Here is a 133,465-nt window from a genome sequence, read left to right as displayed (position 1 = left end):
AGGAAATGAGGTTGGAGAGTTATACAGGGGCCAGATCAAGTAGGAAGTCTTAGGCCATAGTAAAGACTTTGGCTTTTTTTCTAAGTTTGAAGACTATTCACTGGAAGGTTTCTAGTAGTGGAGTACACAGCCTGGCAAATGTTTACAATAATTAGTCCATAGTGGGTACTGTAGTGTGCTGCCCAGATCCCCCCTTTGGAAATTATGCATTCATTCTTCCAGCTTCTGGAAGTTGGGAGGCTGACAGCGTATAGCTGCATTCCTTTCTTCAAGCTGAGAAAGCCCTCTGGACCAAAGACATGCCTTCTTTTAGGGGTAGTCCACACCCAGTGATGGTGCAGTGAGGTGGTGCAAAGGACTATCTCAGATCCAGAGCTCCCCATGGGATCAGCAGAAGCTATTACTGCAATTGCTTCAGAGTTCAACTTCACCCTCTGCCCGATTTTGCTTCCTTTACTCCTTCACAGGTCCTGATTCTAAGAGCACCCTCCAATAAACTTCCTGTGTGCAAGTCTCCATCTCAGAGCCTGCTTCCTGGAGAATTCATTCTGTGACACATGTTGCAATGTGGAGAGCGGTAAGACTGGAAGCAGGAGACAAGTTAGGAGGCCAGGGAAGCTAGCTGTCCAGGCCAGAGACTCTGGCGGCTTGGTCTAGAGTATTAGACTACAGATATCTATTAGATATTCATGGACATCCAAGTAGAGATGTCGGGTAGGCTGTTGAGCATATGTGTTAGGGTTCAGGGGAGAGGTTGGGACTGGTGATATAATTTGGGAAGCCATGGGATTGAGTATAAATAGAGAAAGGTCTGAGGATGAGCCCTGAGACACCCAAACACTAAATATGAAACGTTCAATATATATTTGCTCAATTACTAACAGCCGTGATCCCCCAAAGGAACATTTATCTAAGAACTATCACAACTTGTGTACTCAGACTACGGTGGTTTTACTGTAATCATTCATTACAATCTCCACTACTACAGCTTTTCAGTGATTGTAATAACCTGATGTTAAAGTGAATAATTACTTTAAAAACTTTAAAAAAGAAAAAATTTCTGTTATATATTTCAGATGTTTAGACACCTGGTTAAACAATCTGCTGCTGTATTTATGTATTTGCTTATTGTCTGTTACTTCCCAAAGGATTTGAGACAACATCCAGCAATGCATGTAAATATAAAGTTAACAAAACAAAGCAAAAGGAGAGGGTGGGCAAGCAGTAAGTGGATGAGGAGAAGGTGGGCGAGCAGCTGCTGCTAGGTAGAGAATTTGAGGGACTCCACCAAGGATGCATTGACCAAGGTCTGAAATTTTCATTTTGTCACACTCTCTGAAACATTACATCAGAAAGCCTCTTGGATTGGGGTCTCCCAAAACACACATTCAGCCCACCAAGTGGATTCCTGGCACATCTCACCCTACTGTGAATGAGCTTCATCAAATTTGGTCAATCCAGGGACAAGGTCTGCTCTGAAGATGGACTTTTGGGCAACACGAGCACAAGGTGACTGCGGGGTGTTGGGAGACTCAGAGATTCCTCCTTCCCCATCACCTTCTGGGCTTCTCTTTCTGCCAACCTCCTTAGTGTCAGCTTTTCCTCATGTCTGTCTTTGGCCTCCTGCTGGAGCCCTGTCTTTCAGTGCGTGATGTCCTCCTTTCTCGAGATCCTGCTGATGGAGGGAAAAGGGTCCTAAATATGTCCATTGCTTCCCAGGGGTCAGCAGGAGCATGCTAAAAAGATACTTTTCATGGCTTGACCTCGGAAGGATGGGTTCCCTACTTGCAAGGGCTCTATGAAAAAGTGAATAGGTGAGAAAACTAGACCAAAGATAGGAGAGGAGAAAAGCTGGATAAATACTATTGGCCTTTTGTCCACCCAGCACACTGTGGCCTGACATCCTTCCCTTGGGACTTGTACTTGAGGGCAGCGTTAATCCCTCTGCCTTGGGTGTCCTCCCCTGTTGTCAGCCTGGAGCATCTCTACATTTTGTCTTTAGCAACTCACCTCCAGAATTTCCTTCTTCAGGAAGCCAAGGAAAGGAGAGTCAGCTGGATCCCGTGATGCTCTTTCCCCACCACCCATTGAGGCTGGCAGTGCCAACCGCACTATACGCTCAGCTTGGTAGAGTGACCCAGAGGGGCGGGCAGGGCAGAGCAGCAGGGTCCGTGAGGAGCTGGCAGATGATTAGTTGAGGTTCTGCGAAAGCTAACCTGGGTGGATGCAGGGCCCCAGCCCTCAGCAGCGGTATGAAGAGCCACTCATATTCAGCCAGAGGGTAGGAGATTGGCAGCACCTGGGCCAGCCATATCCCTGCCCCAGAGGGAGCCGTGATGAGAACAGTTAAGGTGGCCAGTGCAGACTGCAGGTCTAGGACTGGGTCTCACACCCCACCCTCTCACAAAGATGGGTCTGCCTCAGGGGACAAGATCGAGGCTCCGGTAACCATCAGCCCCCCAACCTCTGCTCCTTGTGTGTGGGGCTCTCCTGCCTGAGCTTGAAAGTGTGTCCTGCCCAGGATTTCCTGTTGTGATCCTCTGCCAACCCCCACCCGAGACACCCTTGAGCCATTTGCCTGAAACCCAGACTGAGGATGGCTGGGCCTTTGTGCGGCAAGCCCGCCTTCTCTCCTGAACATTTCCTGACCATAGAGGCTGTCGTTTCCTTTTGCTCACCTTGGCCCCACACCAGGTTGCCTCTGCCCCAGAGGAAGGCATTGTGCCAGGCTTGGGCCCCTCTCCCTGTCTCAGAGGGACTGGCCAGAGTCACCACCATTTCCCTGGATGCTGATCCACGGAGGATGTTATCTGCCCAACAACTCTTGTATTGTCCCAATACTATCTTCTCTCTTTACCTAACCAGAAATTTCATGATGGGGGTGGTGGGGGGAGTGCAGGGGGTGGAGGAGAACGTTGGCCCAACACTGAGAAGCCAGGGGCACCCTTTCTGGGTGTGCCCAGTATCAGTCCTAGCCCTTGGAGTGAGCTGGGACGAGAGTGGATTTTTTCCTTTCTGTGCTTGTTAATTTTAATTTGTAATTTTGTATTTCAGCCAGATACTCAGCTTCCCCTAGAGACTGGTCATGTCATAAATGATCGAATGAAATAAATAATGAATAAATGCTTCTCCCTTGGATTCCAATTTAAATCCAAGGAGCCCTAGTGAGATCTGAGGGCTGATCCTGTCAATTATTTCTTCCAGACTGACCTTCGGTTACTAATTGGCTCATTTAAATTCCTTCTTTTGAGGGCATGTTACAATGGAAGTAAAATAATTAAAAAGCAGCAAACTTGAATTTGTGATTAGATACATTTAAAGCTGTGTCATTACCATCATCATTTTGGGTGCCATATGAAATTGTGGTCCTGGAAAATAATAGTGAGTTTTAATTTTTCTCATACAAGTGACATTTCATAGTTAAATCTGAATATTAATGGTGATCCTTGATCCTTGCTTGCTTACATCTCTATCTGTACCATAAAAATACTGGCTTAAGGGAGTGCTTGCCAACATTTTTCACATCATATTACACAGAAAAAAAAAAAGATTGCCTTTGTACGGCGCACAGGGTCAGTGTATAATGTTACTGCATGCCTGGAAGTGAGCAGCCTGGGGCTGCAGACACCCACGCTTGGAGGGCTGATGGCCTCCAGATCTCTGCACACATATAACCCATTTGCGGTGGGGCCTATTATTTGGAGAGACATTAAGCAATCATTTCAACAAATGAGTAATTTTAACTCTTTAGCTCAGTTAGTTGGAGCGTGGTGCTGATAACACCAAGGTCCAGGGTTGATCCCTGTACTGCCAACTGCCAAAAACAAACAAACAAAATATGGAAGGAAAATAAAAGCAATGATAAAAGATTATAATGGAGAATTAATTGTGGGGGAGGGGTTGTCAGGAAATGTATCTCCGAGGAAGTGACATTTCATCAGCAACCTGAAGGATTTAGCCAAGTGACCGATGGATAAAAGAACCTTCCAGGGAGAGGGAACCGAAATAGAGGAATGGATACATCTGAGGATTTATGAGAGGAACTAGTGGCTGGAAGGCTCTGAGGGAGAGGGTAGGAGAGCAAGTGGGGGACGAAGCTTGCAAGGCCTTGGGAGCCATGGTGCATCATATCCAAAGTGCAGTGAGCAGCTGTTGAAGGGACTTGAGCCTGGAATGGCAGGATCAGATTTGTATTTTTCAGCAATCACTCAGGCTGCTTGGGTGGTGTGGTAAAAGAGAAACCAGGGCATTTTGGCAAGAGATGACTGTCCAGAGAGGCTCAGTAGAGAAGAGAAATAATTCAAGATGTACTTTAGAAGTAAGAGTCATAGTAGACCACAAACTGATCTTAAGTCCATTTTTTGAAGGGTAACACTTATTGTGAGGAACAGCTTTGCCTGCACTATCCTAATGCTCAGAACAACTGGAAAGCTCCATTTACAGATGAGAAAATGTACGCTCAATACCAAGATTCAAACCCAGGTCCAGCTGGTTACAGAAACACGAGTTCTTAACATTTATGTTCTTCTACGAAGGAGGGCGACTTAACCAAGAATCTGTTTCTAAATATCTTTGGGGCTAATAAATCAGAATGTGTATTTAGAAATAACAAGTATTCCCAGTTATGTTTTGAAAGTAAGGAACTGAAAGCAACATGCTTTCCTGTCCCTGAGCTAAACAATACGGGAACCAGTCAAAGTAACTTGGCTACTTGTCCCAGGAAATGCTTGTTCCTGGAATACAAAGCTCTGAACCAACAAAAGTATATTATTTACCAAGACTAACAGCTTGCTCATCAAGACTTGCTTCAATACCCCCTACTCCTAAGCCACAAGTACCATGTCATAAACTGCCAATTCTGACCAGTTTTCTGCCTTGTAAGACCTGCCTTAAAAACAACCCAGCCCAAGTTGGAAACCATATATTCCTCCCCTAATTTTTCTTCTTTGAGACACTACTAAGACTCTGTCAATGTGATGTTCTCCCTTACTGCAGTGTGTCTGATAAACTTAGCTTTACTTGACTGACATGTTTTCTGGTGATCTTTTGGGAAGTCAATGGTCGGCAAGTGCCTGGTAGTATACACTCTTGCTTTGGGGTTCTGCCACCTAAGTGGAGGCCTCAGTAGGTTCTTATGAAAGCACAGTATTTGGTTGTCTGCAGAGTCTGAAAGAAATTCAATTATTGGGATTAGAGAATAGAAATTTCTCTTCTCTAGTTAATTAAAGGTGCAAAATTGGAGTCTAGTTTTGTGCTTATGTAAAATACATTTGCTTCTCAGGATCACAGATTCCAGCCTTTTTGTATGTAGAAGACAAAACTGGGAAACAGCTATATTCAAGTGTCTGTGGGGGTGGGGTGGGGGCGGGCAGACATTGGTGGGAGCAGGGCAGAGCCCATATGGCTTTAAGTCATCTAAAGTTCTACTTGCTCCTTCAAATTCAGGTGTCTGGGATAGCAGGAATTTGAGGACAGGCCAATGTTGGCATTTAACTTTTGGTTTTCAAGAACATTGAGGTCCATGTGGTAGGCTAAATAAGCGCCCTCCCAAAAGATGTCCTCATCATACTCCCCAGAATCAATGAATATGTTGCCTTGCATGGCACAAGGGACTTTGCAGATGTGATTAAGTTAAAAATTAAGTCATAAAATAGGGAGATTATCCTCTTGGGCCCAATCTAATCACAAGGGCCCTCATAAGAGGGAGATAGGATGATCCGAGTAAGAAGAAGGTGGTGCATCCATAGAATTAAGAGATTGGAGTGATGCAGCCATGAGCCAAGGGATGTCAGCAGCTTCTAGAAGCTGGAAGAGACAAGGAATGGATTCTCCCTGGAGCCTTCAGAAGGAACCATCTCTGCTGACACCTCGATTTCAGCCCTGTAAGACTCATTTCAAACTTTTGACCTCCAGAACTGTAAGATAATAAGTTCAGGTTGTTTGGAACCACTAAGTTTGTGCTAATTTGTTACAGGGGAAATAGGACACTGATACAGCCCATAAAATTAAAATGGCTGACAACAAAGGTGGTCTGACTGCTTGTGAGAGAAGCTGATTTGCCCTCACTCCCTTTGCCCTGTCTGAATTGGCTTCAAGTCCCAGTGAACTTATGTTTCAAATGCAGACTCTGGCCTACTTTTCACAGTTTAAATATAAGGCCCATCTCATACCAGCTGCCTTGTTGGACCAATGTAGGGGCCTCATATCTGCGTCTTCCATGTTTGCTGGTTGATGTAATATGATGGTCTACCATCGCCAGATGCATACACACACGGAGCAAACACACCTCTACTGCTCATTTTCTTAATGTAGATCCAATTCACTGCCAGAAATATTTAGTGTATATCTGACTAGGGTACACCGTTTACAAGCTTAGATGTTGATCTTGCTGAGCGCAGAGTGTCTGAGGTTCTTTCTGTTTAGTTCCATTGAAATCCCATAAACTAAACCCATAAGACTCAGGCACCATTCAAGGTGCCAGGCCCTATTGTGTGTTTTCTGAATTTGTACAGCCCCAAATAATCTAGGGTGCTTTGGGGACCTCTAAGGTGGTCCCAGTACAACAGAGTGTCTAAAAAACCCACAATTTTGACTCCCAAAGCTTGAAGAGTAATGAAGATCTTTATTATACCACAATACTCCTAGCCAAATGTCCTAAAAAACCCTCTTTACTTTCTCTCTCCTTACATTGTCAAGGCAACTTTTGAAAACCCCTTCTTTTCTCTAGCTGCGCTCCTGCACAGCCCCAAGCCACCTCTCTGAAACTCTCCTTCTCCCTAGCCCCCTTCTCCTACTTTTCTCAGATTACTTCCCTGACCTTTCTAAGGTGAAAGCAATTCCACCTTTCTCAGCTCCCATCACTCTTTCCCTCCACCCATTACCCAGATGGACACAACAGAGGCTGAGGAACCACGTGGTTTCAACAAAAAATCTCCCTGGGAGATGAGGGCAGAGGAAAGACTGCGAATATTAGATATTAATATTTTTGATCCATGTCACAACTGAAAAGTAAGAGAGCACAGGCAAATGTGTTTGGAGGAAATCCTGGGTGGAGGTGATACCTCTTAGTTTCCCTAAGGATGAAACTGTCTTGAATACTTCAGGATTTCCATTGGCAGGAAACAACAGTATTTGGCCAGAAGATGGCACTCTTTTAAAACAAATTGGGGAGGCCCCCTAGCCCAGGGGGCTGGGAGTTAGTGAATCAGCGTTGATAAAGATCTCCGAGTGCAGAGAAGGGCTGGGTAGACAGGGGAACAGTGAAAGACTAATGGGGTGCATTGTAGTTAATGGGACAAATGAGGCTTAACATTTAGCACTTACTGACGATGCTCCTTGTGGTTTTCTTTACCATTTAGGCATGCTGTCTCTGAAGTTTTACTTCCTTTCTCTGTACTATGCAGTGTCCTTACTGACGTGCCACACAGTGATGCTTATGGAGGCTTGAGGACAACCCTAGCAACCTCCCCTTCAGTCTCACTTCCCCTGCGTTCATGGTATCCTGTGCTTTTCTGTAACATCGCTGACCAGAGCCACAATCAATGTGTCACTTGCTGTCAACAATAGACTGTGCGCTCCATGAGGTGGGCTCTCTCTGCCTCATTTACCGTGGAATCACAGTGTGGTGCCTACCTAGCCCATAGTAGGTGCTCAACAAGTATGTATTGAATGATTGTAAGAAATTCGAGGTAGTAACTGCTCACAAAATTTAACAAGTGCTGTCCGTCTGCTTCTGTTCTAACAGGTTGATGGATAACCCTTGATACTTACTGAATGCTCGTGATGCTAAGCCCTTGCCTGCATCATCTCACTTTTCCCATCACTCTGTAAGGCAGCTACTCCAAGTCAGAGTGGCCATTTAGGGGCATGTAAAAGTAAAGGACACAAGGTCCGGGGGTGCCCTATTCACTTTGGTGGTATCGACCCGTTGACATTCTCATTATTGTGCTGCTCTGTGGACCTTAAAGCACTACCCCCCTTCTCCTCCTCTTTGTCTTGTGCCCACCCTACCCCCCAGCATACATACACACCACTCCACTCAACCCCATTTGACTCATGGATCCCAGTGGTTCATGAAAAATATCTGAGGCCTATTAATAGGAAAACCTGGTTTGCATTGAGGTGTGACTGTAAACAAGGGTAAATAAATAATAGTTTTTTATGGGTCACACATGCATTAAGGGAAGATCTTGCTTGAAGGGCCCACGGTTCACCTTGAAAGAGCAGCAAGTTCCCTCAAGCCACCTTTTTCACATGAGGCTCCGAAGCTACCCTCGGAAACCTGTCTCCAGGCTGAGAGCACCAGCTTACACCAGCTGTCACTTTGACACCTGCCTTTGCCTTCAAACCATGCACTGAAGAATGGTTTTGGTTGGGGAAGGGAACCAAGCCCTGAGCTCTGGCAGAGAAAAGAGAACTGTTATCCTTACCTAGTGCCGTCTTTGTTTTCGCTCTATTGCTCCAGTGTCTCCACCCAGCTTCTTTAGGCCACGGGATATGCCTTGCATTTGTACCCCCACCTCAGTGTGAAGCCAATAGTACAGTTTTAAAAAATTAACCCATTCAATGTTGATGTCCTGTTTACTAGGTACATCACAGTCAGCAGAGATTAAATGTTGACAGAGAAGTGGCGATTTCTATCACACTGCGAGGATGACGTTTTTCCAATAAAGTCTGGCGCTGCTCTGTCAGTCATGACATGGACACAGCAGGAGATAAACATCGCCATGTGCTAGGAGAAGGGTTATTTTTTGAGGGAGATTTTTGGTCTAAGAGGGTTTTTTTGTTTTTGTTTTCCCTGTCTTTTTGTTCTTCCAAACCCAGGCCTCTCTTACCCACTCTAAGCAACTTTATAAAAAATTGGTTGTCAGTCTTTGTGCTCATGTCTCAGAAAATTGAAGCCATCCAAATAGAATTTGTCATTTAAGTGATGCAAAACCAAGCCTTGCATTTATTTATAGGTACTTGAGGACAATTTGGACATTTGAGCCAAGGCTTCATGTGTTTGGTTTGGTCAGTAATCATTTAAAGGAATTTGACTATAAATGCTCTTCAGAGGGGCACATACTTCCTAGTTCCCACTACTCTTTAATGTCTCATGCCGGCTGCTGTTCATTTTTAGCTGCCTGACTCCTGAAGACACAGACTCCTGTTTGTAAATGCATATTTTTTTCCCTTTGATCTTTCTGTTAGTAATCTGTAGATGGGGCTCCTTCATTGAGACAGAAGTTGACTCATTTCCAGGGTTCCTTCCAATTCTGATTTGTTTCTTCCATGTAAAGAATAGTGCAGAAATACAACCTTCTAGAAGTTCCCTTACTGAACAGGGATAGGTTTACAGAGATAGCTTCACTCTATCTATAAAACCAAAGCTCAAGGGCATGATGTCTTTTACATGTCAAGGTGCTATGCTTTGAATGTGTTCCCCAAAGTTTATGTGTTGGAAATTTAATCCCTGGTGCAAGTGTTAGGAGGTGGGGCCTAATGAGAGGTGGGGCAGAGCCCTCATGAATGGATTAATGTTGTTTATCTCAGGAGTGGGTTAGGTATCACAAAAGTGGGCTTGTTTTAAAAGTGGGTTCGGCTTTCTCTAGCATGCTGTCTCGTGCCTTCCACCTCCCATCACGGGATATTGCAGCAAGAAGGCCCTCACCAGATGTGTGCCCCTGGATCTAGGACCTCCTAGCCTCCAGAACTGTAAGAAATAAATCTCTTCTTCATAAGTTACCCTGTCTGTGGTATTATGTTATACCAACACAAAATGGACTAAGACACAACTCTCTTTTCTGGGAGTATAGGTATCATAGTGTCCTGCCCTGAATTCCCCAGATGCTGGGCATACAGACTGGCCTCAGTTCACAGCTACAGCTCCTCACTAGAAATTGTCCTTGGGCCTGCCTTACCTAAGGTAACGCCCCCTCCCAGTGGTAGGCTGATGAAGGGATACAGAGGCCAGACCTCCTTGCCTCCTGAAGGATCTTCCCAGCTCCCTGTTAGGATCTGCTGAAGCCTCAGTTGCAACTGCATTGAAGGACAACTCTCCCTCTGCTCAATCCTGCCTTCCTCACCCTCTTAGGTGTATTTTCTGGGAGCTGTCTCCAATAAAGTTTCTGCCCGGACTCTGCATCTCACAGTTTGTTTCCATGGAACCCAGTTTAAGACAAGGAGTGAACCAAGATACAGAAAGACTGTGTCTTGCCCCTGCCATAACAATAGGCAAAAATATAGTGCTGGCAACAAAATGCATAAATCCCATAATGCTACCATGCAAAGAATCTGCAGAAGCCATATAATGCAATCTACCCTTTTGCAGATGGGAAGACTGAGGCAGAGAACCAAAGCAATTTGCTCAAGGTATCATAATTAGGTGAGAGACTTTGTATTAAAATCCACATTTGTGGCTCAGTTAGGCAAACTACAGTATTTTAGCACTTAATCAGTTCACAGGAAACCTCAATAACTCATGAGAGTCAAACCCAACTTTGAGAATTTGGAGTCAATGCCAAGCGGTTTTTTAAGCCTATCCTCCATGGACAATACTTCATTGTGACCTCCTGCTATAAAAAGGCTTTGAACCTTCTGAATAGAATCATCAGAGGAGCCGGGGCTGAATCAGGGGTGATAGTACACTTTATTAACAAACAAAACAGTACCATACAGGCAAAATCTTACCTCATTGGCAAAACGCACACATATGCATTACCTCACATGTAGCACTGGGGCAAACTTCAGACAAGAAACGTTAGGCACCAAGTTCACAATCAAACTAAACATAGTTCACAATCTTTCAATATTTTTTCTCCAGTGGAGCATGAGACCTTAATTAAGAGCTCATTGTGACAGACCAATGACATATTTAAATGTAATTCTTAGCCAAGCTATGGAGTGAGACCCAAGTCAGCTTTCAGAACTGTGAAGTGGATGCCTTAACAGGGCCAGGCTCTTAAACTGACTTTCAGAAAAGACCTATGGTACCCTCATGTTGGATGACTTCACATGTGTGGGCAAATCTGGACTGACATTCATTTTGATACCCAATCTGTAGCGTAATAGGGTTGACCTAATTAGAATAGTTTTCTAAAAAGTTGCAGAAGTGGGTAAATCGCATGAGTTCTTCAACGTTCAAGCCTTTAGTATGTTAACAACTTGATTACTGTTAAAGCTGTCACCAGTTAAAAAGCTTAAATAAGCATTTCCCAAAAGGTGCGACAAGACTGAGTTAATCAGTAAGTGATAAGAAGCAACTGCAATAGATTAGATTTCTCAAAGCTGTGTGGTACAATATGCGGCAACTCCTTACTTACTGGGGCACATCCAAGAAATTACCCAAACTACTCAAATTACTCAATTTCATGTCTTTTATAAAACTTAATAACTAAAGCAAGTGAGGTTATAATATAGAAATTACCAAAACTACTAAGTTAGCTAAAATGCTTTTGAATTGAAAGGTAAAGAGTGGCAAAAACCATCCAGTTCTTTGCTCTCAGGATAGGTGAAACTTTGGAATACCCAAGTCCTCATACCAGGGTCCAGAATCTTAAGTTTGGATTTATGATAAGGTTAATTTCCTTTCTGTATTTGATAGTCTCAACAAATAACAATCAGATTATCATATTAGCATGCTAATATTTATGCAAATGTAATTATGTTGAAGATATACGTAAATTAAGAGATTTGTCTAATTTTATGATCATGGGAAAAAAGAAAAAAATATATACCCCTAGAGGCCTTCAGACAGCCAGGGGCCACCTGAAAAAAAGAAAATGCTGCCTGAAATTGGCATAGAATGTTATCACTGACAAGGATTGATAGATGTCTAGCCACCTTCCAGGAGGAAGAAAGATGCCCACTGTAGTTGGTCTCACACAGAGATAGTTGGGGAGGCCTCCTGGGGGATGTCTTGCTACTGTTTTATTCTGCTTATCTGGGGAGCTGCACATAAGTCACAGCAAGTCAATTTAAGCATTATAACTTGGTAAAAATTCTCCTCCATAAGCAGCAGAGGAAAACATACAAATAAGCTGGCACTGAGACTAGATGTCTAGAAAACTCACAGGAATTAGAAGTGGAGGCAGCAGCCCACCAGATGTCCCCATCCTGGTCTGATGGCCCGCATGCCCCTACCTCCACACTGCTTTTCCTTGATCCCAAGTGGGAGCTACTCACCCCAGGAAGCTGTGAGCCTCTGGGCTCTGTACCAACACTTTGCCACTGCCTAAGAACAGAAAAAGGACAGTCACAGGCTAGGCTTTTAATGTACTCCACCTCTAAAGACAGAAAGTCAAATGCTTTATTTCTGAAATCATCAGGTATTTTGCATTAAAGGGAGAAAAACAGGACACAGAAATTGTTTCTGATGAGCACTTCAACTTTAACTTTTTGAGATTAAGAAGGCAATCACAAAGTTTTATTCTATCAATCAATACGAATTAGTCTACACAGACAAATAAGATTGAGCTTGATCTTACTGCATTTAATTAGGTGATTTTTTGGGTTACTTTTGCTTTCACACTGATTAAGACTAAACTGAGGAGTGTTAAAACCAATGCACTTAAAAACGGTCTGATGACACAGTCGTTAGTTTATCAACATTTTTTTTGATGGTGCTGGGAAAGAATAAGCAGGAAGTGTGAGCTGAAACTTCAGGACCGTGCCAGCAGCCTGAATTTGTATGCCACAATCCACAGGGCAGTTACTGATGTAGAAAACCCAATGATCTTCAGCAGGCCCGACACAGAAGGCAGGTTCCTCTCCCAGAAGGTCTGGGTGATTTCTACTGCTGGAACATCCTAGATGAATGAACACAGATCATTAGCGGAAAACTTTCACACTGACAAAGAGGAACAAAACATATCTGTAAGATCAGTGCATGGACATCCCCTGGACCGTTGCTTAATAAAATCAGAGGCTGGAAGAAGGGAGATGTGAATTCTATGTGCCATGACTGGTCTAGGGAGATGGAGCCACAAACTCACCTTAGATTCAGGTTCTTGTACCCATATGTCTTTTTTTGCCACCTTCCCCAAAGCATTCAAGACCTGAAAGAAAGTGACCATGGTATTATGAAATGAGGTTGTGTAGTTTCAACAGACTCAAGGCCCTGCTGTCCATAGACGAGCCCCATGAGTCAAGGGCAGAGAAGTGTACATACAGATTCTATCCATGTCAAGAACTAGAAAGACCAGATGCCAAAAATGCTGCCGTGACTCAGGAGGGAGAGTGCCTCAGTTTCCCTCTCTTACCTCTCTAGCTGCCCGTTCTCCAGCCTGTACTGCCCCATCCATGTAGCCGCTCCATTGTGTGGCAGTCTCTGTGCCAGCAAAGTAAATCTTGCCCACCGGCTGGCGAATCACCCTTCAAGGGAACCAAGAGGTCACACAGAGTTACCTGGGAAGGTACTGAGGGTAAATGAGACAATCACTGCCCTCATTTACTCTACAGAGGACAGGAAAACTCAAACAGTTTAAAAAACACACATGTGACTCATTCCAGGGTGAAAGGCTACTCCTTATTTCCTGGGTCTGCACACAAAGATCTGAAATTTCAAGCCAGGGAGAATCAGGCTGGGTGTTTCCTTTTTGCTTATAGAATTATTTGCTGTGCATTTCCTGTTTGTGGTCCATTCTGCTCCCTACACTGTCCTTCCAAGGGTGCGTTCTCCTTGAGATCACATTTGGCTGCAGAACCCAGCCATGCAGGCACTCCCCGTGTGGCAGGAAGAACTGTAGTGGTGAGTGGATGACAGGCGTTAACTGTCATTTCTGGCAAAAGAGAGACCTGTAGGACTATATGTGTGTGTCCCCTTAAAAAACAATCTCTGTACAGTTAGCTTATATGAACTTATCTGGGGACTGGCTGAGGACAAGGAAATGGGCCTCCTCTTACAAACTGGTCCTGCCAAAGAGAACCAAGGATGGGCTGGACTGAATGGGTGTGTCCCCTCCAACCTTCTCAGCTTTGACTCCTGCCACGTCTGCAGCCACTTTCATAAATGCTACCAAGCTGCACAGCCCACCTCCCAAGGGCCTTCACCTCAACCCACTGGCACCTCTTTTTCCAATTCAGGAACCCTGGGATTCATTTATTTCCTGATCTTAGTCCTATCTTCTAGACTTCTACTTATTTTTTTTTTTTTTTTTTTTTTTTTTTTGAGGAAGAACCCTGGTATACTACCAAAATTTATTTATTTATTTATTTTTTTTTTTTTAAATTTTATTTTGTCGATATACATTGTAGCTGATTATTGCTTCCCATCACCAAAACCTCCCTCCCTTCTCCCTCCCCCCCTCCCCCCCGACAATGTCCTTTCTGTTTGCTTGTTGTATCAACTTCAAATAATTGTGGTTGTTATATCTTCTTCCCCCCCCCGGTTTGTGTGTGTGTGTGTATGTGTGTGTGTGAATTTATATATTAATTTTTAGCTCCCTCCAATAAGTGAGAACATGTGGTATTTCTCTTTCTGTGCCTGACTTGTTTCACTTAATATAATTCTCTCAAGGTCCATCCATGTTGTTGCAAATGGCAGTATTTCATTCGTTTTTATAGCTGAGTAGTATTCCATTGTGTAGATGTACCACATTTTCCGTATCCACTCATCTGATGATGGGCATTTGGGCTGGTTCCAGACTTCTACTTATACTCTAGAACTAATACAGTTCACCAGTCCTGTTATCACTAACAGAGGCTATTTGATTCAATTAAGAAAAAAGAAAGACAAACAAAAAGCTCCTGTAATGACTGGGTTAACAAATACTTCTCCCTTCACAGTGGACAAATGTGACCTTGCATTAACTTCATAGCTCCGATCCTTTGAAACCAGATGAAGATGTAATGCCACCTATGTGATGGGGCAACACCGCTTATACTAAAAATGCCTCCTGCCACCTTCACATTGGTAAACTGCATCCAATTTGCTGGGAGGACTGTAAATGAACTGTAGACACCTTGTAGGAGGCTATCACTTTGTACTTTCCTGAGTGTGGTGTCTCTTGTGGCTGAGCAAGTGACCCTGGACACTATGCATATGAGGCAGAGAGATAATGGCTCCTATGGAGCAAGGGGCTTCAAAGTCAAGGTGGATATACCCGCCCCGTGTGGATTTCATCCCCTCACACCTTAGCAGTATACAGCGAGGACTCCTCCCCATGAAGAAGAATGCCTGACACCACTATGCTGGCAAGACAGATGTGTTGGATAAACACATCCAATGTCCTTCTGTGTAGACTGGTGCCAAGGAGCCTAGGGTAGTCTTGTGAGACTAAATATCGAGCTGAGCTCAAAAAGATCCCTTAGAGGACACTGTAGCTGGCTTCATTCTCCCAAGTACTGCTAAAATCTGAAGTCCTCCCCATTGTTCTGCTATTGTTCCGTGTGCTGACAGCTACTGTTCTACGGACTGCCATTTGTATTTTTCTATGGACTTCCAGAAACATACAAACTATCTGGAACATTAGAAATAAGAATGCTGACTACTATTTGTAAAATTCCCATCGATCTTTGCTTCTCTTTTTAAGTTTGGTGCAGGTCTTGTATGAATTGGCATAGTGCTTTGGTAGTACCTTCCAAACTGAGTCATGATCCCAGGGGGGAAGTAGGCGGTGTAGCAGCCCCCGGAGTACTGCTCCTCACACCAGTTCTTCTCTTCATAATGCACCGGCTGCAGTTTAGTGAGGAGAAAATTCCAAAGGGAAAACAAAACTGAAATACTACCAGTCAACAATAAAGGCTCTGGTGTTTTTTACTCCACAAAAAGTTTACATAAAAAAAAAAAGAAGACCCTGTATATCTAACTCATTTAAGGAGAAACATGATAGCACCAAGTAATGGCCTTTTATGAGGTACCAAGTGGCAAACCATGTATACTTTGATCTTCCCAACCTCTTGACTAGGAAAGACACGAAATATTCCAATATCCATGAGAGAGGTCATCCCCATGCAGATTCTGAAGTCCTTAGAGCTAAGTCTACAGGAAACACCATCAACAATCGGCTTGTGAGAAGGTCTGCTCAAATCTCTGGAGTCTTTAAAACAACAGACTACTTCCCCATCTACCCGGGTGTTACTGCTGAGAGAAGGGTGGAAGGGAGGAGGTAGAAGACAAGCCCGGTGTCTAAGAAAGGCTTTTTCCCAACCCCCTTCTCCAAGCTGGAAAAGTGAATGATGGGAATCCTGCTAAAAAAAGGACAATTGAGATAAAACACATTGCCTAGGGGACGTGACGGAACCTTCTCTGATTTCTCAAACACATTCTGAAAGTTTATAATTTGAACAATTCAGAGATAATCCCCTAAAAGAGCCCCCAGCTACTGGTAGGTTCTTCAGAAATAATTTCATTCTCCTAATTGCTTTCAGTGGTGCATTGAAAGCACTGAAATCCCTAAATGATCTTTGACTTGATTCTACACATGGAAAAATAAATTAGTATGACTTTGACTTGGGCAGAGAGTCTAGATTCAGTCTATCTTGTCAAGTACATAGTACTGTGCCTTCACCAACAGATGATGATGCATCTGGGATTTTATTGTGCAACAGGCGGTTGACACTGACAGGAGGGCAGGACCTCTCTTCTAGGAAATGATCTTACTCATCCTTAACATAATACCTGCAGCTCCAGGCTCTGATTACAATTGTTGCCATGACCAAGTGAACATTTAAACAGCCCAAAGGAACTGTTATATCAGAAATTCCATGCACCTGACACCAGCTTGTACTGGCTTTTTGTGATTGCTGAAGTTTATCTTCCAAGTTAAGCATATCCCTTTATACTCTCTTCATAAGACTGTCAGAAAACTAGAATCTACTTTGCTTTACCACTTAAGAGCAAACAGAGCAGAACCTGCTAGGGATTAAAGCTGGGGGTTTCTTACTTGTAAAGCTTCTTGGGATCCCAGCACTTTGGCAAACAGCTCACAGATTTTTCTCTTCCTATTAAAAAAAAAAAAATTCAAAAAATGTTAAGGAAGTAATAACTGATGGATAGAGAATAAATAAAATACAGTGAGTTCCAGGGCCTTTGCCAATGAGCTAGATTTATTACAGAAAAATTAATATCAATGGCCTTCTCTAACTGTACAAGGTGAACAGTTCAATGAATCTCTGCCCTCAAATTAGCTTTCTATGTCTCAATACAGTCATTTGACTTGAAGATTCAACAGAATTTTCCTTCTTTTTCACATTTTTGCCTTTTCCACTACCTAATATATCTATTTGAGATAAAAATGGGGAAAATAAAATTATATTATATTTAGTCAATCTTAGGATTTGATTTTATATCACTTTTCTGGAATATGTAGAATTTTAGAATGATCCCTCTTATATGTCTACAGTACATATGACAGTGAGTGGCTTTTAACTATCCTATACTTGTGTTTTAAATATCTACAAACATATAAAACTCATTTAATCTTATAAGCACAATATAGGATATGCTATACCTATAGGCTTACAGTCATTTCAGTCTAGTAATCTGTCACCTGACAGAATGATCTCTGGGCCACAGTACTCCAAGGGGTACCTGGGGGGTGGCATAATATGCTACACGATACTACTTCAAACACAGTCTTTGGTTACCCTCACAGTTCATTACATAAATGGCTAGCACCAAACACGACATCTATTATATCTGAAAAATCAGTAGCTGTATTATCTAAACTCTTCTGGAAGCAAGATATATTCAAGTGATAAACACACAACTACTCTTGGAGAAATTTAACAAAAAGGTCTAATTTATTTAAATCACACATTTTAGAAATTAATGGTTCTATTTCAGGATACTTTTCATATTTACCATTTTTAGTCTTTATATGGTTTAAACATTTGAAAATGCTCCAAAATATTTGTTAAAGGCTAACAAGCAACTGGAAAAATATTTGTTAAAGAATGTGGCAACAGGTTTAATTCAAGTCTGTAAGACAAGCTGAAGCTGAAGGGAAAAATGGCCAAAAATATGCAGGGGAGAGGGGTGTGGGGGGTCAAGATTATTGGAAATAAAAGAAACAGAGATTTAAAAATATACAAATTTATGTTGCTAATTTCATTAGAAGATAATTTTTAAAACATGCCCCCGATTTCTCTGAATAATGTAGGACAAAATGTAACCTTATAAATTGATCTGACTCCTCACACTTACACCATTTATGTAACTCCCAGAAATTCCACCTCATGGGTATAGAGTATTAAGTCAGAAGGAGGTGGAATTATAAATGGTGGCTTATTGCCACCATTTTCCCATGAAAAGTTTTAAGGGCGAGACAAATGCCACTCCTCAGATGATGTTACACAACATTAGGCAGATATTTAAATTCCAGGACAGTTAGGAGAAGTTTGGTTTCCTTCAAGGAGCCGTTACTACTACACATCAAAAATCAGAAAGGAAAGGAAGAATGGGAAGAAGATTCAGTTCTACTGTCTACCTGTCTGTCTGTCTCTGTCTAATCTGAGCCCCTCCTCTCAGAGATGAGGAAGCTGAGGCTCAGTGAGCTACAGAGACTTTGCATGGCTCAGCTAACTAATAGCAGGGCGAGGCTCTCCTCTTCTGAGCATCCTCCTGTTGTACCTGCTCACTAAATATTTGTTAAATCAATATCCATCCTCAGCCTAGAAAGGTACCCTCTTTTCTAGTCTATAAAGTGATTACTGATTCTTACCTACTTCACAAGGGTGTTATGAGCAATAATTCTGACATTTTGAGTCAATCGGAAAATAAAAGTATTGACAATCATTCTAAAAAGCTTAGTGAAGTTTATTTTCAGGATACATAATAAAATCTTTATTAAAGCAGAGTGAAACCTAAAATACAATCAGTCTACATTGTAAGCTCATTTTTGTCATTTATGAATGATAAAACCAGTTATAACAAATATAAGTCATTTCTTACTACATTTCCTATTATTAGATAAGCCTAGGATGAGTTCACACAAACACATCAGGAAATTATCTTTCCCTTCCCTTCCTTCAATTAAAATAAAAAATTTTTGGAAAAGATATATAAGGCATGGATGTTGGAGCAATGCACTAATTGATTAGTTTGGCTCAAAAAATAATAGAACTTATTTTAAATGATGGCCAAAAGAGGTCACTGTGTAAATCATCTTGTAGTTGAATTTATCCATTGGTTTCTAAATCTGACTGCTTATCATAATTACCAGAAAAACTTGCTAAAAAAGACAAATACTCAGGCACCACCTTGAATCTACTGAATCATAATCTACAGGCCTCAGAAAAATATATTTTCCAAGCATCCTTTGGGAGATTTTGCTGTAGTCAGTTCTGGGAACCACTGTGCTTGTCAATGACATATTCAATAAGGGTTTGCCTTACAAGAACTTTTGAGAAGTTCAGCTACCATGTGGAATCATAACCAAATGTCTACCTCCAGGCTGGTATTTATTTTACTATTAATAAGAAAGGAAAGCAGGAAATCCAAAGGAAAATGTCAAGCTTAGTGTGGTGTAATGAAAAAAAAGTATGCGTTAATATGCTCCTTCTGACTTTGTCACAAGCTAACTCCTATGGTTTGAATGCATGTGTCCCTCCAAAATTTATATGTTGGATCTTAACCCTCAAGGTGATGATGGTTTTAAGATAGGGCCTTTTGGGAAGTGGTTAAATTATGTGGGCTTGGCCCTCATGAACGGGATAAGTGCCCTTATAAAAGGGCTCAGAGAACTAGCCTTTTTGATCTTTTGCCTTCTGCCACTTGAGGACAAAGCATTCATCTCTTCTTGCCTTTCCCCCTCCCACCTTTTCTGCCATGTGAGGACGCTGCAATAAAATGCCATCTATGGAACAGGCCCTCACCAGACACTGATTCTGCTGGTGCCATGATCTTGGACTTCTCAGGCTCTAGAACTGTGAGCAATAAATTTCTATTCTTTATAACTACCCAGTCTCAGGAATTTTGTTATAGCAGCATGAACGAACTAAGTCACTAACTATGGATCTTTGAACAAATCATTCCCTGTCACTGGACCCTAAATTCCTCTTCTATTGAGTGAGTAGGTGGGCACTAAAATAGTTCCCTTCCTGATATCAAATCTCATGGTTGCTCAAATAAATCTGGTGTGTACATGTGGGGAACTTGTTCTGCAGCCTTTTCCTGCCTTCTAAAGTCATCAAATTAAATCCTAAAGCAAATGCTGCTAATGGGTTGGCTGTTTAATTTTTGAATTAAATTAAATGTGTAATTTTGAATTAAATGTGTGTACTGGACCTCTTCAAAAGCTAGCAAAGAATTTAGAGCTACCCTAAAGGGAAGCCTGGAAATTCCTAGAGGCATTTCCCCAACAGCCTAATGACTCTGATGTTGATAAGGCTTACCCTTTCAGGTAGGGTTTTTTTGAACAAAGGAAGCCATGACAAAACAGAACAGAAAGAGAGAAAGAAAAAGAAAAAAGCCACTTTCCTAAAACAACTGCTTTGTACTAGGAAGCTCTTAGGGAAAGGGAAGATCAGAGCTGTGTCCCAGATAATCGGTGGTGAATACTTCCATGTCCACAAGTTGCTACAGATTAAAACACATACACATAGATTTGCTTTTCAGTTAAAGTCCATGTCAGAGAACGCTGGAAAGGGATAATGGCCTTGCAAGGGGATTTAGACTCGGCCTCTACAGCTTTTTTCACAGCTAACATTTTCTATATAATTTTTCTCCATCCATCTTACAGGGAAATCCTACCTCTCAACCACTGTAAAATAAACACAGATATGTCAAATTAAATCAATATATACCTATGGGCAAGAACTGGGTTGAGGGGGCTGTGGCAAAATATGAAAAGGTTGATTTGTTGCGATTTTGAGAATATTTGTAAAGTATTGTGTTTTCCTGATGCTATTCTACTGTTGTTAGGGCAAAAAACACAATATAAAGCTAACCTTTTATCTCTTTTTCAAATATTAACTCTTACCTTATTTCTTTATGGAGCTTAGCAAGTTGTTCAGCTTTTCTCGCAAGGATGAAGCTAGAAAGAGAGAGATTACATGTGAATGATTAGGTTACAGCCCTTTATCTTAAGAGTTGCCCCTTCTTTTTGAAGTGCTCTTACTTCCACCTACTCAGCATTAATGACCTTTCCTGGACCCTCCCCCTCTATTAGAGTAAATGCCATGTTGTTTTCAGTCTGCCTCTGTGTCCAAAATCCCTGCTAGGCTGTGGGCTCCTAAATGACAGGTCACCTCCCACTCAATATTTTACTCCTGAAGTTTAACACGGCTTTTGGGATTCAGCAGGAAATCAAATGTCAGATGAATTAATGTTGCATAAAAAGATTATCCTGGTAATGACTGCTGCCTTCTGCCAAATACTGGATAAAAGCTGATAACCCAAATATATGTCTGTAGTAGATGCCATAGTGGGCCCCTCCAGATTCCCCTTCAAGACCAGGCACTTGGTCCCCTTAGCTCACAGGTGAAACCTACCCCAGCAATTGCACTTTGCAGCACAGAACTGCCTTGCTCAAGGTCCCGTCCCTTTCCAGAGCAACCAGTACCCAATGACTGGCTCTGGGTCCACTTCCTCGGCTCAGTTCAGGACAACTCTGAAGGGTTATCCCAGCTCCACAGCTTCCCAGGGGATGGTTGAGGCCTTTGCTGGGACAACACTGGAGCCCAACTTCTCCCTCTGCCTGATGCTGATTCCTTGCCTTCTCCCACAGGTAGCAATCCCCAGAGCACTTCCCAGTAAACCTCCAGGACCCAAGTCTCCATCTCCAAGTCGGCTTCCTGGGAAACTGACCTAACGTGGTCCCCAAGTAAAGTAACTCAGGAAAACTCAGTTATAATCTGCCTGCTTCCCTTTAACCAAACAGATTCTATTTACTATACTGATATTACTAACGGCACATATATTTTAAAGAATTGAACTGTGACATAAAGTCCTTAGTTATACTATTATTAGAAAGCTTTCAAAAATCCAAATGCGGTAAATGAGACAATGAAATTATTTTCCCATTAAAAAAAGTTTTAAAATTGTATTTCTTTTCTTCTAGACCAAAAAGACAAGTAGATCAGGGCTGAAAATGCAAGGGCTGAAAACAGATATTTCTTCCTCTCCCTACTCCCAAATTAAACTGTTCCTCATTTGGCAATTCCTTTAAAGCTATTATTTTAAATCATTCTGGGAAGGAAAGATAAATAATGTGTTAATCCAGAGAACAGTATTTCAGAGAAAGCTGTGGATTATTTAAGATACTTGAACTATTGAACTTTATGGGCTACAGTCATAATTTTGTATGATTTAACACCTTAGCATATGGCTTGATATTAATGATTTTAGTTAAATTTTAGGTTTATGCAAGAATCAATAAGATTAGTCTTATGAAGTATTTCTAAAAAGTCAATATCTGATGAAAAATTAAACAATTTATCTGAAAACCTTCTTAGTCAACTCATCTTAAATCCTTTTTATGGTGTCTTTCCCAAAGGGCAGTTAGTGTTGGCTATGTCTGTCAAACCGTGTCATGAATGAAATAACCCCTTTGATCTAATTCTAACTATGGGCAAATATCCTTTAACTTTCCTTGGTGTTTTATTGAGGAAATTAAACATGCTGACTTTGTGCTGGGGACATTTCACAGTTCTAAAGTACAAGGTCCTTACCAGATTCCAAAAGGTGCTGATTATTACAAACATAGTGCTGCACAATTAATTACTAAGACCAAAGTTCAAGGTAGAGGCAATATAACTTCAAGGCTTTCCTCATAAGGAGCTAAGAGCAGGGTGAAGGATAATGTCCAGATAGAATATTATCAAAAAGACAGAGAATAACAAATGCTGGTGAGGATGCAGAGAAAGGGGAACCCTCCTACACTGTTGGTGGGACTGTAAATTGTTGCAGCCTTTATGGAAAACAGTATGGAGGTTCCTCAAACAGCTACAGATAGAACTGCCGTGTGATCCAGCAATTCCACTGCTGGCTGTATACCCAAAGGAATGGAAGTCATCACGTTGAAGGGATACCTGCACCCTCTTGTTTATTGCAGCTCTATTTACAATAGCCAAGAGTTGGAACCAACCTAAATGTCATCAGGTGACAAGATAAGGAAAATGTAGTATATATACACAATGGAATATTACTCTGCCATACAAAAGAATGAAATACTGCCATTTGCAGCAACATGGATGAATTTAGAGAAAATCATGTTAAGTGAAATATGCCAGGCACAGAAAGAGAATTACTGCAGGTCCTCACTTATAAGTGGGAGCTAAAACAATAAAAAAATAAAAAGAAAGAAAGAAAGATACAACAATCACAATAATACATTGAACTTTCAAAAGGAGAGAACAGGAGGCAAGTGGTAAGGGAGGAATTGGTAAAGGGCTATGATAAATGATTACGTTGTATAATGTTGAATATACTAATCATCCTGATTTGAGCATCACGCATTGCACACAGGTACTGATATTCAACTCTACCCCACAGATATGTACAATCGACTATGTTACAAAAAAAGAAAAAAAACCAGACTAGAATATCACCTGCTAGGAACTGCCTAAATAACCCCATTAACACCTGAAAGGGTCCTCCCTTAGATGTGCTAGTTAAGAAAGCCAAAGAAAGCCCGGAAATGTAGATGTCATATATCTAATTCCCAGAGCAGGAAGATTATCAATGTTCTTCCACCCATAGTTGGATTGGTCTTAACTGACATTCTTCTGAAACGTGTACCCCAACCTCCTGCTTTTCTCTGGCATATAGAGGGTGATGTCAAACTGCCAAAATAACTCGTATCCTTTCTTGCCCAGTGAGGTTAGAGACAACGAGGATGCGTTGTTCCGATGGTCATCATGTTGTAAGCACCTGCCCTTCACATGGAGGCTAGTGCTACTTCTTATATTTTAGAGTCAGAGAAATGGTTACACAATGTTTTGTTAGTACCACAATAGCACAACCTGCTTTCTAAGTTCCTTGGGATATGGGTCTGCCCCTTTTGTCTTTGTAATTTTCCTTCAATGACATGATGTGCATGAGCTCACCTCTCCCTTCAAGCAAGAGATATGCATTTCCCAGGAGTGAAGGGGAAACCACCTGTCTCTAAAATTAGTCACTTGACTGCTAATGAAGGCACATTCTTTTGTTAAGGTATGTTGGAATAAATAGCTTTTTATCTGTATAGTTTCCAAGAAGGGCCAAAAGGCAGGCAATGGGAGGCTGCGGCACTTCTTAACAATTACTTTGTGGAGGCCCTGCTTTCTTCTCTGGACCCCTAGTCCCCTGAAGGGCAGCTGTGCGCACAGATAGGAGGAGAGGGGAAGGGCTCTCCTCTTCCATACACAGAACCACAGCCCAGACCACCCCGCCCTTCTGAGGGTAAGTGAAGCACCGCTAGTGAAGGGTAACTGCAGAGCGACGCACTGGGAAAAGTGCCATGCCATTCACTCAAGGCCTGGCTTGACTCCAAACTGTGCCTCCTCATTGGTCAGCCATCTTATATCTCAGGGTAACAATGACATTTGCTATGTAGCAAATGTTTGGAATGGAGAAAAGGATCAACCCCAGAAACCCTGAGTCTGTAAGGTTTTATAGGATAAAATAGTTCATTCTCATTCCAGAATGTTTGTGGCCATTCTGCCTCTAGGCAGGCTTGGCTACCACGTGGCTGATCTAGCTGCTTTTTTCACTCTGTCCTCAACATGTAAGTTTTATGGGAGAAAGAAACATATTGGCACACATTCAAAGTGCTGTCAATTTTAGTAAAGTTGCTCAATCTTCTTGTGCCACACACAAAACATTACTATAATATTTTAATGCATAGAAACATAATATATTTTCCTAGCGTTATTTATCATTGCTTGAGCTCAATTCCAGAACAATAGACTTTGCCAGCATCCATATCACTACACAAACACAATTTGGAAAATGCAGAACGCCCTGCTCTGACTTACCCCATGATGGCGGGCACCGATCCATCTGGCTTGGTGTCATCCAAGGTTATTGAAATTGGAGCTTCTTCATCTTCAATGATCATGCAGCCACAGTAATCTTAACCAGAAGAAAACAAACAGGAGACTAAGACCAACCTCTTCATACAGACAGACAGACATACACACTCTAAATGTAAAACATTTGCTAAGAGGAAGGCAAAATTTAAGCTATTGGTCTTTGCCCCCACTCCAGAAGCTATTTCCTGTTCCATACATACACTGACTATAGAAGGATTTCTATTCACCCACAGACATGGAAAATGACCTATCTCTATCACCTTTACATAAAGGGCTTATGACTGATGCATGGCAAAAATGGTAAGACACCCTGGATCCCAGAATACATGGGGAAAGAGAAGGAATGTGTTGGAGGGAATCACCCCACCAACTCATGGAAGAGGTGGCAGGAAGGAATCCTGCGAGTATAAGGAGAAGGTTTATCCACAGCAGCCACCACACCCAGAGAGCCTACTAAATCCTAGACGCTGCCTCAGTTAAGCCTCAAACCCCCTAAAGGTGGGTATTACTGTCACTACTCTTCACTTAGAAACAAATGCTAGTAAGCCTAGGAATGTCTGACTTCCAAGTGGCACTCTTTCCACAGGGCCCCTTGGCCTCACTCCGCTCATGAAGAATAAGTGGCAGGACAAATGCCAGAAGCCAAGGCAATGGTGACCCTGCAACTGGTGTGATCTCTTTCTTCCCTCTCATTGCCAACAAGTGCTGTTGGAGTCACTTTTTATTCCCAGGAGCTATAATAAATTGAACAGAGTAAGATTCTGATCTTTTCTCTACCAATTTAAAAACACTTATCATTTTTCCGTTTAGTACCTTCTGTTCAAAATTCCTGAAAAAATGTGGTTTCTTCACTTACTACAGTTTAAACAAGAATAAGAGCAGCCTACCCTTCTTCTTCCAGAAGGCCTCCTTGTAATACATCATGCACTTAATGACAGACCCCATAGGAAGACGCTGAATTAACTGGTTTCTCTCCACAGGAAGCTCTGGTCTGAAGTGGATTTTGGCAGTCAAGGTCGGGGGAATGGCACTAATTACGTATCTGCACTAAAATACACATACGCAAAACATCAAATGTGAGCTGCAGTCTTTGCAAAGGGCGTAAAACATCATCTTTAGCATTTCAATTGACATTGAGCAGTAACAACATACAAAATGAGGCAACAAAACAGAACAAGGTAGGTCAACCTAGGCTGGTAATTTGGAAAACTGAGACGGAAACACGTCAGCATTAATTATACCACTGCTTGGATTATATTTGGTTAGAAGCTGCAGAAGACACAAGACTATGCACTATATGCTCCTTTTGACTATGAGTTACCTCATAGAGTTCATGATTCAATGTCTCTACGATGACGTTGTCACCTGACTGGTCAACACAGGTGACAGGTTGCTTCAGCTTCACTCGATCCCCAAGGAGGTCCATTATCCGCTCGCTCACTTGACCAGATCCGCCTATAAACTTCCGTTCCTACAGGAGGAGGTATGCAGGAAAGTAAATGTTATAAAAGCCTGAGGAAAGAAAATTTTATTTGCCACTGGTTAGAAAACCTTCAGAAAGTCACAGACCAGACCTTCACCCTCTGCACACTTAACTGTTGGAAGAACTGATTAGGACAGAGGCAGAGTCTGCCAAGACACCTCAATTATCATTCCTTGCACAGCTTCCAGAAATGAAAAAAACACAGAACCAGAAGAAATGTTCTATGTCAGTGCTTCCCTGTCCAAATGGGAATATCGGCAAGTCTGTGGGCTTCAAATGTCCAAGAGTGCAGTGCCTGGAGGGAGCCCCAGGAAGGGGAGGGCACTGCACTTGCTTGCCCCAGAGGAAGCGGTGTCCCATTTCCCTTGGCTTCTCGCAGTCCCAGCTTGGGGCTGTCCAGGTAGGTAAGGATGCAGATGGTGCCATATTATAGACAACATTACTCTAAGAGAATAGGCTCAGGGTGCTCTTAGGGATAGCCGTGCCCTACCAGTCATCACCAAATAATGTCTTAGGAATCTGAATCTCAGATCTTGAGTAATTTTTTGAAAAATATCCAAAAGTTTGGAGGCAGAGGCAGAGGGGTGAAGGCGAAGCACCTCCTTGTTCCTTTAGACACCAATAAACAGTTCTCCTGAACATCCCTATAAAATCAGTTCTCTGCCCACTGCCATCTGCTGCGTGTACCATGGAAATGGTTCCAGCTTAATCTCAGAAGGTAAGCCCTTAGCACAATGCATTTGGTAAGAACCAGGGGAATCTTTTTAGCCTGTTGTACAAGAGTCTTTGAATGGTTAGAAATAGACAGTAGACTGAGCCACAGCCCAACATTTGACAATTAGGTACCTCAATCACACTCCTCCAGACAACCGTGCATGAGTAGCCCTGCAGTGATTTTTGCGCTTTTATAACTGGCTACTGGTTTACTGACACCACCAAAGTTCTTTATAAAAATATACCCATAGTGTTTCAGATCTAAATTCATGATTTGTCCTTGCTCAAGAAACTGGTACCATTGAATTTATAATCTGACCTATGTTTTCCAAGAGTTAATTTGAATTTTAGTGTAGTGGAAAAACCATGACCTATTTCCATCTTGTTCACTGTCCATTCCTCCATGTCTAGTATTTGTTGAATTAAATTATTACAGAATAAACCTAAGTTTTTTCTAAATATATTATGATAATGGTTTGAGATTCATAATCTGAACTGTACCTTCTAAGAGGCCACACAAGGTTTGGCTAGAAGCATCCTAGCTCCTCTGAATGAAAGACACAAATATCATACATGAGTCAAGATACCTCAGAAAGTAAAATATGGGTTAAAAGGGATAATGTAGAATTTCTGCCAGTAAGTAAAGGCACATAAAAATTGCAACTGTCTTGTGTTTGCCAAAGCTAAGAGTCAAATGGGCAATAACTCTTTGTGTCAGAGGAACAACTTGGGGACTTCTGGTGGTTTCCTAAGGAGAAGAAAAATTCACATAGACTCTACATCTTGCACTATGCACTCAGAATTCTGGGAGTCAGAGAATAGAGCATAAGTTAGAAGTAAACTGCTACTAAGTAAACCTCATCCCATCCAGGCATAACATTCCTAGACAAGAGATACCCATTCTCTTTGGATAAGGCAGAGTCTTGAAACAAAGAATCTCAGAGTCTGGGGAATCAGAGAATTAGGATTCTGGTTTTGCCACCAGTTTGCTGTGTGTCCAGCCACTGAACCAAATGAGTTCATTCATTATTTACGGAAATAGTATAGAAGCCAGGCAAATGCAACTGGGCAGCAAAAGTCTAGAATCTAGAATATAGAATTTACTATGGAAAGAGTGGCCATAAATCACTTGTGTGAATTAGAAGGAAGAACAGTCACTTTCCATTCCGTAACAGTCAACATGAAAGAGTAACTCTGAGAAATCGATAGGACAAAAGCCTTATGTCTTTAACAGAGATGACTTTAAGTATGATAATTTTACAAGTACTAGAATTTGGGGGAAATTAATTTACTTTAGTAATTTAGCTTCTCCTACATAAATAGCCTATTTTTTCCTACCTCCAAAAGGAAGGAGTTTAATTCCCCAAACCAAATTAACTCAAAATGAAATATTCTTTTACTGTGAACTTATTTTCAGGAATAAAAAAAGAAAATGAGAAATTTTTTTCAGAAAAGTTTTTGAGATTATTTCACGCTGGTAATTGTTCATGTTTTGAAATGTTAATTTTTTTAAGACACTACTCTGGGCAAGGGCAAAAATCGCAAACGAAGTTACAGTTTCAGAACGAACACACCATACCTGGCCCCCATTGGTGACTGAGAATATCCGCATGGTGCCCCCACATTGCTTCACATACCACAAGAACCACAGGGCAGACACCTCATGGGGCTCAGAGGTCACATTGATATTAACGAAGAGATAGGCAAATTGCCTAGCAGTCCTGTTTACAGAACAAGAGTGGAAGTCAGGCGACCATATATACATGAGTCAGGGGATCTCATGTTTTTAAAACACAATGTAGTATGTTAGAAAACATTTCTATTACTTTTGAAAAAACCTCATGGGCTCAATTTCTGAAAGAACGCATTTTTTAACTATTGAGAGAAATAAAGTTTTCTCTTGCTTTTAAGAAATTATGGGTTAGCTCCAAATATGCTAATCCTGGTTCCGTCCAAAGGGTCACTATGCTTGTCCAGGATGATTAGGGGTATTTGTTCTCAACTGTTTTAACAACCCTCCTCTCCTCTCTGCTACCACTGTCTCTGCCCTGGTCCAGGCTACCACTGTCCCTCCAGGGGAGGGACATCCCCTCATGTATCCCTCTCTGTGCTACAGCCAATGAGGTCTTTTAAAAGTACAAAACTAAAAAAAAAAAACCAAAACAAATAAAACCCTCTGCTTAAAACCCTTCCATGGAGAAAGGGCAAATCTTGAATGCGGCCAATATATCTTGCACCCTGGTCTCTCTACCAGTCCTCCAACCTCCCCTTCCACCACTTGGTCTTGTCATCTCTGTGGTCCAGGTATGCTGTCTATTCAGTTGCTAAAGCATGACAATCTTCTCATTTCAAAGCTGTTCCCTGTGCTCTTTGACTAGATAATCCCATGCCCACAATACTGACCACCAGTGTTTGTCCCCCTCACCCCCTTTGGGTCATTCCTGGAAGATACAATCCTCCCACACTATCCACTCTTTCTGTCTCTCCCCCACTCCACCATGGCTCATTCCTGGAAGACAACATCCCCCCACGCCATCCACTCCTGTCTCCCCCCCACCCCCAGCACCTGTGGATCATTCCTGGAAGATACCATCTTCCCCACACCATCCACCTTTCCTATCTTCTCCCACCCTCCCTGCAGGTTCATTCCTGGAAAATACCATACTCCTTACATCATCCAATCTTCCCTGTCTTCTCTGAGCCCCTGTGGCTCATTAAAGGAGGACGTTATCCCCCCTGACCATCCACCTTTCTTGTCTCCCCCCAGCCTCTGTGAGTCAGTCCTGGAAGATATTATTCCCCACCCCCCAACATACACACACCATCCATGCTTCCTGTCTCCTCCCACCCCTGTAACTCATTCCTGGAAGATACCATCCTCCCATGCCATCCATCCTTCTTGTCTCCCCCATCCCTGTGGGTTGTTCCTGGGAGATAACAACCTGCCACATTATCCACTCTTCATGTGCACCCCCCACCCCATGACTGTGGCTCATTCCTCAAAGATACCATTCCCCCATGCCATCCATCCTTCCTGTCTCCCTTTAGTGGGTCTTTCTGTCTCCCCCTGCAGTCCCCGTGGCTCATTCCTGGAAGATACCATCTCCCTACACCATCCACCCTTCCTGTTTCTCCCCTGCCCCTGTGGCTCATTCTTAGTTGCTGTACCAGTTCCTTAGTTTCAGTTTAAAGATTGCTTCATCAATGAATGCTTCTTTTTACCTTTGGATCATGTAAGGTTCCCCCTGCTACAAGCATTCTCCTAGTATTATATAATTATATGTTCAATGTCAGTCATGCCAGCTAGAAGAATACAAGCTCCATGAGGGTAGGGGACATTCCTAATAAGTTCTCCACCATTCCTCAGGTCCTGGTACAGTGCCTTCACATAGTAGGCCCCAAATAAATAGATGCTAATAAATACATAAATATTGTATGTATAAATAAATAAATTAACATGCAAATACTAATGTACTGTAAATAATTAAACTAATAACACAGGTTCTAACCGAAAACATAGTTTATATTTTTCACTAATGCAGACTAACCTCCTTCCAGTTTCCTATTATTCTATATCTATATGGAATTACTTTTAAAATATCATTCCAAACTGCTTTGTAGCTGACCTCCATAGAATATAAAAACACAATTACTGTTTTCATTGCAGATCACACAACCCTTTCATTAACAGAAGTTCTACTTCATTCACCTACTTTTCTTAAGTTTTAGATTCATTTTTGTTCAAACCTGCTCTGAAATGTCTAAAGTGTCCTCAGAGTTGCTACTGACTGAAAGATTATTAGGTTTCCTAACTTTTTCTTGTAAGTTAAAAGAAGTACTTCATCTCAAAAGAGGATAGAAAGGATTGGAAGAGAAGATTAAAAAGTAAATTTTAAATAATCAAGTCTACTTTGTCCAGCAGATTTTATCGATAAGATCTTTCATGGTCATCTTGTCCCATTCCTCAGCATGTGGGGCCTGCCAGGGTGCATCAGCTGGAATCTGCAGAGAAAAAAGATCACCACAAACTCAGATGTGATGTTAACTGCTACCACTGCTCCTCACGAGAACCTCTGAAAACTGTTCTCTAGGTCTCTGTGGTCTCTGTGATGGAATATGGGATTAGCATGGAATTCCATACAAAGATTAGGGGATGAGAGAGAGCTCTTTAGATTCTATGCCTTAATGCTGTTGCCAAAACAATAATGGTAATATTTACATATAAATGCATATATAAATTTATATGTAATTATGATTATGATGATGATTATCATTATTACTATTATTTTTATTGAAAGCTAACACCCATTTTATTTTAAGTCCTCAAATTAAGTTTCCAAGAGATATTACAGAGCCTTAAATTAAGTAAAAAATCTTTGGAGCAGCAATTCCTTCTCTCCTTTACTATCTAAAGTGGCATTATAGATGGAGAAGACAACTGTATGTAGAGATAACTGGCAAAAATATGTAATATAAATGCTCAGTGGCATAGAGTTGAAGTTATACAGGCGTTAGTATCAGAAATAGTGGATTTGAATCCTAGTTCCCTTGCTGTGAGGTCCTGGGCAAATTATATAACCTCTCGACACTCATTTTCCCCATTTGTCAAGTGGAAATACTACCAATGTTGCAGAATTGTTGGATGTACTGGAAATGATATGCATCAATGTCCACAGCAATGCTCCCTGCACCATGGAAGGATATTAAACAGTTGCCACTGTTATTACAGTAATGGGTCATGTGAAAGTTGAACACACATTTTACCTCCTTTCCCATGTTATCCAATGTCCGCCACAGATTGTTGTAATCCAGATATGCGATGGGATTCCACACTGGAGGGAAGGCACCCCGAAATGGATAAGTTCTTCCCTAGAACACAAAAGCAAAGGGAAGCAATTGAAGAGGGTAATACCTTAAATTAGGATGGCATTCTAAAAACTGAAACACCACCCAACCTAAGACAGCCATTTTCAAAGTAACAGGATCCTCTACCATGTCAGAATTAGTCCCTTTGATGGAAAGTAAATATATTTTACCTATATAGGTCCCAATTTTAATAAGAATAGCAAAATTTCCCTGGTACTATGCTAACTTTCTAATTTACAAGAAATAATAGCTTGAAGTTTATTTCTTCTTTTTTGGAAACATAAATAAAGGTAGTTCATCCTAGTATCTAATGCCGATGATACAATATGCTCAACTCCTGATCTCCTACCTAACCTCTTTGGAAGGATGTTCCCACTCAGATGAGAGCAGGATGATGACATAGAGGACTGTCTTTAGACCACATATAGGACATGAAGAGCAAAGCAGACTATCTCAGGCTGTGTTTTAAGGTCTACACAGGCTAAATAAAGACTGGCTAGACTACGGACTACGCCCAACATAAGGAATCAGAATATTAGTAATGTGTAATAATGAGCAGTTGCCATTTTTGGTTGCCTAGTATCTCTTCCCCTTTCCTAGTAGTAACCTGGTTTCTTTTAGGGAAACTGCCTCTCTTCTGTGTATAGCTGAGTATGGAGGAAGGTCCAGATATCAGCTCCCATTACAGAAAGTGATGGGTTAGATCCTTTCTCTCCTCCCCCACTCCCCACCCCAACCTCCCTGGATCCTGGTACAGTCCGGCTGTGAGCCTCTGATCTGAGCTTGGCCAGTCACACACTCTAAAAGGACCCTGGAGTGGGTCACCTGAGTATAGAAGAACATGGACTGTGGGTTCTCCTTCCCCACTGCAGTGTGCTGAGCAGATACTTTTCTGCTACAAAGACCATGGCCGTGGTTCTTGCCCCTAACTTGCCAGAGCTCTCCTGCCCTCTACCCATTCTCGAGTGTGGTCCTCCAGCCTCATGTTGATTCTGTGGCCCCTCTCATATTCTTTCACTAAATTCCCTCTTGTTAGCCTAAGTTGATTTCAACTGCTTGGTGCCAAGACCTCTAACATGAAGACAGCTTATTATAAGCAACCATTTACTTCATTTCATCGTGTGACAGGTTCTGTGTTAAACAAAAGCAAGGGTGATGGGAGGGTGAATCCTTAGGAAAGAGACCAGATCTAGGAAGTTTCTAAGGTCTTATTTGCTAATTTAATTCCTTTTACTTTAAAAATAAATGTCTTATAAATATTCATAAGGTCTAAATTTTTCCTACTGGTAAAATTCTGCATGAGAATTTGGTTTTTTAATTGAATAAATATTTGTAGAAAGCCTACTGTGTGCACTGCACAATATTAAGAGCTGTGCTGGCTTTTGATAAAGGTCTAAAGCAAAACCCCTGATTATCAAGGCAAGGGCACAAAACAAAACAAGCAAGTGCACCCCTTCCCGCCACCACACCCAAATGGAGTAAGAATATATGGCAGCCATTAAGTGACAAAGAAGTGATTTTCCCTTTTACACATCAAATTCAAATGTCCTTGGCAGATTGTGTAATCTGATTTCTTATGCGAAAATGCTGTATTGTAATGCTGCAGTACAACTTTTCGAGACTCCAAATCCATTATCATCCCTGCCACCATCGTCACTAACATTTATTGAGTGCCATGCCTGACACTGTGCTAAGCTCTTCATATGTGTTATCTCATATAATGCTCACTCCAACCCTGTGGAGGCAAGCACTATTAATATTTCCATGTTGCGAATGAAACTAAAGCCCAGAGACAGTAGCTAGTAAATAGTAGAATGGAAATATCCTGCTCCCAAAGCCTTTCCTCATAAAACATGCTTTCCTGCCTCCTATATGACTGATGGAATGTGGAGATAAATTTGTTCTAGAGACATCTTAAATTTCCCAACAAAAAGAAAGAAAGCTTTGAAATGTGAAACTTATATATTTCCCAGATGTATCTTTTCTGTTTCTAGGGAGTAAAAACAGAGACTAAGAAACTCCAGGGGTGTAAGGTGACTGCAAGTGACTGCTGAGGAAACATAGCCAACTTTGGAAAATGCTGAAGTGTTCTTCTGAGAGAAAAGAGCAGACACATTTGACACAGAACACAGAAATAGCTACAGATGAAAGAGAGAGGGTGGAGTTAAGCAATAGCTTGGGGCAGTGTTTGGAACAGCTGGTTCTTGTTATAATTCTTCCCCTAATTGAAATCTGGAAAAATCTACATTTTCCTCTGTAAAATGCATTTATACTCAAGGAATAGTTTTATACCAAATTGATCTTTGCTTTGAAAAAAATTTATTAATAAAAATTTAAATATTCTCAATCATTTGGGGACATTAAGAAAAGTATTATAAATATAATTCAACAAAATGTGTTCCACATTCCTCGTGAAGTTCTTCACAGAACAATGCTAACTTGACTATGATTTCACACAAGGCCCTAAAGACCCTTGATAAACAAACAGAGGTGGCAGAGTAAAGAGTTCAAGGAGAGAGGAAAATCTGGCCCGGTAATCTTTTTAGAAATGGGAGCCGTGGAATATCCTAAAAGAAGACCATAAAGGCCTATCACAACATTTAAAAATTTTTAAATTAAATTTTTATCCCATTGACAAAGGCACCAAGTAGATAAAGAATTTCATTAATTAGTTTCACCCTTACCAATTTCTTGACTTCTCCATTCTCATTCTACCTAAACCTGTTAAAGAAATGCATGTATGTGGGGAACTGGCACCTCCATGGCACTTCCTCCTTTCTAACAAGCATCTGGAAGGGCTAATTTCCTCCATGGTCTATCTCCAGACTAGACTTGAGACTACTCTTGTGTGAATCCCTAAAGTAGTGTAATAGGAGGGCCTGGGGATGTTTCCTGGTTGAGTGAGAACCGCCTGAGGGCAGGAACCCTCTCGGTCTCCTAAATGTGATTCTATAGTTTTCTCAACAAAGTGCAGTTTCTCAGTACTAAACCAATTCTCAGCAAGAAATGCCTTCATGACCTAGAGTGTGAGGTAAGAGCTCTGGAAATACTTCCAAATGACTATTGCTCTTTAAAAATAAAAGGAAGTAAATCTAGAGTAATGGTCAAGTTCAATTTGTACCTATACTCTGAAACCTTATAACCTTTCCAACGTGGACCTTAATCTCTAACAAAGTATCTATGACACAGCAGAAATTCATGACATCGAGTAGAACACAAAGTCCCTGGAACTGTGCCCAAAATGCTTCAGCCCCTTTGAGAAACTACATCTTCAATCTACCAATGTTCGTAATAACAGAAGACTACTGCCAGATGACAGTTTATGGCTCCCATATCATTCTTTATTGTTGGTCCTATAAGATAAGCCAAGTTTATAGTAAACAAGTAGTATTTACTCATTGGCACGTTGGAGAGTTTCATCTCTCTGTACTTTATTAGATTTTAGTTAAGCAAAAGGAAGCGAGTGTTATTAGAGTATCACAGGTCACTGGGAAAGCTGCCAAATATCTTTCTTTAATTATCTTAAAAAGAAACATATCTTCTGAATTGGTTTAGGAACATGCCTGTCCAGCCCATATGAATTCCTTGGGATCTGCCTAGTCCCACTGTTTTGTGACAAAGCCTGTGAGAGAAATCTTTTGAAGGTTTCTTTTTTATAGTTCATAATAATGCTTTAAATAAAAAAATAATCTAAAAAGAGACCCATTAAATAGGATTTAATGTATAAGTTATGTATGTTTGAAGAGAGCTTGGCTACCTGCATTTGGAAAGAGGAAGAAAATGATTTTGTGAACTATTAATACAACACAATATCCATTAATAGTTCACACTCATTTTCTTCCACAATGACAAAATCACTTAACAATGTGTTTCTCAGAATGTATCCCTGTTGTTAAGTGACACATGACTGTATTTCCTAAAATCTAACTTGCATCCTCAAAAGTCCACAGATGCCCTTTTATCCAACGTCATCACTGAGTTCCTTTTAGCCATATTTGAAAGGATGTATCCATCCCATTAGCACTCAGCTGCATCTGACACCACCACATTGGACAGTGCTGGTTCTCCCGATTCCGCCTAGTTCCCCAAGACCCTCCTTTCTCCGATTCCCTGAATCCCTCAGGGTCTGATCCTCAGCCTTTCCCATTTCCTTTCCCATTTCCCTGGGAAACTCACCCACCATCTGGGTTTGTTATTATTATGTTTATGTTATGGTTTGCATTTTCCATGCCTCTGCTCCCTCTATGTTTATGAGTACCAAATTGTTACCCATAACCTCTTGCACAATTTCAAGGGCTGGCAGCACATTCCTGCATATTTGCTCATGACCTGATATTTCATCATATTCTCAGCCCCTGTCTCAAGACTTGCACATCTACCAGCTAACACAGTGGGCCCCTGAGTTGTGCAGACCCAACTTCTGGAAAAAGGGAATCACTGAACTTAGGTATAAATAATGCCACAGCATCAAGAATGAAGGTTTTTAAATAAATAATTATGCCATCTTTCCCAAGGGATTCCAGTATGTACAGAAATTATAAATAAAACAATTAAGATAAAAACAATACAAGTTCTTCTAGAGGTTGTTGGGTAATTAAAGATAATTGATAGAGCACTTTAAAAAAATATTTTTCTTCTTTCACAAATGCCATGAACTCAGGAGAAACAGAAAATAGATGAAAATGTTATACTGTGAGGATGAATGACTGTTTAACAGCTTTATTAACATATCATTCATATAACCTATAATTCATGCATCTCAAGGGTACAATTCAATGGTTTTTGGCATATTCATAGAGTGTGCAAACATCACATCTAATTTTAAAACATTTTCATCATCCCAAGAAGAAACGCTTACTCATTAGTAGTCACTCTCTATTCTCCTCCACTCCATTTGGAAGAACTGCCAAACTATCTTCCAAAGAGGGTGCACCATTTTACATTCCCACCAGCATGTATGAGGATTCCAATGTGACCCCATCCTCCGCAATACTTGTTATTGTCTGCCTTTTTGATTATACCATCCTGATGAGTGTGAAGTGGCATCTCGTTATAGTTTTGACTTGCATTTCCCTAATAACTAATGAAATTTACCATCTTTTCATGTGCTTATTGGCTATTTGTACAGCTTCTTTGGAGAGGTGTCTATTCAAGTCCTTTGCCTATTTCTGAACTGGGTTGTTTGTCTTTTTATTATTGAATTGTTAAGAGTTGTTTATATATTCTGGGTACAAGTCCTTTATCAGATATATGATTTGTAAATGTTTTCTCCCATTCTGTGGGTTGTCTTTTCAGTTTCTTGATGATATCTAATGACAAAACTTAAAAAAAATTTTTTGATGAAGTCCAATTTATCTATTTTTTCCACTATTGCTTATGCTTGGTGTCATCAAGTAAATCATTGCCTAACTCAGATCACAAAGATTTACTTCTATTTTTTTCCTAAGAGTTTTAGAGTTGTAGTTCATATTTAAGCCTAAAATCCATTTTGAGTTAATTTTTGTCTATAGTGTGAGGGAGGGGTCCAACTTCATTTGGTTGCATGTGGATATCCAGTTATCCTATTTGTTTAAAAGACTATTCGTTCTGCACTGAAGTGTCTTGCCACCCTTGTCAAAATCAATTGACCATAAACGTAAGAGTTTATTTCTGAACTCACAATTCTATTCTATTGATCTATATGTTTATCCTTATGCCGGTACACGTTGTTTTGATTACTGTAGCTTCATAGTAAGTTTTGAAATCAGGAAGTGTGTGTTCTAAGATTGTTTTGGCTATTATGGGTCTCTTGCATTTACATTTGAATTTTAAGATTGATTTCCTAGTTTTTGCAAAAACAGCCAGCTAGAATTTTGAAAGGGATTGTGCTGAAAATATTTGGGAAGTATTGGGAAGCATTGCCATTTCAACAATGAAATCTACTTTTTAAATATAGGGGCTTACAGCTATATTCCTCAATGAACTACTTAAATGATATCACATAAGTTTTGGTCTGTTATGTCTATTTTATAATGGAGAGCTACGCATGTCTAATTTTATAATTTGGTGGAGCAGATATATACACAGTTTGAATCTATGATCCACTGATATGCACAGTTTAAATCTACGATCGTTTGGTGTCCATGGTCAATTATTCAATCTCTACCAAGACCGAGCTACAAGCCAGAAATTGCTTTCCAAATAGAGAGTAGCTGTCAGCAGAAAAGGGCAGGTATGGCTTCACTCAAATCCTAAGAGGTCTTTGCTCAATTCTTCTGCTAGAGTTTACCCAAAGCTGCAGACACCATCTCTGTCTGCCATGACACTTCCAATATCATTGGCTCTGCTGGGCTCAAATGGCAAAGTAGCTTGCATTGGAGCCTTGATCCCCCTTTCTTCCTCTAAGCCTCATTCGAAACTGGTAGCTTTGTGAGGTAATGGGCAAATGCATTGGAACAGCATGTCCTAGTGTTATCATGTTGCTTCTAAAATCCAAACAGAGTACTCTTCCCCTCAGTACAGAGCAGGATAGAGTAGGGTGGAGAAGCGTGGAGAGTAGATCTGAAGGAGTGGGTTAAAAGGTGAAAAAGACACTGTTGTTTTAAATAACACAGAATGAAAACTAACAATTCACTTCATATTGCTCTGAATCCATTACATTGGCTGTCTAGACTCTATCAACCCTCATTTATGAGACTACTATTATTTGGGCCTTATCTTAACTTTAAGATTTGTCCCCCAAATCAGCATGCTCTTATCATACCATAAATTCAACATGCACCAGGGGCTTTTTATAACACTGTCTTCAGGTTCTGTATCTGGGAGCTGCTAAAGTAATATATTATGATCCATTGGACATTTTGAGTGATAAACACTCCTATAGAGGGCTTGGGGGAGAATCGATCTTATACCAAATTCTACATAAGCTGATACTGGAGTCTGACATGTCTAGTACTTGAGTGGAACAGCTGAGACATTAGCAGATGGATGGAGAGGCCATTTCACAAACTTTTTCTTTGGGGATGTACAGGTATTAGGAAAGGTAGTCTCCACTGTCAACAGATTTGGTCTAGAAAGATCAGTATCATTATCACATATCTAGCTAAAACTGCAAGTTCATCATGGACTCTGTGACGAGTCTGTGCCCTGGGCCCTTCCTCCTTGTAACCAGGCAGCACAGTGACAAAGTACATGAGAGCAGGTTGAGAGGGCCAAGGAAGGGCAAAGCAGAGCTACTTGCCAGCTAGGCTGTTGAAAGAGTGCATTCACCTTGTGTAGCCTGTTGGCTGGGCAGATGTAGCCCTGCCCCTTTGCTGGATGAAGTGGCTTCAGTGATGGCTCCGCAATCATGATGGTGAAAGCAGGATGATGGCATGGATTGGGAGGCAGGGTGGACCAGGAGTCAGTAGACTTTCAGCATAATCTTTTCAGCATTTGAATATCAGAAAAATATTTTTAAAAAATCTACAGATTGGGAAAAGTCATAGATACTCAAGAGTACTTTACTGGTGGATGTCCAAATAATTATGTGGATTAGCAACTGCACTCATGTCTATGCCCCAGGGTCCACTTTTATCACCTGCTGTTGGTCATCAAGTATGGGCCAGAGTGATTTCCTCCCATTGTCTCTGAAGCCTAATTTTTTTTCCCCCCTCTGGAGACATTTTTCTGCTGGCTATGGATGTGGAAACTAGGCCACTGTGTACTTTGGCAAACACACAAAATTAAATCTCAGCTTGAGATTCACTGTGTACCATTTGAGTCTAACAAATTACAGGAAAGCTATGGAGATGAAAAGAAACGGACCAGTTCAGTAATCATTCCCTTTGTATAACTTGACATGAGAAAAGTCTTTTAAATGAAAAGGACTCAGGTCCACAGCCTTCAGAATCAAAGCATTCATTACACTAAACTATAATGAACACTCAAATTTTCTGTTATTACATCGAGAATTTTCTTTTGGTTGCATGAAACCCAAACACAAAGCAAAAAATGAAGTTCTATGAAAACTACTGGACTGCTGAAATATCAGGTTGACATTATTATCATTACTTGTCTCTTTCCAGTGTCAAGCTCTGTGTTGTGAAGGTTAGTGATTGACTAGGCTCTCACGTCTGTCTGTCTTTCTTATTCACTTCTGTAGGACCTTGAACCAAACACTCACATTCTTACAACTTTCTCTTATCTTAATGTAGAGATAACTGTCATTTACTCTGAGGCCCACTAGGTTTCAAAAGTTATCTATTCATTGAATTTGACACAGAAATGAAAAAGCTTTGAGTCTGCACCTGAGACGGAGGGCGATACAGCAGCATTGATCCTGTTAGGACAGGGCGATGACAGAAAGACTTTCTGGCTGCGTCAACCAGGGACAACCAAACTTCCCTTCTTCAGGATGTGCCCAGAATGAACCATGTATGGGATTCATTGGACATTAGAAGATTTTTAAAATTTCAAGTGTTAGAAGGCTACTCTGCAAAAGTTTGGAAATTCAGGATCAGTGGTTGAGCCTTTGGTTGGGGGAGTGGGTGTGTGCTCTGGGGTGGTGATAGGGGCTGCAGATGGAGAAGTAGGGAGGAAGTAGAAAGCAAGGAGGAAGGAGGAGATTTTAACCTCCAATGGGCAACCACATCCTAACCTGAAAGGTCAGAACCTCCACAAATTCAGTTATCATGGAGACTAGAGCTATTTCTCTTGAGGAAGCTGCTTATATAATGTTTCATCCAATTCACAAAGTTCTTTTGGCCATTAACCCAAATACCAAGGCCCCACACAAGGAGGTGATCACAAAGTTCCACAGCCTGAGTGTGAGAGAAATCCTTTTGTGTCTGACCTAACCCCCTTTCTATGCTGCCAGTGAAGGCTGGTCCAAGGCAGGAGAGTGACTCCAGATTACTTCTAAATGAATGATTAGAAAACAGTTCCTGTAGTGAATTAGCCCCTATTAACAATGAAAAGAAGGGAGATGAAAAGGGCACTGTGGATGGACGCTGGTGACGGTTGCACAACAATGTAAATGCACTTACACAATGTAAATGAACTGTATTCCTGAAAATGGTGAAGATGGTAAATATTATGTTATGTGTATTTAACCATAATTTTCTAAAAAAGAAATAAAATGAAGAAAAAAGTCTTTGCCATATATTGGGCTGTCACTTCCACTGAGTAGGAACTTTATTTTCTAGAAACCAAATATGAGATTTATTGCTGAAATGGTATACGAAAAAGAAAGGAGCCTCTGAGAGGAAATGGCTAACGCTGACCTAGCTCTCTAAACAGTGCAAGGCTTTAAGAATAATCCTGCCTTTAAGCTCTCTGGTAACCCACAAGCAGCAAATGAAGTCTTTTCAAAATGGGCAGGGAGGGGGGAATGAATGGAAGTTACTAATAACTTATTTTTTACAAGCTATTTCCATATATATATTTATACTGGATATTTGATAGATCAAACTGAAAATATGTAAACATTTTTAGCTTCTCTGCTTTTAAAAACCTACTTATAATTTAGAGAAAAAAAAATCCCTCTTGTATTACCTCATTTCTACCATTAAAACAGAATTTCTTATCAGTACAGGTCCATTATCACTTACCTGTTTTTTTTTCATCTCCTACCCTGATTTATACAAATTAGTAATACTTATCAACATCCACTTTAAATCGTTTTTTTTTTTTTTTTTTTCTAAACCAAGCAGGATATAATGGTGTAAAATAAAATACTCTTATCTTGGTTAATACTTTGACTAGTAAGTTTACATAAATCATTTAACAAAAAGAATATATAGCCAGCCATTCCAAACCATGCCCTAGACCTCTAGACTTAGTATTTTAACAAAATAATGGAATCCATCTGTAGTCTTCAGCCTGCTGAGCCTAACTGGGGCAGCCTGGGGGTTGTTCAGGAGCCAGGTGCTCATTGAAAGCTGGAGGGGCTCTTGATCTACAGAGAAGAGAAGAAGCCACCTTGGTAAACTGCACCACGTACGGCTCCTGGTACTACCACCCCCTCGTCCACAGGAGCCCCTATTTCCGAAGTGCAATCTCACGACTCCAGAGACTGTTGGTAAGCATCAAGACAAACTAACAAAAAACATACCCTCTGCTTTCTTCATGGTCTACTGACTAAAGCCAAGTTTACCTCTTAGCAACAACAACTAAATTTACTTAGTATTCCAGAACACACACATTCTGAAAAGCCTCTGATTTGGGATGTTGGCATAGAACACGGAATAAATGGCTATGGGAAGAATAGAACCAACACTAGGAAAAACTGCTTGCTGAGCTGTTACTATCAGCAAAGCCTATGTTGTTTTAAATAAATCTTTATCATATCACTCTTTAAAAACAAATGTGTGGTATATATTTATAGTCTCTACTTTTATTTAGAGAGGAGGTGAAAAGCAGGAAGAAAGAGAGAATGCCTGAAAATGTCAATTTCTCCTTCAAAGCAGCTCCTGCAAAATGCCTTGCTCCATTTCTGGCTGGGTTCTCCCTCTCCACATTCCTCACCCGTATTATGTATTATGATGTGGAGGAACCCACGGAAAGAAAAAAAAAAACCCGACTATTTCTTCCTTTCTCTGCAAGACTTAGCTCTGCAAAATTTAACAAAAGGTCTCCACAACTCAATGAAACCCACTCATAAAGCAAACCTAATGATGGAGTATCTTATTTGCTAATGCGAGGAATGAATCAATCCACTAGGCATTCAGTTCCAGCTGCTTCCCTTATATCATCCAAAGGAAAAAAATTGATAAATAAAAAATGTTTTAAACATATCTAGCTGATGCTATTTAAAATTCCACCTTTTAGGTTAAAAACAACACGATTAATTTATATTGATTTCACAGATAAGATATAATCTCCCAAAATAAAGCCATATCAAATTCACATTTATAAAACCTATTCACTGTAGAAACTAGCCAGGAACCTATTATGTAAGAATCAGGATCTACTAAACCAGAATTTAAAAAGGGATTCTATTCAGAAAATCCATGAAGGATACAGGCAAAAATATTGGTTAATATTATTTATTTATTGTTACTCTTCGTCTTTTCCCTTTAGATTGGAAGCTCCATGGGAACAGAAATTCTGATCATTTGTTCACCACTGTATCTGAAGCCTGGAACAATAGCTGGTACAGAGTAGATTGCTCAGTAAATATTTATTGAACGAATGAATGAATTTAGCATAACACTGTGAACCATCTATGAATAAAGTAGATAGACATAGTCTCTTGGAGAAGGGATAGGGTGGGAAAACACCACTAACGGTATATCCCCAGTGCTAAGAGGCTCAGGCTTGGAACTCTTTAATGTCATGTCAAAAGTTGCACTGTAAACACAGTCTAGCAAAGGTAAAGTAAAGGTAAAATCCATCCTAGAGTAGGATGAAACTAGATGCACTACAGACTGCTAATAGAAAAAACAATTTAGGCATTCTTTAAGGTTGCACATTGAGAAAATTTAAGAACTGAAGCAATCTGGATCATAAAGAATATGGCTTGGTTTATCTAGGCAATGGAAATCTTCCAGCGATTTGCCTACTTCATTTCAGTGTTATTTACAGAAAAGAGCACACTGTATTAGATTATGAAAGCCAGGCAACGCAGAGTGTGTCACAAGGACAGCTAGTGAGTTACCTTAGTTGATTAGAATATGGTGCAGATAACACCAAGGTCCAGGGTTTGATCCCTCTATCTGCCAGATAAGACAATTAGCATTATTAACTTGATACACTATCATGTAGAGGAAAAGTCCATTGTTTTCCTCCCCGAAAGTGAAGATAAAGTGAGAGTTGAGATATTTTTAAATAAGTGGAATTATTTTTTTACTATTCAGCTTATTAACAGTCTTTATCCTGGAATACTGAACTAAATATCTTCCTGCTTTTCCCTAATATGGCCTCCTCCCTTTACAGTTTCCTGATCATCATAAAAACATCCACTACACTGAGTACTTCTCATTACATAAATGATATGATTTGTTAGAAAATACTAGAAGAAAGACACTCATTCAAACAAAATAAACTTTAACCAACCCACTTTTTTTTGCCTTGACATTGCTGTCAACCTTGGGTGAAAATATGTGCTCTCTGGAAGGTTAAAGTATATGAGAGGATGGTTTAACAACAAGTATTTCTATTTTCTATGTTTTTGTTAGATGAGATTATGGGCACAGCTGGGAGACTAGTAGGTACCCAGTTTGAGGACATAACTACTAATTTCCAGTTTTTCCCAGTTTTCAAAATGTATGTAAAGGAATGTGGAACTAGAAGGGGAAGTGAAAGAAAAGTGGCCTTTCAATAACTTCATTTACTCATTGTATGAGCCAGGCTTCAGGGATACTGATGGTGAGATACCTTACAATAGATGTGTGTTTGGCCAAACCAACGTTGGAGGCCCAGCACACACAGAGGCTCAGGACCCTCAGTTTCATTTCCTTGGGCACAGATTGGGATAATGAAGAGCATGCACTCAGGGGTTAGTAGACTGTTGCTAGCTTTGTAGCCTTGTCAAATCACTGTGCTGCTTTGAACCTCAGTTTTCTGATCTGTAAAATGGGGATAATCATGCCTGCCTAGTAGGGTTGATATAAGGATTTAATGGGTTCATGCATAAAAAGCAATTAATTGTTGTTAATTGCTAGCCTCCAGGTAAAATAAAAATCTCTCAGCACCTGAATCGTAGGGAGGAAGAGATTATAAGCATGAATCTGCTCAGATTCCAGGATAATCATCACATTCATTTACTTCCCAGCTGGAGTTGAGAGTGGATTTACATGAATGTTTAATTAGTGGTGAATGCAAAGGGTTTGGTCTCTCTACATTAAAAATGAGAATATAGGTAAAAGTGCTCAATAAATGTTAACTGCTATTATTCTTACTGTTATTACTTACTAATTTAGGGATACACCATGCCGTGAAGAAAAGAGAAAGGGGGGAAGCAAAAAAGTTTTCCTTACTGAAGCCAACATTCCACTGAACACTTTGTATATTTTTTCCACTGAACACTTTGTATATTTTTTTATACTTTCTTCATTCCTCCCTTGACCTCTGAACCCAGAGTTTTTCTAAGGGTTACTAGTTTGTTTTTTCACATGTGTCACTGCCAGACTCTCCCAAGCATCCCAAACCATGTGGCTATCAGAGTCTGCAAAGATTCATGATCGCCCCTGACTGGGCATTTTGGTGAATGCATCACAAGTATCCTTAACTCCCAGGACACTCCCAAAGCCCTGCAGCCCTCAGACCCACAGTGACCGCCTGTGGCAGAGTAGGTGGGGATGTATCTGTTGGGAAGTGAAGTGGTTCCTGGCGTGGGAATCCTGACATTTGAATGAGTAAATGATGGACACTTAGGTTGGTTCCATATCTTGGCTATTATAAACAGAGCTGCGATGAATATGGGAGTGCAGATGTCCTTTCGACATGATGATTTCCATTCCTTTCGGTATCCCACAAATATGTATAATTAATTATGTTTCAACAATAACAAAAAAGAATGAGTAAATGATCCCTGCCCTAGCAACACTAGTTCCAGGAAGTGGAGGGCAATGTCAGTTCAGAAACTAGATTTCTCAAGGCATGTTTTCGGACTCCAGCCGCTATGCTCCATGTTTGACTTTAGTGAGAAAGAATAACACTGGCAACAGCTGCTGTTTCTTGGGTGGATATCAGCAGCTAGAGTTTAAAGAATCTCTTGTGTAAACAGTAGGAAACTGCACAACTGAGACTTCCCAAGAGTAAGGCCACGTACAGAGGAAATGATCAAAGTGTTCAAAGAAATGCCAAGTAAGACTGAGGATAAATAACTGGTTCAAAGGCTAAAAAAGTGGCCTCAAACTATTGTGTTCCTTGGAAACTTAAGACTTGCCTCCTAGGTGACTCAGGGGTTGCCTGGGGCTTAAGCGGTATGCATGTGTGTGTGTACCTGTGTGTGTGTGTGTGTGTGTGTGTGTGTGTGTGTGTGTGTGTGTCTGTGAGTGTGTCTGTTGCAGGCGCCCCCCACTCTCATCCCTGTGCCCTGCAAATGCATTAGGAAGGAGCTGAGAGCCTCCCACGCCTACTCCATTTGGAAGGGAAGTAGGGGAACAGCTTGTGAGGTCCAAGCTGAGGCATGATCTCCTGCATTGATTCCAGGAGTCCTTAGGGATTTTTTAAAAGAAAAGGAAAAAATAAGAAAAGAACAGCAGAATACCACTTCATAGTAGAGAGCCTATTTTTATGATTGCTTTGAGAAAAAAATAACCAAAACAAACCAAATGCTTTCTCAAATAAAATGCTCCCCCATTGGTCATCTGGGTAAAAAGATAGGCTTACCTTGACATATTGAACGAGACGTTCACAGACGTTCACTTTGTAAGTCTCTATGCCCAGCTCCTTAGACAAGCGTAAGATTTTGTTCTGGGTCGGTCCCACATAAGCTCCACCAACATCTACATAATTAACATGCTCATTCTACAAAAAGGGAAAAAGTGGTCAGAAGACTTGTTGAAACTTGGGGAAAAAAGTCTATGTCTTATTAAAAAAAAAACCCACTCCTTTTTAAAAACTGAACTGTGCCTTACATGTCCCTTATAAAGTGCAACTAAAAACAGCAATCTTTTCTCCTCCACTCAAGAACTGGGGCACAAACCCTGTCTGACACTCATCATGAAGCACCCCCATGTGTAGAGCTATTGGTGAGGCAGACTCAGCAATACAATGCACCAAGAATAAAGAACACTGTAGTATATCCTACTGGTTGAAATCCTTTCCAAAACGTTTAAGTTATTATGTATGCTTTTCTCCCGGGTTACTGCTGGAGGAGCCACCCAGAGATTTATTAGTCCTAATTCCCTGATTTCTACCACATAAAATCTTAAATCAGCCCACATTGATGGGCTCTTGATGCTATTTTAAAGCACTTCCAGGAATCCCTTAACCAACCTCTCCTAACCCCCCCTCCCCCTACCCTTCCCAGCTTCTAGTAACTACTATTCTACTTTCTACTTCTATGAGATCCACTTTTTTAGCTTTCACAAGCATATGTTGAAATATCACACTGTATTCCATAAATATGAACAGTTATCATTTGCCAATTTAAAAAATTTTAGAAAAACACTTCCGAGGAAGACTGCATCATAGGAAAAGAGTACAAAAAAGTATAAAAAGATTTATATACCTATTAAATTATTAATATGCAAATACTCTCTCATAAACTAAAATTACTTTCCCCCTCTTAAATTCAGTTTTCCACTATTTTCAGGTTTTTTATTAACACATTTCCCAATGACTTTATCAATATATTGAATATTGGCGAGCTACAACTTCTCCATGTTTCTGTAATAACTTCTTATGGGCCTATTTCTATTTTGTTGTTTATACTGGTTCTCATGGATGTTGCCTTTTTTCCTTGTTTGCCTGATTATGTTTTATTGTGTATCACTCACTGTACTTGAAAAAATGCAGAAATCATTTGATTCCTAGGAGGGTAATATCTTTCCCAGAGAGGATTTATGTTGCTTCTGCCCAGCGCCTGGGACATTAACAATACTAGATAACTTTATTCCATTTTCAGTGCCTGAGATGATTTGAAGCTGGGCTGAAATGTACATGTGGCCTAGTCCTCTTGCAATTCAGCCTGAGTCATAGGATGCAGCCCAACCCAGAGCACGAGAAGTTGACCAACACCCTCCCCCACATATGCACACTTTGCTGGGCTCTGGACTTGACCTTCTGTCACCCTAGCTTCGCAAGACTATCAAAAGCACTGCTTAGCCTCCTAGCAGCGTCTTCAGTGGTCAGCAACTCCCCCCACCACCTGGGGAAAAGTAGGTCAATCCTTTCCAGATACTGGCCCAGTGATTCTTCATTACCTTGTTAGCTCTCTGGCTCTCTGATGCTTTGAAGATCTGTGACTGTGTGTGGGTGTGGTGCAATTTATCTAGTCTCTTTGGATTTTGGCACAATTTACCTAATGTGTTATTTCCAGAAAATTGATTGTCTGGTATTTTAGTTTTATTCAATCTTGCCTTCCTGGGATTACCCAACCCGATATTATCTTTCTATTGAAGGATGTGATTTGATAATCTTTTGTTTAGGATTTCTGTATCTATGTTCATAAGTGACATTGAGACTGGTCTGTGATTCTCCTTTCTTCTACTGCCCTTGTCTGTTTTTTGCATCAGAGTAGTGACAATCTTACTATTTAGTGATGATACTTTCTTCTATTCTCTAGAAGAGCTTATATATAAATAGAATGATTTATTCTTTGAACATTAGGTAGAACGCTCCTGTAGAGCTATCTAGGCTTGGTGATTTCCTTGTGGGAAAATCTTAAACTACAGATTCTATTTATTTTGAGGTTAAAGCACTACTCATGTTTTTTTTTTATTTCTTCTTAAATCGGTGTTAATTTTGATAAATTATATTTTCTCCATAATATATACATTTCATGTATGTTTCAAACTGTTGGTTTAAAGTTCAAAACATCCTCTTTTCATTTATTTATTCTTTATTGCATCAGTAGTTATATCTTCATTTTCATCTCTTTTATTGTTTACTTGTAATGTTTCTTTTTTCTTTTTCTTAAAAAATCTTATCAGACACTTATCTATCTTTAGTAGGTCTCCTCAAAGAATCAACTTTTATTTCATTGAACCTATTATTGTTTATTTTCTATATCATTGATTTGTGCTTTCCCCCTTTTTGGATCTATTACACTCTTAACTTTCTAACTCCTTGCATGCTTACCTCATATTGAGCCATTTTTTTTCTTTCCTAATGTAAGAATTTAGACTATAAATCTTCATTTAAATATTGCTTTAGCTGCTATTCACAACTTTATAGTTAGTATTTCTGTTATTCTGTGGGTCTAAGTATTTTCAAATTTCCATTAGAATTTCTCTTTAGACCCATGTTTCTAGATGTTTTGGTGTGTTTTGTCTTAATTTACACAGCTGGAATGTATTTTGGTTATCTTTTTTGTCATAACTGCATTGTGGTCAAAGAATGTGGTTTACATGAGCATCAATCCTTGAGGCTTATTTTATGACCCAGCACATGGTCAATATACAAAAATTTTCTATCTCTGCTTGAAAAGAACATGTAGTTTCTAAAACCTATATGCAATATCTTATACATGCGTACCAGAATAAGTTTAATTGTGCTCCCTCTTTTTTGTCTGCTTATTCTATTACTAACTTTAAAAAGCATGTTAAAAATCCCCTACTCTATTAGGCATTTATCTTTGGTTCCCATCAATTTTTGCTTCATATTTTCAGGCTATGTTAGTCAGTGTATATAAGTTTAGAATTGTTCAGTCTTCTGGGTCTTTTATCATTATGTAGTGACACATTTCATTGAAATTCTTTTGTTTAAAGTTTATTTTGTCTGATATTAATATAGTTATAACAGCTTACATTAGTATCTGTATATATCTTTCTCTTTCAGTCAGAGTTTTCTTTATTCTGGCATTTTTTCTTTTAATTGACAAGTTTAGTCCATCTATAATTATTATTATTTCTTTTTAAAATGTTTTAACTTTATAATTATATTATGGCTTTCCATTTGTCCCACTTCAACAGTTTTCCCCCTGATTTCTTTCCTTCTTTTGGACTAAGGGTTTTCTTCTTCTTCTTCTCTTTTTGTTTTTTCTTCTACTTGTTTAGAAGTTATACAGCCAGGCCTATTCTTTTAGACAATTTTCTCAGCTATAACATATAAGCAACATGCATACTTAATATAGTTAAAAGTCTACCAATATATTATAAGTAACATGCATACTAAATATAGCCTAAAGTTTATCAATATATTCTCTTTCTACTGAAAAATACACAAACTTTCATGCTTCAATTATAATCACCCTTCTTCCAATCTGTAAGCTATAAAAGTACTTTGTTTCAGGTTTGTCAGTTTCCCAACAAATTTGACATTATTAATTTTGTTTTATTCTGTTGTTGATGTTGCTTAATTTTATTTAAAGATTTATTATGTTTGCTCACTGTCTTCTCTTGAATCTCAGACCTTTTATTTGTAATCATTTTCCTTCTGCTTAAAACATACCCTCTATCATTTCCTCCAATCTGGGTCCTAAACCCTCTATTTTTGTCAGTCTAACAGAAAAGACAGTTCTAGCAGGTAACGAATTCTGGTTAGAATTTCTCTTTCTCTTTCTCTCAGAACAGTAAAGACGTTATCCCCCTACCTTGTAGAATCTATTTTTGCTGTTAAAGAGTCACTCATAAGTCTAATTGTTGATTTTTTCAGAGTATGTATGATTTGCCTTTTTTCCTTTTTTTGAAAAACAATTGCTTTTGAGCTCTCTTTTCTTTTTATACTGTGGTGTCTCTGTATCTGGGTGGGAGTTTTTTATTTATCATACTTTGGACTTGTTGGATTTCTTGTTGTCTTCCAACAATGCAAGAAAATCGTAAGCTACTAATTTTTTATACCATTGTAATACTATCTTCCCTGTCTTAGCTAACCCTGGCATATTTTTATCTTTGAATTGAATTCTAGATAATTTCCTTAGATCTAGCAGTTCACTTGCTCTTCAGCTATTCCTAATATACTGTTTAAGCTATCCACTGAGTTTTAAAAATTTTAATTAGTATATTTTCATTTCTAGAAATTATATTTTAATCTACTTGATGATGTTTTTAGTTTCTTTTCCCTGCTCCAGTTTTAAGCACTTCTTTTCTTTAAAACATATTGAATAATAAAATTTTATATTTTGTGTATAATTAAACTATTATAAAACCTTTCTGGATCATTTTTTGTGCTTATTCTATTTTGGTGCCTTGTTTGCTTGTATATTTTATGATTTTTGACTGTGGGTTGCTCATTTTCCTGGAACTTTATGGTAAATTTTCTGCCTAAGGTTTTTCATACCATAAAGGTAGTGTAAATTTAGATGGAAAACATGAAGGAAGGAAAACAAGATTTATTTTTTTTCCCTTCTGCATGATAAGGTTTATTCCACTTTAACTTCCATATATATGGTACAAAACAATGGATTCCAATTTGGAGGGTTTCTTATTAAAATTCTCTATCTTCAGCAGGTTCTAGGTTTGATCTACCGTTCCCTGCATGGCATACAGCCATCATAGCGGAACTTCAAAGTCTTTAGGGATCAGTAGATCCTCAGGGCGAAAGTCAAATTTTGAGCTCACTTACTTCCTAGAGGTTTCATATTTTTACTTTGCTTTGGGAATTCATTTGTTCATTCATCAAACATATCTCAAGCTCCTACAAGGTGCCAGGTACTGTTCAAGGAGCTTCATTATATCAGTGAACAAAACAAATATCTCTGCCTTAGAAGAGCTCACATTCAGTGGGGAAAGCGAGCACATAAACAATAAACATAATAAATATTTTAGAAGTTGGTAACAACAACTGAGAAAGGGGGGGACTGAAGCTAAGGAGAGAAAAAAGGATTGCAATTTAAAATACAATGGACATGTAGACTTCCTTGAAAGGGTGATATCTGCATAAAGACTTGAAATAGGTGAGGGAATAATCCATATGCATATTTGGGACACGAGCATTCCTGGCAGAAAGAAGAGGCAGTGCAAAACTCTAAGACAGAAATGTGCTTGGTATATTCAAGAAATAGCAAGGAGGCCAATGTGACTAGAACAAAGTGATCAAGGAAAAGAGAACTGGAAATGAAGTTAGAGAAGTTATTGGGGGGCAGGCCATGTAAAGCCTCAAAAAGCACTTCTTTTACCTGCTGGTAATCCTGTACTGACTGGGCCAATTGCCAAGCTAGGGCTGGGTCTGGAACTCACAGATCCCTCGAGCCCATTCACAGACTGGGTCACAAACCCTTCATATGCCAGGCTGGGACACCAGACCCCTCACACGCAGGTCTATGAGCTAGATAACTGGCAAACAGATCCTTGGAAGGTGCAGGTTGGAAAGGCATGGCTGTGCCAGGCAGACGCCTGAGGCAGATGCCCACCTGCCTGCTTCACTAAAACTTTCTCTCTCTCTTTCTCTCTCTTTCTGAAGAACACAAGAACAGCAACAAAACTAAAAAGATACATTGGCGTGCATGTGCACTAACACCACACACACACACATAATTTGCTTACAAAGGATGTGCTAAAACCACAACTGGACCCAAGGCAAGGGCCCTGACCAAACTATTCTATTTTCCCAACAGCACTGGCTTTTACTGAGTGAGAAATGGAGCCTTTGGAAGGTTTTGAGCAGAGAAGTGCTAAGATGTGACTTAGATTTGAAAGGCTCACTTTTGCTGATGCACTAAGAATAAGTTATAGGGGACAAGGTAAAAGCAGGGAAGTCAGTCAGGACTTTTGCAGTAATCTGCCCTAGAGAAGATGGTGGCTCCCACCGGGTGGTAGTGGTGGAAGTGGTGGGAAGTGTTGAATTCTGGATATGTTTTGAAGGCAAAGCCAACAGAATTTTCTGACAGAATGAATGTGGGGTCTGGTAGTGTTGAGCATGACCCTGACTTTTTTTGGAGTTGCCATCCTTTGACATGCGGAAGGCTGTAGGAGTGGCAGCCTTGATGAGAAAGATCAGAAATTCAGTTTTGGATGTGTTAAGCTTGAGATTTGTGCTCAACATCCAGGAGATCTGTAAATTTCTAAATTCCCTGTCAGCTCAGTACAGTATATTTTATTCAGCATCTTATTTCAACAGGGGGAGTTATTCAGGGTTTTCATTCTGCTATAATACCAGAAATGAAGTGCTTCTTTGACTTCTTTAATCTGTCCCTCATATAATCCTTAAAATCTCTTTACTAACCATTGGTGCTATCCTCCAAACCATCTCTAGTCTCCAACATCTATTTTAAGATATGAAGAACAAAAATGGAGTTGGTATTCCTGAGTTTTAACAAAGACAGCAAGAGGACTCCCGAATGTTTCCGAACATGATGTCTTTATAGCACTGACACTGTCTTTAAAACAAATAATCCTAAGTGAAGTAGTAAAAAGAGTGAGGCATAAAACAGAATGTTTCTCCTTTGCACACTCTTTACAAAGTGGAAACATTCTGAATGAGGTTCAGCATGAAGACACTAGAAGTGTAATACAGTATTCCACTATGCTGCACCTCAGTCTTTAGGATCTTGGATTTAGATCTCATGATTCAGCCCTTGAAGAGGCCACAAACCTAAAACTATATTAGGAAACAAATATACCACCCCTGTAGTGGCCCTGCAGGCATTTCAACTTTATTAATTTGATTCTGAAAAATTACAGATGAATCACATTAGGAAAAACTGGGAAGTTCTAAACTAATGGAAGATCCATCTGAACAGCTTCCAGATGACAATACCAAATTTGACATTTTGTTACTTAAAGATCCAGAGTAGTTTTTACAGCATTTCTTCCCCAAATTATCCTGATTATGTTTAGAAGCAATTCTAACAGTATTTGATTCAGTTTCTTATTAAACACCCTTTTTGTCCTGCTTCTTAAAGCTCTCTTTTTCTCCTAGTAGTTAGAAACATCAATGCTAAGTCCTAATTTTGAAGCATTTCAGAGATTCCTTTCTCACACACCTAAATGGGAGTATAATATCATGCTGAGCACAGGAGTAATAGTTCCTGCGTGGTGCTGACATATATAAATGATGCAGCACAGCAAAGCAGCCTGGGCCAATAACATGGAAGGGGACAAGCATGCTGGAATTCTCATTTCCTTTATACAAAGAAACATGTTCTTAACTGAAAATCTGCAACATGACTGATGCTCCTATTTAATAACCAAAAGGTCTTAGAGATAAGAAAAGTAAGGCTAAGGGACAACTTAATAACCATCTCCAAAATGAAGGAATATTTTTCAGAAAATGACAGAAGAATCATATCTAATGAGGGCATAGAGGGAGAATATGCAAGCCTTCTTTTTGCACTACAACACACTGCCTTCAATTAGAATTTGAAGATGGAAGGGAGCTTTTTTGAGTACATTTAGATTGTATCTTATTGCTCAGATGAGAAAACTGAGAAGTACAGGACTTACCCAAGACAGTGTGTCAGGCCAGTACAGAGGCTAGAATCTTAGTCTCCTCAGTACCAGACCAATAGCCACCCAGCAGACTGAGGGAGTTTTCAGAAATTCTCCCAGTAAATTTAATCTGGATTGACATTAATTTAAAGCAAGCAAGCAACATATGCCATAGAGCAGCACTTCTGTAGCATCCCCTGGGGATCTTGTCAAAATCCACCTTTGGATTCAGCAGGTCTGAGAAAGGGCCTGAGATTCTGCATTTCTATCAAGCTCTTGGGTGATTCCAAGGCTGCTGGTCCAACAGACCACACTTTGAGTAGCAAGGTTGTAGAGCACACTTAGAGCTGAGCAAAGTAAAACAGGCATGTGATACAACCCTGTATATCTAAAAAGGCAGGAAGCAAATGACAGAGGGTTTCGTGGCATGGTATGACTGAAAGATCTGGTACAATATCCTAGTTTAGATGTTGTCTGTTGGCTATGCAAATATTCATTCATATTCCCTCTCCCATGCCTGCTTTTATTATGCAGCCTGGAAATGTTAAATACTTGCTTTCCCAGGCACTCTAGCAACTGAGGGTAGCCATGTGACCCAACTCTGACCAGTAAGACTAAAGCAAATGTCTGCCGGGGTCTTCTGGCAAAGGAAAAGCTTTGCTGGAGGCCAGACTGGTGCCACCCCTTTACTCTCCTTCCTGCCTTGAGTGAGAACTTGAGTTGCAGCATGTATCTTGTTACCACAAGGCAATAAGCCGACATGCAAAGAATGGCAGAGCAGAAAGATAGCAAGAGGCTGAAGCTTTGATGACAGAGTTGAACCCCTGTACCAGCCTGGACTACCTATCGCCAGACTTCTTCTAATGTGAAATAATTAAACGTTTGCATTGCTTAAACCATTGTTAGTATCACTGCCTAAGCCATTCTGTTATTTGTCTAACTGAAACATCTTCTAGTTAGATAGATGCTTCCTCTCTTTCCAGTTACTTCAATAGTCTGGTTTTGTTCTTACTGCCAATCCCCAGTTCTTACCACTCTATTTGTGTGCTCTAACAAAGGGTCTCACTAATGACCTAACTGCCAAACACAAGGGCCTCTTTTCTGCCTTCATCCTGAGTCATTTGACTCTGTTGAGCATCCCTTCCTGTCTCCTCCACTGACTTACTCTAGTCTGGTCCTCCTCCTCAGCCTCTACTGCTTCTCTCTGGTTCCTCTGACTCTGCACGCCCCCCCCCCCCCATCTGCATGCTCCTCATACTTCCACCTTTGGCCCTATTTCCTTCCTACTGTACATCCTCACCCTGTGTACTTTCATCTGCTTCCACATATTCAACCACCTACAACCACTCCTTGAATAGTAGTAAACAATAGTTAGCATGCATTTTTCCAGAATGGTGATGAAAGCCCATGTATAAAAAGGCAGTGATGGAGCAAGAACTGAGCTTCCTTCTCATACCTAGCCAGACCCAAGTGGAGCAAAGAGTGTGTCTGGTAGCAGCACACCTCTTAGGGACAAAGGGCCCAGGTAAAAGTTTCACAAAAATATGCTATATTTGCTTCTATTTACTGTAGCCACCACACTTCTATTAAGCTGTGCATCACTGTATAAATAAACAAGAAATATTGGATAAATAAACAAGAAGTGTGTGTGCGGGGGAGGGAACGCGGGTGCGTTTTGTGGGTGTATAGTCACTTCCAGTCCTGCCAAACTATAACTCCACCTGAGACACCACACGCTTGATTTAGGTCTCTAGTGTGGAAATTAGGACACTGTACTGAAGTTATTTGTTCTCATTTGCTGTCTTCACTAGAATGTGAGTGACTGAAGGTCAGAGGCTGTCACTTTTTGGTGAGTGTTTGCTGAAGAGAATAAACACTTATTTGATGGAGTAGTTTAGGCTACGGAGGACGAATGGCTTAACTGCATGAAGTCTTGAGATCTCCTCTAGCCCTGTGACTTCAATGCCCCACTTGTAGTTTGAGTAAGATATTATCTGTAAGTATTAAAATCACTTACTCTCACAGTGTGCGTTCTTCCTCCAACTCTGTCCCGGGCTTCTAAAACTAAAACATCAGTTTCATGTTCTGCCAAGAGTTTGGCAGCAGATAATCCTAAAGAGAAAACAAAAGAGAGGAACATATTAACATTTAAATGCTAGACATTCAAGCTATAACCAGGCCTAAAAATAAAATAAATGCAGGGTATCATACACAATCTACTGATTTTGCTCTCTTTCTAATAAATTCTGACCACACCGTGATTAATTCAACCACCAATTTTATTACCATAAGGGATTCCAGGTTGGTTGACAGATACAAAATGTAATTTTTTAAATGTATACCTTGTTTTCTGTTGATAATCATATTTAGATAATTTTTTAAGCCCATAAATCAACCTTTATTGTTGCCTCTCTGTCAAAAATACTGAAAGTATAAACAGAAGCGTATGTTTTCCTGAAAACTTTCCCCAGCTCCACCAGGCCTCAGTATATCTATGCTTTTCTCAACTTAAAAATCCCATATAATCACCTACTATGATTTACACCTGGATTTCATGCTTGCTAGATCTTCTTTCCCTCACTGGACTGTAAGTTACTAAAAAGTAGGAACTATACTCCTTATCTTACTCATTGGCTGAAACAAAGCCGAGAACAGGTTTTCACCAGTAAATAAAAGCTTTCATAAAAAACAGACTATTTTGAATCCAACATGGTAATACCAGTAGAGAAAATATTGTAGATTAACATTACATCAAGGGTGCATGCTATCAACATGATTTGTCACTGATGCTGATGCTGATCTGATCACCTCGCTGAAGAAGTGTTTGTCAGATTTCTCCATTATAAAGTTACTCTCACCCCCCACCCCCTGCCTTTTTCCATACTGTACTCTTTAGAAGGAAGTTATTGTGTAGACCACACTTAAGGAATAAGAAATTATGTTTCACCTCCTTGAGGGTGGAGTATCTACATAAATTATTTAGAATTTTTCTGTACTAGAGATTTGTTTTGTCTCCCCATTTATTCATTTATTCAATCATTTATTTGTATCAGCATGAACTCACAGATATTTGTATTGTACCTTAGGTTATAATCTAACATTACATTATTTTGTTGTTCAAATTGTTCCAGCTTTGGTCATTGGGAGCTCTTTCAGTTAGCTCCTGTGCCCCTTTAACATGCCCCCATCATTTTGTGTGTGTGTGTGTGTGTGTGTGTGTGTTTGAGCACTTCCTTACTTTCTGATACTACAAGATGCTCCAGGCTCATCTTGTCTTTCCCCAACCCAACCTTAGAATCAGCCATTTCTCCAATGACCCTTGGTTGCTCTTACTGGAGGACGGTATCAGAAACTAAGATCTGGGCTCTAGGTGTGCTAATTGCTACTGGGATGTCGTTGCTTCTAGGATCACTCAGCTGACACAGTAAGGAAATATATGTGTATACACACTTTTAAATCTACATTTATTTTTGTACTTCAAAGTCTATCTTAGTACTACTTAGTTATCTTTATACTCCTAATTATAAAAAAAAAAGTAAAACAGACTACAGAGATAAACATAAGGAGGAAAAATGCTAGAATATTAGCATAAAAGAGAATAAGAATGGCACCAGGGATAAGATTAGGAAAATGATACAAATGATACTTAGATATGTTTACAAGTGGTTGAGATGAACTATTCCAAGTGATTTTAAAACCCAGTAATTTGATAGTTCATTTCTAATGGTATATACCCTAAAGACAGAAACAATTGCAAACTTTTTTTTTTCAATAATCATTTAGTTGGTGCTAGTACTAGTATTGTAAGAGCCTCAGGACTGTTATTTATGTACGTAGTGTGGGATGAAGCAAGTGAGTAAGTAATCAGGCTGGTGTCACTGAAGAGCAAGATTTTTGGCACGGGGATAAGAAAATTCAGATGTAAGAACAGTGAGATTACGTAAAAACCCTGTAGTCCTAAATATGAATTAGAATTATTGATATGATCTCTGGATATATTTTATCCTTAAAAAAACATATTTCTAAGTCCTGTCCAATGAAAAGGCCCAGAAAAAATAACCTACCCAGTAGCAATGAACACTAACAACACCCAGATTGTGGTTTCTAAAAAATCAGTTTCCACTACAATGAACAATGGCTTGTGACCTACTCCAGATCTAAGGCAGGAAATGTGCAAGATGAACCTGGGATATTAAGTCATACTGTAAAGCAAGGAGAATGTCAGAGACTACTAGGATTATGTCAAAGAGACTCAGGAGCCTACCTACATAAATTCCCACTGGCCAAAGATAGAACAATTTGAGTATCAAATAAAGATAACGACTGCAATGGCTTAAATTCACAAGTTTATAAAAATACTAAACAAACAAACACAAAAACTCTGATTGGCCACCTTTGGAGAATGCTAAAGAATCACTTATCAATTTGAAAAATGATAAACAAAAGAAAAGAATCTAGCATTCATCCTACCTTTCCTATTTGCAATGAATCCCAAAGCAACCAAATAGCTAATGAGGGGAGGTTTTTCTGCATAAAAGAATACTAGATAGTAAGTGAAGAAAGCATTTTGCAATTCCTAATGAATAGATTTAGCATAATGATCATCAACAGCTGCTGACATTACACACACAAAAAAAGAGACAACCAGATGGTATCTGCCTCCTGATGGAAGCACACACCACCATCTAAGAAGGAGGAAGGGAGGGAGGGAGGGAGGGAGGAAGGGAATTCTAATGTGATTAAGCCTCTACATCTGATACTTAGGGGATAGAGGAACATGTTAAATAACACTACTGGGATTTAATCAACAAAATCCAGATTGCAGGAAATTATACAAGACTACCCTGCTTTATATTTTTTATTTGCTTCCTCCTGCTCTCTCTCCCCTTTATCCTTCACAGGCTTTTCCTACAATAAATCTCTTAGATAGCTAGTTCTTTCTGTCTTGATGCCTACTCTCAGAGAACTCAGGATAACAAGCATTTTGTTCATATACAGAACAACATGGAATATACATAGTCAGAATCAAGGATGAGTTTGGGTCTATAAGACCTAAAATGCTGGGAGTCTAAACTATAATATCCAGCATTGCTATCTGCTAACGTTTGTAGCAATTTTGACCCCTTTGAGTACACTTCCATTACACTGCTGACATCTATCAAAGATTTAGGTATGCAATGAATCTTTGAAATCTGCTCACAAAGAAAGGCATCCTATGACAGTTACACTCAACCCAATGTCTGCCAATCTTGGTGCAATCTGTTTTCTAGGACAAAGCCAAAGGCTTGTTGTGCTGAGTGACATAAAAAAAAAAAAAAAAACAGGAATGAAGGGGGCTGGCTGGTTAGCTCAGCTGGTTAGAGTGTAGCCTTGTAACACCAAGGTCAAGGGTTCAGTTCCCCATACGGGCCAGCCACCAAAAAAAAAAAAGGAATGAAGATGAGATGAAAAACATGTTTATGCACAAATCTGTGTTCTTATGTCTGATTATGTCTTTAGGGTTAAGTTCTAGAAGCGAGATTACTAAGTCAAAAGAGATGAACATTTTTTGAGGCTCAAAGTACTACTCTGTACTTAAAAATTTCATTTCTTCCTAGTCCCTTTAGTCAATCTAACTATAAACCAATTAGATAGATAAGTATATCCAAGGGTCTACAAGAATTACTCTGGCAACTCCTCTTCAAAGGAGAAGAAATTTGCCCTGTCTACACCACCTAAGGGGAAGCCCAGGTGGCTCTGAACGCCAGCAGCAGTGGGACCTGCAGTAGTCATGCCCACGGAGGCACCTCACAGTGGCACCTTGCAGCAACACCCTACAGATGCATTTCATGTGCCTTTCCATCCACTGGAATAGATTTCATTATCCCCACATTCCAAATGAGAAAACCAAGTTCCTGATAACCACAACAAATTCTCCTGAAAAGCAAAGGATTTTACTTCTCACACCCTTACTTGAAGGCTTAATAAAATCTAATCTAGCGTGTAACTCCAAGCAAGTTTGGTGAGTGGGGTTCAGAGCCAATAATAAGCACTACCCAGGAGACTAAAGGCAGAGGGGAGAGCAGGGTTACCTGAGCCAGTACAACGACCACACCAGTGACAAAGGTCATTTTGCAGTTTGGTGTTTAAGGATATAATAAAATAAAATTTAAAAGCTGACAAAAGTAATTGTTTTTACATTACAGGAAAATTATTGCTCTTATTTCAGCAAAAAAAATTAAACTCTTAGTTTAAGAAATATGTTTAAAACATTTAAAAAGGATCTCAGAATAATGGTTTTAAAAAGGTCTTGGAATTTGAAGCAGGAAGATTTAAGTTATTTAGAAAACTCCATTATATGCAAAGCGTATTTCTACTAAGATGCTGAATAAATGAGCTCCAATGTTTGTTTTTGTGTTTATTATGAAGACCCTGATAAGGAACTTCCATGATTACAAGGTTAGAAAATATACAACGTGAAAATAAAAGTAAGATGCTGTTAGGAAAATAGTTATTTTTGAATGCTCAGTAAGTCATAAATAAAGCACAAACAAACACCTGTAGTCCAGAAAAGCTTTTCTAATATAATAGCGGTGCTATCTGTTGATTTGAATGGAAAAAACTAAAGATGATGTCTGCTTTAAGTTATTTAAGTCTTAGGTTATACTCCTTAAGTCTTTTTTGTACATATTTTGTGTATCACTATGCATTCTACCCTCACCTCGTCACTAAAAAATTCAATGACCATTTATAGGAAAAAAATTTTATCTCAGTTGTCAACTCCACAGATTAGCTTAAAGGATTTTTGCCATAATTTTTCAAAATATTTATTTAACATTTTCGTGTAAATGGGATAAAATTGTTAGAAAAGGTTCTTAAATCTGAGGACAAGTCATCAAATAAAATGTGGTTACTATACCAGCCCAGCGGTGACCACTGAGCACAGAAAGAAGGGCCCTGGGTTCCCAAGTTGGAGTGGTGGGAGGTGAGGGCTTTTGCCACATTCCCCTGACATCTGCACCCACCCTGGCAATGACCAAGCCACTGCTGGAAGCCCTCCGGTCTCCCTTGTGGGAATGAGGGGGGTGCCACAGGCCTCAGTCCCACCCCTCCTCCTTCTATCACATTTCCTTCCCCTTTCTCCTCTCCCCTTCCCTCCCAACTGCTCCGCAACAACATCCCAGAATGTAAAAAAATAATATTAATAAAATTACATTTTCTTTTAAAAAGAAAAAGAAAAAAATGTGATTACTATAAAAAATAGCTTTTATAATCAAATATTTTTTATTTTCCTATTTGTTATGAAAAGAGAAAAATCTCATCTTAAGGCTCTTATTTCATCTTGTTCCAAAGTAATATAGGTTACCAAGATTACTTACTAATCTAAATTATTAAGCCCAAACTAAAAGCATTAATTATTCTTCCTTTCTTTCATTTATAGTTCTTCCTATCTTTCATTTTCCACCATTTAATGGCCACATGGAATTCTAGAGTGATAAGAAACTTGCTTTCCCTCCCCAAGATAAGGAAAGGGTTTGATACAGATTTGTTGGTGAATGATTAAAAACCAGCAGGGGGTGGGGGGAGCAACTGTTTTGCAGCATTTGGATTTCCATGGTATATATACACACCCAGTGCAGATTTCAAACTACCACTGTGATTTCAGCTTACTAACGTGAATGTCTATTAAATCAAGTGTTTATGAAATTCACTGGGTTATAGGAGATGAGGGGCCACCTTGGACAGGGGCCATTGGGCCAGACTCTCAAGTGGCCTAGTGTCAATTGTCTGTGATTCTCCCACATGAGTTTTTTAAAGGAAGAGGTCCAAGTGGGCACTGGTAAAATCTCCCATCTCCTACACCCAGGGCTCTTTCTCTCCCAAACCATGACAAACAAAGCATATTAGGAGGAAAAGAGCCTGGGACTCCCAAATGTCTGTGGTTTCCTATGAGTAAAGAGCCTGGAGAAGCTACATTCACAAAGAGTTTGTTAAGGCCTTATTACGTGAATAAGGGGATCTGATCACTTTCCAAATGCAGAAACCTGAAAACAGGAAAATAGCAGATCATGGCACAGGCAAATCTTTAATCATTTTCCAATGAGTAATTTAAATAGGGATGATGAGTTTAAAGCAATAAATTCCTCTCCTGATTTCTCTCTCTTCAAATCATTTGGGTTTTACAGAAACCAAAATAAAACAGGCTAATAGATTTATTAGAGAGGTTAAAGGAGGGGGGGGAGCAAGTCTGCTAAAAGCACACTTCATTTGAGAGTTCAGGCAATGTTAGTTCTGGTTATTAGATCAAGAGAGCCTGGGCAAGATGTTGGATGCAGACAGCAGCAGAGTTGCCATGGCAACCTCAAACCAAGCTCCAGCTTCTTAAAGCTACTGCCCAGGGAAACTGTTACCAATGAGTCTGCTGTGCTTCCAATGTCCCAAAATGGTTACTGTCCCCAGAGAAATGGTATAGGAAATAATTGTACCCACATAGCATACCCTGGGAGTTAATAATATCTGCGATGAAACCTTCAAGAAAATGATCTTTGCTTCCCTGGGTATAAATCTCAGGCATCCTGTCCACATGGAACCTAGCTTCCACACTTATCCCTGTCCTCTCTACCTTGCCAAAGGCCCTTCGCTTTACTTTACCTCATCAAGCATATCCACATTACTGTATCATACAAAAAAAAAAAATTCCTCCGTTTGACTTGTGCCACCCTTTCCAATTCCTGTGTGATTTCTGATTTTCCTTCTACAACACAATCTGGTGTCTCCATTTCCTCACTGGAACAAACCTTGAAATGTAGTGTATTCCTCAAGAAACCTGTCCAGTGACCCCACTGTCAATGTAGACAAGCAACATAGTCATCTCTTATACTCTGTCCCTGCTACCCTAATTTATTTTTCTTCTTAGCACACATCACCACTTGGCACCACACATACAACACACACATACAGAGGATTTTTTTGTATACTGTGAAAGTAAGGTCTGTCCTAGTTTTTGCACACTGCTATATCTCCATAGCCTAGCATAGTGCCTGGAACACAATGGATACTCAGGAAATATTTGTTAAAATAATTTATTAATGAATGGAGTGTACTTCAGAGACTGCAATTTAAAAACCCTCACTAATTCAATGATATTTGTCCTACTGAAGAACATTCACTGTTAAAAAAATCCCTTCATGAACTGGCCAAAAATAACACTCCTGGGGCAGGCTCCCATTTGATTCTCCTAATATTATGTGGAAAAGCTCCCACTATAGAGCTAGTGTGCTTTGGAATCATACTTTGCCATTTACTGTGTGATAATCTTAGGAAAGTTCCTTCAGGCTGTTTTTGCATCTGTAAAAGGAGATAATAGTTCTGCCTTGTTGGCTGATGTGAAGATTAAACAAGGCAACACAGACAAGTGACTGGTATGTGGTAAATGTCCCTTTAGTATCAGTTGTCATCATCACCATTATCCTTAAGGTCACTGATGAACTGCTTTTTCCTAAGGCTCGTGGTTTTGTTTCAATCCTTAAACTACTTTATGCTATGCTTGGTATTGCTGATTACTTATTTGTAACTTTCAATACTTCCATGGTCCTGATTTCTTTAAAGTACTTCCTTGGGATGTACACAGAATTTCTCAGAGTTCTTCAGTCAAATAAACACATTATCAAGTTCATTTTGTTCCAGATGATAATAAAGGTAAACAAAAGGTGCTATGGGGGCACTTAAACCAGCTTGCCTGGGGTGATTTGGGAAGGCTTCCAGGGCTTTTGGAGTGACTGGCTTGCAACATCATGCTTAATGGTGAAACAACAGCAGCATTAAAGTCCAAAACAAGACAGAGATGCCTACCATCACCACTTTTATTTAACATTATATAGCAAGTACTAGTCAATACCATTATGTAAGAGAGAAATGAGGCATACAAATTAGAGAAGAGAGAAAATTATCATGGTGCATAGATAGTAGAAACCTAGCCTGGAAAACTGAGGAGAAGTAACAAAAGAAGAAGGAAGGAATGAAGGAGAGAGAGAAGGAGGGAGAGAAACAAGAAGAAAATTCAAGGAGTAAAGTTTCTAGTTTAAAAATTAATATTAACATATAAATACCTACCCTGCATACAGTGAGTTAGAAAATATAATGAAAGAAAATAGCTTACTTCTTACAACAACATGAACTCAACAAGAACTGTGAAGAACCTACATGAAAAATACCTTCCAAATCACTAAAAGATGTAATAAAAGATTTAAATGGAAAGACAGTCCTTATTTTTGGATAGGAAGAAACAGTATTATAAAGACCTTAATTGCTCCAAATAAAACTACAAATGTAATGGAATTTCAACTAAAACAATAATATTATTTTTCTATATATTAGAAAGCCTGATTCTAAACATTACATGGAAAAATAGCATGCTCAGCGTGCCAGAAAATTCCTGAAAAAGCAGCATAAATAGCCCAAACTTTTATTTTTATTTAATTTTTAAATTTTTTATTTATTTATTACGAATATTCATGAGATAAAAAGCTGATTGTCCCCCCTCCTGCCCTTGATGTGGGGGCCAGATTCATACTGGGGGCATAGCCATTACCAGAAATTACTTTTGTACCCTTTGTCCTCTCCCAATTATCCCCCAATCTCCCTCCCCTTCCTCTTCTCCCCTCCACTCCAATTTGTAGCCCTACGAATGTTCCCTCCCTCTGTTGGATCACAGCACTACTGTGGTCTTTCTTTCCTACCTTCCTTTCTCTCTTAGCTCCCATATATGAGTGAGCACATGTGGTATTTATCCCTCTGTGCTTTGCTTGCTTCACTCAACATAAGTTTCTCCAGGTTCATCCATGTTGTTGCAATTGGGAATATTTCATTCTTTTTTATGGCAGAGTAGTATTCCACAGTGTATATATACCAGTTTCCTTATCCAATAATCTATTGATGGATATTTAGGTTGGTTCCATATCTTGGCTATTGTAAACAGGGCTGCAATAAACATGGGAGTGCAGGTATCACTTTGCTATGATGATTTCCATTCCTCTGGGTATATACCCAGAGGAGGGATTGCTAGATCATATGGAAGATCTGCAGTTGTTTGAGAAACCTCCAAATTGTTTTCCAAAGTGGTTGTACTAATTTACAGTCCCACCAACAGTGCAGTAGTGTTCACTTCTCACCACACCCTCGCCAGCATTTGTTATTCACTGTCTTTTTGATTATAGCCAGTCTAACTGGAGGGAGGTGGTATCTCAATGTGGTTTTAATTTGCATTTCCCTGATGACTAGTGATGTTGAGCATTTTTTCATGTATCTGTTGGCCATCTGTATGTCTTCCTCTGAAAAATGTCTATTCAGCTCCTTTGCACATTTTTTAATTGGGTCATTTATTTTTTTACTGTATAATTGCTTGAGTTCTATGTATATTCTGGATATTAGTCCCTTGTCAAATGCATTTTTGGCAAAAATTTTCTCCCACTCTGTGGGCTGTCTTTTCACTCTGTTGATTGTTTCTTTTGCTGTGCAGAAACTTTTCAGTTTGATATAGTCCCATTTGTTTATTTTTTCTTTTGCTGCTTGTGCTTTTGGGCTCATGTTCATAAAGCCTGTGCCCTGACCTAACTGCTGAAGTGTTTCACTGATATTTTCCCTTAGTAATTTTACAGTTTCGGGTCTTATACGTACTCCATTTTGAGTTGATTTTAGTGTATGGTGAGAGATGCATATCTAGTTTCACTTTTCTGCATATGGATATCCAGTTTTCTCAGCACCATTTGTTGAAGAGGCAACCTTTTCCCCAATGTAGATTTTTGTTGCCTTTGTCTAATATCAGATGGCTATAAGCCTAGGGAGTGATTTCTGGGTTCTCTATTCTACTCCACTGGTCTGAATGTCTATTTTTATACCAGTACCACACTGTTTTGATTACAACAGCTTTGTAGTATAATTTGAAGTCAGGCAGAGTTATGCCTCTGGCTTTGTTTGTTTTGCTCAGGATTGCTTTGGCTATTCGGGGTCTTTTGTTTTTTCATATGAAAGGTAAGACTGTTTTTTCCATTTCTGTGAAGAATGTCATTGGTCAAACTTTCCCTATTTGCAGATGACATGATACTATATATAGAAAAACCTTAAGACTCTATCAAAAACCTTCTAGAGCTGGTTAATAACTTCAGTAACGGTGCAGGATACAAAATAAATGCCCCCAAATCAGTAGCATTTATATACTCAAATAATGAATTAACAGAAAGAGAAATAAAGAAAGCCCATTTATAACTGTCACAAAACAAATGCAATACCTAGGGCTCAATTTAACCAAGGAGGTGAAAGACCTCTACAATGAGAATTACAAACCACTTCTGAAAGAAATTAAAGAAGACACAAAAAGATGCAAAGATATTCCATGCTCTTGGATTGGAAGAATTAACATTGTGAAATAGTCTATACTACCCAAAGTGATCTACAGATTCAATGCAATCCCCATCAAAATACCAAAACCCAGAAGCCATAACCGAAAAAGAATGTCTGCAACATTTGAGAAAGGATTCCTTTCTTCAAATATAAAAGGTTCTCATAAATCAATAAGAAAAAAGATTAACCAAACTTTTAAAATGGGTAAAGAATGTGAATGTAAAGTTTCACAGTAGAAATGTAAATGTCTTTCAATGAAAATGTGCTTGATTTCATTCAAAATTGGAGAAATGTAAATTAAAATAAGATGCCATTTTGACTTATTGAATTGAAGAACAAAAAAATTAAATACAGTATTGACGTGAATATGGAAAACAGACTCTCACACTGCTGGTGGCAATGTAACGTGATCCAACTTTATTGGCATTACCTATGAAAACTTTAAATGCACATCTCTTTGATTCAGCAGTCCCATCGTAGTAAGCTCTTCTACACGTATACTCACACATTGCTCAAAGAGCTACATACAAGGACATGGTAGAAGCATTCTGTGAAATACTACACAATCATTTAAAAGAATGAAAGTTCTTTGAAATATGTAAGGTGAAATAAGCAAGGTTCAGATCCCTGTATATAGTATGTGCTCACTGTAGAATAAAAAAAATAATATTTATACTTTATACTTGCACAGGAAATATCTGAAAGGGTACACAAAAGACTATCATAGCAGTTATCTTTTGGGGTGTACTACTAGGGGTCTAGAGTGGAAGGAAGAGTCATCTTTCAATATTTACTTGTTTGAATCTACTGCATGCATGTGTTTCATATAGAACACCATTGTATTTGCAAAGAGAAAACTACTAGACAGAAACATTAAGAATGTTTTCCATCCAAAATTATTTTTCCCCTTAAAAGGTTTCAAATATACCCTACAGATATATGAAATGTGGGCTGTCTTCATGAGAAGCATCTAGGGCATGAATAGCAAATGAATCTTTTAGCAAGTACTTTTTTTAACACCTTCACAAGTATCATAATCCCCAGCTAAATTCACTCCTTCATCCATTCACCCAACAAGTAATACTGTGCTCCTACTAGGTCCCAGGCACCATCTTAGGTACTGTGATACAGAGGTAAATATAACTAAGTCCTCATGAAGCTTACATTCTAACGGGGGAGGCAGACAGATAAAGAAATAAATATGAAGTGTTAGAAAACATTAAGGAAATATAGAGTATCCTTTTAGATAGGGTCATCAGTGAAAGCATCTCAGACATTACAACAAAGCAGAGATCCTACTGAAGAAAGGAAATCAGCCATGCAAGTATCCCAGCAAAATGGACATAAAGCTGATGTGTTAAAAAAAACAATGAGGCTAGCACAGCCAAAAGGGAATGAGTGGGAGACCAGTTAAGAGGCAGATCTCTGGGAAAGAGATCACAGTGGTTTGAACAAGAGCAAAAAACCACAATGCTTGGATGAGGGTGGCCGTGGTTGCAGTGGTAGGAAGTGGTCAGATTCAGAACATATTTTGAGGATACAGTCAATAGGACTTGGCACTGAAATGGATGTGGTGTATGACAAAAAGAAAGGAGTCAAGAATGGCTCCAAGATTTTTGACCTTAGCAACTGGGCAAATGATGGTGCCATTACTAAGTTGGAAATGGCCAGGGGAAGAATGAGTTATGGAGAAATTCCAAGTGTCCTGTTTTAGATGTATTTAATTTTGAGATAAATGTATGTTATGAACTTCTTGAAAACAACTGTGTTATATATCTTTGCTTCCCTAGAATAGAGCCCACCATGTTGCAGGTGCCCAAATGCTTGTTGCAATGAATAGAGGAACCACATACTAGGAAAACAAAATCATGCTCATGTGGATGAGGGCAACAGGGAAGTCTCTAATGCTATTTAGATTATATTTATTTCGAGCAACTAAAAGGATTGAAAAGGATGCGGTGCCAGGTCATTTTAACCTTTATGCCTATGTCAGGCAGCAGATCCTAAACATTGCTAGTATATTTTCTGAGATCAGTACATTTTCTGATTGAACCAGTATTGTGCTTTTTGGCAGAAGAGAACAGAGAATATCAATGTGCACACCAACTTGTCCCTGATACATACAACTATTCCTATCTATCTATTCTATACCTATATCCATCTATATGTTGTGCTTCCTTTCAGAGAAATAATTCTCTGCTTTTGAAAAAGATAAATCTTTTAATCCCTTTGAGAAGCTAAAAAGATAGGCTGTCTCAAATGACAAATAGATGAAAGCTAACAGTTAACTTCAATTTGCCCTGAATTCGACAGACTGGTTGTCTAGACAGTCCTAATTTATTTGATTACTGTTCAGCATTCATCTTCATTTTAGATAAATGGATCTCACTCAAGTTAGGGAATGCAATTACTCCTTAATTCATTATTTGCCCCATTCTTTCACTGAAAGAAATAATCCACACTGCTGTCCTAGGATTATGCGCACTAGGATGGGCTACGGTTTAAAGTAGTAGTTCCCAAAATGTTTTTAACACTAGTCCTCAAGCAAGATGTTCACAGAAGTTGGGACACCTTATACTATCTCTCCTTCTGGGAAATATGCAGTACACACTGGCATATTCAAGATCCTGAGAAGTCCTGCAACAAAGAGAACTATATAACTCAACATTTCTCCACCCTCTAACTGTATTTTTTTTTAAAAAATGTGTATACAAACACACACACACTATATATTAAACTCTCATAGACAGGGTCCTAGGTGAACCATGCCTAGGGCACGAGCTGAGAGTGTTGGAGCAAGGCTTTGGTGTAGCTATGGCATATGCTCTGCTGTCTCTCCTAGTTCTTCCTCTTAAAAGTGTCATTTTTCTTCAACTTTGACATTCCTCACCACCTACAAATGTGTACAGAGTACATTGCATAATACACTTTTTAAGTTAATTCTCTATTATTCAGTTAAGTGGTCTCTGGCAACAGAATTCTTACACGACTGCCCTTTTGGACTCTTGAAGCGAACACTCCAAAGACAACAAAATGTATAGTCAAACATCAACTCATACTGAAGCTTTCAAGGCAACGTTCTTGGAAAGGAAAGCAGAGAGCAAAATCCACAAATTTTATTCAAGGTACATAGTAAACACTCCATTGACAAATATTTACTGAATGAATGAATGAACGAACAAATACATACAGGCATGCAAGAAAAAGGTCTTTAATTTAAGCCACAGCTCCTAGCTAACTCATTTAATCTGGAAATGGACACCTTAAAGGTCATCTTTATTACATTTCAGAATTTATCCAAAATCCACAATTCTGTCAAGTATTCTGTCCTCAGTGAAATCCTTTCCTTGTCATTTTCTCCAAGTAGAATGAACTGCTCCCTTCTCTGTGAGGCCACTGGACCTCTGAACCAACCTAAAGTACCAAAAGCACTTCAGGCTCATAACTGTAACCCCTGAGACATAAAAGGATCCTCTGACTAACACGTCACTGGATAACAAATGGGCTGATACCTAGCGAACACCCTCAGACCAAAACTTCCCTCTCATTTGGGTCCAAATTTTGTCAAATGCCTTCAATGGCCAATGCTCTTTATAAGCTATTTCAAATGCATATTAAATCAGAAATGCATATTTAATGTCAATGGCTTCATTTCAATATGTAAAATTTTTAAATACCTGTCTTGGAAAACCATGAAAAGAAATTACATCAACCACCATAAGCTTCTATTTCCTTCACCAAGGTTTTCTCCCCAACTTATTTCTTTTCAAAACACATCAGGTTTACTTCTCTATTTATTGTGGGCTTAATATAGGAAATGTAGGTACCTTAGTTTTCTGCCTAAATGTTTTAACTGTTTTCATCATGGCCTATTTCTAATTTCATTACTGGTAACTGTTTGATGATGTGATGAATCCTTTGAATCCTTATTTTGCACCACTTCTGTGAAGTCTCAGTATCAGCCCAAAATAATTACACTACAGGAACAGTGACACCAAAGAGATTTCCAGAACACTGAATGTTGGCCTGGTGCAGAGGGCAGGGGGGGATGTCTGTGTGTAAAAATATGCATTTTTTGGTGAAAAGGTCCAATAGTTTTAATCAGATTTTCAAAGGAACATTTGATCCAAAAGGCTAAGAACCACTGATCTAAACTATTCAAACAATCTCTACACATTGTCCTAAAATGTACTAGGAATGGACTTTTCAATAAGAAAGTAAACTTGTCATATAAAAGTCATTTACCTAATATGGTACCCCATATTTTTAAATTTAAATATTAACAAAGCAATAACATTCTGTTTAATATATTCTAATGTCTAAATCAGTCAAGCAACAGTCAATAGGTTTTAGAGCATCAAGCCTCAAAGTAAAGCAATAATGAGGTTTACTGCAGATCTATGGCCTGAGCTTATATAGCAAAGATAATACGAAACTTCTCATGATCTTTTTGAAGTACCCTCATAGAAACAGCACTGTCCTGGAAGTCAATATTTTAGGGGTCCGATGTCAAGCTATGTGGCAAAAAATTTTGTCGCATTTGGTAATTCACTTGACACCTCTGAGCCTCTGGTTTGGTCCCTTTGGGCTGTTACAGGCTGCCATTCTGTGACCATTCTGAGGCATGGTTAATATGTAATGAACTCCACTCTCAAAGCTTATTATCTGGTTTTTATGTTTTTATTAACACTCTTATTTAATCAATCAATTAAATACAGTTTTTAAGTGGGGTTTTGTTTACTTAAAGGGCTTTTAAACAAAGACTCAGACAAGCCAGGCATAAGGTGTGAATGAACACCTGTGGAGAGACCCAGGCCCAGACTTAAGTTAGTGAAGGATGCCCATAAGAGAGAGAATGCACACCATTTCCAGAATAAAGCATGGAAGAAAAACTCATGTTGAGGAGGGGTCCAAAAAAGAAAACTAAAGAGACAGACCTTCATGAAGCTAAGTACTAAAAATGATACTGAAGATATATCATATATAACTTAATCCAACCTCTTAGGTGACGAAACCACTGTTCAAAGACTTTAAACTGCCCTAATACACAAATGCTAAATGACAACATAACAGGGAATAGATCACTCGAAGGAAAATACAAACTGCCGGTAAAAATATAAAATATTTGTCATAGTAAAGGGGGTAAAACAGTCCCAACCATCACTTTGTCTCAAATGTTCACAACATTTAGAAAATGTTTTGATTCATTTTGTGAAGTTCTAATTACTTAAAATGGAAAAACTTAAAAACTTAAAATGGAAAAAAAAACCCTGTCATTATGCAATCGATTCATCTCATACATGCAAGTGTATTCTTTAGACAAGTACTTATGGGTGTTTACACTTTCTAAATCACCGGGCTGGACACTCCTACAAGCCTCTATATGTGATGTAAAACTACAATATGACCTCAGTCTTTCTGGGTACACCTGAATCCAAACACTGCAAGATTTTTCATATGTTAAAATATTTCTATCCCACAACTGCACAAAGATCATATATGACCCAATATTCTCCAATAATGGGCTTCCACATTTCTTTCTCTCCATTACTGGTCTCTGTGATCTATATTATTATACTAACATCTATTGTTAAATACATTTTCTACATTAGCTGAGGATTATGTATAAATTCAAATCAATTAGTATTGACAAAATGCTAAAATTGCTCATTAAATACGAGATAAACCCCAAAACTCATTCAATCATGTAGATTTCAAAAAAAAAAATCAAAACCTAAATAAATGTAATTCTTGTATTGTGTTTAGCATTAAAAAAATGTATAAAGTAAAAGTATCCTAGCTTATTTTTGAGGAAAAAAAAAAAAAAAAACAACAAAATAGAAGCAAAGAAGTGTCCTAAAAGGCACACAGTTAATTCTCAGCCTGCTAAGGCACCAAAAATAAGCAGCATTTTTTAAAAGGAGGCTTTTCGTAATCACTGCAAAACCACATTGTATGTTTTGCCAAGTTCTGGGTTAAAATGCCTAAAATGGTCCTAACAGAAATGATTCTTAAGGGTGATATATTTCAGCAAAAAGGGAAATTGTAGTATGTTGTGGACTCAATCATCGGAAATAAGAACATTAGACATTCTTCTTGCAAAATGGCTTTTCTCTCTGATGATGAGAAAGATTCAATCTCTGCTAGTTTTAAGCAGGACCAAGTTCTGGGTGGCTCTCAATTCTTGGCAAAAATAGAGTTGGAGTTCTATTACTCAGACACTAAGAGCTCTTTCTACATGGCGTGTTGAATCTGAATTTACTTGCAAAAAAACATGGAAAAACTATTCAGCCATGACCAGCCAGCGTTATGACTAAGGTGTTTTTGCCGTACACTTGCTAACCATTCACAGTTCACACAGGCACAAAAATCATGGGCAGACCTGGCACACTGGTATCATCTCAATAGCTCAGGATCACATCCCTAGAGGCAACTATTTTCCTGCCCTGGAACTCTGTCCATGGGCTTAAATTAAGCACTGCTTATGTCTGGCTTACATCCTCATGACTCTATATCTGTGCTCCTCTCGTCTCTCCTGTTTGGCATGTCTTTTTTCCATCCTCTTATCTGTTAAAATACTACTTATCTCTGAAGGTCCCAGCACTTTGTTCATATTCATAACATTAATATCTATCTCACTGTATTCATGTCAATTATTTGCCCACTTGATCTCTTCTTCCAAGAGGATAAGCCACCTTATGGGGAGGGATGCTACGTACTCATGTTTGTATACCTCTTTCCCCGTGATCTATCCACTGCCTAGCATATGGTAAAGGCTCCCAAAATGCTTGAACAAGTCCAGGAGCCAAAGCTATCTCTACTTGCAGTAAGTTGCTTCGAGGGATAGAGTACTCCCTTTCCCTAAATGTGTTCAAAGCTACAGCCAGATAATCACTAAGGAGATGCTGTAAAGAGGATTAAAGTCTTAGGCGATTGGACTAGATTGCCTTTTAAAACCCCTTCAACCCAAAGACTCTGAAATTCCAAGCACTGGAAATATACATTGTCCCCTGGAGGTGGGCTTTTTTTCTTCTTTGCCTTTTTTCTCTCCCTAAAGAGAGCCATTTCAGAAATTGTCAGTTAAGGGCAGATTTTAAAATCTTCTGCCACTGTTTTTCTGTCATTTGTTATATCTGTGGCAACTCATGAGTAAGAACCAGCATCTAAAGTCAGCGACTGAACTGCTGTACTTCAAATCAGATCAAGAAATAAGAGATGGAAAGTAAGCGTGAATTGTTAAGTACAGATTACAAGCTCTACAAGAGAAGAGAAAAATGAACGAGAGCCAGACTGAGCAAAGAAAAGATCTTCAACCCAGTATTGAAGGATGGACAGGATGTAAATGGTTAGAGAGAAGCATTTCCATGCTAAGAAAGACCAAAACAGGGAAGGCATGAAGGGACAAAATAAACATAGCACAGCACTGAGGACAAGAGGCAGTGTGACTAAAGCTCATGTCCATGTTGGGGAATAGTGGGAAATGCTACTTGTCCAAAAAAGTGGGGCCAGATAATTGGGGAGGTGGAGGTGAGAGCTTGAGAGGCTGGTAATAGGAGACCATTGAAGGTCCTGAGCAGAGAAGCGAGATAATAAAAGAAATGTTTAAGAAAAGTCATGTCTGAGAGAACACTGCATGCAGGATGGACATGAAGGGAGAGACATTATTATAAAGGGTGGCCACTGGGAATGTGGTCATAACCAAGTAGGCTTCTTAGGAGTCAAGAGTCTGTCCTGGGGACAGGAGCAGTGGAGGGGGCAGTCACTGGGAATGGAGAAGAGGTACAGCCCAAAAGAGGAATTAGAAGGATCTGCTAAAAGGGTGTAGTGGATGAAAGAAGAGGGTGTCAAAAATGATGCAAAAGGGACTGGCTGGTTAATTTAGTTGGTTAGAGTGTGGTGCTGATAACACCAAGGTCAAAGGTTCAGGTTCCCATACTGGCTAGCCACACAAACACACGCACATACACACACAAAAAAGATGGAAAAGATGGTGGTGACAAAACCAGAATCAAGGAACTGAAGAAGAGAATCTGGATTGGAGGGCACAGTAGTTTTTGGACATGTTGAATCTGAAGTATTCAAATGTGAAATACCCAGGAGCAGATAAGCTATGGGATAGAAATTTGTAGAAGGAAAAGGATCCAAATTAGAGATGTTAGAGCTTTCCACAAATAAGGGAAAGCTGAAGTCCTAGAATGAGAATGAGAGGAAGAGAGTAGGTAAGAGCCCACAGGTGACAAACAGCAGAACTTGGAGGTCATTTCAAAACTAGAAGTTCACAAGAGTATGAGCACAATAAAAGGAATGGAAAAGGAGCAATCAGTGTTGGATAAAAATTCAAGATCCAGTAGTGTTACAGAAAACATGAAAGGAGTTTAAAAAAGGAATCGATGATAGATGATGGATAAGGACTGGAGCATGTTAAAGACACCACTATACTTGCAAAAGAGCGGTTGTTTCCTCTCTCAACTACTAATAGAGTATATAAAATGATTTAATTGGTGGGTGGACAGAAAAAAGGGTTTCATGGCTGTAAGACATGCTCTATTCTGTTTTTTAATCACAAAAAGGAGATATACCAAGATGCTGCTATTCTTTGTGCCAAGATAGTTATAAAAATAAAAGATAATTCTGTCAATATGGATCGATTTTGAGTAATGTCATTTAGACTACATATTCTTCTGGAAGCTATATAATAGGAATAATGCTGCAGGTGCTAAGTATTGGCCATTTTTATAAATGTGTGGATAACATATGAAAGTGTGCAACTCCTGACGAAAGTTGTAAGGAATATTCAAAAGCATTTAAAACTGGCACAGGGACTATTAAGTAACTTATAGGATACTGCTGAGCAGACACAACGATGATGTGTTTCTGAGTTCACAGGAATGCTTGGGAGGCAATGCCTCTCACATGCTCATGAAACACCCAGTCTATGTCTAGAAGCTAACATGAGCCAGAGTGAACCATCTAGGAAGCCACCACAAACAGAAAGCAGTGTTTCTGGTCAGTTTGGGTATTAAAATCACTCCAATCTGACTGATGGAGATGACATTAGAGGAAGCCAAGTGCTTTTTCCACTGTCCCTGATGGACTGGAAACTGGCTTCTGGAACAGGGGGTGTGAACTACTGTGCAAGAAATTGCCCTGTACTTCTCCCAAATGGAAATGAACAAATTGATAATTAATAGTGACTATGGATAGACCCAGGTTTTGTGGGGCCTGAAGCTTGTATAATTTGGGTGCTCTCCTTAAGAAATAAGGAAGCAAAATTGGGAATACAAGATTCAGTATGAAACTATTTATTTAGGATGAAAACCAGAAGGGATCTGGAGTTGTAAGGCCATAAAGCATAAGGTTCATCTGATACATGTTAAATCCACCTCTGCTAACGACCAAGTATTCAGAGTAAAGTGTGGAAAGGGAGAAAGAGCGGGTAATCAAGCAGAGGAAAATAAAAGACAAAACGCTCTTTAAGGAATACTGGAGACAGAACAAGAAAAAGACAAGAATAAAATCCCAGAAAGAACCCTGAATTGTGGAATATATAGATGGTATGCAGATGGGAGAGGAGATGGAAATCCTAATCAATTATACAGCCCATTATCATCATGTTTATTTTCCAGTGATCAACAATCAAATTGCTACTAGGAGGCTTGCCTTGGAGGACCAGGTTTTTGGAAACACCAGTCCACTGCAGTGCAGGCACTCCACAAGTGTTTGCTGAATGAATACATAACTAAATATATGAAGAGAAACAAGGGAAATACTCCTTTCTCTTACTCTCCATCAGGATCGGCTTTCTTCTGACGCTCCAACATACATGTGTGCTTTTGCTGGCACTGGCTGGAATTGTCAAAGCAACAGTTCATGCCAATCTCTGCTCTGGTGATAAAAACTGTTTATCCTGAACAGGCCAAGTCAAAAGCTAACTCCACCCAAAATTAGTTTGTAAGCATGTTCAGAGTCTCCTCTAAAGGATTGTACATAAAAATGGCTACTGTGGGGCCACTGTACTTACTCCCTCCCACCTTCTTTCTCTTTCTACATCTACCTGCAAGTATATTTCAGAAATTAACAACACCTGAGGTGGGGGAGCGGACAGCTCAATATGAGATTCTAGCTAAGGCTGAAACATAACTCCTAAATTTCAAACATTTTACCAATTATGACAATATAAGCGACAATTTAACATATCAATCATGATGAGGCTTTCAGGAAGATTCTGAAAAGCCTCATGTACCACTCACTCTGTCAGCCACAAACCCAAGCCAGGACCAGGGGAACCCAGGTCCACAAGTGGCTCATCAGAGGACAAGATTCAGGCAGTGGGAGCTCTTAGAGAAAGGAGGAGGGACACAGGGCATTCAGCCCCTGCTTCATAAAAGACTCCCTTTGGGCCATAAATGCCCTATACCTTGCTTCAAGTTCTAAAAAAGCAGGAGTATGTTCAAACTAAGAGCTCAGCCCTCCTTTTTCTTTTTTTTCTTTATAAAATATCTTTTCCTAAAGAATTCTGCCCCTTTCCTCTTCACCTACCAGATTTTCTAAGGAAAAGTGGCTAGAGAAGAGGAAGACTGGAATAGTACCACTACTACTCAATACTACAGAAGTTCCTGTGCTGATATTCTGTTTAGCGCAAAGGCTGTGCAATCAGGAAGGCAAAGCACCCACCTCAGGAATTAAGTGTGCGGGTCTTAAATGGGAGAAAAATCACTCAGCCACTTCCCAGCTAGGCGATTTGATCTTAGGAGAGTTATTGAAACTCCCCAGACCCCAAGTTCTGGGTTTTGTAAAACGGAGGTTGAATTTAGCACCCATTTCACAGGACTGTTAAAGACTGAGAAAATCCACGCAAAGTGTTAAACTGCACAGGAACAGCTAATTAAATATTGGTATTTAATAATAGTAGTAGGAAAATTACTGTGTCTGCCTCCCCCAGTTCACACCAACCAGCAAAAGTGGCCCAACCCCCACTTCCACCTCGCAGGAGCCGAGCCGGCCACTGTTACACTCTCGCATGCACGACAGACCCCCAAACGCCACAGCTACTGCAAGTCCCCCACCCCTCAGGGCCACCTCTGGTCGGGGCCCCTCAGGCTACCGCTACAGTGCACACTGACCTGAAATGCCACCTCCAATCACGACTACGTCGAACATGTGGCCCGAGTTACTCGTCTTCTCCCGACTCGCCATGCTTTGGAAGTCACTCTCCCAGGGCGTGAGTGTAGGAGTGGGGACGCCGACGGGCGGGAAGGACCTTTTTACCGACTCTCTGAGGGAGCCCGGAGGTGGAGCTACTTCTATTGGTACTCGGGGGGAGCTGGACACTGAGGGTGGGGCGGTCCCTTGTACTGACACCCGGGGAGCGCCCGGGGGCGGAGCCGATCCTTCCAGAGATACCCAGAGGGAGCCGGGCACTGAGGGCATGGCGGACCCTTGTAGTGACACTCGGGGGGAGTTACTGGGTTGAGGAGGTCCATGTACCGACAGTTGGGAAGTACTGGGTGTAGGAGGTCCTGGTACCAATAGCCAGGGGTAGCCGGACACTGAGGGCGTAGCGGACTCATGTGTTGACACTCGGGGGGAGTTATTGGGTGCAGGAGGTCTTTGTATCGACACTTGGGAAAGAGTATTAGGTGGAGGAGGTACTAGAACCGATACCCAGGGGTACCCAGGCACTGACGGCGTGATGAACTCTTGTACTGACACTCGGGGGTTGTTATTGGGTGTAGGAGGTCCTTGTATCGACACTTGGGAAAGGTTAGTGGGTATAGGAGATTCTGGTACAGATATCCAGGGGTAGCCGGGCACTAAGATTGGGGAGGACCCCTGCACCGACCCTCGAGGGGGGCCCGAGGGCGGGAGAGGTCCTCTTACCAAACCCTGGGGGAAGCTGGGCACTGAGGACTGGGCGGACCTTGGTACCGACACTCGGGAGGGGCCCAAGGGCGGGACAGATCCTGTTACCAATACCGGGGAGGAGCTGGTGTCCGGGTTGGAGGCTGGGGCGGCCCCATCGGAGGCGTTCGGGCGGGTGGCAGACATAGGGATCCGATCGCTTGGGCTGAAGTCCCCGAGGCCAGTCTTGGAGTCGGGGTCAGTCCTCTGGCCAGGACTGCTGCTGTGGTGGGAGGGCTCGCTAGAGCTCTGGGAGTTGGCTGCGTCCTCTGTGGACGTGCTCGATTGGGAACTGGAAAACGGATGGGAGAGGGTCCGCCACTCAGAGCGGACGCTCCACTCGTACGTGTTTGGGACGTGGGCAGCGGTGCCCCGGGCTTCGGGCGCCCCCCCGCACCCCCCCGCTCCCCGCCGTGCACCCCTCCCCCCACCGCCGCTGCCGAGGGAGACGACCGGGCTAAATGGGCTCACGGTTCTAAAGCACTCTGGGCGCTGGGGGTGGCGTTCTGTCCCTCCCCCACGGGCGCTAGCCTCTCGCGCCAGCTGTCTCGCTCCGCACTCACTGAGGCCCTCTCCGGGAGCCCGGCCCATTCGGAGGCGGGGAGATGAGGCACTGGTGCGGCCTAGCTCCGCCTTTCCCGCCTGCCTGCGGCTCCGGGAGGACTCTGCTGGGCGTGGCCGGGCGATACCACTGCTGGCGGGAGCGCGGAGGCCAAGCGAGAGTGGGGGAGTGCGTGTGTGTGGGGGGGGTCTCAACCTAGTGTTTTAACTCTTACTCTTTAACTGAAAGGGGTTTGGCCGGGGTGGGCTAAGGGAAGAAGGTATTTGAAGAAAGCGCCTCACTTGGTCTAGCCCCTTTGTGACGTCACATAGGGCCCGGCGAGATCTGCGCAGCCGCGCGCTGCCCTGTGGAGGGGCGGGATGGAGTGGGAACTGTTACTTGGGGGGCATTTGGCAATTATTGGCTTTCTGTGGGGTTTTTCGACTGAGGTGCTTAACCAAAGTCGAAGCAAGTAGGCAAGAAAAATAACTATCACGGATTAAGTGGGACTGAGTTTAAAAGCAAAGGTCAAGGGATGGCTAAGGCCCAGAAACAAACAAGCAAAAACCCAAACATGTGTTTCCCCACTCTACTGAAGAGTGATATTTAGTGTGTATATTTTACTGTGCAGCCAGCCTTTTATCTTGCTAGTTTTATCCATTTCTTAAATTTCCACTTTTCCTTATCCTAAAGCTGAATTTGTAGTCACTGAAACCCTCAAAAATAGATATTATGATATGAATTCAGGGTGTGTGATAAGAACACTAGGAAATTAACTAGATAAACGTTCCCACCTATAAACATTTCTCTTCCCGTCCCTCCATTATGTATCAAACATCTTGCTGGATAAACTGTAAGGAAATATAGATTTAGTCTTTTCTTTATCCTGTTTTAATAGTTTTTACTTCCTAGAAAAGTACTTGGCACTTATAACTAGATTAGAATCATTTATATCTTGATAGACTTTGAAGCATAGAGAGAAGAAATAATAGATAAAAGAATTCAGCTCTTTCTGATATGATTCTGCCCGCCTTTCTTTTTATTCCCACTGCTTTCTTTTCATTCAAATACTTGATTTCACACTATGTGCTAGGCACAGGGCAAGGTACTGGGGGTGCCAGCAACACACCCTCACCATCAAACACACAGTCTTGTGGAGATGCCAGTAGAGGATATAGACAACTACATGCTTGATGTGTAAATACAATTCTGATAAATATTACGTTGGAAAGATCCATAGTGATAAGAAAGTGTTAGGGTGTCTTGACCACTCCGGAGGTTAACTTTGGGAGGGAGAGTGTAAATATGTTCCAGAAAGAGGGAACAATGTGGGCAAAGGCCCTGTGGTAGAAGGAAGCATGTTTCATTGGGTCAACTGAAAGCCAGCCAGTGGAACTAGGGCAAGGGGAGAAGCACAGGAGACAAAGCAGCTGAGGCTGGCTGGGCCAGGAACAGATCCTTGGTCTTTATCCTAAGAGCAATGGAAGACACTGCAAGATTTTAAGCTAGGGACAATATGCCTAGATTGCATTTTGAAAAGGTCTATCTGCCTGCTATGTGAATAATGGGCTGAAGGGGCAAGAGTAAATAGATATTGGAAGGCCAAAGTTAGGAATTCTTCAAAGAAAGAGGTGACACTGTCTTAGACTAAGGTGGGTGATGGCAGTGGACCTGGAGAAATGTGGATATAGTAGAGACATTTACTTGTAAAGGTGACAGGACTTGGTTGTGGCTAGGATTTGGAAGATCATGAGAGTATTTTTGGACAAGTTGAGTTTCAAGTGCCTTTGAGACATCCAGGTGAAAGTTATAGAATAGACAACTGGACATAAAGCCTGAAGCTCAAAGCAGGAGTTTGATTGGAGATGAAAATGTGAAAGTCTTATTAAATAATCAATGAATGGAATAAATGGGAAGAAATATGAATATTTTCTTTCCTCATTTTATTTTCGTTGTGTATTTTATATATCTTGTAATAAAAACAATAAAAGTTATTTTTAAATAAAGGAATAATTGTGAAATATCTTACAAGTATTATTTCCTCCCTTGTGTGACCTTGGGTAAAGTATTTCACCTCTCTGTGCCTATCTCCTCAACCTTAGAATCTCCTAAGTTGTTTAATCGGTAGGCGTTCCACCCGGAAACAGCACACTCACATTAAATAATTTGAAGAGAGTATCGTCAAAGAACTAGTTTCAATTGTGTGGGCAAGATGGAGAGAAGCCACAAGGAATCATGCAGTACCCCTAGGCTGTAAGAGCAAGAAGGCATCACTTTGAAGGGGTAAGGGGACAGAGCAGTCCTCAGAACCTGGCAATAGAGCTGTTTGGAAAGGGCTGTGGCTTTAATTCAGGAAGGCAACCAGCCCACCGGAAACCCGCAGAGAGGGAGCCTGGAGAATAAATGCCCAACCTCCCAGGCCTCCCTCCCTGCAGTCTCCTGCTGGTTCTCTCCATTGACCTAAGGCACCCAGAAGCTAGAGGGCAACTGAGACTGTTGATGTAGTCCATACAGGTCAGCCATCAGGCGAAAGAACAAAGAAGTGGGGGGCGGTGGGGAGTAAGGTGGGTGGCAAAGGGAAGAGATCCAGCATGGCTGAAGTGAGCTTACGTGGCAAATAAATATAAAATACTTAGTTTAGTACCTGGCTGTATTGTGGGAGCCCCAAATCTGAAAGGGCACTCGCTTAGGGTTTGCCTATTCAAAGAAACTCACCCAGTATTGCAATAGATGGAGATATTGGTTTATTAGACTTACGGGAGGTACTGGTGGTGGCCGGCCAACTAGAAATCTGCACCACCACAGGGTACATACAGCAGTTATATAGTGAACAGATCAAGGAGGGTGTAAATCATTCATGTGCTTGTGTGTAGACCCTCACCCAACTCAGAGCTCACAGGAGATCTGGCTGAGTAGATAAGTTAACCCCTCCTGGCACCAGAGTAGTTAACATTACTGTTCTAATTCCATTTACATGCCAATTGATTTACTAAGGGCTCCTGCTTCCTACTGTCTTCCATTTGTCTTAAGGGAGACATGCCTTTTCTTGTGTAAACTACCTAGGCCAGGGGTAGTTTCCCAGTGGGGAGGAGGAACTCTGGTATGCACGGGGAGGGGGGATATAAGTCTGTGTCCAGCATTTACCTTACACTGGCATGTAAAAATTACTTGATACATATTCACATTTTAATTTTTTTTTTTTTTTTTTTTTTTTGTCGTTTTTTCATGACCGGCACTCAGCCAGTGAGTGCACCGGTCAGTTCTATATAGGATCCGAACCCGCGGCGGGAGCGTCGCTGCGCTCCCAGCGCAGCACTCTACCAAGTGCGCCACGGGCTCGGCCCCACATTTTAATTTTTTAAAACTACATTATTTATTCGTGTCATGTGCTGTAATTTACTTAACCATTATCCTCTAACATTATGCATTTAGTACTTTCCAATTTTTAATATAATACATAAAATGGGGATGAACATTTTTGTGCATGAAATATTGTATATATTTCTTAGAATTTCCTTGAAATAGAATCCTAAAAATGGGATTATGGGGTAAGAGGGTAGGAGCATTTTTAAGCTCTTTGATTGAAACTGCCAAATTACTTGCCCAAAAGATATACAAACTTATACTTCATCAGCAATGTCTAAGAATGGCTGTGTTCTTACTGTACCCACTCCAACATTAAGCAAGTTAATTTTTTAACCTTGCTTAACTTGAAAGGTGAAAAATCAGCATGGCATTGCTATTTAAATCAGTATTTCTTTGCTGATGAAACACTTTTGTCATATATTTATTAGCCATTTCTGTAGTTGATTTCTGTAAGTGCTTTATATAATAAGACATTAACCTCTTGTCTATTTCACTGAATATAGTTTATTTCGATTTATATTTTAGTATTGTTTGACATTTTAGATATGCAGAAATTTTTAATTTATGTGCTTGTATATTCTTTAGTGATTTTTTCCATTGCTTTTAAACTTAGAGGATCCTTGTCCTCCAGAGATCTGAAGAACAAAATCTATGTTTTCTTATAGTTTTTTGATGGTTTGATATTTTTAAATATAATTATTTAATCCTAATCTACTGGTATGTATTTGTTATCTGCTGTAGGGTGAGGATCTAAATGGATCCTTCCTCCCCCAAGTTAACCAATCAGAACAGAACTGTCTGTTGAAAAATCCTGCTATTCTCCACTGATTAATTTACGTTAGAGACCATAAATACTGAGATTTGTTTTTGAACTGTCTCTTCTGTTATACTGACCTGCTTATTCTTGCCACACTGCCATCAATGACACATTGATTTGCTTGTTGTTGCTCTACAGTAGATCTGACCAGATGGAAGAATTAATCCTTTCCCGATAGTCTTTTTTACAAATTATTTACAATATTTTACATATTCCTTCCATTAATATATTCTCACATGTTTAAAATATATATGTATTTCAGAATCATTTCATTAATGAAAAACTCTCTTGGTTAATTTAATTGGAATGATGATATTTTCTAAACATTACTTTGGGGAATTTATATTTGGCAGCCTCATTTAATAGCTTCTAAAAGAGGTCTTCATTTCCAGAATACTTATAGGAAATTGTTTTATTTATCTTTGAAATAAAACAATTTTGTGAGGATGAGTCTGTGTGTTTGTGTGTGTTTAGTATCATAAATCCTTTCAATGTGTGGATTTTTAATTTGGGGTTTTTATTAATCCCTATGCTAGGACAGTTTTCTTCTACTCTAACTTGGATGATAGCCTCTATTTTAAGTGTTTGGTTTCTTCCTAAAAAAAAACCCTATAATAATCTTACTGAAGCACCTTTCTGTGTCTTTTATCATTGTTGTCATCTTTTTGTTCTTTTCTCTGAATTCTGAGAGAGCTAATCAAATTTATCCTTCATATTTCTGATTTAATTTTCCACTGTTCTAATTCTATTTTTACTGCTCCTAATGCAGATCTTAACTGTGTCATTTCATTTTAGGTTTCTGGCTTTTTTTTTTTTAAATTATTTCAGCCAGCTCACTTTTCGCTATGCCAGGTATATCTCAGTGTATTTTCTCCTTATGACTTCCTGATTTTGTTTCACAGAGACCTAGTTTCTGGAGACAACATCAACTGTTTTTGAAAATGCTATTCTCTGTCTACAGACACATATGGCACTCTTATACATTGCTGGCTCAAGAGCAAAATGGTACAACCCCTGTGGTGAGGAGTTTGGTAATGTCTAACAAAATCACTTATGCATTCACCCTTTGACCCAGCAATCCTACTTCTAGGATTGTATACCCTAAAGGTACACTTTTACAAACAGGAAAAACATATGCACAAGGTTATTTATTGTGGAATTATTTTTAATACCAAAATATTCAAAACAATTTACATGCCCATTCACAAGGAACTGGTTGCATAAACTCCGATATGTCTACATAATGAAACACTATACAGCCATTAACAACAAAAAAAGAATGAAGAGATGTTCTCCATGAACTGATATGTAGTGATTCTCAGGATATATTGTCAAATGATAAAATCAAGATATGAAAGACCATATATGGCGTACCTTTATTTGTGTGTGTTACAGGACTCAGGTCAGGCTGCCTGCCCCCTTGAGAAGGAAAGAAAAAAAAACCCCTCAAAAGTCAAATGGTTGGAGTTAGAAAAGCAGATGTATTCAGCTGAAGGAGATGGTAGGCTGTCCCATCTCAAAGTTTTACGTTTACTGAGGGGTTTTTAAAGGAAGGGTTAAGGGAATGGAATGTGGGAAGTGAAAAGCGGGAAAGAAGGAGATGTGAGTTACGTGGGGTCTTGCCAAGGCCTCATCTGGTTTCTGTTCTCATCTTCGCTGTTCTCTCAGGACCCTGCAAGATTTTGATTTGCACCAGTGTACTTGGCTGGTGCCCAAGGTCAGCTTCAGTCATTTGGCCTTGATCATTTCTCAAAACTCTATAGTCTCAAAGAAAGAACTGTTAGCTTTGCAAAGTACTAATTAGCTTCTTGGCCTTGTTTTCCTACTTAGCAAGCAAGATAAGAAAGTCAGGGGATGGGAAGAAAGAGTGGCGAGAAAAAAAACTGTCCTTTTTAAAAGCCTTGGCTGCTTTGTGATGGGAAGGCCGTAGGGGCACTTGCCATTGAATATGGGTGATCTTGGCACTGCTTCAAACAATAGAGTTTGGGGGAAATGATGCTATGCGACTTCTGAGGCTAGTTCATTGCTATGGTCTGAGTGTTTGTGTCCCCCCAAAATTTATATGTTGAAACCTAATCTCCAAGGTAATGGTATTAGGTGGTGGGGCCTTTGGAAGGTGATTCGGTCATGAGGACTCTACTCTCACGAATGGGATTAGTGCCCTTATAAAAGAGGCTTGAGGGAGCCCATTTGTCTCTTCCATCCCTTCTGCCTTGTGAGGACACGTAGACGTGACGGTCTATGAGGAACAAGCCCTCACCAGACACTGAAACTGCTGGCACCATGATCTTGGACTTCCCAGCCTCCAGAACTGTAAGCAATAAATTTTTGTTGTTTATAACTTACCCAGTCTAAGGTATTTTGTCATAGCAGCCGGATTGGACTACCACAGTATTAAAAGGTCATGAAGTTTCCACCTAATTCTCTTGGGATGCTTGCTCTGGTAGAAGCTGGCTGCCATGAAGAAGTTCAACTATCTGAGATCGCCATGCTGGAGAGGTCATGTGTTAGGTATTCCAGACTACAGCCCAAGTTGAAAGCCACCATCAACTGCCATGCTCATGACATAGCCACCTTGGATGTCCAGCCCAGCCAAACCTTCGGATAACTACAGCCCCAGCTGACACCCGACTGCAACAGTATGAGAGACTCCAAGCAAGAACTGCTCAGCTGAGTCCTTCCTGAAGTCTTAACCACAAAATCATGAGCAAAGTAAAGTGGTTGTTTTATACTACTATGTTTTGGGGTAATGTGTTATGCAGGAATAGTTAACAGGAACACCAGGTGAGAGATGATGGTGGCTAGAACTTGGGTGGTAGAAGTGGACGTAGTCAGGTGTAATCAGATTCTGAAAATATTTTGAAAATAGAGCCAATAGGATTGGGTGTGTGGTGTGAGGGAAATAGAAGAGTCAATGATGACTCCTTGCAGTAGTCCTGGCTGACTAGGGTCAGACAAATGAAGCACTTTTCTCAGGTGCAAAGTTGAAGGGGGCATCAAAAACTCAGTAGTCAAGATAAATATTTTAATTCAGTATTTTAAAAAATCAAAATTAATGCAAAAAAAATCCACAACGAACAAAACATTAAGTTTTAAATAAGGACAGGATCAGTATTTCTATTTTTTTTTTTTTTTTTTTTAAAAGATGACCGGTAAGGGGATCTTAACCCTTGACTTGGTGTTGTCAGCACCACGCTCACCCAGTGAGCAAACCGGCCATCCCTATATAGGATCCGAACCCGCGGCCTCGGCGCTCCCAGCGCCACACTCTCCCGAGTGAGCCACGGGCTCAGCCCGAGGATCAGTATTTCTGATGTTTTCCTTTGCCTTCAGGCTCAAGTATGGCTAGGCACAGCACTGCTCTGGGGCTTCCCAGTATGCCCATTGGATGATGCTGTGGATTGAATGCCCCTCCGAAACTCACTGAGACTTAATCCTCACTGTAACAATGTTAAGAGGGTGGGAAATTCTATTATGGTAAATAAAGGGTGGGGCCTTTAGGAGAAGATTAGATTGTGAGGACTGTGCCCTGGTGAATGGATTGATCCATTCATGGAGTAATGGGTGTCGTTCTAATGGCTCTCAAAGGAGAGTAAATGAGCAGGTTAGCTCTCTCTTGCCCAACCATTTTGCCATGTGATACCTTGCATTGCTGTATAGAGTCACCACCGAAGAAAAGGCCCTCACCAGATGTGTTCCCTAGACTTTGGACTTTCCAGCCTCTGAAACTGTAAGAAATAAATTATATTTCTTTACAAATTACCCAGTTTCAGGTATTCTGTTATGAGCAACAGAAATGGAATAATACAGATGGCTAAGTTTTGCTTATCTCAGGAGGTAGATGATGCATATGGGCCACTCTATGCAGTTTCACTATACACCGTCATTACTTCTGAGCTTTCCTCAACTTCTCAGGTCATTCATTTTACACTTCCCCACTGACCTCCTCCTGTTATTTGGAGCACTTCATTGCAAGTCATGGAAATAATCTGAGAGCTGATTGCCTGCAAAGTCCCAGTGTCTTTGTGTCATTTCTGTAGAGGCAGTTACCTGCTGAAAATATTTAACGCAAGCTTGCTTGATGGATGCCAAACCGACCTTATAGCTTGCACCTGCCCACTCTCCTCCTGCCAATATTCATCCAACAGTACCTCCAATGGAAGCACAGCCCCTACAGTCACAGGGTCCATGACTTCTTTGGAAGTAAGAGGGTACTCCCATCCCTGTCAGAGCTACCACAGTTGGCTACTCTTTGAAGAAGGACCCCACCAGGAAAACAAAGGCACATACACCTTAGAATAATTTGAGGAAGGTTTAGTAAATAGCATATTTATCAATGTGTGGGCAGGATTGAGGGAGACAACAAAAGATAATGAGAACTGTTACTACCCCTACACAGGGCCAGAAGAAATGGAGTGAGGGAGTGGTTAAAGTCATGTGGAGAGGACCACCTTGAGAGGAGCTGTGACCACTGGCTGAGGGACACAGGTAGCCTCAGAGACCTCACAGGAAGAAAGCCACAGAACAAGTACCCCAAACTTACTGCATTTTCCCTGTTACCTCCCCATTGGACTCCCCATTGGATGAATTCAACAACGACTCCCCATCTGATGGACTCAATCAGAAGCCAGAATGTATGAGTCCCTGTTAAGACCATACAGGACAGCCTCCCATAGCAGAAAGTAGTGTAGAGAAGAGTGGAAAATAGATCCTGAGGGGTAACTAGAAGGCATCTAACACAATTAAAGCAAGACTATGAGTCAGGTACTTTGCTTTTCACAACAAAGCATCATCTTTGCCATTTTCAGGCTTATTATACTAACTATATGGCTCTTTAAATAAGCATATTTTAACTTGCAAGCAGCCTCAGTCTCTGATTGTTTGCCACTCATATCCTATAATAATCTTAGGTGGCAAAGACAAAATATCTAGGTGTGGCCAAATGGTGTCAGCTAGCACTGAAGGAGCCAGTAAAATCTATATTAACCTTCATTTCCCAAATTCTCTAGTCATCTGCTGTTAAATGTGACACTTGGTATATTCTTTCAGCAATGGCAATTTTAAAATGCAGTGAAAGTTTCTCTCATACCTAACTCTTGGGAGGGTATACTGGTACAAACTTATTAAAAAAAATCATTTGGCCGTGTATATCAAATGCCTTAATAATGTTCACTACTACTGACAACCACTTCCATTTCAGGATCCTTCATAAAAATACAAACACAGGCAAAAGATTTCTGTACAAAGATTTTATTTCAATCATCTTTATAAAAACCCCTTCCAAAATCCTAAAACTCAGGACAATTGTCGGGTCCGCCACCGGCCAACCCGAACAGTCCTAGAAAAAACGCCTCATTATCAGTCTTTCCCTAGGTGGGCGAGCGAATCGCCCGGATTCCTCTTTCTCTCCATCCCCGTTGGGAGGAGACAGGGGAAGAGAGCCATGAAGAGAGGTGAGCACAGCCGCTGGCCCCAACCAGCCCATTAAAGGACACTAAGACACGGTGGGGGTTCTGTCGAGCAGTTCCATTTATTATCACACAAGCACTTGCTTTTAAAGGCAAATAGGGAAGGGAGGTTTTTTACATCCTCCAATCAGCTTAAAGGTTACAAGAGCATGCATCCTGTCTCAGTGCCTAGCTATTGCAATCACGCAGTGTTCATGAGCGCCAAAGCGCATATTTGGCCAATAAGGGCTAAGGCAAGGTTCCCGCAGACACTCCCACCCTACTTCCTCCTGGCCCCATCTTAGGCTGCCATGTTAATACGCCCTTGTGGGCCCATAATGGCGCCGCTTGTAATGTCACTTAAGGTGGCATTAGTTTTTAAGGCCGGACAGACAATGACACAGAAAACAATAAAGAAATAGATAGGAAAAATATGGCACAAGTATGCCTTTGGAGATCATTCACGCTTCAAAAATTTTGTTGACAAGGAATGTTTTCATGGCATAGGAAAATGACTATGTAAGACTGAGTGATTAAAGTATAATAAAAATTTAAATGGAGTGTGGTCTCAATTTATAAAGTGAAATGTATAGTGTGAAGGAGAATCACTGAAACATTAATCTAAAAATTTAAGTTTCTTTGAAATAATTATAGATTAACAGGAACTTGCAAGAATAGAACAGAGGAATCCCATGTACACTTCCCCCAGCTTCTCCCAACAGTAACATCTTACATAAACATAGTATATTATCAAAACTAGGAAATGTACTTATATAGGTTGGTACATGGTCACCAAATCACTGAAGTTATTTCTGAATAATGGTCCACATAAGCCATTAGCAGTTATGCTTGATTCACATACATATCACTATGGAAATGCTAACACTTCAACTTTTAAATACTGTATGAAAGAAAGTGAGCTGAAATGCCGGATACCGATCAAGCTTTATTAAAGGAAGAAAGTCTGCTGGGCTGCACTCAAAATGGATGGCAGCACCAGGCCTGGGGGTGGGAGAGTTTATATAAATTGTAGGGAAGGCTGATGTAATCAGGGAGGGGGTTTGGTGCTGGAGTGGGAGATAAGGCTGGCGGATGCAATCAGGTGGAAAGTTGCGCCCATGCCCAAGTAGAGTAGTTTCTATTTCTCAGAAACCACTAGGTTTCTGTTAAGGAAAATGCTGGTGGCTACTTTGTGCTTATTGTGTGTAAAATGGCGCCAGTCATGTCCAAGATCCATCACTGTTATTTGGTAAAATCCAAGTAAGATCTGTAGTCAAGATACTTGTTGTAAAGCTTTTTTACTTGCCTGTAATCCTGCTGACTGGGCCAATTGTAGTGCTAGGGCTGGGTCTGGAGCTCACAGGCCCCTCAAGCCCATTGTCCAGATTGGATCACAAACCCTTCACATGCCAGGCTGGGTCCCCAGACCCCTCACATGCCAGGATGGGTCACCAGACCCTTCATACACAGGTCTATGAGCTAGGTAACCGGCAAACAGGTCCTTGGAAGCCGTAGGTTGGAAAGCATGGCCCGCAGAGTGGAAGCTTGAGGCAGACACCAGCAAACCTGTGGTGCCGCACATGCGCACTAACTCCACCCACACACAACTTGCTTACAAAGAATGCTGCACCACCCCCAACCTGACCTAAGGCGAGGGGAGCCTGATTAAATTATTCTATTTTCCCAACACTTGTATTATACCAATGACAATTTCCTGGTTTGGCTGTCCATTCTCTCTCCACTCCTACATCTCTCTCTCCCCCACCCCCAACACACAATACGCACACATTCTATGCACCAGCAACTGCAGCACAGTGTTTCATAAGGTCACTCCTTTACTTGTGCTGTTCTCTGGGCTTCATTCTCCCTTTATATAAATTTTTGCATGGATCTTTCCTATTCATTTTTCTAGGCTAAATCATTATCTCCTTATGAAGCTGTCACAGACTGGTTTCTCTGGGAAGCTGAAGCTGAGATAGAGCTAGGAAGGCAAAAGGTTTATGGGGATTAGCACCTTTGAAAGGAGACAGAGAGGAAGTAGGATTGGGCAGGGGGAGCCATCAGGCTGCAATGAAGATCTGAAACATCTCTGCCAGCCCAGCAACAGCTCAGAACAAAGGGTACCCATCAGAGGAGCCCTGCAATAGTTAGAAATGGCCGGCCCTGAGTACTGCCACCTTGCTTAGTCACTCACTGGGCATTGCCCTAAGAAGACTGTTTTGCTTAGTCATTGGCTTGTGCTTCCCCAAGAATATTGTGAAGTTGGCTCTAAAGCTGAGGTAGATTCTAAGAAAATGACAGCTAGAGGCTGTCAGCTAACCACACTTATTCACATCTGTCAGACAATCCTCTCTTGAAGGGGGATATGAGTGATGCATCTCCGTGCCTGCCATGGTACTGAGGGCTGACTTCATGGGCATGTGACTTGTATAGACACACAGGGCCCCATGTTCAGAAGGGTCTTGCCCTTGGTTTAATACCCCACTGTCACTTTCTTGAAATTCTTAATCATTTTATCTTTGAGCCTGCATTTTGCAAAAGAAGCCCAATGACACTTCACTGGGAAATGGAGTATGTCCATGAGCTGAAGAGATGCACATATGTATGAACTCTGTTCTTTGTCACCCTATTGTTGCCCTATTTGCATATAGCATAGTGTTAGCGATGACCTTTTTGAACAAAGGATTCTGCATTTTCATTTCGCACTGGGCCGTGCAAATTATGTAGCTGGCCCTGACAGCAGCCCTCCTTGACCAGGCTCCAGTCCTGAATAAATGTCCATCCCCAGGTCCTCCTATGGGTACTACACCTTCTACTGCAAGTAATACAAATATGTTAAAGTTACCTGTTATACATCTGTTGCCACATTATGGGGAACTGATATTTTTAGAATACTTACACTCTTAAAAAGCATAAATGCCAAGAATTTATCCATTATTTCTGTTATTTTATCTGTCTTTCTCCCTCTAATCTTCTACCCATCTCCTGTTCCATTGTAAGTAAAAGAGCACTGTGATTATTTTTGTGGAAGAGGCAGTTAGTGATCCCCCAATATCTCTTTTCCCTGTCTTTTAAAAAATTAATTAACTAATTAATTTTTTAAATTATTCATTTTTATGGGGTACAATTTGTTGTTTCAATACATGCATGTATTATATAATGCTTCAATCAGAATAGTTAGCATATATATCACCTAAACATTTATAATTTCTTTGTGGTTATGACATTCAAGGTCTTCTTTACTACCTATCTTGAAATACACAATACAATAATATTAGCTATTGTCACCCTTGGGCACCAAAACTTATTCTTCTTATCTAACTGTAACTTTGTAACTTAGTACCCATTTACTATCCTATCCTTATCCCCCCTTCCTCCCTCCCCTTCCCTGCCTCTGGTAACCACCATTCTACTCTTTTTTTTTGTCTTTTTATTTTTTCTAAATTGATTCATAATAATTTTATATATTTATGGAGTACAATGTGATATTTGGGTACATTTCTACAGTGTGCAATGATCATAACATGGTATTTAGCATATCTATCACCTCAAACATTTGTCATTTCTTTGTGTTGGAAACGTTCAAAATGCTCTCAATCAGGTACTTGAAGTTATATAGTAATTTGCTGTTGACTGTAGTCACCTATATTGCTGTAGAATACTACACCTTATTCTTCCTATCTGTCTAAAATTTTGTGTCCACTGACCACCCTCTCTCTCCCCATCTCTGCCTCCCCTTACCAGTCTCTAGAAACCACTATTCTACTCTCTATTTCTGTGAGATCAACTTTTTTAGCTTCCATATATGAGTGAGAACATGTGGTATTTCTCTTTCTGTGCCTGCTTATTTAACTTAACATAATTTTCTCTGAGCTCATCCATGTCGTTGTGAATGGCAGAATTTCATTTTCATTCTTTTTTTATGGCTGAGTAATATTCCATTGTGTATACCACATTTTCTTTATATAGTCATATGTTGATGGACATTTTAGGGTGGTTCCAAATCTTGGCTATTGTGAATAGAGTCACAATAAACGTGGGAGTGCAGGTATCCCTTCAACATATAGATTCCCTTTGCTTTGGATGTATGCCCAGTATTGGGATTGCTGGATCACATGGTAGTTCTTCTATCTGTAGTTCTTTGAGAAACCTCCACACTCTTTTCCATAGTGGCTGTACTAATTTACAGTCCCACCAACAGTGTGTAAGAGTTCCCCTTTCTCTGCATCCTAGCCAGCATTTGTTATTTATGTCTTTTTGATAATAGCCATTCTAACTGGGGTGAGATGATATCTCATTGTGGCTTTGATTTACATTTCTCTCTTAATTAGTTATATTGAGCACTTTTCATATACCTGTTGGCCACTTGTAAGTTCCTTTTTGAGAAAGGTCTTTTCAGGTTTTTTGCCCATGTTTGAATAGGATTATTTGATTTTTTATTATTGAGTTGTTTGAGTTCCTTGCATATTATGGATATTAATCCCTTGACAGATGCATAGTTTGCAAATATTTTCTATCATTCTGCAGGTTGTTTCTTTGCTCTGTTGGTTGTTTCCTTTGCTATGCAGAAACTTTTTAGTTTGATATAATCCCATTTATTTAGTTTTGCTTTTGTGGCCTATGCTTTAGAGATATTATTCATAAAGTCTTTGCCCAGTACTATATCCTGAAGTGTTTTCCTTATTCCTCCAGAAGTTTTTTTATTTTTATTTTTTTTTTGTGGCTGGCCAGTGTGGGGATCCGAACCCTTGACCTTGGTATTACAAGGCTGTGCTCTAACCAAGTGAGATAATCAGCCAGCTTTTTCTAGAAGTTTTATAGTTTCAGATCTTACATTTAGGACTTCAATCCATTTTTTTGTCAATATACAATGTGGTTGATTATTGTGGCCCATTACCGAAACCTCCCCCCCTCCTCCCTCTCCTCCTCCGTCCCAACAATGTCCTTTCTGTTTGCTTGTTATGTCAACTTCAACGAATTGCAATTGTTGTGTTTTCTTCCCCCCTGCCCACGTTCTTTGTGTATTTATTTATTTATTTTTTTAGCTCCCACAAATAAGTGACAACATGTGATATTTCTCTTTCTGTGCCTGACTAGTTTCACTTAATATAATTCTCTCAAGGTCCATCCATGTTGTTGCAAATGTCAGTATTTCATTCTTTTTTATAGCAGAGTAGTATTCCATTGTGTAGATGTACCACATTTTCCATATCCATTCATCTGATGATGGACATTTGGGCTGGTTCCAACTCTTGGCTATTGCAAAGAGTGCTGCAATGAACATTGGGGAACAGGTATACCTTCGACTTGATGATTTCCATTCCTCTGGGTATACTCCCAACAGTGGGATAGCTGGGTCATATGGGAGATCAATCTGCAACTGTTTGAGGAACCTCCATACCATTTTCCATAGAGGCTGCACCATTTTGCAGTCCCACCAACAATGTATGAGAGTTCCCTTTTCTCCACAACCTCACCAGCATTTATCATTCACAGTCCTTTGGATATTAGCCTAACTGGGGTTAGATGGTATCTCAGTGTAGTTTTGATTTGCATTTTCCAAGTGCTGAGTGATGTTGAGCATTTTTTCATGTGTCTGTTGGCCATTCGTATATCTTCCTTTGAGAAATGCCTATTTAGCTTTTTGCCCATTTTTTAATTGGGTTACTTGTTTTTTTCTTGTAAAGTTGTTTCAGTTCCTTGTATATTCTGGATATTAATCCTTTGTCAGATGTATATTTTCCAAATATTTTCTCCCACTCTGTTGGTTGTCCTTTAACTCTGTTAATTGTTTCTTTTGCTGTGCAGAAGCATTTTAGTTTGATATAATCCCAATCATTTATTTTTCCTTTGGTTGCCCATGCTCTTGGGGTCATATTCATAAAGTCTGTGCCCAGTCCTACTTCCTGAAGTGTTTCTCCTATGTTTTCTTTAAGAAGTTTTATTGTTTCAGGGCATATATTTAATTCTTTAATCCATTTTGAGTTCATTTTGGCATATGGTGAGAGGTACAGGTCTAGTTTCATTCTCCTGCATATTGACATCCAGTTATCCTAGCACCATTTGCTAAAGAGGCAATCTTTTCCCCAGTGTATAGGCTTGGTGCTTTTGTAAAAGATCAGATGGCTGTAGGTGTGTGGGTTGATTTCTGGATTCTCTGTCCTATTCAATTGATCAGTGTGTCTGTTTTTATGCCAGTATTATGCTGTTTTGGTTATTATAGCTTTGTAGTATAGTTTAAAGTCAGGTAGTGTTATGCCTTCAGCTTTACTGTTTTTTGCTCAGCATTGCTTTGGCTATGCGTGGTCTTTTGCAATTCCATATAAATGACTGGATAGTTTTTTCCATTTCTGAGAAAAATGTCATTGGAATATTGATGGGGATTGCATTGAATTTGTATATCACTTTGGGTAGTATGGACATTTTCACAATGTTGATTCTTCCAATCCAAGAGCATGGGAAATCTTTCCATCTTCTTGTGTCCTCTTTGATTTCTCTCAGCAGTGGTTTGTAGTTCTCATTATAAAGATTTTTCTCATCATTGGTTAACTCAGTTCCTTAGTATTTTATTTTTTTTGGTGGCTATTATAAATGGGCAAGCTTTCTTGATTTCTTTTTCTGTATGTTCACTATTGGAGAATAGAAATGCTACTGATTTTTGTGTGTTGATTTTGTATCCTGCTACTGTGCTGAAATCATTTATAAAGTCCAACAGTTTTTTTGTAGAGGCTTTAGGCTGTTTGATATATAGGATCATGTCATCTGCAAACAGGGACAGTTTGACTTCATCTTTTCCAATCTGGATGCCCTTTATTTCCTTCTCTTCTCTGATTGCTCTGGCTAGTACTTCCAACACTATGTTGAATTGGTGAGAGTGGGCATCCTTGTCTAGTTCCTGTTCTTAAAGAAAAAGCTTTCACCTTTGCCCCATTCATGATGATATTGGCAGTGGGTTTATCATATATGGCTTTAATTATGTTGAGATAATTTCCATCTATACCTAACTTATAGAGGGTCTTTGTCCTGAATGAATGTTGAATTTTATCAAATGCTTTTTCAGCATCTATAGAGGTAATCATATGGTACTTGGGTTTGAATTTATTAATATGGTGTATCACACTTATTGATTTGCATATGCCAAACCAACCTTGCATCCCTGGGATGAATCCCACTTGATCGTGGTGTATACTTTTGCGTATGTGTTGCTGGTATTCTGTTAGCTATTATTTTTGAGGATTTTTGCATCTATATTCATCAAGGATGTCGGCCTGTAGTTTTCTTTTTGGGGTGTATCTTTACCTGGTTATGGTATCAGGGTGATGTTTGCTTCATAGAATGAGTTTGGGAGATTTGCCTCTGTTTCAATCTTTTAGAATAGTTTGTAGAGAATTGGTGTCAATTCCTCTTTGAATGTTTGGTAAAATTCTGCTGTGAGTCCATCTGGTCCTGGGCTTTTCTTTGTTGGGAGCCTTCTGATAACAGCTCCAATCTTTTTTATTGTTATTGGTCTGTTCAGATTTTCTATATCTTCTTGGCTCAGTTTTGGGAGCTTGTGTGTGTCCAGAAATTTATCCATTTCCTCCAGATTTTCAAATTTGTTGGCATATAGTTGTTTGTAGTAGTCTTGAATGATTGCTTGTATTTCAGATGTATCAGTTGTAATATCACCTTTTTCATTTCTAATTTTTGTTATTTGGATCTTCTCTCTTCTTTTTTTAGTTAGCCATGCTAATGGTTTGTCAAGTTTATTATCTTTTCAAAAAACCAACTTTTTGCTTCATTGATCTTTTGTATTGTTTTTTGGGTTTCAATTACATTAAGTTCTGCTCTGATCTTAATGATTTCTTTCCGTCTGCTAACTTTGGGTTTGGATTGTTCTTGTTCTTCTAGTTCTTTAAGGTGAAGTTGAAGTGTTAGGTTGTTCATTTGCCATCTTTCCATTCTTCTGAAGTGAGCATTTAATGCAATAAATTTACCCCTTACTACTGCTTTTGCAGTATCCCATAGGTTTTGGTATGATGCATCATTGTTTTCATTAGTTTCAATAAATTTTTTGATTTCCTGTTTGATTTTTTCTTGGACCCATATGTCATTAAGTAGAATGCTGTTTAATTTCCATGTGTTTGTATAGTTTCCAGAATTTCGTTTGTTATTGATTTCTAATTTTAATCCATTGTGGTCTGAAAAAATACATGGGATAATTCCGTTTATTTTGAATTTGTTGAGACTTGATTTGTAACCTAACATGTGATCTATCCTGGAGAATGATCCATGTGCTGATGAGAAGAATGAATATTCTGAGGTTGTTGGATGGAATGTTCTGTAGATATCTGCCAAGTCCAATTGGTCTAGAGTGTTGCATAGATCTTGTGTTTCTCTACTAATTCTTTGCCTAGATGATCTGTCCAATATTGACAGTGGGGTGTTCAGGTCCCCTGCTATTATGATATTAGTGTCTATTTCCTTCTTTAGGTCTAATAGAGTTTGTTTTATAAATCTGGCTGCTCTGACATTGGGTGCATATATATTTATGGCTGTTATGTTTTCTTGATGGATCAATCCTTTTCTAATTTTGTAGTGGCCTTCAATATCTCCTTTTATGGTTTTTAGATTAAAGTCTATTTTATCAGATATAGAATAGCTACTCCAGCTCGTTTTTCATTTCTGTTTGCATGGTAAATCTTTTTCTATCCTTTCACTCTTAGTCTATGTGAGTCCTTATAGGTGAGGTGGGTCTCATGAAGGCAGCATATAGTTGAGTCCTCCTTTCTAATTCAGTCAGCCAGTCTGTGTCTTTTGATGGGGAAATTTAATCCTTTTACATTAAGAATTGTTATTGAAAGCTGTTGATTTACTCCTAGCATTTTACTGATTTTTGTTTGGATGTCTTAGGTGTCTTTTGTTCCTTTCTTTCTGATCTACTGTTTGTTTTCTGTATTTGTTGGTTCTTTAAGTTGTAGATAACCTTTTTTATGTTTCTTTTCTCTTCACAGATGCCATTTTTATTATACTAGAGGGTTTTGATTTTTTTTGGGTTTTTATGACAGGGGTAGTTCTCTTTCAGGTACCAAAACTAGTACTCCCTTGAGAATTTCTCATAAGGCTGGTCATGTGGTAGTGAACTCCCACAGTTTTTGTTTGTCTGAGAAATATATTATTTGACCTTCATTTTGGAAGGATAGCCTTGCGGGGTAGAGAATTCTTGGCTGGCAATCTCTGTCATTAATATTTTGAATATATCATCCCATTCCTTTCTGGCTTTTAGGGTTTGTGATGAAAAGTCTGATTTTAGTCTGATTGGGGCTCCTTTAGAGGTGATTTGACTCTTCTCTCTTGCAGCTTTTAAGATTCTCTCTTTGTCTTTGAGTTTTGTCAATATGACTATAACGTGTCTTGGAGAAGACCTTTTTGGGTTGAATATGTTTGGGGATCTTTGAGCTTCCTGAATCTGAAGATCTATGTCTTTTCCTATACGTAGGAAGTTTTCTGCCACTATTTTGTTGAATATGTTTTCAATGCAATCTCCTTTTTCCTCCCCTTCTGGAATACCCATGACTCGGATATTTGACTGCTTAAGGTTGTCTGATATCTCGCTTAGATTTTCTTCAATGTTTTTAATTCTTTTTCTTTTTTTTCTGCCTGTGTTATTTCAAACAGCCCATCTTCAAGGTCAGAAGTTCTCTCTTCTGCTTCGGCAAGCCTGCTGGTTAAACTCTCTGTTGTGTGTTTTATTTCATTGAATGAATTCTTCACCTCAGCAAGCTCTGCTACATTCTTTTTCAGGGCATTGATTTCCTTGTACACATCTTCTTTCAGGTTCTGTATACTTTTCCTCATTTCATCGTGTTGTTTAGCCGAGTTTTCTTGTATCTCATTTAGTTTCCTTAGAATTATCACTCGAAATTCCTTGTCAGGCATTTCAAGGGCTTCTTGTTCTATAGGATCTAGAGCTTGAGAGTTATTACCCTTTAGTGGTGTACTTTCTTGATTTTTCATATTTCTGGTATTTTTCCTTTGATGTTTAGTCATTGTGGCAGGGGATTTCACAGTCCACTGGTTTGACACTATTGTCTGGCTAGGATGCTGGTGGGACTGTCAATTTGGTATGGCTGCCTCAGTGTCTTCTTGGTTGTCCACTAGTGCCTCGGGTGCGTGGTTGTCTCGGATCTTGGGCCTCTCGGGGGATGCGACTCTCTGGTCAGCATGCACTCAGCTGGGCTGGGGATGGAGTCAGGCCGTAGTGGCAAGGCCTACCTGCTCGGTTGCACGCTGGCACCACAGGGCGTGTGGTCTCCATAGATCTTGGGCTTCTCCCACTGGGTACCTCTCTCATTGGCGTGCACTCAGCGGGGCTGGTGATCGAGTCAGGCAGTGGCAGTGAGGCCTACCTGCTGGGTCGCGTACTGGCACTGCAGGGCGCATACTCTCCGAAGATCTTGGACCTCTCTGGCTGGGCACCTCTCTGATCAGCACGCACTTGGCGGGACTGGGGATGGAGTCAGGTGGTGGTGGCAAGGCCTACCTGCTGAGTCGCCTGCTGGCACCACAGGGCGTGTGGTCTCCAAAGATCTTGAGTTTCTCCTGCTGGGTGCCTCTCTGACTGGCATGCATTCGGTGGGGCTGGGATGGAGTTGGGTGGCGCTGGCAAGGCCTACCTGCTGGGTCGTGCGCTGGCACCACAGGGCACATAATCTCTGAGGATTTTGGGTCTCTCTGCCTGGGCGCCTCTCTGATCAGTGTGCACTTGGCGGGGCTCGTTCAATCCATTTTGAGTTGACTTTTGTATATGGTGAAAGATAAGGGTTTAGTTTTATTCTTCTGCATATGGATCTCCAGTTTTCCCAGCACCATTTATTAAAGAGACTGTCCTTTCCTAATGTATGTTCTTGGCTGCTTTGTCAAAAATTAGTTGGCTGTAAGTATGTGGGTTTGTTTCTGGATTCCCTATTCTGTTCTATTGGTCTATGTGTCTGTTTTTGTGCCAGTATCATTCTGTTTTGATTACTATAGCTTTGTAGTATAATTTGAAATCAGGAAGTGTGAAGCCTCCCACTTTGTTCTTTTTGCTAGGAATTGCTTTGGCTATTCCAGATCTTTTGTTGTTCCATATAAACTTCTGGATTTTGTTTTTTTCCATTTTTGTGAAGTAAGTCATAGGTAGTATGATAGAGATGGCATTAAATCTGTAGATTGCTTTGAGTAGTATGGTCATTTTGACAATATTGATGCTTCCAATCTGTGAACATGGGATGTCTTTCCATTTTTGTGTGTCTTCTTTAATTTCTTTAATCAATGTTTTATAATTTTCCTTGTAGAGATCTTTCACCTCCTTACTTAAATTTATTCCAGGTATTTTATTTTATTTTTTTGTTGTTGCAATTGTAAATAGGATTGTTTTCTTGATTTCTTTTTCTGCTAGTTTGTTGTTGGTGTATAGAAATGCTCCTGATTTTTGTATGTTGATTTTATATCCTGCCGCTGTGCTGAATTTGTTTATCAGGTCTAGGCATTTTTTGGTAGAGTGTTTAGGTTTCTCTCTGTATAAAATCATGTCATCTGCAAACAGGGATTATTTGACTTTCTCCTTTCCAATTTGGATGCACTTTATTTCTTTCTCTTGCCTAATTGCTCTAGCTAGGACTTCTAGTACTAAATGGAATAAATGTGGTGAGAGTGAGCATCCTTGTCTTGTTCCAGTTCTTAGGAGGAAAGCTTTCAGCTTTTGCCCATTATGTATGATGTTAACTGTTGGCTTGTCACATATCGCCTTAATTGTATTAATATACTTTCCTTCTATACCTAATTTGTTGAGAGTTTCTATCATGAAGAATGTTGAATTTTTTCAAATGCTTTTTCTGCATTTATTGAGATGACCATATGGTTTTTTTCTTTGATTATGTTGATGCAATGTATCACATTTATTGATTTGCATATGTTGAACCATCTTTGCCTTCCTGGGATAAATCTCTTGGTCATGGTTTATAAACTTTTTGATGTGTTGAATTCAGTTTGCTAATATTTTATTGAGATTTTTGCATCTATGTTCATTAAGGATATTGACCTATAGTTTTCTTTTTTTTGTTGTGCCCTTTCCTGGTTTTGGTATAAAGGTAATGCTGGCCTCATAGTATGAGTTTGGAATTATTCCATCTACTTCAATTTTTTAAAATAGTTTAAGGAGTATTGGTATTAGTTCTTTAACTGTTTGGTAGAATTCAGTAGTAAAGCCATCTGGTCTGGGCTTTTCTTTGATGAGAGACTTAATTCTGATTCAATCTCATTACTTATCATTGGTCTATTCAGGTTTTCTGTTTCTTCTTGGTTTAGTCTTGACAGGTCATATGTGTCCAGGAAATTTTCCATTTCCTCTAGGTTTTCAAATTTATTCATGTATAGTTGTTCATAATAGACCCTTAGCATTTTGGAAGTATCAGTTATAATGTCTACTTTTACATTTCTGATTTTATTTATTTGGGTCTTTTTTTATTGGTTAGTCTAGCTGATTGTTGATTTTGTTTATCTTTTCAGAAAACCAACTTTTTCTTTGATAGATCTTTTGTATTATATTTGATACATTTTATTTGTATTATATTTGATATATTTTATTTGATGGATCTTTTGTATTATATTTTAGTCTCATTTTATTTATTTCTGCTGTGATTTTTATTATTTCTTTTCTTCTAGTTATTTTGGGTTTGGTTTGTTTTTGTTTTTCTGGTTCCTTGAGATACACAGATTGTTTATTTGAAATCTTTCTTTCTTTCTTTCTTTTTTTTTTTGATGCAGGTGGCCATTGCTATAAACTTTCCACTTAATACTGCCTTGGCTATATCCCATAGATCTTGGTATGTTGTGTCTGTCTTCATTTGTTTCAAGAAGTGGTTTCCTTCTTAATCTCTTCATTGATTCATTAGTTGTTCAGGAGCATTTTGATTAATTTCCATGTACTTGTGTAGTTTTGAAAGCTCCTCTTATTATTAATTTCTTGTTTCATTCCATTATGGTCAGAAAAAAATACCTGATATGATTTAGATTTTTTTGAACTTGTTGAAACTTGTTTTGTGGCTTAACATCAGTCAGTTCTGGAGAATGTTCCATGTACTGATGAAAGGAATATACATTCTACTGCTGTTGGATAAAATACTCTGTAAATATTTGTTAGGTCCATCTGGTATACCGTGCCATTTACGTTCGATGTTTCCTTGTTGATTTTCTATCTTGATGATCCGTCCAATGATAAGAATGGGGTGTTAAAGTCCCTAACTATGTGTTGTTGTCTATCTCTACCTTTACATCTGATAATATTTGCTTTATATATCTGGGTGTTCCAATGTTGAGTGTATGTATATTTATAATGATTATATCCTCTTGCTATTTTGATCCCTTTATCATTATTTAATGCCCTTCCTTGTCTTAGTACAGATTTTGATTTAAAGTCTGTTTTATCTAAGTAGAGCTACTCCTGCTCATTTTTGTTTTCTGTTTGCATGGAATATCTTTTTCCATCCCTTCACTTTCAGTCTATTTGTGTCTTTGTAAGTAAGGTGTGTTTCTTGTACACAGCATATGCATGGGTCATATTTGTTTGTTTGTTTTTTTCTTTTTCTTTTTTTTATCCATTCAGCCAGTCTATGTCTTTTAATTTGGGCATTTAATTCATTTACATTCAAGGCTATTATTTATATGTGAGGTCTTAATCTTGCCATTTTGTTGATTGTTTTCTGATTGTTTTGTGTATCCTTTGTTCCTTTCATCTTCAATTATTGCTTTTCCTTGCAGCTTGGGGCTTTTCTGTGATAAGGTCTCACTCCTTTCTCTTTCTAATCTGTGTGTCTACTCTACCAGTAAGTTTTATATTTTATGTGTTTTCATGATGGTTGTTATTATTCTCTCTCTTCTAAATGTAGGATTCCCCTACATGTTTCTTATAAGGCCAGTCTAGTGGTAATGAATTCTCTTAATTTTTGATTGTCCAAGGAAGGCTTTATTTCTTCTTTATTTCTAAAGGAGAGCTTTGCTGGGTATAACATTCTTGGCTGGCTGTTGCTTTGCCCCCCATGGATTTGTCACCCCTCTTCCCCTGTGTGATGGAGCCACAAAGGATTACTCAAAGCCCATCTCTTCTGAGCAGTGAGAAGCCCCAAAGTGGTTAATCTCTCCCAGAACCCTCAAGTGAGAGGCATCCCTTTCCCAGGAAATTAACCCCAAATTCGGGTTCTCTTCCTGCATTTATTCTCCAGCCCAGGAAGTTACAGGAAGAAACATAAGTGGGGTTAAAGTTTTAACAAGTTTAACAATAGAAGCTGGTAACATTCAGTAAAAACAAGTCAGATGACATTCCATTAAGGAAATTAAGTGGCCCACCAACAAAAGCTTGATCTTGGCAAACATTCCTTCTTATAGCAATTTCTCAGTATCTTTACATATCAGTTAGTAACTAGTCTGTCTTTGAGCCAGCAACCTTGCTGTGCTAGATCAACAGGTATCATTGGAAATGTCATGTGAAACTCCCAGCAAGTTTTCTTAAAGGGAAGGATTGTCCTCTCTTTTTTCCTTCCTCCTTACTGCTAATTGGAATACAGATGTGAAAGGTTAGAACTCATGTTGTCCTCTGAGACCATGAGTTAGAAAGTGGCTGGCAGAGTAATTAGTAGTATGTGCATTGCTAGACTTCTATTAAATGAGATATAGTTCTTTTTGTTTAAGCCACTATTATTTGAGGTTTTCAGTCACAAGCAGCTGAACTTAAGCATTCTGATATAGTTCTTTAAATGAATGTGGAACGAAAATGTGTGCCTACTGTTGCTCTGCTCAACAGAGGATACTCCCAACTGGTCCTTGCCAGGGGCTGAGGTTCTCCTTTCATGCCTCCTATCTCCCTGTTCTGGTCAGGGGTAGAGGTGGGTGGAAGAGACTCACAGATGTTCAATATTATTGAAAGGTGGGTTGTCCAGATACTATGAGTTGGCGGGAGTGGGGGAAGGGGAATCTGCACTCAACAACAGCCCCTCCTTCGAAACTTCCTTATTCAGTTCTCTGGTTATTGTGACAGAAGTTTTATTCTTCCCATTCTTCTGTCCTTCCTCTCCCATCTGAGTCTCTACTTTGCCATCTCTTTCTACTTTGCCTGTACTTTGTTTCATCTAATCTCTGGGAGAGGAAAAGCTGGCATACACATTTTTAAGAATCTTCATTTGATGCATAAGTTAGATGTTTCTTCGAATATTTTTTTATCTACCTTTATTTCGTCTTCAATGTAGACTGAAAGAGTGAAATGAGTCTTTAGTGCATCAGTAAAAGAGAAGAGGGAGGATGGAAAAACACAGAAAACAACCAGAATAGTACTTTGAAGTATACCCCATTGTGGGAAGGAGCTGAACTGATTATCCATGGTGAAAACCAGTGATGGTATCACTGAGATATGATGTATGGGTGTAACAGCCTGAACAGAAGTGACTCCATTTTGTTAAACCTTGGAATTTAAAAACTTGTTCTCTCCTGTAACCCTAACCACATAGCCTGCAGCTAACTGCCAGAACACAATGATTCTTGCTCTCACATTGTACACAAATAATGAGAGAAAAATTATTAACCCAGATGGCTATTCTTTACTAGCTTACTAACCTGATCTTATTTGAGAATAACAGGAACTGAACCCATGGAGGACGAAGTATGATGCTGGTCAACTCCCACCCGGGAAGTTCCTTGATGATTTTCTGAAACACTCAACCTGGAAGAGGCGGAGATGGTCTTTGAGACATAAGTCCATCATTTCCCCACGCTGCTGGCTTCCTGATTAAAGGCTACCTTTCCTTATACCAGCACTTGTCTCTCAATTATTGGCTACTGAGTGGCAAGCAAATGGACCTTTGAGATCTCCGTAACATGCGAACTGAATTAAATTCTCAGAAGAATCTCCCAGATACAACAAGAAGTATAAGTGTAAGTGGTTGAGTTTCTTAATAAATGACAGGTGACTTAAGCTCAGACAGAGTGAGGCACTGGGTGTACAGTGTTGTGGTGGGAAGTACATCATTCCAGCTGCTCAGTGGTTGAAGGTAAAGCTTCTATATTCCAACCACAACAGCTACTGCCCCTTTAAAGAGGTTCTTGTTTGCAGGGACAGAAGATCAGGGAATGGTAGGGCTTTCCAAGCACATCAACCTCAGTTCTTTCCCAGACTTCTGGTTAGCAATGATATTAAATCAAGCTTTTTAAAAATTTTTTTTAATGCTGGCTCTGGCTGTCTGCATCAATAGTCTGACATTTACAAATGTGTTTACTCTTCCCTTCACCTAAATAGAGAATACTTAGAGAATCCTCTGAATCATGTAGCTCTAGGCAATTTTAAGTCCAGCCTCTTCTTTAAATCATCCCATTAACTTTCAATATTTCAAGACACAATTTGGACAACAAGAATGATTAAAAAATAAATAAATAAAAAAGCCAGGCAGTGTTCTCCTTTGAGTGGACAAGCAATTAAGTTCAAATCAGCCTCACTTAAGAGATGCAGCTCTAGGCACTCCCACTGACTGGGACCAGGAAGGCAAAGTAAAATGTTAAGGTAAACAAACAATTATCTACACAATTGAATCAATATGGAATGCTAGGCAAACAAGACCTTCCTTAAAAGCATCATCTTTAGAGGGACTTGAATTATAAACCAGATAACTGTCTTCAGTTTTCTCAACCTGTTTTTGTATAAACACTGTTCAAAAGGGCTGAGGGCATGTGCTGGTTATTCTCCACTCTCTCCTCCACATTGATTTTCCATTCTTCTCTGCCCTACTCTGACCCCCACGGAATGCATCACCTGGGCACCCCTGACTTTTAGCTTCTGGTTGGGTTCAGCAATGGGAATGGGGTTGGCAAAAGACTGAAGGGCAGGAAAGACAGGTCAGGCTGTTTATTCCATCAACATCTCCACCTCCCGACCCCCCACTTAGCTAAAGTCATGGCTATGATATTCTCCTTCTAACTACAGCTTCTGTCCTGTCATCTTCCACAGCTCCAATGCTCAGCTGGGATCCTTTAACACCATATCATCCCTATGCCCTGTCAGGCCAAGAAATGGCTTCCCACCATTACTAGTCCCTGAGTGCGTTAGCATCCCTTGTTTGTTCCCTTAATCCAGCTCACACCTTTGTAAATATTCTCTTGTTTAAAAGCCTATTCAAAAATCCCAGGTGAGTTTATCATGTGTTTCTTATCAAGACCCTGATTGATCGTCAACTGTGTCAATATGACTTACTAGGGCAACTAATAAGCAAGACTTCGAGGTGATGTCCACATTCTATTGAAGGAAACTGAAATATGCCACCCCACAATATACTTCTTTGGCATATTTTGGGATGGCTATTCAGAGGGCTTTAGACACAAGAATAGTTTTGAAAAGCTGTCTTTCGTGGAGAAAATTTCTATCTATACTGGAGCTCTACATTAGTGAAGTAAACAGTGGATGCGAACAGGCTTTCTCTGAGCCCCCTCCCCCCCGACTTATTCGCCCTATCACAATCTAGGAAAGATTAACTCACAGGATAAAGAGACAAAAAGTCTGACACTTTTAAAGGTCTGACAAAGAAACTTTTAACCACAGGATACCGTCTATTCTTTCTCAGAAGTGCTATCTGTGAGGCTTCACCTGAATAACAAGATAGCCTTTGCTTGCCTTAGATCTCCTGTAACCAGTGACACTACTTCCCCCCAGAAGCTCCAAGCCCCTATTCACTGTGTTACCTGAGAATGGTATAAAAACTTCAGTCATCTGGCTTTTCTTTGAGTCTCATATTTTGTTTGGCTCCTGTGTTTATGCATGTTAATAAATTTATATACCTTTTTTTCCTGTTTATCTATCTATTGTCAGTTTGTTTTATAGACTCAAATTGAACAAAATTCCCTTTGCCCCAACAGTATGCTGTAATTTTGAATGAGTTCCCTAAATATACTTCAAAAATGAGGTTGTAATCACAGTGTATATGCACGGTGAATATACCATTTTAAATTTGCTCAGCTGGAAAAAAGTGTTTTAAAGGGATAAAGTGTGACCTGACATGTATAATCAATCATCAGGGCCTTTTGTGTGAAAGTGAAAATCCTTTAGAACAGTTTGGGTTGGTAAATAAGAGCAAGAGTCAGCCTCTCATTATTTTCAATTGCTTTCATATTTGGAATAAAAATTTGGAGCTAACAGCTCTTAACCACAAGTGTAGAGCACCTGTGTCTGTGGAAATCCTTCTAGTTTACATCTGTGATATATTAATATATATATATATATATAATTTTTTTTTAAAAAAAGGTTTTCTCTAGAGGGAACAAAATGCTGAAACCATGATTAATTACTACAATTAAAAAAAACAACAACAACCGAGAATTCCCTAGGGACATCAGAGACAGGGGAAACAAAGGGATTTATGGATAAAAAGACATGAATAGATAGTATGCAAGGAGCAGAGTTGCCAGCCCCTGCACCTTCTCCTGAACCACTCCTTGTGATTTGAAGAGGTGAGGGATCTGGAAAGGCTTGGCTGTTGTCTCTGAGCATGTATTTTAGTATATAATGAGGGTTTTCTTGGGACACACCAGCAGACCCAGTGTGGGGGGTATGCAATAAGATCACAGATTTCTAGACAAGACGTTCTTAACTTGGGGTCAACTAATTGAATTCAAGATTTTGAAAAGCCCATTTACAATTGTCACAAAGAAAAATAAGATACCTAGGGATCAATTTAACCAAGGAGGTGAAAGACCTCTACAATGAGAATTACAAACCACTTCTGAAAGAAATTAAAGAAGACACAAAAAGATGCAAAGATATTCCATGCTCTTGGATTGGAAGAATTAACATTGTGAAAATGTCTATACTACCCAAAGTGATCTACAGATTCAATGCAATCCCCATCAAAATACCAATGACATTCTTCACAGAAATGGAAAAAACAATCTTACCTTTCATATGGAAAAAGAAAAGACCCCGAATAGCCAAAGCAATCTTGAGCAAAAAAAGCCAGAACCATAACTCTGCCTGACTTCAAATTATACTACAAAGCTGTTGTAACCAAAACAGCCTGGTACTGGTATAAAAATAGACATTCAGACCAGCGGAGTAGAATAGAGAACCCAGAAATCACTCCTCAGGCTTATAGCCATCTGATATTAGACAAAGGCAACAAAAATCTACATTGGGGAAAAGATTGCCTCTTCAACGAGTGGTGCTGGGAAAACTGGATATCCATATGCAGAAGAATGAAACTAGATATGCATCTTTCACCATACACTAAAATCAATTCAAAATGGATTAAAGACCTAGGTATAAGACCCAAAACTGTAAAATTACTAAGGGAAAACATAGGTGAAACACTTCAGCAGTTAAGTCTGGGCACAGGCTTTATGAACATGAGCCCAAAAGCACAAGCAGCAAAAGAAAACATAAACAAATGGGACTATATCAAACTAAAAAGTTTCTGCACGGCAAAGGAAACAATCAACAGAGTGAAAAGACAACCCACAGAGTGGGAGAAAATTTTTGCCAACTATGAGTCCGACAAGGGACTAATATCCAGAATATACATAGAACTCAAGCAATTATACAGGAAAATAATAAATGACCAATTTAAAAAATGTGCAAAGGAGGTGAATAGACATTTTTCAAAGGAAGACATACAAGTGGCCAACAGATACATGAAAAAATGCTCCACATCACTAGTCATCAGGGAAATGCAAATTAAAACCACATCGAGATACCACCTCCCTCCAGTTAGACTGGCTATAATCAAAAAGACCATGAATAGCAAATGCTGGCGAGGGTGTGGTGAGAAGTGAACACTACTGCACTGTTGGTGGGACTGTAAATTAGTACAACCACTATGGAAAACAGTATGGGGTTTTCTCAAACAAATACAGATAGATCTTCCACATGATCCAGCAATCCCTCTTCTGGGCATATATCCAGAGGAATGGAAATCATCACGTCGAAGAGATACCTGCACTCCCATGCTTATTGTAGCTCTGTTTACAATAGCCAAGATATGGAACCAACCTAAATGTCTATCGATGGATGATTGGATAAGGAAACTGTGGTATATATACACTATGGAATACTACTCTGCCATAAAAAAGAATGAAATACTCCCATTTGCAACAACATGGATGAACCTGGAGAAACTTATGTAGAGTGAAATAAGCAAAGCACAGAGGGATAAATACTGCAGGTACTCACTCATATGTGGGAGCTAAGAGAGAAAGGAAGAAAGGAAATAAAGAACACAGTAGTGCCGTGGTCTTATAGGGAGGGAACATTCCTAGGGTTACAAATTGGAGTTGGGGGAACAGGTGAGGGGGAGGGAGGTTGTGGAATAATTGGGTGGGGACAAGGGGTACAATAGGAATTTCTGGTAATCGGTATGCCCCCAGTATGAATCTGGCCCTCACATCATGGGCAGGAGGGATGACAATCAGCTTTGTATCTCATGAATATTCCTAATAAATAAAAGTGAAAAATAAATAAATTACAGGCAAAAAAATAAATAAATAAAGGTATAAAGGTACAAAGTTAAAATCAGCTTAATCTACCACATGAAAGATTTGCTCAGACCAAGTATCTTCAGTCATCCATAAAAAAAAAAAAGATTTTGAAAAGGAAAAAATTACAACTTAATTTTCACTAATTTGTAACTAAAATTAACATTTCTTTATTATGAAAGTAAGTAGTATTAGCAGTACCTGTGACTTTGTCATCAACAAAAGCATTGTCCTATCATATAACAATTGTTGCAGATATTTTGAAAATCCTTTATGCTCATCTCACTACTTCATCATTTGCTGTAAAGCCCACTGCTAGACCTTGCTATTTAATGTTCTAATAAGAATCACACATATTATTGTATAAATCTTAAAAAATACTTTGATAACTGTGTTTCACTGTAATTAGTTCTCTTTGTAATCTTAGATCTTTTACTTTTTTCATTTAAAAACATTATTATTCAGACTGCCAAAGTTTCATGACAGAAAAATCTTTTTCAAAAATCAGTTTTAAAAGATCAATTTATTATATATCTCATTTATTTTTAATGTCTTTCAGCATATGAATGCCCTGAAATGCTAAAGTTTCTTTAGTGATTGTAACAATTAGGTCTTTCTTTTTCTTTTCTTTTTTTTTTTTAATTGTAACACAATTGATTGTACATAACTGTGAGGTACAGCATTGAATATCAATTCCTGTGTGCAACATGGGTTCTTCAGATTAGGATAATTTCTATATTTATCATTACATAATGTACTCATTTTTTGTAGCCGTTTACCAATTTCTTGCTACCCCAAACCCCCTTTCCCACCTCTGATGGCCTCAGTTTTGTTCTCTTCTTTTGAAAGTTTAATGAATTATTGTGATTATTGTATCTTTCTTTCTTTTTTTGTTTATTTGCTTTTTTTAGCTTCCACTTATGAAAAATCTCTATGATTATCTGCCTTAAACAATCATCCTTGACTCAGAAATCATCAAAAAATTTGTCTGTATTGATTTTTAGATCCCAATGACCACTTTAGTCAGCGCCCTTTGAATGAGTCCAGGAGGGAGTAACTTCATGGAAAGTGCTTCTAGGAGCATTGTCCCTGGGGAACAGAAGAATCCATTCTCCGTTACTTTTCCTGTTTTCATTTTGGAATCCTCACTTTCTTATAATTGAAGAGCAAATGACAAAACTGCCTAGTTTAATTGATCAAAGTCATTGTTTGCTTAGAAATACCTGCTATCCCAGAAGCAACAGCAAACAGCTCTTTCAAAACTTAGATCTAAAATTTTTTTTCTGCCCTATTTTTGTTGGGTTACATGGAGTCACTACCGCAGGCAAGTTTCCAGTCATTTCAACAGCACTGCTTCTACCTTAAACTTTTATTAAAAACTTGGATTGTGTATTCATCTCTTATTTGCATTTTTTCAATGTAGACCAGAATATGCCACACCAAAATATGGCTCTGGCATAAAGATTATTTTGAGAAACCAGCTACAGGAGAAGGTCTGAAAACAGAGTAGATGTTACCTTTTTGTAAGAGAAATTTACATCCATAAAGGAAATATCCATTTGTGAGGGTATCTCCCTCTCTGTATGGAGAAGGATGATTCTGAATCACTAGAGACTCATCAGTGGAGAAGGCACCAATTTAAATCTGTATAAGAAACCTTTCCCTTATTTACTTTTTTATTTACTTATTTGCTTTTCCTGGGCATTGTAGAAGTAGAGATAACCCCCAACCTTTTTGGGTAAAAAATACCAGGTACTTAGGACTTTCCGTTACCAGGTGCTTGAGACTTTCTGTTACCAGAAGATAAGGACTTTCCGTTGCCAGGGGGAAGGGACTTTCCAAAGAGCCCAAAGTTCACCCAGTTCCAGGAAGGGCCTAACCACAAAAGGGGTGGGCTATTGGTCAATTCCCCAGTTCCTCGTCTCTGTACCACCCCACTGAAGGCCATCAATGAAATTAAAAGTCACCTCAGATGACCAATAAGCTGTGTACAACTCATCCTGTTGCCAAAGTCTGCCTACCAAACTGTATAAAAAGTGCTTGTGTTAAGAGCTCGGGGCCGCTTCTGTCCTGAAGACAGAGCGACCACAGCATGCTGGAATAAAAACCTCTTGCTTGATTGCAGCGATCTCTGTCTCCTGGTCTTTGTGAGATGAGCCTTCCCAACAAGTAAGATTCACGCTTTCGGGCCAGTCTTACAGCATCTCCCCTTAACTGACCTTCCTCCACACTCTCCTTTCTTTGTTTCAGAGAATGATAGTATTTAAGCCCAAATTTGAAGTCACCTCTTTGAGATTTACTTAATTTCCTCGAGTATCTCCCATGCATACATGAGGTATACATGTTAACTGAACTCTGTATTATTCTCTCATTCTCTCATTAATCTGTGTTTTGTTACAGGAATTCATCCCAACTAAGAACTATATAGGATAGAGAGAAAATTATTTTTCCTCACCTATGTCAGCTTCCCAATTGGATTGCACCCTTCTATAAGACAGGGGCTTTTTGTCTCTCATATCAGGAGATGTACTTAGATAGTTTGGTACATACTCACCAGCATCACTGAAGTTATTTCTGAATGATGGCCCACATAAGACATTAGCAACCATACTCGCCTAATATATATCTATCACTATTGAAGTGCCAGCACTTCAATTTTAAAAACATTGCTACTTGGTAAAATCTGAGTAAGATCTGCAGTCAAGTTGATTGTATTGTCCTAATGTCAGTTTCCCGGTTTTGGCCCTCCACTCCCCTCTCCACCTGCCCCATTCTCCACCTTCAACACACACACATTCTAGGCACCAGCAACAGCAGCACAATGTTTCATAATGTCACCCGTTGCTTGTGCTGCTCCCTGGACTTCATTATTCCTCTACATGAATTTTTACCTGGATAATTCTTAATCATTCTTCTAGGCTTAATTAGTCATTATTTCCCTATAAAGCTATATCTATCAGTAAATGTTGTGGTTCCCAGTAATTTCAAGGGTCTGCCCTTCTAGGCAATCTAGTTTTCTTTCTTTCCTCTAACCCCAATAATCATATCTAGGGCATTTCTTTTCTTCTCTCCTCTCTACTTGTATTTTTGTTTTTTCTCCTCAACTTCTTGCCTGTTTGGTACTTGCATTACTTCCAACTCTTGGTACTGTCTTTCTATCTTTCTGTTTATATGATGGTCATTAAAAACAAGACCCAAAGTCCATTTTCATTATGTCATCTCAAAGCCATTTGCCAAGAGGATCCAGAGAAGACTTAAGGTGAAACAGCAGTTCCAAAGTAGCCTCGGAGGGAAGATATATTCAATAGGATTATTCTCTTGCTTCAAGGAGGAAGGCAGATCCAATAATCCTAACTCATTTAGGATATCTGCTTCCTGGAACATCAAATCAGGGATAGCAGACCCCCAGGCCTCTAACCTTTCTTTGCGCTTTCTCTCTCTCTCTCTCTCTCTGTTTCTTGCTCTCTCTCCTTGGTTTATTCCTAAGGGAAATGTGAAATCTTTTAATTGGGTTTAAGTTTTAGATACTCATGGACATATGGGGAAATTGGCCATGTGTGAAGTTTTATTAAAGGAAGAGATTTTGCAGGATGGTATGTGTCCTCACATGCATTCCTATCACCTTTTCTGGACTATGTAATAGGCTATAATTTGTCAGGCGAGTGCCTGCTGTGTATCCTAGGAGCCTTTTAATTTTTTATATCCTTCTCTCTTAGATGGAGAAACTTTAGATTATATTTGAACCAGGTTTTTACTTTCTCAGTATCTTACTTTGCTCTCCCCAAATCTCTGATCGTTGTGTTGTTGTTGATATTTTAATCTACATAATTGTTGATATAATAATCTAGAATATTTCTGTCTATCCTATCTATCCATACAAAAACTGCCCTATTTAAAGAGTATGATTTGATATGTTTTGGCATATGTATACATGGCTGAAATTATCAACATACTTAAGAAAGCAAACATATCTATCAGCCCCCAAAGTATCCTTAAGCTCCTTTGTTATTCTTCTCTCTTGCCTCTCCCCTATACCTAACTTTCTGGCAGCCACGGATCTGCTTTCTGTCACTCTAGAATAGTTTAAATTTTGTAGAATTTTATATACATGAAATCAAACAGAGTGTATTCTTTTTTATCTGGCTTCTTTTACTCATGGTAAACCAAGTTTGATCTAAGGATTTCTTCAGATATAGTGAACTGTAACCCAACCTGATGTGTAAACACAGTATAACCTACTCTTGTAACAAGTGGCCTAGTTTCAGCCAATTACAGGCAGCCAACTGTTCAAACTGTGTTCAAATAAGGCAAATGCCAAACTGTAACCAATCCAGCTGTTTCTGTACCTCACCTTCATTTTCTGTATGTCATTTTCTTTTTTCTGTCTATAAGTCTTAGCTGACCATGTGGCAGCCCTGGAGTTGCTCCAAAACTATTTTGGTGGCGCCTGATTCGTGAATCTTTTTTTTTTCTCAGTTAAACTCTGTTAAACTTGATTTGTATACAGTTTTTCTTTTAACACTCAGCATAATCATTTTGAAACTCATCCATGTTGTTGTGTGTATCAACAATTCATTCTTTTTAAATTGCTGATATTGACAATTTGTGGATATTGTACAATTGTGGGCATATCACAATTTGTTTATTCATTCACCTTCTGATTTGAGTGATTCCAGTTTTGGGTTATTACAAATAGAGCTTCTATGAACTTTTGTGTACAAATCTTTGTATGAGCTTATGCTTTCATTTCTCTTAAATAAATACCTAGAAGTGGAATGGCTAGAACATATAGTAGGTATATGATAGAGTTTTGATGTGTTGTCCCTGCCAAAACTCATGTGGAAATCTGATCCCCAATGTGGCAGTGCTGGAAGCTGTTTGTGTCATGGGGGTGGATCCCTCATGAATGGATTAATGCTCTCTTTGGGGGGTGGGAGTCCTGAGTGATATCTCACTCTATTAGTTCCCACGAGAGCTGGTTGTTTAAAAAGACCCTGGCACCTCCCCCCTCTCTCTCTTGCTTCCTTTTGCCATGTGATCTGCTTGTACCCACCAGCTGCCTGCTGCTTTCCACCATGAGTAGAAGCAGCCTGAGGCCCATGCCAGATGCAGCTGTCCCAGAATTGTGAGCCAAATGAACCTCTGTTCTTTATGAATTACCCAGTCTCAGGTATACTGTTATAGCAACACAAAATGGACTAATATAGTATACATTTAACTTTTAAAGAAATTACCACACAGTTTTCCAAAGTGGTTGTACTATTTTACATCCCCACCAGCAATCAATGAGAATATCAGTTTCTCCATATCCTTGCATATTCTGTTGAATATTAAGAGTGTCACTTAGGCCAAATGGATTTGCTGTAAAGAAAAAGGCTTTTTTCCTTTTTTTTCTAACAAATTGCTTTTGTCATATCCCAATGAGAAGAAATATGGCAATAAAATTCAAGTCTATAAAATAAGAAAACCATTAACTTCTATTTCAAAATCTAAGATATTTTAACACATTAGGAGTAATTTTTGCAAAATTATACAAAAAGAGGACAGATGGTACATTTCTCACGACATAGATTTGCTTGTTTAAAATGTGAAAAAACAAAACAAAGATACTCAAAGTGTTTGAGAATTAACACATTTCTTGGTCATGTGTAAGTAATTTTCCAAGTACTGCTCTGGTAAAAGAATAGACTTTTATATGTATTAAACTCATCCTTTGTGACTAAGGAAGTAAGTCACAAACCAAGCTATCTGATGGGCATTTCTTCCCTCCAGAACTGTTGCTCTAGAAATGCAGAGAAATGTAATAAAAGCATTTCTGTGTTTCTAGTACCTCACTGTGAATTTTACTTTGGAACATTTGTATAAAACATAAAGCCATTACCTTCACTTCTGGCTGCACACTGCTCAGATAACGGGGACTAACCAGTTAATGATGAAGTACAACTTGAAGTGCAGCTCTTCATGCCAGAGCTAACACCAGCAGACTGCAGTCTCCCTGCCAGAATGTCCTTGGTCTTTACTGTTGATGGCTTTATGGGTCAAATGACTTTGATGCAAAATCTCTTTGGTAGTTCAATTAAAAAAAAAGTCTTTTTACTGAATTTGCTAGAACAAATGGACTAAAGGCAATGATCGAGAACTTTGGACTATTTAAAAGCTCTAAATTTCTTGTAGACTACTGCATAACAGGACAATGTTTAACCTGCTACTGTGTTGAATTCCAATCAAAGTATCCTTCTTTTTTTTTTTTTTTTTGGCAGCTGGCTGTTATGGGGAACTGAACCCATGTCCTTGGTGTTATAAGACTGTGCTCTAACCAACTGAGTTAATCGGCCAGCCCCCCAATCAAAGTTCCAATGAGTCATCTGTCCCATTCCTAGAGAAAATTAATGTGAGTGAATCATATCCAACATGATAAGGATCATCATAAAACTAAATAAAACTTATATAGACAATGCCTTTTCAGTATATTAAATTGTTGAGATAAAAAATAGTTTAAGTACAGGATGAACTTGTTTAAAAGTATTAACAGGGGTCACTCCGCTCTTGACTGAAGCTCCCCCAAATTGAAACCAAAATCACAGGTCTGGCTGCCTTCCCCCAGACAAAAAATCAAACAAACAAAAGTTAAATGCTGGTGAAAATGAAAGTCAGCTTTTATTCAGGAATACCGGTGACTTAAGGACAGATGTTAGGCTAACCCATCTCTCTGGTAAGCCTGGAGTACAGACAGGCTAAAACCATCTCCCACAGTAAACCTAAAGGAGAATGGCCGGGCTAAATCCATCTCAAAGACTCAGGTTTACTGAGAAATTTTTAAAGAGGAGGATGAGGGAATGGAACTTGGGAAATGAAAAGCCTGAGAGAGAGGCATGTGAGGACTGAGGGCTTCATACATAGTCTCAGGAGCAAGCAACATCTCACCAAGGCTCCCTCTGGTTTCTGCTCCCATCCTTGCTGTTATCTCAGGGTCCTGCTAGAGGGGTGGAATCAGCATTAGCTTTATTGATGTCTTCCTTGGTTTCCCAGGTCTGGATAGTATGCGCAAGTCTGCACCTTCAGGCTAGCTGGAAAGCAACTTTACATTCATGTAGATAATGTCATCTTGCCCCATAACCAAGGTACAAAATATCAAATAACCATGGGAAAAGAGGGAACTCAGAGAAATGCATGCCAAGAAAAAACCTGTGTCTTTTAAAAATCTTTTAGAGCCCATGTGGTTTTAGGTCCTGACATGGCTTCAGTCCTGCTCACTCCAACAGAAGTGGTATCATTGGAAAAGAAATTTTCTACTCATGGCAGAGAGGAAATAAAGAATCTTTGTGTCTTTTTTCTTTCATTTAGCATTAAATTATGGGCATCCTCCAAATTTTTATGAACTCATTGTAATCACTTGCATAACAGTTTATCAAATGCATGTAATGACCTTTAAAACCAGATCTTATATGTATTTGTTTTCATGTTTTTGTAACTTGAATTGATGCTGCTGTAGCGGCCAAGGAAGAACTTTTTCAACCCCCTAAAAATTCACTGAAATCACTAAGAAACACAGATTAATAGAAAAAAGAGGCATAACAAATTTTATTTTAATGTGCTGGGTGGTGGAAATGCACAGGAAAAATGCAAGAGAGTGATTGCCCAATAACCCAATGGGGTAGAGAAACATATACCGTTCTTGCATTTCTATTGAAAGGAGCTTTCTTAGATAAGGAAATTGCTGAGAAAGTCTCTCCCTGCACTTGGGGATGGGTGGAGGACAAGGCAAGGTTAGAGGAACCTTGATTCTGAGGCTTATTTCTGAGGCCTTTTAATTCACAAAGCACTAAGTATACCAAAGTGCTGTATTATGGGAATAGTTTTCTATGTCCTAACATTCTCCCATCTAAAACTTCCCTAGAAATTTTACACGCTCAAAGCTGAGTTGGTGGCTACGAAAAGGGAAAATCGAGTTAGTAGCTGAGTGGCAAATATTAGTCTTTTATTCCTGGGAGAAAGTCAGTCCAATTAAAGAGTTGTGTCTCTTTCTAGAAGATGGCATTGCAGATGGGTCCGCAACACCCTCAGAGTTAGGCCTCTATGTATGATGCAGGTAAACAAATCTTTAATAAGAGGGATTTCTAAGGAAACAGAAAGAAAAACAAAGGTTAATGTCTGGAGTAGTTTGTAAGCTAGTTTCTGAGTTTGGAGGATCATCAATTGAGAAGATTAGTGGCAATCTGACAGATTTTCCTGGTTTGCAGTTTGCATCAGGTGTTCCATTGAACTTTTTAAGTAGTCCATTCAGCAACAGGCAGAGGGATTTTTTATACATGAGCCGCTGTGATGATTTCTCTAGTCTATATCAAATGGTCCAGTTTCAGCTTGCAGGTCTTCAGGAAAGAGCAGTTTTAACTTCAGTGGCTCCAAACCAGAAAGGTGGGAGAAAAATTGGAATCATTAGTCTGGATAGTCACAACCATTTAGAGGAAATAAATTCAGGATTCATTTAGATAATAAAATTTCAGAAACAATGAGCAGGGCTAAATTCTATAACAGGTGCACTATAGGTTTTCTTGTGAAACAATTTTTCTTTCTCTAGTTCCTCGTTTCTATCAAAGATAAATCATAGTAAGCCAATATATTTGCAAAGTAAAGTTTAGTCTTGTTATACTTGGCTTGATTATTTGCATAAAGTTTGGCAAGAATGGTGATTGACTATATAGGCTCTTTTTAAGTTGGTTTTGCTGGAATTTTTTCATAAGGAATCTCAGATTAGACTTTTAAAAAGCCTCTCAAGACTAACGAAGCTAAGCCAAAGATTCACCATCAGGTTTCACCTGCAGTACCTGTGTGAATTTTTCTCTTCTGGAGGTCTCAAAAATATATTGAAGTCCTGGGCCTGTCAGAAAGTGGATTTTTTTTTTTAACTTACCACAAGGCCAGGAACCTTGTAAGGGAAGAGTGTAGACAAGATACCAGACCAGTTTTTTTCTGAGTCTGTTGGCTTTGTAAAGCCTATCTCAGTTCTGTAAAGCTGTCTGGTCATATCTGAAAATATGACATTCCAGTAAATGACTTGGTAAAATAACTACTCTTTCCAATTGTATTCTGTTACAAGAAGAAAAGATTCTTATTGAACTTATGGAAATAACTATATTGCCATGTAATAAAAATAGTTTTACAAATAGTTTCCAAATTTTGGTAGGACCAGATAGAGAGAAAGGTAAATGTTTCAATATTGCTCACAAAAGTATACTTTACCAAATTGCTGTAAAGCTCTGAATATCTTAAAAGAAGGGAAAAAAAGGTTTTTTTTTGACTCTGGAAGACAAAACATAAAAAGAATCAGCAATGTTTCCAAAAAAGTAAAAAAAATATCATTTTCAGTCCTTTATCAGTTCAGTCCCATGTAATTAATTCTTGTTCTGCTTGATGATAGGTTGTCAGTTTTATGAGTCTGGTTTTTTCCATTAGAGTTTTGGAGTTTTTACCCAGTCCAATTGAATAATCTCAAAGTTGTCAGAAACCTGTACTTTTCAAAGGTGTTTTCATCTTTTCCATGAACCTCCTTGGAGAAACAATACTTTAGGATTTGCAAAGGGCTTTTAGAAAAAAAAAATCATCAAAATAAAGCAATTAAATATAAATAAGTCTCAAGATAGCCATGGTTAAAGACATAATTGACAAGGAATTTGGTTATTTCTGTGGTCTACAACAATTTTTTAAATAACAGCCATAACTATGACTGGTAACATATATCAGAATTTTAGGAATTTCATACAATTTTGGAAACTTATTAATAACATATTATACAAATATAAATCTACATATTTTGATATTTTGAAAAAAACTTTAAATTTTTAATTCAGTTACCCTAAGTAATCAAAAAGACCTAATAAAGACACAGAATCTGTTCCTCACTCTCTTCTCTCTCTCTCTCTCTCTTTTCAGCTTACTCAAAAGTGAACAAAAATCTTTTACTATCTCTTATCAACATTACATGAACATCTTTTGTGTCTGTGAAAGTCTTGTCTAAAGTAGAGAACCAAATTTCACTTTCTTACCATCATACTATTAACACTAAAGCCAATTTTAATAAAACCTTACAAGTAAATCCATCAGCTTTGAGCACACAAGATAATATTTCCATAAACCTATTTGCAATAACTGAAAGGTGGAAGCAACCCAGGTATCCATCAATAGATGAATGGATAAACAAAATGAGGTATATATATGTATAACAGAATATTCTTCAGCCTTAAAAATGAAGGAAACTCTGATACATGCTACAACATGAATGAACCTTGGGGACATTATGCTGAGTGAAATAAGCCAGTCACAAAAGGAAAAATACTGTATGACTTCACCTATCTAAGGTACCTAAAGTAGTCAAAGAGAGACAGAAAGTAGAATGGTAGTTGCCAGGGGCTGGGAGAAAGGGGAAAGGAAAGTTATTGTTTAATGGGAAAGGAGATTTCAGTTTTACAGGATCAAAAGAGTTCTGTGGATGGATGGTGGGGACAGCTGCACAACAATATGAATGTACTTTATGCCCCTGAACTTAAAAACGCTTAAGATGGCAAATTTTATGTTATGTGTATTTTATCACAGTTAAAAAAAATATTTTAAAAGCTCAAGGAATAAGTAAAAATTTTGAAATTATATTTAACAAAACAAGCCTGAATTTTTAACACCAAAAAAATTTTTTTTCCATAAAGCTTTTATAACCTCCTACAATTTTTTCCATTCTCTTTCTTTCCCCAACTTTCTATATCTATTCAGTTTTATTTATGCAATTCTTTCTTTACTCCTTCATTTTGAAACAACCCTTAAATACCCTTTAAAGTAGACAAAATTGCTTTTCTTTCAACAAAAACCACATGCCGTCTTTATAACATGCTGCTTTCCTTATGCATTCTGTATACACAATTGTTTCTCTTGTATCTAGTAATTTTAATTACATACATTAACTACAATTTTGGCCCTTAGAAACCTTATTTCTTACTGAAAAACTTAGGAAGTAAGCAACTTGCAACTGTTTTATATCACTTTTTGTAGATGAGAACCATTTCAAAATTTCTAGAAAGATATATTTTTTCAATTTTTTATTAATAAATCCAAATATATTTAGATTTTTTATGCCATATATAATATGAAAGGATATCAAAAGTATATAAATTCAAATTTATGCATAATAATTATTTCAGAATTCTAACTTACTTACAGATGACTCAGACATTTTATGATTACCTATTACTTAATTTAACATAACATGATTTTTAAGATTTTTAAATTACCAAAAAGATCTTTGAAACTATGACAAGTTCACTTATACACATTTATCACATTCACATTTACCTAATTTACTCATTCTTAACAATTATATTTGAATTGCTCATGGAAAATAAAGCTAGCCATTTAAACTATTATTTTTTTATTTTGAAAAAGCAAAACCAAGCTAAACTACCATCAATCAGTCTTTTCTTAACCAGGGCTTTGAGATACTGGACACAGGTACCCTCCCTAATGTCGCGTCTAGCCCATCTGGATTCACATACCACATATAGAGTCCAGGACAGAGAACAGAGCTGCGAAGACAATGCCTGGGCGATCTGACCTCTCTCAGCATGGCCAGTAGGAAGACCTGGAACAAGGAGGACAAGGCCATATGGGGCCTGGTTTAGCCCTGCAGCTGGTGGCCCAGCCTTTGTGGACACACATGTCCCTAGGCCTCACCATGGCCACCTGTTTGGACTCTAGAATTCAAAGGCTTAAAACCAGATATAAGTTCACAGCAAGATTTGTGTACCACTTGGGGAAGCCCAACAGTCGGCTCCCATTCTTCAGCTCACTGATAAATTAGACAAATATCAAAAATATTACAAAAAACAGCAGTTTTATGACCTTAAAACATCTAGTAAACAGAGCATAAATCTGTATGACCAATAAACCTAGGAAAAAATGTTTAAATTCCGAAAACATTAGTGTTTTATTTTACCAGCAATTTTAAAACTAGCTTTATTTACCAAAGATTACTAAAGTCACATGAACTTAAAAGCATTTGGGTTTATTTACTAGATTTATGAGTGTACATTTATTTATAAGCCAATTTGGTACTATGTAAACCATATACAAACACATGTATATGTGTTTACTTATACATACATGTATAGACGTATACGTACATGTGGACACAACATACCATATACACATAGATATATGTGTATATAAAAACACAGACAGAAACAAAGGTTTCTCAGCGTTTATCAAGAGTTTTTATTTGTCAGTTTTCAAAGAGTTTCTTTTCCTCCCTCAGACTATCAATCTTTAATTATCTGTTCCATTGCCCTAAGCAATTGTTAGCTGGGAAACCCTAAATTTGTACTTCCAAAGGGACTATTTTTTTTGTGGAACAAAGTAGAAGATTTTTATATCAAGGTACAAAGAAGCAATGGAAGTTTTTCCAGTAAAGAGCTTGATCATATTGCCTATTATCAGAGATCAATTTCAAAGAGGCTATGGGATAAATTTTAGGTCTGAATGTTTCCAAAGCTTATCTGAGTGTTGCACAAGTATCCATTTCTGCTGAAACTGGATTTGTTGCATTTTATTCGTTTTTTAAAAAATATTTTTATTTTTAATTTTTATTTATTTAGTTATTTATTATGAATATTCATGAGATACAAAGCTGATTGTCCCCCCTCCAGCCCATGATGTGGGGGCCAGATTCATACTGGGGTCATATCCATTACCAGAAATTACTTTTGCACCCTTTGTTCCCCACCCAATTATCTCTCAACCCCTCTCCCCTTCCCCCTCTCCCCTCCTCTCCAATTTGTAGACCTAGGAATGTTCCCTCCCTATGTAAGACCACGGCACTACTGTGGTCTTTATTTCCTTTCTTCCTTTCTCTCTTAGCTCTCACATATGACTGAGCACATGTGGTATTTATCCCTCTGTGCTTTGCTTGCTTCACTCAACATAAGTTTCTCCAGGTTCATCCATGTTGTTGCAAATGGGAGTATTTCATTCTTTTTTATGGCAGAGTAGTATTCCATAGTGTATATATACCACAGTTTCCTTATCCAATTATCCATCAATGGGCATTTAGATTGGTTCCATATCTTGGCTATTGTAAACAGAGATTCAGTAAACATGGGAGTGCAGGCATCTCTTCGACATGATGATTTCCATTCCTCTGGGTATATACCCAGAAGAAGGATTGCTGGATTGTATGGAACATCTATCTGTAGTTGTTTGAGAAACCTCCAAATTGTTTTCCAAAGTGGTTGTACTAATTTACAGTCCCATCAACAGTGCAGTAGTGCTCCCTTCTCTCCACACCCTCGCCAGCATTTGTTATTCACTGTCTTTTTGATTATAGCCAGTCTAACTGGAGTGAGGTTGTACCTCGATGTGGTTTTAATTTGCATTTCCCTTATGGCTAGTGATGTTGAGCATTTTTTCATGTATCTGTTGGCCATTTGTATGTCTTCCTTTGAAAAATGTCTATTCACCTCCTTTGCACATTTTTTAGTTGGGTCATTTATTATTTTACTGTATAATTGCTTGAGTTCTATGTATATTCTGGATATTAGTCCCTTGTCGGATGCATAGTTGGCAAAAATTTTCTCCCACTCTGTGGGTTGTCTTTTCACTCTGTTGATTGTTTCCTTTGCTGTGCAGAAACTTTTTAGTTTGATATAGTTCCATTTGTTTATGTTTTCTTTTGCTGCTTGTGCTTTTGGGCTCATGTTCATAAAGCTTGTGCCCAGACTTAACTTCTGAAGTGTTTCACCTATATTTTCCCTTAGTAATTTTGCAGTTTCCGGTCTTATACCTAGGTCTTTAATCCATTTTGAGTTGATTTTAGTGTATGGTAAGAGATGCATATCTAGATTCATTCGTCTGCATATGGATATCCAGTTTTCCCAGTGCCACTCATTGAAGAGGCAATCTTTTCCCCAATGTAGATTTTTGTTTCCTTTGTCTAATATCAGATGGCTATAAGACTGAGGAGTGATTTCTGGGTTCTTTATTCTACTCCACTGGTTTGAATGTCTATTTTTATACCAGTACCAGGCTGTTTTGGTTACAACAGCTTTGTAGTATAATTTGAGATCAGGCAGAGTTATGCCTCCGGCTTTGATTTTTTTGCTTTGATATTTTGCTTTGGCTGTTCGGGGTCTTTTGTTTTTCCATATGAAAGGTAAGATTGTTTTTTCCATTTCTGTGAAGAATGTCATTGGTATTTTGACGGGGATTGCATTGGATCTGTAGATCACTTTGGGTAGTATAGACATTTTCACAATGTTAATTCTTTCAATCCAAGAGCATGCAATATCTTTCCATCTTTTTGTGTGTTCTTTAATTTCTTTCAGAAGTGGTTTGCAATTTTCATTGTAGAGGTCTTTCACCTCCTTGGTTAAATTGAGCCCTAGGTATCGTATTTTTTTTGGTGGCAATTGCAAGTGGGCTTACCTTCTTTATTTCTCTTTCTGTTAATTCATTATTTGAGTATATAAATGCTACTGATTTGGGGGCATTTATTTTGTATCCTGCAATGTTACTGAAGTTATTAACCAGCTCTAGGAGTTTTTTGATAGAGTCTAGGTTTTTCTATATATAGTATCGTGTCATCTGCAAATAGGGAAAGTTTGACTTCATCTTTTCCAATCTGGATTCCATTTATTTCTTTCTCTTGCCTGATTGCTCTAGCTAGTACCTCCAGTATGATTTTGAATAGAAGTGGTGAGAGTGGACATCCTTGTCTTGTTCCTGTTCTTAAGGGCCTTCAAATTTTCACCATTCAGAGTAATACTGGTGGTGGCCTTATCATAAATGGCTTTTACAGTGTTGAGATACTTTCCTTCTGTACCTAATTTGTTGAGAGTCTTTATCATGAAAGAATGTTGAATTTTGTCAAATGCTTTTTCAGTATCTACTGAGATAATCATATGGTCTTTGTCCTTGAGCTTGTTGATGTGATGTATCACATTTATTGACTTTCATATGTTGAACTATCCTTGCATCTCTGGGATGAATCCCAGTTGATCATAGTGTATAATTTTTTAAATATATTGCTGTATTCTAATTGCTCTTATTTTGTTGAGGATTTTAGCATCTAGGTTCATCAAAGATATTGGGTTGTAACTTTCTTTTTTTGTTGTGTCTTTATCTGGTTTTGGTATCAGAATTACGCTGGACTCATAAAATGAGTTTGGGAGAATAGTGTCTGTTTCAGTTGTCTGGAACAGTTTCAGGAGAATTGGTGTTAACTCTTCTTTAAAAGTTTGATAGAATTCAGCTGTAAAGCCATCTGGACCCAGACTTTTTTTTGTTGGAAGATTGCTAATTACTGCTTCAATCTTCTTGCTTGTCATTGGTCTGTTCAGGTTTTCTATCTCTTCTTGGTTCAGTCTCAGTAATTTACATGTGTCTAAAAACTTATCCATATCTTCCAGATTTTCAAATTTGTTGTCATACAGTTGTTTATAATAGTCTCTAATGATTCTTTATATTTCTGTGGTGTCAATTATAATGGCTCCCTTTTCATTTCTTATTTTTGTTATTTGGGTCTTCTCTTGCCTTTTTTTTCTTGTTAATCTAGCTAATGGTTTGTCTATTTTGTTTATCTTCTCAAAAACCAACTTTTAGCTTTGTTGATTTTTTCTATTGTTTTTTGGGGTGTCTATTTCATTTATTTCTGCTCTGATCTTAATTATTTCTTTCCATTTACTGCCTTTAGATTTTGACTGTTTTTGTTTTTCAAGTTCTTTGAGGCATAGTGTTAGGTCATTTATTTGGAGTCTTTCCATTTTTTTGATATAAGCATTTACTGCAATAAATTTGCCTCTTAGTACTGCTTTTGCAGTATCCCACAAGTTTGGTATGATATATCTTTATTTTCATTAGTTTCTAGAAATTTTTTGATTTCCTGTTTAATTTGTTCTTGAAGCCATAGGTCATTCTGGAACCTATTATTTATTTTTCATGTATTTGTATAGCTTCCAGCAATTTGCTTATTGTTTATCTCCAATTTTAGTCCATTGTGGTCTGAAAAGATTGCTGGAATGATTTCCATTTTTAAAAATTTGCTGAGACTTGATTTGTGACCTAATATGTGGTCTGTCTGGGAGAATGTACCATGAGCTGATAAGAAAAAAGTGTATTCTTTAGCTGTTGGATGAAATGTTCTGTATATATCTGCCAGGTCCAGTTGGTCTAGGGTGTAGATTAAATCCTGTGTCTCTTTGTTGACTTGTTTTCTGGAAGTCCTGTCCTGTACTGAGAGAGGGGTATTCAGATCACCCACTATTAATTTATTAGGACCTATTCCTTCTTTAGGTCTAACAGTGTTTGCTTGATATATCTGGGTGCTCCAGTATTGGGTGCATACATGTTTATGATTGTTATGTCTTCTAGCTGGATAGTCCCCCTTATCATTATATAATGGCCTTGTTTGTTTGTTTTAATGTTTTTTTGGTTTAAAGTCTATTTTGTCCAATATAAGAATAGCTACTCCTGCTCATTTTTGATTTCCATTTGCATGCTATATATTTTTCCATCCCTTCACTTTTAGTCTATGAGTTCTTAACAGGGGAGGTGGGTCTCTTGAAGACAGCATATACTTGGGTCTAGCTTTTTAATCCAGTCAATTAGTCTGTGTCTTTTGAATGGGGAGTTTAGTCAATTCACATTTAGAGTAGTTATTGAGAAGTGTTGTTTAATTCCTGTCATTTAATTGCTACTTGTTTAGGTGGTTTAAATATCTTTTGATCATTATTTCCCCTTTTATTTCTCTTCTTCAATGTGAGTTGGGAATTTAAGGTGGAATGATTTAGCTTCTTTCTCTTTCTTGCTGGCATGTTTGTTTTACCTGTGGGTTTTGCTCTTTCTGTGTATTCGTGATAATGGTCACCATTATTCAGATTCCAGATGAATGACTCCCTTAAGAATTTCTTGCTGGGCTGGTCGTGTGGTGGTGAACTCTCACAACTTTTGTTTAGCTGGGAAATGCATGATTTCTCCCTCATTTCTGAAGGTGGGCCTTGCTGGGTAAAGAATGCTTGGCTGGCAGGTTTTTTTCTTTTAGTATTTTGTATTTTAGTTCCACTTCCTTCTGGCCTTTAGGGTTTTGGTTGAGAAGTCTGCTGTTACTTTGATGGGGGTTCCCCTATAAGTGACCTGATGCTTTTCTCTTGCTGCTTGTAGAATTCTCTCTTTGTCTTTGTGCTTTGCAAATTTAACTATAATGTCTTTGGGAGCATCTTTTTGGGTTGAATCTGTTTGAGGACCTTTGAGCTTCCTGGATCTGAAGGTCGGTATCTTGCCCTACACCTGGGAAGTTTTCTGTTACTATTTCCTTGAGTAGGTTTTTGATACCTTTTCCTTTCTCCTGCCCTTCAGGAATACCCACAATTTTGATGTTAGAGCGCTTGAGGTTGTCTGCTGTCTCTCTTAGGTTTTCCTCATTATTTTAAATTCTTTTTTCCTTTTTTTAAATCTGCCTGAGTTATTTCAAAAAGACCATCTTCAAGCTCTGAAATTCTTTCTTCTGCTTGCTCTACCCTGCTGCTCAAGCTCTCAGTCATGTTTTTTATTTCACCGAGTGAGTCTTTCATTTCTAGAAGTTCTGCTATACTTTTTTATGGTATTAATCTATTTGTAGATTTCCTCCTTCATATTCTGGATGTTTTTTCTTTTTTCATTGTGTTCTCTAATTGAGTCTTCCTTTATTTCTTCAAGTTTTCTTAAGATCATTGCTCAAAAATTTTTTTCAGACATTTCAAGGATTCCCTGTTCCATGGAGACTAACTTTGGGGCATTCCTGTATCCTTTCGGTAGTGTCATTTCTTCTTGATTGTTTGTGCTTCTCATGTTTTTGCCCTGATGCTTGGTCATTTGGTAGGGGTTTTGCTTCTTCTAGTACACGAGGGTTGGCTGTGGAGTGGCCTTGGTTGCTACTGTGGTGGGTGAATTGTCTTTGCTTGACAGTAGGTGTGGTGGTGGTTATGTTAAACCACCTTGGTTCCCCTTCTAGATTTTGTGGCCATAGAATGTGCCCCTAGCATGTGGAGTTCTGCTGGGCCAAACTCAGTGGGTTGGATCCATAGGCTGGTGCTCCTCCCTGGGTCTGAGGCAGGATGAGCGGCTGCAGGTAGCTGTGTGGTTCCACTGGCTGGTGTTGCCAACAGCCGCCCCTGGTGGGCTCACCTGTGTGGAACTGGTTCAGGATGCAGGAGTGGGGCCTGGAGCTCCCCCCAGCCTGGGTTCAAGGTGGTGGGGTGAGGGAGCTGCATGGAGCCACACAGTTCTGCTGGCTGGCACTGGTGGGCTCACTTGCAAGATGCCAGTTCAGGGTGCTGGGGTGGGGCTTGGAGCTCCCCCCTGGATCCAAGATGGTGGGGTGAGGGAGCCATGTGGAGATGCCTAGTTCCACTGTCTGGTTCTGCTGCTGGCTGCTTATGGTGGGCTCCTCTCAGTGTGCAGCCAGATTTATGTTTCTGTTGCATTTTATTCTAATTTTGTCTTGAAACTTTTCTTGGATAGTGGATATAAACTCTAGCCCTGGCCTAACAGGTTTACCAAGATAGCCAATTTCTAGGAGAGCCCTAATGGGGGAAAGAATTAGGTTCAGGTGTGTTAATTAGATGAGACATAGAGGAGGATTCAAAAACGGATGTCAAGGCAACATAAAATCATAATTCACAACAAGATTTTACAAGGAAATATACAGATAAGCCTAGAAGAAAATTCAGAAGTCTGTTCAAAATAACCAGTTGAATTCCAGAAAGTTGTATTTTAGAGACCAATCTAATTAAACATGTGGCTTTTTCAACTTACTTTATGTTTCCTAACTGGATTGTGGAGCTAATGATGAAGCCTATTAAGAAATAGGGCTGATCTCACTCATGACTTTGGGGCTATGACAGTAAAGCAGCAATCTCAAAAAGAGGTCAGTGGTGCCTTGTCTGTTTTCTTCAGTGGGCCTTGAAGCTTCTAGAAGTCCTTGCCAAAACTCATGCCAACAAGAGAAGCAGACTGATGGAGTGCATATAATTAGCAAGGGTTCAACAAAAAGGGGCTCAGTCAACTGAGAAGTTCCCATGGGGAGAAGCAAAAATCCAACAGAGAAATAGAGAAGCCTTAAAAATACATACAGTTTGAATTATCAATTTTCAGTTAAGCTGAATTTTGATCATAGAGCTAAAAAAAATCTTTTCAAATCACTTATTATTACATTTGAGTAAGGCAAACATTTCTGTTTCTTGACTTTTCATTTTTTGAGAATGCTAAACAAACAACAAAAAGTTTCTTAACACAATATAAACTACTAAAATTTTAAATCAAAGGTATATTTGAACAAATGTCTCAAAAACCAAAAAATAAGTAAGAATTTTCTTGCCTTTCCAAGATCTAGGCTTTTTCCAATAACAACTTAAAGAAAGGAGAGTTTGGGAAAGTTTTGCTGGTCACAAATGGGCTGTTATCCACATTTCTCTCTGGCAGTATTCTCTACAGTACCAGATTCTCAGCTGACTGCTTACAAAGGCCTGACTGCCTGTGTGTTCCTACAGATGGAAAATCAAGCCAGTCGAGTTGGTAAGATAAGCAGGAAGTCAAAAGCAGTCTATGGGAAGAAAAAGGATCAACAGGAAATGTACTCCAAAAAGTCAAGAGTCATACAAATATAGTCAAAGGAATTCGTATTTCCAAAAGAAAATCAAAGGAATTTGATTTCCTGACCAGGAATCAAACCTGGGTCACAGCTGCAGTAAAAGTGCCAAATCCTAACCACTAGACTATGGTCTAGAGTACCTTTCTTGCAAATCCCATGGGGAAGCCAAAGCAGGCTGTTCGAGCTTTCAAAGGATTTTAACTTTGTTTTAAATGTAATTTCTGCAGGCTCCACCAAACTACCATGCAGACCTCCCAGGTGAGTGTATGCAGGACCTGAGCTGTGTCTGGGAACCAATGCAGCTGCAGGCCTTGCCCACACTTGACAACTGGAGGGGCTTGTAGGCCCCACAGAACAACCATGTAGACCATGCAGGTGAGCACGGATGGGACCTGAGCTGTACCTAGGGACTGACACTGCCATAGGCCCTGCCCACACACAACCACTGGAGGACATTGGAGGCCCCACTGAACCAGTGTGTGTGCTGCATAGCTTAGAATGTGCAGGACCCATGCACTGACCAAACAGGAGCCAAGGCAGCCCACTGCACATTCAACTGCATTCATAAAAGAAGAGTGACCAGCAGAACCTACAAACAGAACAGGAAGTCTCCCCCCTCATAACCCAGTCCAGAGTGATAGAAGAATTAAGCATTCTACCAGATAACCAAACATCAGTGTAAAAATACTAGAGCTACAAATAAATAAGAAAGTATGACACCACCAAAGGAGTATGGTATTTCTAAAATACCAAGCCCTATAGAGCAAGAAACCCTTGAGATGTCTGAAAAGGAATTCTGATCACTGATTTTTAAGAAGACTCCAAGAAATAAGAGAAAAATCAACTAGAGAATACAATGAAGCAAGAAAAAATAGCAGGATATGAAGGAGGAAATTTACAAAGAGATTAATAACTTAAAAAAGAATGTAACAGAACTCCTAGAAATGAAGGATTCTCTCAATGAAATAAAAAACAGAAGAGAAAGCTTGAGCAGCAGGCTAGAACAAACTGAAGAAAGAATCTCAGAACTTAAAGACTTAAAAAAAATAACCCAGGCAGACAAGAAAAAGGAAAAACAAATTTTAAAAAATGAAGAAAATTTAAGAGAGCTAGCAGACCACTTCAGGCATGCAAACATCCAAATCATGCGTATTCCAGAAGGGGAGGAAAAAGGAAAAGGCATTGAAATCTTATTCAAGAAAGTAATAACAGAAAACTTCCTGGGTATAGGGAGGGATGCAGACCTTCAGATTCAGGAAGCCCAAAGATCCCCAAATAGATTCAGTCCAAAAATATCCTCTCCAAGACTAGTGATAATCAAACTTGCAAAACTCGAAGACAAAGAGAATTCTAAAAGCAGCAAGAAAAAATTGCCAAGTCACCTATAAGGGAGCCCCCATCAGACTAACAGCAGATTTCTGAACTGAAACCTTACAGGCCAGAAGAAAGTGGGATGATATACTCAAAAGATTAAAAGAAAAACATTGCCAGCCAAGAATCCTATATCCCGCATGGTTATCCTTCAGAAATGTGGGAGAAATAGTGTATGTCCCTGACAAACAAAAATTATGGGAGTTCACTACCACACGACCAGCCCTGCAAGAAATACTCGAAGGATTCCTGAATCCAGAATCTGAAAAACAATAATCAATGTCATGCATTCACAAGAAAGAGCAAAGCTCACCATTAAAACCAAAATGCAAAATGAGAAAGAGAAAGAAGCTAAATCATGTCATCTAAAAAATCTGACTACCATTGAAGGTGAAAACATAAAAGGGGAAGAAAAGGACAAATGATGTTTAAAACATCTAAACCAAAAGCAATATAATGACAGGAGTAAAAATATTTATTGATAATAACCCTAAATGTAAATGGATTCAACTCCCCATTCAAAAGACACAGACTGACTGATTGGATTAAAAAGCTAGACCTAACTATATGCTATCTTCAAGAGACCCACCTCACATATAATGACAAACACAGACTAAAAGTGAAGGGATGACAAAAGAGGTACCATGCAAATGGAAACAAAAAATGAGAAGTGGTAGCTATTATACTGGATAAAATAGACTTCAATCCAAAAAACATGAAAAGAGATAAAGAAGGCCATTATATAATAATAAAGGGATTGACCTAGTTAGAGGACATAACATTTACAAATATGTATGCACACAAGAGTGGAGCACCTGGATATGTCAAACAAACACTCTTAGATATAAAAAAAGAGATGGACCCACAGACAATAATTGTGGGTGACCTGAACACCCTTCTCTCAGCATTAGACAGATCTTTCAGGCAACCAATCAACAAAGCAACACGGGATTTAAACTACACCTTAGATCAATTGGACCTGGCAGACATCTACAGAACATTTCATCCAACAACTAGAGAATATACATTCTTCTCATCAGCACATGTAACATTCTCCAGGATAGACCCACATACTAGGTTACAAATCAAGTCTTAGCAAATTTAAAAATATTGAAATCATCCCAAGTATCTTTTCAGACCACAATGAATTAAAACTGGAAATCAATAGCGTGCAAAATTTTGGATACTACTCAATTGCATGGAAACTAGCAACAGACTCCTGAATGACTTATGGGTCCAAGAATAAATTAAATAGAAAATCAAAGAATTTCTTGAAACTAATGAAATAAAGATACATCATGCCAAAACCTATGGGATACTGCAAAAGCAGTAGTAAGAGGGAAGTTTATTGCAATAAATGCTTACATTAAAAGAATGTAAAGATTTCAAATAAATGACCTAACACTATGCCTCAAAGAAGTAGAAAAACAATAACAATACAATCCTAAAAGTAGTAAATGGAAAGAAATAGTCAAGATCAGGGCAGAACTAAATGAAACAGAGACCTAAAAAAAATCCAAAAGATCAATGAAACAAAAAGCTGGTTTTTGTGAGAATATAAATAAAATAGACAAAGCATTAGCTAGGTTAACAACAACAACAACAACAACAACAACAAAACAGAAGACAGAAGATCCATACAACAAAAATCAGAAATGAAAAGGGAGACATTACAACTGATACCACGGAAATACAAAGAATCATTAGAGATTATTATAAACAACTGTATGCCAACAAATATGAAAACCTGGAGGAAATGAATAAATTTCTGGACACATGCAAACTACCAAGACTGAACCAAGAAGAAATAGAGAAGCTGAACAAACCAATAACAAGCAATGAGATTGAAGCAGTAATGAGAAACCTTCCAACAAAGAGAAGCCCGGGACTGGATGGCTTTACAGCTGAATTTTATCAAATCTTTAATGAAGATTTAATACCACCTCTCTTCCAACTTTTCCAAAATTTAACCATTCTCTAAAACTCATTCTATGAGGCCAGCATCAACCTGATGCCAAAACTGTATACTGAAGCAACAACAACAAAAATAAAACTACAGGGCAATATCCTTGATGAACACAGATGCAAAAATCCTCAAGAAAATACTAGCATCAGATTACAGCAACACAGCAAAAAGATTATACACCATGCTCAAGTGGGATTTATCCCAGGGATGGAGGTTTAGTTCAACATATGCAAATCAATAGATTTGATACACCACATCAACAAAAACAAAGAGAAAAACCATACGATTATCTCAAAGATGCAGAAAAGGCATTTGACAAAGTTCAACATCCCTTCATGATTAAGACTCTCAGAAGATTAGGTATAGAAGGAAATTACCTCAGTACAATAAAAGCCATTTATGACAAACCAATTGCCAATATCATCCTGAATGGAGAAAAGTTGAAAGCTCTTCTCTTAAGAACAGGAACAAGACAAGGATGCCCACTGTCACCACTCCTATTTAACATAGTATTGGAATTACTAGCCAGAGCAATCAGGCAAGAGAAAGAAATAAAGACATCAAGATTGGAAAGGATAAAGTCAAACAGTCTTTGTTTGCTGGTGACACGATCTTATATAGAGAAAAACCTATAGACTCTACCAAAAAACTCTTACAGTTGATTAACAATTTCAGTAATGTTGCAGGATACAAAATCAACACCCCCAAATCAATAGTGTTTTAATGCTCCAATAACAAACTAGCAGAAAATGAAATCAAGAAAGCAAGCCCATTTACAGTAGTTGCCAAAAAATATAAAATGCCTAGGTATCAATTTAACCAAGGTGGTGAAAGATCTCTACAATGAGAACTACAAAACACTACTGAAAGAAATTAAACAGGAAACAGAAAGGTGGAAAGAACTGCCATGATCTTGGATGGGAAGAATTAACATCATGAAAATATCCATTCTACCCAAAGCAACCTATAGATTCAATGCAATCCCCTTCAAAATACCAATGACATTCTTCACAGAAATAGAAACAGCAATCCAAACATTCATATGGAACAACAAAAGACCCCAAATAGCTAAAGGAATCCTGAGGAAAGAAAAAGTTGGAGGCATAACACTACCTGACTTCAAATTATATTACAAAGCTATTGTAACCAAAACAGCATGGTACCAGCATAAAAACAGACACTTGGATCAATGGAACAGAATAGAAAACCTGGAATAAACCAATATATTTATAGTCAACTGCTCTTTGACAAAGGTAGCAAAAACAACATTGTGGAAAACAGTCTCTTCAATAAATGGTGCTGGGAAAGCTGGACATCCATATGCAGAAAAATGAAATTGGATCTGTACCTCTTACCATATACCAAAAGCATCTCAAAATGGATTAAAGACTTAAATATAACACCCGAAATCATAGAATTACTAAAGGAAAATATAGGGAAACACTCCAGGTAACAGAACTGGGCAAAGACTTTATGAATAAGACCCGAAAAGCACAAGGAACAAAAGAAAAAATAAATAAATGGGATTATATTAAAGTAAAAAGTTTCTGCACAGCAAAGGAAA

The 133,465-nt window shown here is 39.2% G+C and overlaps 1 protein-coding gene across 1 annotated transcript; it reads right to left on the bottom strand.

Moving 5' to 3' along the window:
* Nucleotides 1–12,275: 12,275 nt before the first annotated feature.
* On the bottom strand, nt 12,276–78,764 carry LOC134367191 (amine oxidase [flavin-containing] A). Its single transcript, XM_063083842.1, has 16 exons — nt 78,688–78,764; nt 77,439–78,508; nt 55,955–56,049; nt 46,295–46,432; nt 31,898–32,002; nt 31,044–31,135; nt 28,713–28,854; nt 26,258–26,407; nt 25,824–25,983; nt 24,880–24,976; nt 20,904–20,957; nt 16,866–16,923; nt 15,558–15,655; nt 13,242–13,353; nt 12,975–13,037; nt 12,276–12,788 (listed from the first exon to the last, which is right to left on the bottom strand). The coding sequence occupies exons 2-16, from the start codon at nt 78,361–78,363 to the stop codon at nt 12,642–12,644; spliced, it is 2,436 nt and encodes an 811-aa protein (XP_062939912.1). The 5' UTR covers nt 78,364–78,508; nt 78,688–78,764; the 3' UTR covers nt 12,276–12,641.
* Nucleotides 78,765–133,465: the final 54,701 nt, after the last annotated feature.

The sequence above is a fragment of the Cynocephalus volans genome, chromosome X (genome assembly GCF_027409185.1).
Source record: "Cynocephalus volans isolate mCynVol1 chromosome X, mCynVol1.pri, whole genome shotgun sequence".
NCBI lineage: Eukaryota > Metazoa > Chordata > Mammalia > Dermoptera > Cynocephalidae > Cynocephalus > Cynocephalus volans.
Note: the sequence above shows the minus strand (reverse complement) of the source record. Positions and strands in the feature narration are given on the sequence as shown.

Coding starts and splice junctions, on each gene's coding strand:
- LOC134367191 (XM_063083842.1), bottom strand. CDS start 78,363: ATGTCTGCCACCCGCCCGAACGCCTCCGATGGGGCCGCCCCAGCCTCC. Junction 24,977..25,823: donor GGCCTTCTGGAAGAAGAAGG/GTAGGCTGCTCT, acceptor CTTCTGGTTAAG/ATTACTGTGGCTGCATGATC. Junction 13,038..13,241: donor GAGAACGGGCAGCTAGAGAG/GTAAGAGAGGGA, acceptor ACTTTCTTTCAG/GTCTTGAATGCTTTGGGGAA.